General features: G+C 38.0%; 1 protein-coding gene and 1 long non-coding RNA gene across 3 annotated transcripts; one reads left to right on the top strand and one right to left on the bottom strand.

Annotated features, from left to right (window-relative positions):
- Positions 1-60,688: 60,688 nt before the first annotated feature.
- Positions 60,689-87,488, bottom strand: LOC140529075 (uncharacterized). Of its 2 annotated transcripts, XR_011975410.1 has the most exons (3): positions 87,290-87,407; positions 66,908-67,094; positions 60,689-60,948 (listed from the first exon to the last, which is right to left on the bottom strand). It is a non-coding gene; the product is annotated as an uncharacterized lncRNA (long non-coding RNA). The 2 variants fall into 2 exon arrangements; XR_011975409.1 differs by lacking the exon at positions 60,689-60,948 and having other exon boundaries at positions 66,303-67,094; positions 87,290-87,488.
- A 166-nt stretch (positions 87,489-87,654) lies between these two features.
- On the top strand, positions 87,655-132,943 carry RAB4A (RAB4A, member RAS oncogene family). The gene is made up of 8 exons (XM_072647476.1): positions 87,655-88,032; positions 119,111-119,191; positions 120,602-120,716; positions 125,962-126,024; positions 127,183-127,337; positions 129,630-129,725; positions 131,336-131,477; positions 132,306-132,943. Exons 1-7 carry the CDS (start codon positions 88,002-88,004, stop codon positions 131,449-131,451), a joined length of 657 nt encoding a protein of 218 aa, XP_072503577.1. The 5' UTR covers positions 87,655-88,001; the 3' UTR covers positions 131,452-131,477; positions 132,306-132,943.
- The last annotated feature ends 11,236 nt before the right edge of the window (positions 132,944-144,179 follow it).

Here is a 144,179-nt window from a genome sequence, read left to right as displayed (position 1 = left end):
CAGCTCATTTCTGTGAAGCTCAGCTTAGGAACTGCCCTTGGCTTGGACATTTGTCTCCCCTGCAGGAAACAACAGTATACAGCATGAGTCTGTTCATTTTATTGCTTTCCCCAGGGCAGGGAGCTTCTATACTGTGGACTATAAAAGAGCTAACATTTTCCTGCACATTTATTACTCCATTAATCTCAAGCGCTTTATCTTGTCCTCAACCATACAGGGTTAATTAGGTTCTATTCTGAAAACTGGTTCCACCATGGCTTCAGAAAAGAACTTTATCAGTCAATAGATTCATAGAATGTGAGAACTGAAAGGGACCTCAGAGACATCTTACTACTCGTTGAAGCTCTGGGTTTGGGCTGGGATGTAGGGAGGAAGGGTCATGGGGCTTTAGAAAATCTTTCATCATTTTATGCACAGTTAGACTTCAACTACTGACCAAAAAAAATATCACTCATCATTCAGGATGTAGTATCACTGACATGGTACCAATTAAGGCCCTTTGCTAAATGCTAAATAGTTTCAACAGACATAAACTTCATTAAAACCCTCTAGTGAAGGGAAGAGAAGAATATATACTCTTTTCCATAAAGAGATTAAATGACTCCTCCATAATTATACAACCAATTAGTGCCCCAGATAAATCCAACCCTAGGATTCTATTTAATTTATAAGTCTTTCTTAGATGTTTTTTCATTAATAAATTAAACCACCCAAGTATGCCAGAAACCAAAAGAAATTGTAATCTCAGATAATTATTGGCTCAATACATCTATCTCTATATGTGTGTATGTATATACACATATGTGTATATATGTACACACAAAGCATATACCTATGCATACTAACAAGAATTTTTCCTTTTTCAGAAAAGTGAGCGCATAAAAGTCATTCAGTTCTTTGACTTTCCAAGCCTTAGAGAACTTCTCTCCACCAATACAGATCTCAGCCCTTTATACCTGAGCAAATAAGCCCGAAAGAGTTACCTCAAGTATATGGGCATTAAAGAGCTGCCCAGGGTCCACAGCATCACAAGTCAGCTACTAACTTTTGGCCCAGTCCTCTATCTACTCCAATACCCTGCCTCTTTGTAAAAATTACTTAAGAAGAAAACTGGCTTAGTGGGTGAGCTCTCCACTTAATTCTAAGTTCACCATGGTAATTTAAGTGGGCATTCTAATGGCCACTTTACATATTGGAAAGTAAAAAGCACCAAGACTAAAACTCCCGAGTCACATGAGAAGTTAGAGATGAAGGAATAAAATCCAAGGGTCAAGGCTTTGGGCATAGAACACTTCTCTTTCCATCCAAGAAATACTTGGAGAAATAGAATATGCCAAACAACCCCTGGGAATTAGTTGATTGGGCATGCAAGTCTAAATTCCTTTACAGAACTCCTAGACCCTCCAATTCCCCCATGCTATAGTATAACACTTAGCAATAGTTATCTGAACCTCTGCCACCTTCCAGTCATTCAAGTACGGTTCTCAGATTGGCTTGATCTGAGACTCACGTGTCCCGTTTCTTATTTCTCGTCCTATCTGCTTCAGGGTCCCTGCCATTCCAGAAACTCTGCCGATGCTGTCTTCGGCCCCAGACTGGATCATGAGTTATTCTTCCCCATCTGAGAAGTGATTCAAGGGTGTTTGGAAGCTGTCTTTATTGCTTCAAGCTAAAATAAGACATGCTTGTGTGATGGTAGATAATGAAGTGCAGAAAGGAACCCTGGCTTCAATTTTGGGCTGTAATTGAACTGGAAATACAATAAATAGGGAGGTTTGATAATAAGTCTGTCCCTCATTGACTGGGAGCTAGAGCAGAAGGCTTTAGAAACCTGCCACTCAGAAGAATATTGTCAATGCCAAGGATTCCTCATTGATCAGAAGACGCTCTCACCTGAGCTGCTCTCAATGTCCTCCCTCCTTTTTCCAAAGTTCCTGCAGCTCCAGACAGTATGGTACTAGAACACTGACTTTGATATCAGAGGAGTTGGCTTCAGAATCTTCTTCTTCTGCTTCATACCCATGTGAGCTACAAGTCACTTTATCTTGCTGGGTCTCAGCTTCTTTATGTGTAAAATGAGGGAGGTGGACCAGGTGACCCTTGAGATCCCTTCAAAGTCTAGATCTCTGATTCTAGATTTATTATTCTATAATGGAATAGGATTCTATCATAACAGGAGATATAGGTCAGTGCAAGCTGAGTTCTTACAAACATATGTGTCATGCTCTGTGTAATACAATCTTCAACATGCTGTTCAGAGTATGTGCAATTACTTTAAGGATGATTCCCATGTGCTTAATACATGATAAAGAAAAGGCTCTTTGGTTGGTCACTGAGCTGGAACTGAATCAGATGAAATGATTTCCTTTTCCTTCCTGGCTGTATTCCAGTGAGAAAGATGAAATGCTGTGGACCTCCAGGTAGGATGGGGCCATGGACCTTTCTTCACCCAGGCATGGCCTTTCCATTGCTTCTGTCTCTGTTGTATGGATTCCTTTCTGCTCTTGGGTAAAGGAGTATTGGAGACAGTTGTAACATTATGAGCTTCAAAAGACCAAGAGTCCAAGCTGCCAGAAGTCCAGAAAGTAGAATCCATACCAGAGTTTGTCAACAGGTGATCTCAGGGAGGGTTAATCTGTGGGATCTAGTCCCACGGTGAATCTGACCCAGATACCATTTTCTGGAAATACTTCATCAGCTCCACTACATTCAAGTGAACTTGATGGGTTCAATGCTTTGTAAACCATTTAAGTTTGAGCCCATGGACCAAGAGGTGTGTGTGTGTGTGTGTGTGTGTGTGTGTGTGTGTGTGTGTGTGTGTGTGTGTGTGTGTGTGTGTGTGTTCATCCTTTGTTGCCAACGACCATTCCATCAGAGAAATAATGACATGACTTGCACTTGACTTTGTTTTGAGTGAGGGAGGGCTGTGCAGGTCACCAGCCTCACTTCTCCTCCAGAGCCATCTGAATCCAGTGACCAGATATTCATTAGGATGACTGGAAATGACCCAGGATGAGGCAACTGAGGTTAAGTGACTTGCCCAAGGTCACACAGCTAGTGAGGGTCAAGTGTCTGAGGTGAGATTTGAACTGAGGTCCTCCTGACTCGTGCACTGGTGCTCTATCCACTGAACCACCTAGTTGCCCAATGGACCAAGGTGATGTAGAGGGGAGGGAGGGGAATGTGTTTCTACTTTTGTTCTTTATCTTCTCAGTAACCATCCCCTTTGTAAAAGCTAATTGCTGTCAATTGGTTAAATGATATCGGAATGTTAACCCTTGAGTAAGTCAATGATATAAAGGAGGTAATAACTGTGATTGGCAATTATCCTCAAGATGATAAGGTTAGAGAGAACCTCATTGCCCCTAAAGCGCACCTTAGAATACAAAAGGGAAGCTGTAGCTAGCCAGCCCTCTGATGACCTGACTCCTTAGTACAAGAGGGAGTTAGGATAAGGACACTCCCCACAGACACACACAAACACACTCACTCACTCAAAGTCTTGACTTTGCACCTTTAGAGTAAGACAAAAAGCCACTTTAAGCTGAAGGTGGTCATCGCATAAAAGGAATAAAAAAAGGGCTCTGAATGGCATTCATATTCCAAGTATAGTAGGTAGTGTGCTATTTATGGATAAGTCACTTAATAAATGTTTATTGAATTGAATAAATTAAACTGTGGCCTAGAAAAGTTAAATGATTTGCCCAGAATTCCCATCATCTGGTTCTGTTCTAGCATTCTCTCCACTACATCATATTGACCCCATTTTACACTATATGCTATCCCACGTCATTTTCTCTGGCTGATGAAGATTCTGTGATCACCTTCAGGCAGTGCTCTGAATGCACCTGGATAACAGACAGCAGAGTACAGTAGAGACAGAACTGACTTTGCGGTTAGAGGCCCTAGGTCCACATGCCAACACTATTGTTTAATATTTGTAAATCACTTAACCTCCACTGGTCTCAGTTTCCTCAACTGTAAAAGGATGGGGTTGGACTAGATATCCTCTAAGATTCCTTCCAGCTCTGATCTGTGATCTTTTTTTTATCTTTTTGTTTTGATCAGACTGGCTATTCATTTGTATGTACGAGCAAAGTCTCCTTGACAAAACCCCCTCAATGAATGCACATCAACAATGGTTTTGTAACTTGACAGTGTTAAAGGGTTACTTGAGGGAGACACTGAGAGGTTAATTGACTTGCCCAGGATGCAAAGCCAATATAAGTCAGACTTAATCTCAGGTCATCCAGACTCTGAGGACATTTTGGGGGGTTTCCTTTGATTGCTAACTGAAAAGGCACAGTCTGATGAAGTGACAAGCTTACTAGCATGAGTACAAAGTAACCTCTATATTCATTTCACCTGGCAAACTTGGAATTGATTACGTAGGCCAGACCAGGCCTGAGGCTAGAGCTCCAGCCTCTAGAGCCACTGAAGAGATGGAACATTTCTAGGATAACTGCGGAGCTTGGGTACTTCATAGGGTAGGTACAAGACTTCTATTCAAAAAGCATCTTAGAGAGGATCCAAACCACTAGATAACCCCACTACTGCCCCCAATCTACTATAGAGTCCATAAATTGATATTATGGTTAGAAAGATCATACATTTTAGATCTAGAGATAAAAGTCACCCAAGAAGCCCCTAGTGTAGTTCCTTCATTTTACAGATAAGCAAACTGAAGAGCCTAAAAGTATAATAACTTGATTTTGGTCATACAGAGAGTGAGGGCCAGAGGCAATATGTGAACTCAGGTCCTCTGACTCTATAGTCTATGCTTTCTCTACTCTACCACACTGCCACTCAAGGGCATTCAAAGTGGGATCAGGGGAGAGAAGGAGGGTAATGAGTGAATTTTCAGTGAGTTCATGGAACCTCAAGCACCCACTATACATACAAGACATTAATACATACTAGGAGCTATTTTTTTAGCTATTTTTATTTTTTTAATTAATTAATTTTATTTATTTTCAGTGTTCTACAATAACTACCATATAACAGATTATTATTTTCCCCTCCCTCCCCCATACCTGCACCTTCCCTGCCCAAGACAGCATACAATTTTGTATAGGTTCTACACATACATTCCTATTAAATACATTTTCACTATACTCATGCTGTGTTGAAGAATTAAAATGAGTAGGAGAAATCATCTAACAAAAGCAATACACACACACACACTCCCACAAAAAAATGATCTGCTACATTCTGCATTCCATAGTTCTTTTTCTGGATGTGGAAGGCATTTGGCCTTAGAAGACCATTGGAAATTTTTTTTTTAAGTCCTTGCATTGCAATGAAGTTCCAAGTCTACCAGAAAAAACTCTCGCACACTGTGGTCATTGCTGAGCACAAAGTTCTCCTGGTTCTGCTCCTTTTGCTCAGCATCAGATCATATAAGTCTTGCCAGGCCTCTCTGAAGTCCTCCTGTTTATCATTTCTTGTAGCACAATAGTATTCCATTACATTCATATACCATAATTTATTCAGCCATTCCCCAATTGATGGGCATCCCCTTGATTTCCAGTTTTTGGCCACCACAAAGAGTGCTGCTATAAATATTTTTGTACATGTGGGGACCCTTTCCCATTTTTATGATCTCTTGGGGATACAGTCCTAGAAGCACTAATGCTGGGTCAAAGGGTATGCACATTTTTGTAGCCCTTTGGGTATAGTTCCAAATTGCTCTCCAGAATGGTTGGATCAGCTCACAGCTCCACCAATGTATTAGTGTTCCAACTCTTCCACATCCTTTCCAACATTTATCATCGTCCTGTTCTGTCATGTCTGCCAATCTAATAGGTGTGATGTGGTTGTTTTGATTTGCATCTCTCTAATCAAAAGTGATTTAGAGCATTTTTTCATATGACTATACATATCTTTAATTTCTTCCTTTGAAAATTGCTTGTTCATATCCTTTAACCATTTATCAATTGAAGAATGACTTGTATTTTTGTACATTTGACTCAGTTCTCTATATATTCTAGAAATGAGACCTTTATCACCAACATTAGCAGTAAAAATTCTTTCCCAGTCTTCTACTTGCTGAATTTTGGTTGCATTGGGTTTGGTTGTGCAAAAATTTTTCAGTTTAATGTAATCAAAATTATCCATCTTGCACTTCATAATGCTTTCTGTCTCTTCTTTAGTCAAAAGTTCTTCTTTCTCCATAAATCTGATAAATACACTATTCCTTGCTCCACCAATTTGTCCATAGTATCAATCTTTATACCTAGATCGTGTACCCATTTGGATTTTATTCTTGTGCATGGTGTCAGGAATTTGTCTATGCCTAGTTTCCACCACCCTGTTATCCAGTTTTCCCAGCAATTTTTGTTGAATAGTGAGCTCTTATCCCAGAAGCTGGGGTCCTTGGGTTTATCAAACAGTAGATTGCTGTATTCATTGTCTACTGTGTCTTGAGTACCTAGAATATTCCACTTGTCTATCCTTCTGTTTCTTAGCCAGTACCAAGTGGTTTTGATAATTGCTGCTTTATAACACAATTTGAGATCTGGTAGCGCTAGGCCACCTTCCCTAGCTTTTCATTAGTCCCCTTGACATTCTGGACCCTTTTTTTCTTCCAGATGAATTTTGATACTATTTTTTCCAGTTCTAGAAAATGGTTATCTGATAGTTTAATTGGTATGGCACTAAATAAGTAAATTACTTTAGATAGAATTGTCATTTTTATTATATTGGCTCGGCCTACCCGTGAGCAACTGATGTTTTTCTATTTACTTAGATCTGACTTTATTTGTGTGAAAAGTGTCTTATGGTTGTGTTCATATAGTTCCTGGGTTTGTTTTGGCAGGTAAATTCCCAAATATTTTATAGTGTCTACCCTAGCTTTAAATGGGATTTCTCTTTCTGTCTCTTGCTGTTGGGCTTTATTACTAATATATAGAAATGCAGAAGATTTATGTGAGTTTATTTTGTAACCTGCAACTTTGCCAAAGTTGTTTATTATTTCAAGTAGTTTTTTATTTGAATCTCTTGGATTTTCTAAGTATATCATCATATCATCTGCTAAGAGTGAAAACTTAGTTTCTTCTTTGCCTTTTCTAATTCCTTCAGTTTCTTTGTCTTATCTAATTGCTATAGCTAATATTTCTAGTACCATATTGAATAATAGTGGTGATAATGGACATCCTTGTTTCACCCCTGATCTTATTGGAAATGCATCTAGCTTATCTCCATTACATATAATGCTTGCTGATGGTTTTAGGTAGATACTGCTTATTATTTTATGGAAAGTTCCCTTTATTCCTATGCTCTCCAATGTTTTTAATAGGAATGGGTGTTGTATTTTGTCAAAAGCTTTTTCTTCATCTATTGAAATAATCATGTGGTTTCTGTTAGTTTTGTTGTTGATATGATCGATAATGCTAATAGTTTTCCTAATATTGAACCAGCCCTGCATTTCTGGTATGAATCCTACCTGATCAAAATGTATTATTCTCATGATAAGTTGCTGTATTTGTTTTGCTAAAATTTTAAATAAGTTTTGCTGTCAATTTCTTCCTTCAACTCCCCCAGCCTCTCCTGTAAGAATTTGGATGCTATACCACTTGGAGCATACATATTTAGCAATGATATTGCTTCATTGTTTATTGTGCCTTTTAGCAGGATATAGTTTCCTTCTTTATCTCTTATGATTAGATCTATTTTTGCTTTTGCTTTGTCTGAGATTAGGATTGCTACCCCTGCTTTTGTTACATTAGCTGAGGCACAATATATTCTGCTCCAACCTTTCACCTTGACTCTGTGTGTATCACCCCATTTCAAATGTGTTTCTTGTAAACAACATATTGTTAGACTATGGCTTTTAATCCATTCTGCTATCCATCTCCATTTTATGGGAGAGTTCATTCCATTCACATTCACAGTTATGATTACAATCTGTGTTTTCCCCTCCATCCTCTTTCCCACCGTTTGTGCTTTTAGTTCTCCCATCTCCCTTCCCCTACTAGGAGGTATTTTTTAAGGCATTGGAACTAAGGTTGGATAGTTGGAGTAGAGTCAGACTATGGAGGCCCTAGAAAACTACCTGAAGAGCAGAGTTTGGATTCAGTGTGATGAATAATTCGGAGCTGTTGGTGGCTAAAACTTCAATTTTAGACTAATAGATCATTAGAGCAGGAAGGAACCTTAAAGGTTCCTCTTTGTCCAATGTTGGCTTCACCTCTGCCCTCTCTCCAACCTGGGCAAGTCACTTAATCACTATCTGTTTCAATTCTCTCATCCGTAAAATGAGTATGATAATAATACCTTACTCCCGGGCTTGTGGTGAGGATGAAATGAAATAATAATTGTAAAGGGCTTAGCACAATGCCTGGCCCAAAGTAGGTGCTACATATAAATGTTAGCTATTATTATTATCACCATCATCATTCACGGTCCCACAACATCCAGGCCCTAAGAACTATTTATGCTTTTCTCGCAATACTTCACAATTTCTTGAATTCATCAGTTCTTTCCCTTTCCCACTGTCATCATTGACCTAGTCCCTCATTACTTCTCACCTGGACTATATTACAATTGTCTCCTAACTGGTCTCCACACTCCCAGATACTCCCCCCTACATTATTTTGCACATCACTTCTAGCTGAATCTTCCAAAAGCACTTTTTTGGATTATGCTCCCTTTCTGCTCCAAAATCTTCAATGCTTTCTGACCCTGACTGCCTAACAAAGAAAATTCATACTCCTCAGCTCAGTATTCAAGGCTAGTCCCACACTGCCTTTCAAACCTTATCTCCTAGTAAGCCCAGGAGAATTCAGTCAGTCAGTCCCATTTCTTAAGGACCTGATATGTGCCAGGTTGGCCTGGCATTCCTTTAAAATACCTTCTGTTTTCTTACACTGAGGATCAAGTGAGTTAATCTACATAAGGCACTTTGTAAGCTTTAAAGCATCACATAAATACTATTGTTGCTATTAATATTATTTCACCTGAAGAAGAATACAGTTGGATCTCCCATCTTTCCTCCCTCTTCTATTCTCATCTCATCCTATCAAAAGGCTAGTTGAAGACCCAGTTCAAATCTTACCTCTTCTAAAAAGCCTTTTTATAGTGTTCTCATTAGAAAAGATATTTCCCTCCTCTGAATTCCTATAACACTTATCAGCTCCACTTGTATGACACTTAGCAAAGATGGCTTTCTATTATCATTATTTATGTCTCTGTCACCTCCCCAGTAGGGCAGCTAGGTGGCACAATGGATAGAGTGCCAGATCTGGGGTCAAGAAGACTCACCACCATGAGGACAACTCTGACCTCAGATGCTTACTAGCTGCATTGCAAGTCATTTAATCCTGTTTGCCTCAGTTTCCTTATCTGTCAAATGTGCTGAAGTCTTAAATGACAAATCACCCCAGTATCTTTACAAAGAAAACCCCAAATGGGGTCATGAATAGTTGAACATGGCTGAAATGACTGAATAATAATATAGAGCAGGGATCATCTTATGTTCTTTCATATTCCCTATGGTACTTAGCATAATGCCTCACATGTAGTAGACATTCAATAAGTATTTGCTGAAAGGATGGATGTGTCTACACCAAATCACTCGGTTTCAGAACATTATACTTTTCCCAATCAATTCCAACCTCCCTGGAAATCTACATCTGCCAGTCCTTCAATTGTCCTCATCTCCTCCTGTATCTGAATGACAAATAGAAGCACAGGGGACAGCTGCACAGTAGACAATGGATTGTAATAGAATCAAGCCATAATGTGACCACCAAGAGTGGAAGAACATTGCCTGGAGATCAAGAAACGATATCAACCGGACTGTGCCCCAGAAACACAGACCAAAAACACACAACTTATCTCATTTTAAAACATTAGCTTTCATTCAAATGGTTTTCCCCAAGGTGGCTGAGACAATTTCTTAGCTCATGAATAATTTAGCATTCCAGTCCACTGCTCTTACTGTTTTAAGAAGATTGAATGCAGCATCTGAAACTCAGTGTCCCCACTGGTTTTTCTGTGCTTCTATGCCATATTGGTAGGGACCATGTTATAGAATCTCTACCCTCTGTCCTCATGCTCCTGCCACTATCAACTTCTTTTTCCCTAATACTTTACATTGTATTTTCCCTTCTTCAAGAGGAGCATTTAGAATAGTTTCAAGAAAATACTTTTTCTGCTTGTAAGTGCACAATAGAAATAGTTCAGTTATAAAGGGAAATACCACACTAAATAGGTTGTTTGGTTGTACTCATTTGTAGAACCTAAATAAGTCCTGAGTTCTATCCTTTTTTATCTACTACATTTGATCATAGAGGAGATATCAGAGTTATTATCAGTAACCCCCAATCAAACCTACACATGCTGCCACATAGCAAGGGGGAGTCAGAATTGCAACCACTCCAGAGGCCCCTCTGAAAAGAGAATTTATAGAAAAACTACATAGTAGTCAATACATGAAATGAGAGGAATCCTACCATTGATTTCTGTTCAAGCTTATTGTCAATAAAAATTCAAATTAGAATCTTAGATTTTGAGCTGGAAGAGACCTAAGGGGCTGTCTCATCCAACTCCTCATTTTCAGAAGAGAAGGCTGAGATTTAGAAAATCTAGGTGAATTGTGCAATATCACATAGGTAATAAGTGACAGAAGAAGGGGATGAGTCCCAGTGAACCAGTACACTGCCTTCTTAACATCAATATTTAAATTTACTTATTTTCCAAGGGAGAAAAATTGTCAAATTGGAAGTTGAAAAAGGAATGGTGAATATCCTTATCCTGGGTTTCCTGAACAAGAACACTTAGCATGACTCTATATTGAAAAGTTACATTTTTTCCTTTTTTAAAAAAATTATGGGGCTTTTCCTTGTTATTTCCTCTAGTTCTACCTTCCTGGACTTCTCTTTACCAGACGTAGAATAAATCTACCCACTAAACATCGTTAGCAGTCCTCAGCTAAAATAAACAGTTGTTAGCAAAAGAACACAGTACCAAGTGGAACAAGCCCACACTAAGCACTAAGAACTACAATACGTACAGTGTATACTTGTCTCCCTGTTTCTTATATCCTCTTCCAGAATATTACAATCAGATAATAAAGACCAGCCAAGAAAATCAACGTCCTGTCTAAAACCATTTCACATTTGCTCTTTTTTGATGTACAGTCTTACACAAGATAACTAGATGATTTTCAACCTATCAGTTTTTAAATGTAGTAGTCATCTTAAAATAGAAGTGGGCCATATATCAAATGAAGTTCTTTCTCCAACAATCCCATCAGAACTCAAAGCAAAGTTCTGAGTACATAGAGAACTTTTCCTTAAAGGAGGTCACAGCACATTAGCAAGCTGGAAAGAAATGGTAAGAGTTGGTCCAGAATGGGATCACCTTTTGGGACAGCCCAGAAATCAAGCTGATAATTCTGGGGGAATCTCAAGACTTGGTATGACCAAAAACCAAGCTAGCTCTAAACCTGTGGGGATCCAGAATTTGAATAGAAAAAGAAATTACATTTTTATTTTCACTAATCTCTAGAAGAAATTCAGCATTTTCTTCAATTTAAAATAAAATCTTATTCTAAGAGTGTCTATAGGCTTCACCAGACTGCCAAAGGGATCCATGAGACAAAAGAGGTTAAGTACCTTTACTCTGATGATGTAGGCCTCCTATCCAAATCCACATCTCTAGATCTTGGGCTATTATCCCAAAGGTGACAACTGTTTTTATTTTTGGAAGACACCTCCAAAGCCATCTAATCTAACTCCCTTGTTTTACAGATGAGGTCAGTAAAGGTGAAGTGGCTTGACCAATGTCATAAGCTAGTGTCCGAGATCAAATCTGAATTCAGGTCTTCCTGATTCCAGTTCTCTATCCACTGCTCTACCCAGCTGCCTCTCTCAGACCGGTAATATGTCTCTCTAGGACAAGTAGTACAGATGGACAACAAACTAAGTACAAAATTGAATAGGGGGAGGAGAGCAGACTGAATTGCTTTAGGAAAATTGCAGGGCTCTTTTATTGACCTCAACCTTCTCATGAATTACAAAAACTATCTTTTCAATACTAACATTCTGTTCTTTACATACAACATTCTATCTCCCATCTTGGTGCCTTTGGATAGACTATGTCCTCCACCCTCCAACACCCCCAGAATGCATTCCCTCTTCACATACATCTCTTAGAGTTCCTAGTTTCATTTCATATTCAACTCAAATGCCATACATGAGACTTTTGTTGGTCCAACCCAGCTGACAGTGCTTCTTTTTAAAATTGCCTTGTCTTCTTTTGTACATATTTTGTATATTCTTAGCACATATGTTTGCATGTATAAGGCAGCTACATGGCTCAGTGGATAGAATGCTGGGCCTGGAGTTAAGAAGACTTATCTTCCTGAGTTCAAATCTGGCCCCAGATGCTTACTAGCTATGTGACCCTGGGCAAGTCACTTAACCCTCTTTTCCCCAGTTTCCTCATCTGTCAAACAAGATGTAGAAGGAAATGGGAAACCACTCTAGTATTTTCTTTGCCCCAAAAAGAGTCGGACACAACTGAACAGCAAACACACACAACACACACAAAACATCTGTGTGTGTAAATGTTGTCTCTCCTGATAGAATATAAACACCTTGAGGTCAGGGACTGTTTCAGTTTTGCCTTCATATCCCCAGCACCTACCATTATGCCTGGCAGAGAGTAGGCATTTGATAAATGGAGTTGGTTGTAGCATAAGAAACAATAACTCTGAATAATTCAGAGAACTGTGGGGAGGCAAAAACTGATACAAAGTAAGGATGATCTGTTCAAAATAATATATACAATGGCAATAAAAATATAGAAAGGACAACAAAATGAACCTGAATGCTATCTAGTTTTAATGGATAAGCTTGTCCTTGGAAAAAAAACTAGGAAAATTCAGTAGGAAAAAAAGACTGACTTTGGAAACACAAAACTGGGATTCAAAGCCTGTTGATGCTGATGCTTATTACCTGTGTAACTTTAGACAGGTTGATTAGCTTCCCTGGGTCTCAATTTAATCTTGCACATAGTAGGAATAGTAAATGTTTATTGACTGGCTGAATAAAATAATCTAACATAGTAGATAATAGTCTGAGCACAAGTCAGGAAGATGAGGGTTCAAACTCTGACATTTATTAACCAGGAAGGGAAGTCATTTAACCTCAATATGCCTTAAGCAATGCTCTAGCATTTATTTACTAAGTCATAGACCACTCTGAACTGGAATCATCCAATCTACAATAGTGACAGGTGTTCCCACAGCAGGAGTTCCCCATACTGATGAAATACAGACTCTTTGTATATTTGAGCATGTTCACTGAACCTAAGCAATGTTTCTCTCCCTTGAATCTCTAACTAAACTGGAACAGATATGTAAAGTAGAGAAACACACACACCCCTTTTTTCATACCATAGGAAAAGGAAAAACATTATTAAGTACCTGCTACCCTTTTGGGGGGTCCAAGTCTAATGATTTAAACAAGAAATGAATGGTCACTTCTTAAAATTGTGAAAAAGCATGACTACTTTTGGTAAATCTTATTCACCTTGGAGAAAGCAATAGCAAATCACATGAGCTGGCTGTGTGAGAGGCCCAGGGTTGGGAATGTAAAGAAACCGGTTTGCTTATGGTTGAAATATTTAATAAGTTAATATCATTTAATAGGATAATGTTAGATGAAACATCACTAGGAGGGGTAGCTAACACACTGTATAATAGAGTCAGGATCCAAGATGATCTTGACAGGCTAGGCCAAATCTAATAATGTGTCATCCAAATCCAAGTGAATGCAAAGTCTTACACCTGGGTTCAAAAAATCAGTTTCAGTCAGCCAATCAACATCTGCTTATTAAGTGCTTACTATGTTCCAGGCATTGTGCTAAGCATTAGGGATAGAAAACAAAGACGGTTTCTGCTCTCAAGAAGCTTAATAACTAATGGGGGAAGACAACAATACCTGGAATGGGGGCATGATGGGGAATTCTAAAAGCATAAGTACTCAAGTATAAGATAGAAGAGGCATATATAAATGACAGCTGTTCTAAAAAAAATTTAAATTTTTTTAAAGATCTATGAGTTTTAGCAAATTACAAATTCAATGTGATGTAATGTAGGACTCAGAAAAGTCAGTGTGACCTTGGGCTGCACTTTGAGAGAAAGAGCTTACAAGAAAAGGGACTTAATTGCTTAACTGTTTCTCATCAGACTTGATCAATAGTATTATGTTCAGTTCTGGACACCATGATTCAAGAAGGAAATTGATAAACTGGAAACTGTCCAAAGTAAGGCAATCAGGATGGTAAAGAGAGGAGTGGCATGGATTAATAACAGTCATATGGAATATCATGAGGAGAAGTGAAAGGAATTGGGGATGTTAAATCTGCAGAACAGAAAACTCAGGGGGAACATGATAACTGCCTTTAAGAATCTGAAGGACTGTCATGTAGAAAAGAAATTAGACTTTTTCCATTTGGCCCCACTGGGCAGAACCAGAAGTTGCAAAGAGGTCAACTTGGGCTTGATATCAGGAAAAGCTTAATTTAAGCCATCCAAAAGTGGAAATGGTTACTTTGAGAAGTGATGGATTCTCCTTTCTTGGAGGTCTTTATGCAGAGGCTAGACAACCAATTATCAGGCATTTTACAGTTAGGATTAAGATAGAAATAGGTTGATCTAGTTGGCTACTGAAGTCCCTTTGAGCCCTCAAATTCTGTGTTTCTATAATATGGATTGGCTAAGAATCACCTGGCTCCTCCTTATGATTCCTCTGTTTTAATCAGTTTTCCCTTCCTGTCTGCAATAGTGTGCTGAGGCAGACCTTCCTAACATCAGACGAGTTCTGCCTCTGGCTGGGAAAGATGTTAGGAATACCTGTCTCAGAAGGATGTTACTTCACTAGCAAACTCTATTCTGGCTGGCAGTGCCCTCTACCACTACCCTGACCTTTGACCTGTAATTTTGGCCCACAATCAATTTACTTACATTCAAACATCATTGATTAAGTACTGTGGATACAAAGATGAAAACCTCTGTGTCTTCTGTCCTCAAAGAGCTTACAACCTAGTGGTGGGGGCGGTTAAACGATTTTTTAAAATTATACTTTAGATGATCTAGGGCAGGAGTGGGGAGTCTGCAGCCTCAAGGTCACATGTGGTCTTCTAGGTCCTCAAGTGGGACTCTGCCTTCACAAGTTTGGGTTCAGTCAAAAGGCTGCACTTGAAGACCTAGAGGGTCACATGTGACCTTGAAGCTGCAGGTTCCCCACCCCGATTTCTAGTGCATAAGAAAATAGAAATGACATAGCACGGAAGATTTAAAGAAGAAAGGATCATTCATACCTGGAGGAAAATCTGGGAGGGTTTCATAGTATGTGATGGTCTGTGAGTTAAGCCCTGAAGGAGAAGTATTTTGACAAGTAGAGATGTGAGCAGTCAGTGAGGTGGTACAGCAGATAGAGTGCTGGGCCTGGAGTCAGGAAGATCTGAGTTCAAATGTGACTGCAGATATAGTAGCTGTGTGACCCTGGGCAAATCACTTAAACCCTATTTGCCTCAGTTCCTCCACTGTAAAATGGGGCAACACCAGAGAAATAAATGGCAAACCCCTCCAATATCTTTGCCAAGAAAACCCCATGGACAAATTCATGGGGTCATGAAGAGTCAAACATGACCGAAAAACATCAGAGATGTGATTTTAATTGCTTTCAGAAATGAGGGGAAATGTGTAAATATATGATGGTAAGAAAATGTCATAGAGTGCCAGAACAGGAGTAGTGAATGCACAGTTTGAACTCAGTTCATTTTCCAAACCCTCTGCCTAGAATCCGAGGCCTTGGTTCTCAATCACTTAGTCAAGGTTCCTCATCTTGGCTTCCTGGTCTCCTGGACCCCTTGGTTGTCTGGACTCATGATCTCTGCTCATACTTGCCAGTTTCCTTTCTGTCTAGCCAAATTCCCAGTCTTATCTCCACCCTATTCTGCCTTATTCTTTTGTTGCCTAAAGGTTCCTATATTACTGTCCTGTTTTAAAACCATTTGGTTCCTTTAAAGTCAAGTAACTCAATTATTTTCCCAGAGAACAGCCAAATAAAATAAATTAGAAACACCTGGGGCAGAAACAGTGCCATTACATGTCTCTACAAGTAGTAGAGTAATGTTCAGGTGTAATTTAAACATTGGCACTTCAACTTTAAGGAAAGAGGGCTCCAAAACGGTGGAAAGGTCAGGAAAAAATACATAGGGGGAGAGACGGTGATCTCTAGTTAGAGAGATAGATATCTATCTCTAACTACATCTGTCCATGTCCACAAATATCCATGTGATACTTATCTAATCACAGATTTCCATGGGATCTATCAATTTTTAGAGATATAGGCATATAGTCCAGAATTATCTGTTAAGAAATAAAACTGCATACTTTTGTACTTGGAAGTTGTTGGATTTTTTTGGCTCTTTTTTAAAATTTGGTATGGTTTTTCCTTTACTATAAATCAAAGTTTATCTAATTATGTTTAAAGTAAATTAAGTTAAAAAATTTACTTAAATTCTTTTTAAACAATATATAAAATACTATTTGATGGAGTAGATTCCTGCATCTAAGAGTCCACAGCCAATCAATGCTGCCTGCTCTGCTACCAAGAAAATAGATGTGAATTAAGCATCTGGTAGCAGAAAGTATGAACAGAAAAGATGAACAGGAGGAAATAGACCTCTTCAGAACATGCTCTCAAATTTCAAAACATAACAAGAATATCACAATATCCTCAATATCTGATAGAAGGACTTTCTACCAGAAAGCAAATGAACATTCCCTCTAGTAGCTGATGGGGTAATTTGCACCTCTTGTAATTTTTTAAGAAACGAGAAAGAGTAACTGTAACCTGTTACCCTAGAAACATTGGCTAGTAGACTAACATCATGAGAGCTTACCTGGTCTACTTTGTGAAAGTTACTCAAGTTTAATGCTAAGAAACAGACAGAGGCTGGCCACAACCCAGCACCTAAAATTGTTACCCTAAGTCTTAGAAACCTTATTCCCAACTAAATAGACAAGGACATAGCACTCACTCTAGAACTACACTCCCAATTCCCTGGCATGACAGAGTGGGTTCTCCAGGAGTTGGCTAACTGCTCTATCAGTGCATTATTCTGACACTGTAACTCCTGCACCCCCCCAATCATTTTGCTCTCCATCATCAACCAACCAGGGAAGTTAGGTGGTGTAGTGGATGGAGTGCCAGGCCTGGAGTCAAGAACTTCCTTAGAGTTCAAATCTGGCCTCAGACACTAACTAGCTGTGTGACTCTGGGCAAGTCACTTAACCATGTTGCCTCAGTTTCCTCATGTGTCAAATGAGCCAGAGAAGGAAATGGCAAACCCCTCCAGCTATCTTTGCCAAGAAATCCTAAACGAGGTCACAAAAAGTTGGACATGACCGAACAAGAACAATTAATCAAGCAGTAGAACTCTATTAATTTTCAGAAAAGCAGTTTAGCAACAATAATAGTTATAAAAAAACCACCACCACCACCAAAAGGAACACTTTTCCTTTATACGCACAAGGTACCTGGGGAGTGGGCTCAAACTTAAAGTATAATGAGAACAAGGGACCTACAGCTCATCTCCTGCGGCTGCCAAAAGGAAAGGAGACCAAGAGATCCACATCTTTCTTCTTATATTCAAATTCAGTTCTGGTTGAGTACTCCCTGAGAACTTCTCTTAGTATTTCTGTCTGCACGGATAATTAGAAGATATTTTTTATCCATCATATCATCCCAGTCCCTCAGTCACTCATGACCAGAAACTAGCTCCCCAAAATTCCATGTGTTAGATTGAAACCGGGCAAGAAATTTTTTAAATCTAGTTTTATTATTTCTTCAAATACTTTCCCAACTACATGTAAAATAATTTTTAACAAAAAAAGTATGCTTCAGTATGCATTATGAGTTCATCAGTTCTCTCTGGAGATGGAAAACATTTTTCATCACTGTCTTGATCAGTTGCTAAGTTTGTCCCAGTTGATCACTGTTACAACGTAGCTGTTGCTGTGTAAAATGTTCTGGCTCTGCTCACTTCACTTTGCATGAGTTCATATAAATCTTCCCAGATTTTTCTGAAACCAGCCCACTCATCATTTCATACAGCACGTAGTATTCCATCACAATCATATGCCACAACTTGTTCAGTCTTTCCCTAATAGATAGGCATTCCCTCAGTTTGCAATTCTTTGCCACCACAAAAAAAAAAAAAAAGCTGCTATAAGCAGTTTTATACAAATAGGTACTTTTACCTTTTCTTTGATCTCTTTGGGATATAGACTTGGGTATTGCTGGATCAAAGGGTTATGCACAGTCTTATAGCTCTTTGGACATAGTTCCAAATTGTCCTCCAGAATGGTCAGACTGGGAAGCTAGATGGTACAGTGGATAAACAGCACTGGGCCTAGATCGAGAAGACCTGAGTTCAAATCTGGCCTTAGATACTTACTAGCTATCTGACCCAGAGCAAGTCACTTAACTGTGTTTGCCTCAGTTCCCTCATCCATAAAATGAGAAAGAAATGGTAAATCACTCCAGTATCTTTGCCAAGAAAGCCCCAAATAGGGTCACAGAAGAATTGGGAAACAAGTGAAAAACAACAACATGGTTGGACTAGTTCACAGGTCCACCAAGAGTGCATTAGTGTTCCAGTTTTCTACATCCCCTAAAGTATTGTTAATTTCCTTTTCTGTCATGGTGACCAGTCATCAGATAGGTGTGAGGTGGATGTCAGAATTGCTTTAATTTGCATTTCTCTAATCAGTAGTGATTTAGTGCATTTTTCCATGTGATTATTGATAGCTTTGATTTATTCTTTTGAAAACTGCCTGTTCATATCCTTTGACCATTTGTCAGCTGGGGAGTGGCTCTTATTTTTATAAATTTGGTTTAGTTCCCCAGACAGGGAGTATTTGTGCACTTATGTGTACAACCACTCCCCCTCACCCCCCAAAAGAAAAATATCAGAATGTTCTGTAAAGGCTAGGCTCTTATTGGCCAATTCCCATATTACACATGCATTCCAACTGCACGTAAAGTACAGGCAACTGTACAGGCAACTAGGTGATGTGCTGGATGGAGAGTTGGGCCTAGAGTCAGAAAAACCTGAATTCAAATCTGGCTTCAGATACTTACTAGCTATGTGATCCTGGGCAAGTCACTTAACCTCTGTATGCTTCAGTTCTGGGAATAATAATAGCACCTACCTCTCAGGGTTGTTGTGAGGATCAAATGAGGCATTTGAAAAAATGTTTAGCATAATGCCTGGCACATAGTAGGCATTTAATAAATATTTGCTTTCTTCCTTCATAGATATCTGTCAATTAATTTCAAATGGAAGGACTTGCAGAGGGTGGTAGAATATTTTGTGGAGCATGGGCATAAATGTTACATCTTTTATGCTGCCATTTACCTAGGATACCATAGCCAATTCATCATCTGTAGGTCATGAATCTTTGAGGGGATGGGAGAGAAAGGGGTTTTTTTCCTTATTAATAGTGATAAAAATTCACTTTTTCACTCTATTCCCCTTGTGATGGAGGACACATATTTGTAAGATGACTAGTGAGGGGTTAGTGATACAGCCTATGTCCAGGGAATGAAGAGAAGGAAAATGAGTCCAAATTCACAAATCTAACTTCACATATATCTTTCTTTAACCGACTAAACTACATATACATATGTATAGGTATATATATATATATATATATATATATATATATATATATATATATATATATATATACGCATATATGTATGTATACACATATGTATACATATATACATATTTGTGTATATATGTGTGTGTGTTTGTGTATGGTTTACAGACAGGTGATGGAGTAGGGGCAAAAGTGGTAGCTGTGTACTGAGTACCTGTATCCATAGGTTCTCAACTGCCATCGGTATCCTGCCTGACTCTTTTAAGAATTATTCCCCAGTGCCCTGAGGGTGTTGGCCCCTTCTCTCAAAATATCTCATTGCCTGCAGATGCTAAATCTCATTGGGAAATAGTTTCCTTTGAACTTTTCAAAGGTATAAAGGAATGCCTCCCATTTTTATGAGTTCTGTCCTGCTGTAGGCAGAGGAAGTTGCTGTGTGTGAGGAAGGGGCCAATTAGAGCCAAAGAGCCATAAGCTAATCCCTTATGGCACTGTTCTATGAGCTGGGCTTGTTGAAGCCTGCCAAAGAAGTGTTCCCAAAGCTCAGTTCTTGGACTGAAGTAGAAGAGATAGAGAAGGGGCTTGAGGGCAGAGAATCTACTCAGGCTGCCTTTTTTTTTTCTTGCTGCTGAACTCTGGAGTACACTGGCTTGATTTAGCTGCCTATAATCATTAGCAGTTGTGAGAAATGTACCACCAAGGAATATATAAACCAGTGATTCTTCAACTTTTTGTTGTCAGGATCCCTTTGCACTCTTAAAATTTATAGAATATCCCCTCAGGGGCTTTTATTTCTGTGAGTCCTATCTATTCATATCTACCATCTTAGAAATGAAAACATCTTAGTATTATTATGGAAATAAGTTTTGACCTCACAAACCACTGAGAGATTATCAAGGATCCCTTGGGGTCCCTAGACCACACTTTGAGAACCACTGGTTTCAACCAATCCTAATGGTGGGAGAAAGTAGGGTGGCAAGTCCTTCTTGAATTAGCACCAGCATCTCTGCCTAAATATCCATGTGTTTGTGGTACAGTTGAATTCTCTAAAAACATCATTCATGGTTTAGATCAATAACACTTCTTTTCCTGGGACCTAACCTGTGGTTAAGTTGTCACATTCCCTGCATGGGCCTAATTATTTCCCTAATAAAAACTCAATGTGAAATACTGAAACTTAACCCCTCCAACTAGTTCTGAGAAAGACATGTTTCATGGAAGGAGAAGGAACAAATGGGAATTATCTAGAAGCAGGCTATATTTTCTGAAGCTGCTCCAGACACATATTATTAGAGACAATCTGGAACTGAAGAGTCTGATGAAGACTAGATGAGTAATGGAGTTAAAAATCTTGGCAAATTATACTAAGGGCTCTTTTCAACCAAATTTCTGATCCTCATAGAACTGCTATAAACCTCGAGGTGGAGAGAGAGGCAGGCCCAGTAGCCTACCCAAACCTGGCCCAATATGTGCCCTTGAACATACAGTACTTCCATTTCTTCTGTTTCTATTGTGTTCCTTCTTTTCTGCTCTTAGGTGAATGAGTATTAGAGATGAAATGGATCAGGTTGTGCCCTTATGAGCTTTGAAATGTCAGAAGAGCTACCAGGGGTTCAGTGGCCAAGCCTGGGGAAGGAGCCAGCTCTGTGGAGCAACCTGCTTAACCCAGACTAGCAATGGATCAATCTGGTAGCTAAGATGCTATATCCTCCACACAAAGGAGTGACTCACCCATCAGGTATGCCTTACCCAAAAGTGAACTTTTGAACCTATTCTTTCCAAGGACTATATAGACATATAGAGGGTAGTATATGCCGTAATTCAGGGTACCATTTTTGTACTATGGGTCTTGCTTTATCTTTTTAGCAAATATCTCTTAGTAGAAGCTAGTTGATGTCAATTAGTTAATTGATCTTGGAAAATCAAGTGATTAAATCCATAGTAGGGTGCTAATCACTGGTATTGAGAAGATATTAACTGGCTCTGGGTGACTGGTGTTGGGAGGAATACACCAGAACTGGGACTTGAAATAATAGCTTTAGAAGATAGCAACCCCTCAGGGTTACTCCTAGAACCATAAGGGGGAAATGGAGTCATCAGTGCTCTGAGAATTCAACCAGCTTGTTTGTAAGTTGGAATAGTAAGTCCAGAGTCTCACTATACATAGACTGATACAGTATCTGAAGAATTAAAAAGTTCCACGCTTCCCAAAAAGCAATGAAAGAATGAATGAATGGTGAACATGAGGATGTTTCAATATATTACCAATGAAGAACTACATTAGAGAAGCAGTATAAAAGATAACATCCAAAGTATATAACATGAAAAGGAACTCATCTGTTCATATAACAAAATGGAAGTATGGCTGATAGCCTGAAAGCTCCTCTGATAACAACATGTCAATATACCCAGAATCTGTCCACCAGCACATAGAGTGCTACCCCACCCCCTGAGGATTTATGAAAGGACATAGAGAAAGGTTGCAAAGATATGGATGCACAGGGATCTACACTGATTGACCAAGTATGGAGTTCAATTAGATCACAAATCTAAAAAAGGATACAGTTAACCTAGGAGGTCATCCTTTACCTGATAGGACTAAGCACTACTTATAAGTGTCATGGATGAGCTTCAGAATTAAGCAGGGGAGAAGGTTAAAAAGGAGAAGGAAGATAGGGACATTCAGGGAGAGAAAAGGAAATAAAGTGGAAAAACTTTTAAAGGTACATAAAGGGAAAGAGGCAGATTAGAAGAAAGCCACCAATAATTATTTCAGTCTTTTCAGTGGCATCTGTGTCTACTGATGCTAATGAAATAAGGTCTTGAAAATGTCAATCTTGAATGCAAATACAAAAAAATTCTGAGGTTTGTCTCAAACCCAGCAAATTGGCAAACATGACAAAAAGATGGAAGTAGTCAAAGCTGGAATGATTGTACAGATGCAAACCCACTGATATACTTTGGTGGAACTGTGTCTTGGTCAAACCATTCTGATCAAACCATTCAAATTATGCTAAAATGGACTAAACTGTTCATACTCATATATATCCAAGGATATCAAAGACAGAACTTCTCCTATACATCAAAATATTCACAGAAGCACATTTTTGGTAGGGAAGCGCTGGAGACAAAGTAGGTACTCATCTATTGAGGACTGGCTAAACATTATATATGTGTGTGTATGTATGTATGTATGTGTGTGTGTGTGTGTGTGTGTGTGTGTGTGTGTGTATATATGAGTATTATTGCACTATAAATAGTAAGGTTTAAAAGAAGCACAGGAAGATTTACATGAACTGATGCAGAGTGAATCAACAGAACCAGGAAAACAATATTCATAATGATTACAACAATGTTAACTAGAAAGATCAAAAAACTGAAACAGGATCCTGTATAATTATAATAACCAAGCTTGACCCCAGAGAAAAGTTGAGAATGTGCTTCTCCCTCCCTTCATTGCAAAATAGGGGGATTAAAGATTATGGATTTAGAATATAGTATGTCCTATTCAACCCTGTCGATGTGTTTGAATGAGTTTTTTTAAATACTTTTTTCTTTTAATTCTTATTACAAGGAATGGCTTGCTAGGTAAGGACAAATATATTCAGAAATTAATGTAACATAAAAACAAAAGCTACAATAAAAATAGATAATTTTTTAAAGAAAAAGAAAATGTTGCTTTTGTCTTTAGTTTCATTTATTTCTTCACCTTGGGAAAGAAAAGTAATTAATTTGAGCTTCTAAATTTAAGATACATGAGCACCATCCTGATGGTACATATTAGAAATGGCACTATGTAAAACACACATTTGATTCATAAAATGCATTTAGAAATCTTATATATAACTGGTCAGCTCCCCCTGCTGTCATTTCAGGGAATTAGTAGGTACAGTGGATCAACAATAATGCTAACTCATAAAGAAGGTAAAAGTAGCCATTCTGGAAACAGTTTCACATTAGAAACAAATCATGCCAGACATAGAGATAATAAAAATCAAGCAATCCATGTCTACCTTTTTACAGAGAGAGTTACAAAAGGCAAAAATGTTCTGCTTATAAAATCAGTGAGGGCTCTCTTTCAAACATTTAAAATGCAAAATGATTCATACATTTGGTACAAAGAAAAGGACAAGAAACACCATCCACCCCAAAACAGACTAAGGTACTTGATGCACATACACAGTCTGGGAAGGCTGGGAAGAAAATAAGCATTTATATAGCATCCTCTACTATGTGCCAGGCACTGTGCTAAGCTCTTTACAAATATTATCTCATTCAATCCTCACAACAAGGCTGCAAATTAGATGCTGTTAATATCCTCATTTTACAGTTAAAAAAAACTAAGGCGAACAAAATTTAAGTGATTTGCCAAGGGTCACATATGTGTCTGAGGCCAGATTTGAACTCCAGTTTTCCTGACTTCAAGCCAGCTGTTCTATCCATTGCACCTCTTAGTTGTGTGTATGTTGTCTCCCTGTTAGGGTAGTGACTACTTCACTTATGTCTCTGTATCCTCAGCAGAAAACTAGTAGATAGTACTTAATAAATGCTTTTGAATAATAAGTTTTTGGATTTCATACCTTTCATCATCCTGACAACCCTCTGGAGATGGCTCATTTCATCAATATCCTCCTTCAAATGGGACACTTAGAACTGAATGCCATTCACCAGACAGGGTGTAAGAAGTGCAGAGTTCAGTATGACAGTTACCTTCCATGTTCTGGACACATAACGTGTATCAATGCAGCCTAACCCCAGACCTCACAATGATGTATGATTAACAGGAAAAAAATTATGCTCTCTCCAATTTATATGGAGGAATCCAAGGATTGAATATGTAAAATGTCATGCCAAGGACATAATGCTCATAAGTTTGTACCAGAAGCCAGGTATCTAGACTCCTAGTTTCATACCATCTAATATCCTATGCTGTGTCTTCATTTCTTGTTTCAGTGAATGATACTCCTAACCAGAGTAGTTCCACAGATAAAACAGGGAGAAGGGGCAATGTGTTCCTCATTAGTCCCTTTCTGAAATCATATTGGCTATACGTTACTTTGACATTTCCCTTCCTACAACATCAACATCTTTCCAAAAAAATGTTACTATTCAGTGAAATTTATTTACTTTAACCTGTCAAATTTAATTATTTAAAGATTTTTATTTTGTCTGAATTTGCAATTTCATTAACATGAGTAATTGCTGGTGTGAAATATCTTACCCCCAATGCAGACCTGCACTTCATCTGTAACTTAATCTTAAAGAGTCACCTGGGACACTGAGAGATTGTATCAGTATTTGTCAAACTTGAATCCACATCTCCCTGACAACAAAGCTGGCCCCATATGCGCTATTTCAGGCTGACTCTCCAACCTTAGTTATCTTGTTAATGTACCACAATACTGCTCTGTGTATGTGAAGATATTGTAATAACCTTCTAAACTATTTTTTTCCATTATGGTGATGAATTTTGTCCATCCTTGCTTTCTTCCTAATTTATCTTGTAACCAGTGAGTAACAGTTTATAAGTCAGTTGTTGTGAGTTAAGACGAATCATAACTACATTTTTTAACAAACTGAAAGATTTTATTCTATTTAGTCCCATAAGTAAGGTCCTTTCCAGCTCTAAATTAATAAACCTATGATTCTAACCTCTGAACTTATTTTGTGATGAAACGCTACCTCTGGTTTCAAGAAGGAATTTAATGGACCAAAAGGGAACTCTCAATGCACAGGAATGAATGAATGAATAAAGTATTTATTAAATGCTTCCTGTATACAAAGCACAGTGCTAAGTATGAGGAATACAGACAGAAAAATAAGACAATCCTTGCCCTCAGAGAGCTCACATTCTAAGAGGAGACCACACATGTGCAAGATTTCAGCTGCAAGTTAGAAGAAAAGGTCCATGGATGTCAAGGTGCAGTAGCAAGGCATTAGCGTTTCTTCTTTAATGTCATTTCCACTGATAAAATCATGTTTCTGATGTTGAACTTGATAACGTCAAGGACTTAAGAGGTAAGAATTTTCCTTCCTGGGCAATTCATAGCTGTAGCTCTAGCACCTGGAGGAGCAGTTGCAAAGCTGTCTCTCCACAAATGCTGCTTCCTAGGAGGATAGCTGAGAGCCCTGGCCTAGAAGCATCGCAACTCCCAAGGTTTTTGTGTTCAGGGCCCTTTCTCCATCAGGATCTGAGGGGAGGTAATAATCAAGGTAGTGGTGGTGGTTTGACTTATCTGCTACAGTCTGTCTCCTGTCTCTCCCTCAGGGTGCCTTGCTGCTTCAGTAAGTGCTGGCTTATCTGCCCCATGAATGATAATGAATGACTTTTATATGACACTTTAAGGTTTGCACATTGTTATATATATAATATATACATATATATGTATATATATATATATATATCTATATTATACCATTCAAGCCTTACAACAACCCTGTGAGGGAGGTGCCACAGGTATCACAATCCATCCTATTTTACAAAAGAGGACACTGAGCCTCTAGGACATTAAAGAACTTTTTCCTGGTCACACAGTTCATAAATATCAAAACCAGGATTCAAACCTAAATCTCCTGACTTCAAATCTAGCCCTCTAATCACAGAATACCACAATTTCATAAGTTTCGTTTCTCTCTTTGACTTATTGAGCACCATCAGAACTACCTGAAGGTATTGTTTAACTAAGTAAAATAGAGATAATGGCATTTGTCACTGGGTTGTCTCAAGGTTATGTGTTTTAAAAGCAGCACGAAACACAGAAAAGACTTGTATAGGCTCAATTATAAAAATTTTCCTTAAAGTACAACTTAAATAATTGGAAGAATATTCAGAGCTCATGGCTAGATCATGACAATAAAATAAAAACAATACTAGCAAAATTAACCTATACTTTAAATGCTATATCAATCAAATTACCAAAAGGGATACTTTATAGAACTTGGTGAAATAATAACAAAATTCATTTGGAAAAACAAAAGATCCAGAATATCAAGAGAAATAATGAAAAGAAGTAGGAATGCAGGGAAAATAGCTCTTCCAGATGTCCAACTATATCATAAAGCAGCAGTCATCAAAACTGTCTGGTTCTGATTAAGAAATAAAAACATAGATCAATGCAACAGACTAGACAAAAGAGAATCAGAAATAAGAGAGCTTAATAACTCAATTTTTGTAAAAGTGGAAAACATAAATTGCTTAGAAGAAAACTCCTTAGCTGATTGAAAGAAAAACTGCTGGTAAAACTAGAAAGCAGTCTGGCAGAAATTCTACTTAAACCAACTTCTTATACCACAATACATTTTTAATGGATATGCAACTTTAATATTAAAGATCGCACTTTTTAAAAATTAGAAGAGAAATAGATGATATATGTTTCACAGTTGTGGATGGGAGATGTATTCTTAATCAAACAAGAGAAAGAGGCAATTACAAAAATCAAAATAGACAACCTTGTGCAAAATTAAAAAGTTTCTGCATAAACAAAATTAATGTACCTAAGATAAAAAGAAAAGTGGTTGAATGGGGGGAAAATTGCATCAAATTTATCTTGATAAGTGTTTGGTATCCAAGACATATAAACAATAAATAAATATTCATAAACTAATAGCAATTTCCCAATTGATAATTGGTCAAAGAATATCAACAACCAGTTCTCAAATGAAGAACTGCACGGTATTTATAATCACATGAAAGAATGTTCCATATCACTACTAATAAGAGAAATTTAAGTCAAAATAACCTTAAGGTTTCACCACATATCCTGCAAATTGGCAAAAATGATATTACCCTCAAAAATCCTAACAATCAATATTAGAAAAGTTATGAAATAATAGACATACTAATATATTGTTCATAGAACTGTGAAATTGTACACCCACTTTGGAAAGCAACTTGGAATTAAGCAAATTTGAACTAGAGACTCCATTACTGGGCTTATACTCCATTGATAAGAAGAAAGTCACCATATTCACCAAATTATTTATAACAGCACTTTTTATGATAGCAAAGAATGAGAAACAAAATAGATGTTCATCAACTGCAGAATGGCAAAACAAACTGTGGTACATGGATATAATGGAAACTTATTGTTCCATAAGAAATTTGGTGTGTGATGAATACAGAGACGCATGGAAAGATCGATACGAACTGGCAGAGTGAAGCAAGCAGAGCCAAGAAAAAATATCCACATATTTACAACAATGCAGTTGTAAAGAACAACCACACACTAAAAATTCAAAGTTAAATGTAACAAAATTATAAAGATTAAGCAGGACACAAGTGAAGAGATATGAAAGGACACTCCCAACCAACCTCTTTGTGGAGGTGGGAGGTCCACAGATGCTATATAATGTACATATTTTGAAATTTTCAAGGTATCAATCAGGCAAACTGATTTTTTTTTCTTTTAGAAATACTATTTGTTATAGGAAAGGCTTTCTGAAAGAGGGAAAGGGAGGGATACTTAAGGAAATTATGATGATATAAGAAATAGAAGCCATCAACAAAAACTTTTTTTTAAATAAGCAAAGGAAGAAAAAAAGCAAGGAAGCTAATTTGCCCCAAACTGACTTTTATATACTGAGAATGGCATTTTGTCTTGGATGTGTTCTTTTTTTAAGTAGCAAAACACTATTTTTAACAAAAGATTATTTATATCCCTTGTTTTTATATCACATATATTTTTCAATATATCACTCTCCCTTCTGCCTCCCACAGAGTTGTCTATAATAATGAAGAATTTTTAAAAAGGTAAAAAAAAACTGTTCGGCAAAAGTAACCAACTCATTTATAATGTTCTATATTATAATGCATTGTTCCACATCATCCCTTACCTCTACATAGAAGGGAGGGGAAGCATATTCTCATACCTTTTCTTTGGGGACTAAGCTTGGCCATTATAATTTCAAAGCATTCATTTTTCAATTACGAAAAATACTAAATTTAAGAGAATGTTATGGAGACTTATTGTACTGGGCTCCTGGTGTTAAATGACAAGGGATTAGAAGTTAAATTGCTTATTTAAAATAATCTCAAAGAAAGCCAGAGGAAGGCAGACATTGACTGAAATCTCTGTTCAATTATATAATAACAACAGGGTAGATAAGCAAAAACAAAAACAAAAACAACTCGACAACATTGGGAAGGGGGGCAAATTTTTTGAAGGATCATTGCATTATAGGAAGTTAATATTCCTGAAAGTCAAATTTGGATCTTGAGACATAAAGCTGACTTTATGATCTACATGGCAGTAACCTTCAGCATTATGCAAGAACAAGGCTAAGCTTTTGGCAGCAAGCTGGAGCATATGAGTGCCAGGGACATTCTGTTAACAAAGCACAAGGGGTGAGGAAAGGGGAACAAGTCATTCTTGTGTGCTGTTCTGTTGGGAGCGCAAATGCCATTGTATTTATCTGGCATCGTTGCCATTGTCACTGAAGGTTCACTGGCTACCACTGGTTTCCTTCACTCAGAACTTATTTTGCCATTTAATCATAGATTGAGTTATCTAATTTCCCAACAAAAATATTGCTGCTTCTACCCATAAAGCACTCTGCCCCCACCCTTTTTGCCTATGCATCTTCATATACCATACAGATCACACACACACACGCGCGCGTGCGCGCACACACACTCACACACACACACTTTTTTGTAGTACTCTACCTAGGTTAGGAAATCCCACCTTTCTACATGACTATACAATGCTGGAAAGATGACCTGCTAGAAACAGCTGGATGGGGGCTTTCCTGGGAGTCTATTCTGTCATTGATGTATGAGAGGCCTTTCAGGACCAGTATGACACTCTCAGCCCCCAACCTACCTCCTGTTCATTTACATTTGTGTAACTTTCAATCACACTGACAGAGCTGCCAGTTTCTCTGACCCAATCATAGGCACACTCTGTCTTTAGGAAAGATGACCTGCTTCCCTGTTCTCTTCCTGTGGCTTCATGAAAATGGTGTTATACTCACTTTATCCTCCCACCCTTTCCACCCCGACTCCCAACCCTGACTTCTGCAAATGAGTTCACTTGTCTCCAAACACTATCTGGCAGGCCAAACTAGGCCAAACTTCTTTGTCAATCATCCAGACAAAGACATTTTTAGCTGATATAGAACCAGAAACAAACTCCCTCAAGTGTGTTTGAATTCAGTTTAAGGGTTGGGGAGGAGGCATTCCATTCCAATGACAATAGAAGGTAAGAAACAAAAAAAAAGATTTATTCATGTTCTCCTTCTGTCTGGTATTATTCCTAGCCTTTAACAAAGCTAGCAGAAAAGCGCTGAACCAATCAAGTACTGTGAGAATTATTTTAATATATTTATTCTAGCTCATCACTTAATGTTTTTCAACTTAATAGGATCTGATAGTAGAATATGCCTTCTTCCTCCCTTGGCAGAGACAGGGATCTACAGGTGTAGAATACTAGAAGTAATTAAGGTCAGACTTGGTTGATGTGTTGGCAAGTTTTACTGAACTAATTTTTTCCCCTTTTTCTTCTTTGTTCTAAGGAATAGCTCTCTAGGTAAGGGCAGAAACAGAAAATAGCATGTCATTGAAAAATGAAGGTGAAACAAAACAAAAGATACCAATAAAAATTTTATAAGAAAAATATAACTTATGAGGATTTCCAATTATCCTAGGAGTCTGAGAACCCTGTTATTTGTACACCTGCTCTAAATGGCAGATTAAATCTTTGAAATTTACAACTGCATGCAAAGAAGAAACGCAGAACATTAGAATGACTGAATACATTTAGAGAAGCTCCATGGTAGGCAGCTCCCAGAATAATAACTAGAAGTAGCTTAGTATATTGGAAAACACATTAAATCTGATATTGAGAGACTTGGGTGCCAGCGCTGGCTCTGTATTGTAACAATGGACATTTTTATCTCTCTGAGATTCAATTTCTACATCTATTAAATGGTGATATCTATCCCACATAGATATGAAAACTCCATAGAAAAGTGAGTTTGTTATTGTAGATTGGTTCAAAGTCTCAGAAGTTTGTCACTGGACATATAAACATCACATACATAATAAAGGAAAGATTCTGGAACAAAGAATTGAAGTGGAAGAGGAATTCCTGCCTTCTTCCCCTTTGCTCTGCTTCATTTGCATAGGAAATCCAAAGCATCTTAAGGAATTGGCAAAAAAAATCCTAAGCCTCAAACACTGTCAAATCATTGAAGATGGTTGAAAGGTTGACCCTAAAATGACTTGAAGGAGATACAGATTTTACCTTCCATTGGGAATAAAACAGGAGTTACAAGGTCTTTCTAACGCCAAATCAGATAGAAGCTTAGAGCAGAGAATACTGATAAGAAAGAAGAAATGGGTTCCAAAATAGACTACATGCTTGGGGATCCTGCTTAGCTACCTGGTTGTGTTGCTTTCCAAAAGGAGTTTGTAGATCAATCCATAAACATTTAAAGAGCTTCCTATATATCAGGCACTGTGCTAGGTCCTAGAGAGACAAATAAAAAAGTAAGACAGACTTTACCCTCAAGGAACTTATGGAAAGAAAGTATCTAAGGACTTTTTTCCCTAGTCTGATGACTGGATATGTGAAAGTCCTGCCTTTTTCACCACAAAAACCAAAATATGAGACCCTGGAATCCAAGCTAAATCCATGCCTTTTATGGGGAAGAGACAGTACCTCTACTAAGGACATGATCAGAAGCCGGCAGTGAGAAGCTTTGCAATGACATACCTTTTGTGTATCCAGTAGTGACCATATGACCAGCATATTAGCCAGTAGGAACAGAACAATGACTTAACCAGAAGATGTCAGCAACCCTGAGGCATCAGAGATGTTTTACCTTCTCTGTAAGCACTTCCTCCACGTGTGTCTTACATGTGTATCCATCCACAAATGCTCCCAGGCACATCCTCTATTCCTACTGGTAATGTGTGTATTTGTGGGAGATTGTACCTAAGGTTTATGGGAGAAATGTTTTATTGCTACTTTTCTCACTATACTATTTCATTATATCCCTTTGCTCTGAGCTCACTACATCTTAAGCAAGCTAGTAAAAACAGACACCTCGGTGGGTCTGGTATTGAGGGGATGCAGTACCACAGAGTTAATGGAACTTGAGGTAGCTTGACTGGGTTGAGGTGGGAGGCACATGCATGTGAGATGCCACAAAGGCTATATAATTATTATGGTCATATATACAAAACCAAAAGCAGGTGAATGAGAAATCTGTCAGGAAATGGAAGCCACGCCAAGTAGAAATCAGAGACACAATTTAGCAAATCACCATAATAAGAACAAAGTGAAACAAACTAATAAATTATTTTTATTCTGTTGTCAGAAAACTTTCTGTCTACACAACTAAAATTGAATGGAGTTAGATAAATATCAATCAGTCAGCAAGGAAGCATTTTGTAAGGGTCTTCTGTGATGGATGATAGGGAAACAAACAAAAATAAAATAGCCCCTGCCCTCAAGGATCTCAATTCTTTTGAAGGAGGCAACATGTACATATATAAAAATAAACTAAATGTAGACTTGGGGAGAGGAACCAGCAGCTGGGGGATGAGGAAAGGCTCATGTAGAATAGGAATATCAGATTCAAATAGAAATGAGGGCCACTAAACCATACGGAAGGATCTCTGAAGGTGGCATATTGACTTAGAAAACCACATATTAATATATCAATGTGCTATTATATTTTTATTTATTTTGTCAAATATTTCTCACTTACATTTTAATCTGGCTCCAGCCACACCTGGGAATTTTGCATTTGATATAAAAGATAACACTTAAGCTGAATTTTAAAAGAAACTATGGATTTTTTTAGAATTAAAAAAAAAGGGGGAGGTGAGGGTAGAGTGCACATTAGACATGGGAAAGAGTTTGTGAGAAGGCAAGGAAACAAGAAATGTGGTGTCCTGTGTAAAGAAGAGTAAGAAACAAAGTCCAGTTGGCACCAAGACAACATGAAAGAAAGTCATGCATAATTAGGCTGGAAAATTAGAGTCAAGCTAGGTCTGAAGCATATTAAATGCCAAAACAGTTTGTGTCATATATTAGAGGTAAGAAGGAGCTACTAGAACTATGGAGTAGGGGAGTAATATTTTCACCCCTTGTACTGGGGGAAAATCACTTCCACAGGGGTATGGAAGAGAGATAATGCCAAAAGGTATTTGCTGAACATTGGGCTATTGATTTGGGAGTATCATGTGGACGAATCTGAATGAGGTAGGGAATCTCTAGAGAATTATACCCATACAGATTGTGAGGCATTTCTTGAATATACCAGGTTGCTAGGTAACCCTACACTTTGTTATGGTTCGTAGGTCATTGTCTATGTGCAATAGGATATTCTGTTCATAAGAGTCTACAGGGATTTATGAGCTCAGATCTACATTGGGACACATGAAACTCAGGTGTCCTGAACACTGTACTTGGTTTGCTACTACTCACTCTATAGTCTTAAATCAGTCACTTCACCACCAGTTTTTAAAACTGTATAATAACAAGAATGATAACTTCTTGAAAAAATGCAAAATAGCACTATTTGTGAAACACTTGGCATGAATAATATACTGTGTGCTGTCTTTACCTACAAGTTATAGTAATATTTCTACCCATACTCCCATATCTCTAAAAATTTATCTCTCTGAAGTTACCAGTGGCCTCTTAGTTACCAAATCCCATGGCCTTTCTCAGTCTTCCTTCTCCTTGACCTCTCTACAGCCTTTGACACTATCAATCACCCTCTCCTCCTTGATACTCTCTTCTCTCTAGGTTTTCAGGATATTGCCCTCTCCTGGTTCTCCCCCTACATATCTGACCATTCCTTCTCTGTCTTTTTTTTTTTTTTTTTTGCTGTCTCCTTATCCAGAGTATACGCTCAAACCATTGGTGTCCCACAGAATTCTGGCCTAGGCCCTCTTCTCATTTCCTTATACTCTTCTTCACTTGATAATCTCAACATCTCTCATGATTTAATTACCATCTTTGCATTGATGATTCTCAAACCTACCTTTTCTGTCCTAACCTCTCTACTGACCTTCAATCTCATCTTCAACTGCCTCTCAGAAATCTTGAACTGAATGTCCAATAAACATCTTAATTCAATCTATCCAAAATTGAACTCATTATTTTTCCCCTATACCTTCCCCATTCCCATCCTTTCTTCCCCATTACAGTAGAGGACAACACCATCCTCTCAGTCCACAGTCACAACCTACTCTCAACTCCTCACTGTCTCTTATCAAATCTGTTGCCAAGTCCTGTTGATTTCACCTTTGCAACATTCCCCTCCTCCTTCTCTCCTCTGATGCTGCCACCACTCTAGCACAGACCTTCATCACCTCCCACTTGTACTGTTGTAATAGGCTGCTGGTGAGTCTGCCTGCCTCAAGTCCATTCCAACCCCTCTGCCATTCAGCCACCAAAGCGATTATCCTAAAGGGCAGATCCAAGCATGCCACCCCCATTCAATAAACTTCAGTGGCTTCCCAACACCTCCAAGGATCAAATACAAAATCCTCTGCTTGCCATTCAAACCTAGCCTCCTTCATAAACTAGCCCCTTCCTACTTTTTCAGTCTTCTTAAACCTTACTTCCTGCCACATACTCTTCACTTTGGTGATTCTGGCCTCCTTGCTATTCCACAAACAGGACACTCTTATGTCTTGGCTCTAGATATCCTCCATGCCTGAAATGCTCTCCTTCATCTCTATCTCCTGGCCAAAATACCAACCAAAATCCAATCTTCAATAGGACCTTCCCAACCTCTCTTAACTGTAGTCCCTTCCCTCTCATTCATTTCCTATTTATCCTATATGTAGCATATTTATACATATTTGCTTGTTGTCTCTCCCATTAGATTGTGAGTTCCTTGACAGTGGCCACTTTCTTTTGCCTCTTTTTGTGTCTCCAGTGCTTAGCATACTGCCTGATACGTAGCAGATGCTTAATAAATGTTTGTTGACTGCCTTAGTTTGTGCAAAACCCTATGATACATACTGAGGTAGACACAAAAAACTCCAGACACTGCTTAATCAGAGACAAGTATGTTGAAATATTGCACATAGAGGTGATGCTGGAAACCAAGGATAAGTTTACAAAGGGAGGGAGTACAGAAAATAGCCAAGGACCAGAAAATGAACACTGAGCTCCCCTTGAGGAAAGATTGTTTCATTTGTTATGTTGGTATCCCAGTGCCTAGCATCATGCCAGTCACGTAGTAAGGTGCTTAATAAATACTTGGTGGTTGATCATTTGGGGAAATACCCACATTCAGAATGTGATAAAAACAATAAACCAATAAAGGTGATTAAAGGAAAATTAGGAAAATGCAGAGCCTTGGAAGCCAAGACAAATAAGCCAGGGGAAACTTAGAAAGCAACAGTAATACAAACCAAAAAGTACAAAAAGTCTCAAATACATGTGTCCTCTCCTCAGGAAGCTTGGGGGAAACAAATATGTGGCAATGCTAAGAATCTCAGTAAATTTAAAAATGAGCAAGGACATGTGGGGTTTTTAATTCCAGGAGAATCCATAGGATTGGTGTGTGTGTTCGTCCTTCACTGCCAAAGAAGACCATGCCATCAGAGAAATGATGACATGACTTGCTTGCACTTGAGTTGGTTTTGTTTTTTTTTTTTTGAGGGAGGGAGGGCTGTGCAGGTCACCAGACTCACTTCTCCAGAGTCATCTGAATCCAGTGACCAGATATTCATCAGGATGACTGGAGATGACCCAGGATGAGGCAATTGGGGTTAAGTGACTTGCCCAAGGTCACACAGCTAGTGAGTGTCAAGTGTCTGAGGTGAGATCTGAACTCAGGTCCTCCTGACTCCTGCACTGGTGCTCTATCCACTGTACCACCTAGCTGCCCCCCACAGGATTGGAGGCATTTGCTGGAACCTCATCCTAGAAGAAGGCTCAAACCCCACTACTCCATTAGCTATGCATCCTTTATTCACTGGAACTCTGTTCTAGAGTTCATTGAATATGAAATCTGGAACAATGTGTTCCCGTTTTATTATCTTTGACATCCTTGTTTGCTGTTGGCTCCTTTTTATGGAACAAACTTGGCATTTCCCTAATTGTATTTCTGGTTGCCATATGTAGGGATGGGGCAGAACAAGGGGGAAGATACAAAGGATTTCTAAGACACCTACTGAAACACAGCCTGGTTTCTCTTTGGAAGCTGTTCTTTTTCTCCTACTGTTTAGATATTCTATTTTAAAAAAGATATGTATGCCCACCATAATGTAAGTTTAAGCATAAAGAAACTCTGGCATCCATGCCTCCAACCTGGAACTAGGAAGAACTTCCTCTTATTGGAGTGTTTTGGCCCCAATATAAGAACTGGCCATCAGGATCTAGAATTAGTTGGCATCCCTACCCAAGGGGAGAATATGACTGGATTTAAGAGCCAGAATCACACCATCTGAGCAGATGGACACAAATACCTATAGCCAAAATCATGCATGCCAAAGATGGCTGAAGAAAGCAGGAGACCATGCCATGAACACCTATACAGTTGTCAAAAGCTGAATTAAAGGAAGGTAATTTTTGGCTATGACCATCCAAGCAAAGTCAGTTTTACATAGAGCTATATTTGTCCTCTGGAGAAGTCAGGAATGTCAAAAGAGTTTGTTGGAGTCAAAGACTCCAGGTCATAGAAGTAATAACATATTAGAATGAATTGTGAGTGAAAGTCAATATTTTTCCTGTGTGTTTATCACTTATGTACAAATTAGCACCATTTATGGTTACACATTGGCATGAATCTTTTATATTTACAATGTGATGGATAATCCAATTTAATGAGCATCTATTTAACACTTACAATGTGCCAAGCACTGTGATATATGCTGGGGATTGAGATCAAAATTAGAGTTCCAGCCCTTGAGGAGTTTAGGGCAAGTGTGATTAAAAAATAAGGAAATAATTTTTTTAAAAAAGGAAACGTATTTATTTGCTTGTGGAGGAAAGAAATTTAAGAATTGGTTAACATGGGTGCAGCTAGGTGGCACAGTGAATACAGCACCAGCCCTGGAGTCAGGAGGGCCTGAGTTCAAATCCAACCTCAGACTCTTACTAGCTGTGTGACTCTGGGCAAGTCACTTTGCCTCTTCCTCCCTCCCCCCCCCAAAAAAAGGAGTGATTGATATCTTTTAAAAATTTTATCATGGGATCATAGAAGTAAATTTAGAAGATGCCGCAGAGGTCATCTAGTCCAACTCATTTATCATACAGATGAAGCCCAGGGAGGTTAAACTTGAGTAACTTACCCAAGATTACACAAGTAGCATTAAAGGTGAGATCTGAACTCAAGTCTGTCACATTTGGTGGAGCCTCTAGGAATGACTGGACAAGAGGGCCAATGATCATGTCTTGCCCACTGTAAGATCACAAGCACAAGTTTCATTCTTCCTAATATGGTCCCCATTCCATCTATCCAGCTTCATTTCTCACTATAATGAACACTTGGCTGCTCCATCGGGGAGAGCCTTCTTATTTTCCTTCAGAGGGCTTGTTCTAGACTTCAAACCTTTAACCAAGCTATTTTCTCCACCTGGATTTCCTTCAGAGAGAAGGAAATTTTCACCCTTTCCCTTTTACCCAGACAAATTCTACTCATCCTCTAAGTCCCTTCTCCTTCATGAAGTCTTCCCTGATTGCTCTAACCCATACTAATCTACAGAGTCTCTGAATTATTATACTTTTGAGTTAATACTACATATGTGAATGTTTAATGGCCTTATTATTTCATGAATGTTAACTTACATTTCTTTGTGATCTCCATAGAATTCAAATAAGTTCTGGGTACAAGGGACTAATTATTTGTTCCTCATGGCACCTGGAGTAAGAAAATATTTGGGGATGGAATAAGTAATCTGCTCACAATACCAGCTCTGACTAGATTATAGACAGTTGTAATCAATTTCCAACTATAAAATTGTATCTGTGGTATCCTTAATTTTATAACTTTAATAAAGCAGGATTCTAGCAAGGAAGGATGTTAACCCTCTTTCAAAATAATTTATCCTAAAGTGATTTTTACATGGCCCATCTTTCTTAATACTATCTCTTATTATTGACATTGACAGGAAACTAAATATCTATAAAAAGGAAGATAAATGTCTGCACTACACTGGAATTAATGACAGGGGTCACCACTGCTGACCTTTGAGACTCTTTATACACATGAGCCCATTAAGCACTACCTAATCAGTACCTGGTCAAATCTTGTAATTCATTTATTGCATGATCGCATGCCATGTGGCATACTTGGTATAAAAACTCAAAAGGCTTTGTGGTCCAGAAGGCAATTATGTACAGGGAAAGAAATGAAGGCAAAGAGCTCTGAAATACACTGGAAATTAGCTACGGAACCACAAATAAGCAACTAGACTTGCAATTTCCTAACCCACTCCTACCCCATTCTACCTTCTACATGAAGCATTCCCCAACCCTCTCTTAATTTTAGTACCTTCCCTCTGATGATGATTTCCAATTTACTCCGTGTATAGCTTGTTATTTGCATGTTGTCTCTCCCCCAGACTGTGGGTTCCTTGTAGAAAGGGACTGTCCAGCACAATCCCTGGCACAATGCCTGGCACATATCAGGTACTGAATAAATGTTTAGTGACTAACTGACTCCATCTTTTTACCACTATTAGTACTCCCAGCTGCTGCCCTCCCTTCTTATCTTTCAAGTCAAAGCAGGGTCTTCCACATTGTCTTTGCTCACACTGGGTAGAACCAGAGAAATTCAATCCTTCTGCACAGAAGACAAAGATGGAGCAAGGTGAAATGTACAGCATTAAGAAGTTGCAGGTAAAGGGCAGGACGGAATCATTGCTTTTAGAGCTATATCTTTAAGGTTTCAAAGTCTACTGTGAGTTTCCATGTCCTCAGGATAGCCCTATAAACTCATTATTTAATTTCTCTTTGTATTATTGCCATCAGTTAAATCAGTGTTTTAATTTTTAATTTAAATTTAATAAATTTTAATTAAACTTTAACTTAAAATTACTAGTAACTAACATTTACATAATGCTTCAAGGTTTACAAAGATACATATACATATACATACAAATACATAGTGTATATTTAGAATGCCTTGAAAAGACGCTATAACTATTATGACTATGCTCTGGTGAGGACTAGTGGTTAGAGTGCTGGCTTTGAAGTTGAAAAGACCCAAGTTTGAATTTTGCCTCAGATGCTCAATAGCTGTATGACCTTAGACAAGCCACTTAACATCTATGAGGCTTAATTTCCCCATCAATAAAAATTATTGCTTATAAAAATTATAATTCTTCTATCTAGAAAAATTTGATTATAAAAATTAGAATTTCCCTATCTATAAAGATTATAGAGTATAAAATTATAATTTCCCTACCTATAAAAATCTTGATTATAAAAGTTATAATTTCCCCATCTATAAAATTATATCTTTTCATTATAAAATTAGACCTTTTCCATCTATAAAAATTCTAGATTATAAAATTATAATTGCCCTACCCCTAAAATTCTAAATTATAAGAATTATCATTTATCTGTATATAAAATTATATATTGTAAAAATTATAGACGAGAAAATTGAGAGTCAGGGATGTTAAATGGCTAGCCTAAGATCAAACAGTCAATAAGCATCTAAGGCAGAATTCAAACTCAAGTCTTCCCAACTAAAAGATCAGCACTCTAACCACTAGACCACCTTGCCTACAGGCAAGGATACCTATTACAATAATAGTTAGCATAGTATTGATAATAACAACAGTTATATTTTTTTTCCTCCTGGTCTGGAACTGTGATTTCATCAACAACAGGTACCCCCAGTGTGGATGCCCCCTCCCAAGGCTAACAGAAAACTTGACTGAAACTTGTAGACATATAAGGAGTTATCTGGGACACTGAAAGTTTAAACAATTTGCCTGAGATCACAAAGCTAGTATATGCCAGAAGCAAGACTTGAATCCAGCTCTTCATAACTCCGAGGCCAGCTCTCTAGCTATTATGTTCATTAGCATCATTATTATCTCAGATTTCTTAAGAGATTTAGGGCTGGAAGGACCCTGGGAAATCATCAGACTCAACCCTCTTGTTTTATGGATGAAGACTGAGACCTAGACAGGTGAAGCGACTTGCCTAAAGTCATAAAGATAGTAAATGGCAAAGCTATCATTCAAAAAGGTCCTAGGACTCCACACCCAGCATTCTCTATGCCATACACCATGTTGTTTCCAAATAGTTCAAAATCTTCCTCTATATCTTTTCACATTTATCTTTCCATCACCTCTTCCATGTAATGACAGGAACAAAGAATGACGATTTCACAAATAAGGAGACTGACAGAAAGGTTAAGCTTTCTGCACAAGGATGCACAGCCAATCAAGGCTTGTCCCAGAACTAGGATCCAGGTTTCTTGGCTATAAATAATGGCCAGACTGAAAGCAACTACTGCATAGCATAGTTAGAGTGCCTTGAAAAAATGTTCTTCTCATTATATTGGGAAGATTTAGATAATTCCACCCCTGAATAGAAGGGAGCCCTTCCCCTTTACTTTCTAAGCAGGTGGGCTTCATTTTCCAATTAGTAAAATAGATTAAAGGAGGGTCAACTTCTATAGTTCTGGAAAAGTCAGACATTACAGACTAATTTCTTTTGGCTTTGAAATGCAAGAGTTAGACCAGAGGGGATTTTAGCCTGGCTTAGAGGCATGCCCAAGTAGATACAGGTTGTGTCTGAGTGTCTGGCTGGCTGTGTTTAAAAAAAAAAACAAAAACCTGAAAACTTGATTTTTCACTTCAAATAGATACAGAAGAGAGAAACATCAAACAAAATAAATACAACATGGAAAGAAGAGAACACAAAGCCAATTAAAGTCACAGAATAAAATGGGGGGGAGTAATCTCGCAATGTTACAACTCGATTGTGAATTATGAACTCTGATGCTTTAATCCTATAGGTATTACCTTTCTTGAAAAAGTCTGATTCCATGACAATAGCTGTACTTATTATAATCAAGAGATGATATTCTCTCACTAATGACCTAGAACACATCCCAGATTACTAACTGAAATGAAGATATAGAAAAATGGGGGCAATGTGGTCCCTCTCAGAGATAGATTCCAATAACCACTTCTTGATTTTGAACCCTATGGAAATAAGTGATGAGGCCTGGAAAATGGGTACGACATATTGCCTCTGTATTCCTCAAAAGAAAGTAAATCTGTCCTCCCTCCACTCACCTGAAGGGTAAATGTAGCTATTAGAGATAAAATTCCAAATTATTTGACAAGTGAGTATAAGAAATCTTCTTTAGCCATAAAGACCTGGCATTCTTGTGTCAGAGGCCACCTCTGCACATGGAGGACCCGGGGTTCATTTGGGAGATCTCTCATTTCTCTGAATTATTGCCCCCATTATTCAGAAAAAAGAGAGATTCCCAAAATGAACCCAGGCCCTTCATATAGACAGAATCTTAGAACAGTGGTGTCCAGGGTCCCCTCATAAGCACTTGAGCTCACAGGCTTAAAATTTAACACAATTTTCTTCTTAAAAATTAATAGTTATAGAAAGGACTAAAACCAGTCCTTAAAGTCCCTAAAGAATCCTAGATACATATCCCAATGACTAGCAGAATTGCTCCAGCTTGGGAAAGGGAATGAGGAATATGTTCTTCTCCCTTGGTCTCTACTCTTTACCTCACATAGACACCCTAAGCTCCCAGAAAAGGGTCATTCTGCAATGTCCTCTATAGCTCTGCTTCCTGTAGGTTAACTCTCACATTGGCTGTACATTTGCTTCCTGTGGACCCACTCTCTAAGTAGGTGTGAGTATTGCTAAATGAAAGGACCAAAGAGACACGATAGAGTGGAAAAGGTGCAGAATTTTGAACCAGAAGATGAGGATTAAAATGCTTGTTTAGCTACTGGCAAGGACACCTGTAATCGCTCCCTGAACCTTAGTACTCTCATCTGTAAGATGAGGAAATTGGATAAAGGGACCTGTAAGGTCTCTAAAATTCTATGACCCACTCTTTTTGTCCCATGCCCTTCCCACGCCAAGAGTTTTTCCAGGATGCTTTAGAAATGCTTCCTGTTGCCCTACACAGATGAATTTCTGCTTTCAACCCCCAACTGGCTAAGGGTGTCGGTCTCATTTGCCTCAGTGCCCACCCAGAATCTGACAAGCATACCTCCCTCTTGCAATAGTACCTCTCCCTGAGTCCTGAGGTTCAGATAGGCACCCCACCAATGCGTTCTGGAATCAATTCGTAACAGCTCATGAAGGCCTGTTGCTAAATTTCAGGGTGATACTTTACAGCTCAGAAATTGGTAGAGCTACAAATCAGGATTTAGTGTATTATTTTCTTGATTGTCGAGACTTAAGAAAGTGATGGAGAAAATGTTATTCATGTAGATTAAACTTAAAAGTGTGTCGTGGCTACATTTTGTTCCCCAAAGAGCCAGTTGTTAAATCTTTATCAGCATACCATTGTGCCCCTTCATATGCTCTCTTCCTCCATGTTGATTTATACTTTACCTAGAACTGGGCTGGTTTACTCAAAATATATCAATATTAATTCAACAAAGATCTCTAAAGGGAAATGGAATGGGGGTGGTCAGGCACTCCCCGAATAACAGGAGATAAACCTGTAATAATAATATTAACGTTTACATAGTACTTAGACACTTTACAATTATTATCTCACACAAACTCTAGGATATAATTATATTATTATCCTCATTTTACAGATGAGGAAATTGAGGCAGAGAGAGGTTAAGTAACTTGCCCAGGATCACACTGCTAGTAAGTTTCTGATGCCAGATTGGAATTTGAGTCATCCAAGCCTGCAGTCAGGAAGACTCATCTTTCCGAATTCAAATCTGGCCTCAGACATTTACTAGCTGTGTGACCCTGGGCCTGTCACTTAACTCTTTGCCTCAGTTTCCTCATCTGTAAAATGAGTTGGAGAGGGAAATGGCAAACCACTAAAGTGTCTTTGCTAACAAAATCCCAAATGGGGTCACAAAGAGTTGACTGAAAAATTAATAAATAGAGACAGAGACAGAGAGACAGAGAGAGAGAGAGAGAGAGAGAAAAGGCAGAGGGAGGGAATGTGTCACTTTATTACCTAGCTGCTATACTAAAGGAAAAGGAGGTTTTGAAGTTCTCACTATGTATCTTTGAAATAAACATTTTCCAAAGAGCCATAGGATTTTAGAGCTGAAATGTATTTTAGGCCATTTATTCTAAATTCTTTATTTTACAGATAAAAAGACTAAAACCTAGGAAGATTTAGTGTTTGATCCAATGAAATCTACTGTACTGTGAAGCACAGACAACATGGATCCCCTGTTCCCTGCCTAAAGTCTCTCTTCTGGACACTCCTGGCTTCAGAGTGATTATCAGTAGTAACTGCTGCTGTTTCCCTCCCAGCCTGATGTCTTTCTTTTTTTTGTCTCGTTAAACGGGCCATGCCCTGGCTTCTTCTTAAACGGCCTATTCAATGAATGCTCGTTACCTCACTCTAAGAGAGTACCTGCAAAGATCTTGGCCTAAAGATCCTAAGGTCTCCCAGTGCATCCTGGGTCATCTCCAGTCATCCTGATGAACATCTGGTCACTGGATTCAGATGGCTCTGGAGGAGAAGTGAGGCTGGTGACCTGCACAGCCCTCCCTCACTCAGAACAAAGTCAAGTGCAAGTCATGTCATTACTTCTCTGATGGCATGGTCTTCTTCGGCAACAAAGGAGGAACACATTTGTAAAAAGCACTTAACATGGTACCTGGCACATAGTAGGTGCTTAATAAAGGCTTATCCTCTTCGCTTCATGGTAGCTAGCCTTTCACAAATCACAGCAAGCATTCAGCAGAGCTGGGATTCAAACTTAGGGCTTCTGATTTGGAATCCATCATTCTTTTCACAGCATCACAGAGAAATTGGTTTATTGAATGTCATTAGGACTTTAGTAATAACAAATGTACTAAATCTTGCATATTTTAAAACACATTGCAAAAGTTTAATTTTTGTCCCTTTCCAATAAGGAATCAAATAGTTTTTTTTTTTCCCTTAAGGTTAAAAATACCATATATGTGAAATGGCAACAATATTAAATCAAGTTATAGAAACTCATATCAACGTGCCAACGTGCAAGCAGCGTATAATGAAATACATCACCTTGTGATCCTAGCAGCATCACGTGTGGTAGAAAGAACACTGGACTGGAAGTCATATCCTAAGTTCAAAACCCAGGTCTTCTCCTTTCTGGAGCCTCTATGACCTTGGACCTTTACGACCAAGTCACAATCTCCCTGGCCCAATTTCCTCATTTACAAAATGGGGAGTTTGGACTAGAATATCTCTGAGGTCCCTTCAAGCTCCAACTTGCTCTCTGATTTATTATCTCTCATTATTCTTAAAGAGGCACTTAAGATAAAGTTTTCCAATAAATGGAATGCTGCATCACAAATGTTAGTATGTAGTTATATGTGTACATACGTCTATATATACACATTCCACTGTTTTTATAACATCAAATTGCACGTGTATAATATGGATTTTATACACACACATGCACACACCATTAATATGCTGCAGAACTGCCCAGCCTCAGGCCCTCAAGGCATAAAGCAATTAGTCCATCAACATGTCATTAAGACTTCCTAAGCAGGAAGAAATTTCAAGAGAAGGGGGAGGTGGGGGAACGGTATGGCAGAGGGAATGGCAGAGGAGAAATATGACCTGAAGCCAAGAGCGAGCTGAAATACACAGGAAATCCTGAGCTTTGTAGGGGGTTGTTGCCCAGAGCAAAAAGGTCCCTGTTCTCTTCAGAAAATACCTATAAGCTTTGGAAATGGGTTCCTTTTAATAGCTGGGTGGGCTCACCTACCTTTGCCTATTTCTAAGTGTTGTTGTGGCAAATGTGTTTTGTGATCTTAAATCATTGTATAAATGACAGTTATTATTTGCTGCTCTAAACATAGGACAAGTAAGTCTGAAACACTTTATTTTAAAAGCAGGTTATGATCAGTTGCTATGAACTAAGGATCAGGCACTTCTCCCCCCCACCAAAGTACCCAGCTCCCCTCATTTTCCCTAATTTAATCCATTGTACTCCCCCTCCCCTAACCCTTCACCTTAACTCATATTTCTTTTCCAAGGTAATTAAAAACTTCCTGGTTTCTTGAGGTGTGGAAACTACTATTCCATTTGGCGTCCTTTAGGCTAGGGATGGCTATTGTGACCGTCAGTTCCTAGGATCATAGAGGTCTAAATCTGTACCCTGTGAAAGTCCCAAAGCCTTCTCAAGATACAGGGGTACAGGCTATGAGAACCCCTGGCCAGTTTCTATAATATGGCTAGCTATTTGAGTTACGTTTCATCTTCACTTCCCCCATTCACACCCACATGCCTATTGTTCAGTGAATATTGACTCTCTGTTTTCTTTTCTTTTTTTTAGGACCAGAAGTGTGATTTTATTGGTATTGGGAACTCCTGGTAAGAAAATTCCCTCTACCAACAAAGATTAGCAACTTATAGTCTTAGATGCATGAAAACTGACTGTAAATAATTTGCTCAGAGTCCCACAACCAAAATACATCAAATAAGGGACCATTATAACCCAAGTACTCCTAATTCCTAGGCAGTATATTATCTGATATACCTCATCCCTGTCTCTATTGTGATACAGGCAAAATACCTTATCATCAACCCAGGCAATAGCATACATTGTTTGCCAGCTTAGTTTTATATAGATACCTGTTACTCTGGTATCCAGAGGTCTTATACTATATTATTTGTTTTTTTAAAAAAATATATAATAAAGTAATGATCACTGTACCTGAATCAGCAAACAATAACAAATTGGAATGTGAATGGTAGACAGAAGGAGAAAGAAGGTTAGGTACTAAGGTTTTGAAGTGGGATAGATATGGTCACCGAATACATTTAAGGACTCCAAGCATAACCCTGTTAAAACTTTAGTTCTAGCTCACTTCTTTTTTCTTCTAGCATAGTGACTAGTTAGACTGACATCACAGGAGCTAAATATGTATAGACCTACACCAATACCTTGTCTTTTACTTGCAACTACAGTAAGCCTATAAGCAGCTCTGGATAAGCCTGACCTCTAATCAAGAGAATTTGACTCTCCATGCTTATATTCGTTGATGTATCACCCTACCTCAGCTTTCCAAGAAAAGTGGCTAATTAGTGTAATTAACCAAAAAAGAAAGTTACTAGTTATAGTATCTTTGGTTCTACTGTTTCCCCAAAGAAGGGGTAAAACAAAAAATATGTTCTCAATGTACAAATATAAATTAGGAATTCCAAGGTATACCCCTTCTCAGAAAAGGGATTAATTACTAAGCATAAAAGAATCATTGTTGTGCATTACAGAATGATTAACATCACTACTAGTATAATCACTTGGAAAGCTGATATTCAGGCCTCAATGAGACATAAACAGTTTTGCTTTTGTTTTGGAAAGCTACTAATTAGTCATTTTACATTTTTCCTCTGCTGAGCACAGTACAATTAAATACCAAAAGAGATCTTCTTTCAGGTGCTATCTGCCTCTCCAATGTCAATTCTTCCCTTGGTGCAAGGCTGCTCTGGCTACCACTCTAAATGCACTCATTCTAGGAGACCTGCTGCTTTTCACCAGCATTCCCAGGCTTTCCAGCACATTCTTAATACTTACAAGGTCTATGGTGAAGGAAAGAAACATAAGAAAAGCAAAAGGCAGCCAGGAGAATGGATACAAACCTAATTAGTTGAGTGTGTACTCCATATGGGGAGCCTCTGCCACACTGGATTCTGTCATCAGCAAAGTTATGGCCAAAAGACAATATTAGCCCTCTTGTTTATCAGATAAAGCACCTACTCCCTTTCTTTGGGGAGAGAGACAACCGAAGGACCAAACACCACCTTTCCATACTGCCATCAAATAGCTGGGGGCATCCAGGAAGTTCATCATATCCAAAGGTCCAAGCAAGAAATCACTTTGTCCTTAGAGTCCCTAGAAGTTTCCAGAGTAACTCTCTTTGCATGGTTCTGTAGGAAACCTCTATAAGGTCATTCAGTTCCTTACATGCTATTCTGAGCAATGATCTCCAAAGTGGAGACCAAACTCCAAGGGCACCATGAAGTATTCCAAGAGGTGAGTGATCAACCAATCAGAGAATGAAAAGATAAGTCACATTTTACCTTCCCCCTCCCATAGCCAATCATGGGGCTTTTCTTCAACACAACTACACTATGCTCCTCACTACTCAGATCCTTACCTGGCCTCCCTTATCACATGTCTTCCACATTGGGCATGGGTCTCTCAGGGTGAGAAAGAAATAACTTTACCGAACCCAGGGACCTACAGCAAGTATGAAGGCAAATTTCCAAATACATACCTTCACCACTTCAGCATTCCCACACCTATTGCCTAGACCACCACAATGGTGGACTCTGTGGTCCATGAACATAGCAGAAGAGTAAACTTTCCTAGCTACACACACACATGCACACACACACACACACACACACACTTGATTTTTCAGTGGGAAAGAGTAGCACAAGATATACAAGAAAGGACATAACAAAGATTACATTATCTATCCTCCAAAACCCATCCCCTTTTCAAACTCCTTTGTTTCCATAGAGTGCATACTGTCCTACTTTCCCATGTTCTCAACCTCCTCCTTATTCTCAACTTCTAATTCAATTGACACTATATTCTTCAAAGTTGTCATTGATTAATTGCCAAATCTGATGATCTTTTCTCAAACTTCATCCTTCTGCAGCATGTAACAAAGCTAACAACCCTCTTCTCCCAGATACTTAACTCTCTCTTCTTTTGGTTGTCCTAAAACTGTTCTCTCTTTGTTTTCCTCCTACATCTTCAACCACTTCTTTGCTGGATAATAATCCATATTATGTCTCATAATCATATTATGTCTAATAATTCATACTGTTGTGGGTCTGTCCCCCAGGCTTTGTCCTTCACTCTTTTCCCTTCTCTCTATATATTTCCTTGGTCACTTCATCCCTTTCCATGGGCTTAATTATCATCCCCATTCAGATAACTTCCAGATCTATATATCCAACCCTAATCTCTTCATTGAGTTCCAGTCTCACATCACAAACCTGATGAACATATAAACCATATATCAAGTTATAAGTTTCATGGGCAACTCAAACTCAACATATTCAAAGCAGAACTCATTTTCCCCAAAAACTCATCCCTCTTCTGAACTTACCTATTTCTATTTGAGGACACTACCATCTTTCCATTCACCCATTCTTGTCATTATCCTTACTCTTTCCTTCATCCCACATATCTGAGCAGTTGCCAAATCTTGTCGGTTCTTTCTCCACATCTCTCACATTTATCTCCTCCTCTCCACTCAATAGAGTAGCTAGGTGATATAATGGACAGAGGGCCAGGCCTGGAGTCAGGAAGACTTGTTTGGCCTAGAGGCCAATGAGCTACCCAAGCCTTCTTACCTCTCGCAGGTCTTCGGTGATCAGCCGCATAAACATGTTGAGAGAAGAGACTTTCCAGAGTCAAACAAGGATTAAGCTTTATTCAGGGTCTTAGTTACGTATTCATATGCAGGGTGAATTCTTCCTCAGGAGAGAGGAATCCTCCTCCTCCCAAGGGGCAAGGATCATACAGCAAGAGGATGGGAGTGGAAGAGGGGAGGAACCCTCTTCCCTCCAAGGGCCCCTCAGCGTGAAGAGCACCTTCAGGCTTTCCTGTCCCTACTTAAGCTCTCCCGCCGCATAGTTTGCACATGAATACCATGCGTGCTCTCAGCCCCTAGCTATTCAACAACAGGTGTGCTCAGACCACGGGCCAATCTCAAGGGTGGGATGCTCTCCCCAGCAAGTTTCCCACTGAGAAGAGGTGGAAATGCACGAGATAGCCCGTGTTTCACGCCTCAATCCCCAGCTGTTCCCTGGGGGGCCTCTTGAGAACGCTGAGGTTTAGAAGTCCTCACTTTTACCTGCCCAAGACTGTCCATGTGAAAACTGAGCTTACACCCCCAACAAAGACTCATCTTTCTGAGTTCAAATCTGGCCTCAGACATTTACTACTTGTGTGACCCTGGGCAAGTCACTTAACCCTCTTTGCTTCAGTTTCCTCATCTGTCAAATAAACTGGAGAAAGAAATGGCAAACCACTCTAGTATCTTTGCCAAGAAAACACCAAATGGGGTTTTAAAGGGTCAGATACAACTGAAAACCACTCAACAACTCTACTCATACAATAATGATCATGATTTAAGACCTTCTCACTATGTATATTGCAATATTCTTCTAACAGGTCTCCCTGCTTCAAGTTTCCTCCCACTCAAATCCATCATCCTCTGTATACCTATCAAAATAGTTTTGCAAAGTACAATTCTTAACTATGTCATTCTCTCATTCAATAAACTCTGATGACTCCCTACTAACCTTAGAACCAAATATTATTTCATTTTATTTCATCCTTTTAAAATTTCTATTTTGTATAAATTTTATGATGCATGCAAATATACATGTATTGGAGTGTGCAAAATGTTTAGTGTGCGAAATGTTTTAGTGCTAGTGTTGTTCAATAAAAAAAAAAAATTTGGACACCACTGAGAACTGAGTGATTTGACTTTGTGGTGTGAAGAGAGAGATGTAAACATTCCTACCTAGACCTACCTTTAGCTTCTCTCAATGATTCAGTAAGCTGATTCAGTAAGGAGTAAAGGTACCAGTGTCAGTTATGGTGGAGTATATGAGAGAGGCAAAAAAAAGTAGAAAAAATTAGCATCTTTGAAATGTTCTTTTCCTGGAATCTGTTATAAACAAAAAGAAAAAAGGAAGGATCATTTACAGATTTAAAGTTTCACATTTCTTCTCCAGATTCAATGTGAACAGGTGTGTGGGAACTGATTACCGAATGAGTATTTTTTGGAAGCAGAGGGAGGACCCTAAAAAGCTGATAGCTTGATTTCAGTGCTGCTCCTGGACAGCTGCTGTATTTTAGGGGATGGGGACAATGGTTGGTGGCAGCTCCTGCATCATGAACCCAAGGACAAAGGAAACATATTGAGGAAAGTCAACTCTGCAAGGGTCCCTACCCTCAGAACTCAACAGAGAGCTACACCTCAGAGGATCTTCATGACGACTCCACAAAAGGAGAAAAGAACTTTAGTCCCACACAAAGCTGTGAGTTAACACCACTTGTGCTTTTCAAGTTTAAGGCATTCTTCGCTGGATTCTATATGTACTTGTGGAAAAGTATGTCTTGGACTTAGGAGGGAATATTGTATTTTGGACCTTGCTATATTGTCTCAATGATTTTTCTTATATAAAAACTAATTAGTATTAATTGACTAAGTGATATTGGAGAGATATCAACTGGCTGATTCTATTGTGGAACACATCAGCTGGGGGCTTATGAAAAATAGCATTAGAACCTCAAACCCCTTAGGATTACTGCTTGTAATCCTTCATTCTAGAAGAGGACTGAAATGACATCACTATGTTAGAGTCAAGTTATGATGTGTCCAACTGTGTCTGATCAGACCAATACAAGCTTCGAATGCTCTACCATGGGTCAAGGCAAAGAGTCCATGTGAACATTTGGGGTAGGTTCTCTAAATTTGCACATCTTGCATTTCTTTTGAGCTACTTCAGTTCTGCTTTGCTTATAGAGCACAACACCTTCTCTGATGAGGGCATGCCAAGCTAGGTGGTCTTCTGCCAGTGTCTCCCATGCCATCCCAGACCTTGAGAGTGTCCTTGTATTGCTTCTTCTAACCACCATGTGAGCACTTACCCTGTGTGAGTTCTCCATAAAACAGTCTTTTAGGCAAGAGTTAGTTTGGCATTCAAGCAACATGGTCAGCCTATCACAGCTGCACCCGCTTCAGTAGCATTTGAACATGTGGCAGTTCAGTTTGAGAAAGGACCTCAGTGTCTTGTATCTTATCCTGCCAGGTGATCTTCAGAATCTCTCCACTCTGGGGATTTTTATGTAGTCTGAACTCATGAAAGTCCCTTTCCTTCCCCAAACATAAAGGATTAATGTCCTCCTGTCCTGGTTAATAATCTGAGCCTTTCTATATGCCTATTAAAATACTACTCCTAATAAGCCAAAAAGGATACCTCTTTTTTCCATGTTGCTTTCTAAAATCTTTGGGATTAAAATCTGCAATGATTTAACACTCTTGTTATGACAATTCATATACCCCACCTAAGTAGGTGTGGGCCTTTGGGATGCTAATTTTATAAGGAGCCAAAAGCTGAAGAATAACATGGCAGATGTCTTGAAGGAGTTTAGAGCAGAAAATATGGACTAGGGGAAGCTATGACCAAGACAGAGAATTAAAATAACATGGACAGGACAAAGTGAGAAAAATTAAATGAAGACTAGGTTAAAAACAGAAGGAATGGATTAAATCAGCAGCAGTAGCTTGTAGAAGCTGAATGAACTGGGTGACCAGGGAGAATCTGGCACTGGTGCCTGGGACATAGAGCTTAATCAATACTTGTTGACTGATTGGCTAATAGAGAGAGCCAGGGCAGAGGGCAACTAGTTTAGGACTATCAAAGTGTTCCTGAGGAGGACAGCTTAATATGTACCTGGAATTCAGACAATAAGGATCTTGTTTTTCTCAGGGGCTCAGCAATAGCTTATAATGAAGAAGCTGGAAATGTAAAACCGGATTTATGTGGACAAAGTTGAACTCTGTAACTAAGCTGTATCCCTGTAATTTGCAGTAGCAACAGCAGGAGGACCTCACATTCCTATAGCCCTTTAAAGTTTATTAAGGTTCTTTTTCCCTCCCAATAACCCTCTGAGATAAATACTGAAAGAATTATTAAATTCCATTTTATAAACAAAGAAACTTTGGCTCCAAGTGATGAATTACCTATAGTCAAACAGCTATTTAATTCTAATGCCTTCCCTCTGTTAATTTATTTTCCTGTATATAGTTCATATTTGCTTACATGTTGCTTCCCCTATTGAACTGTAAGCTCCTACAGGGTAGGAGCTGTCTTCTACCTTTTTTTATCCCCCTGCTTAGCACAGTGCTCATCACACAGCATTTAATCAATATTTGTGGATTAGTGGATTGAAGTGAGAGAGCCAGAACTCAACTCTCCATCTTCTGACTCTAAGCCCAACACTCTTTTCTACCATAGTACAGTCACCCATCCATAGATTTCTTATATGTCAAGATTTCTCTTGATGTAATTGTTCATGAATCTAAGTAGCAGGATGAGGTGCTGTGCTTTGGATGGAGAGTCTGGGAAAATCAAGGGAGGAAGGAGCATGGGAAGATCAAAGGAGAAGGCCTAAAGTCCCAGGAAACTGGCTCTAAAGAAAAGAATCCTCCTTTACCCAATGGACGGTGGGATATGAATGCAGTGATGAATATTGGAAACCTTTTGTTTTCCTTAGTGGTATTCCTAGCACTTCTGTAACAAAACCAGCAAAAGTTTAAAGCTTTTCTTTGTATTATACAAAACCCAGTTCCATCTAAATATTACTAAAAGAACACTAGCAAGTTCAATGGGAAATTACTTCCTATAGACACCTATTTCTGCTTCTTAAGCAAATGAGTACCTTAAATGGTATAACCTTAAATGGCAGAACTAGGGTCACCCTGGACCACTGGGTATATACCCAGCAGGGTATTCTAACGAGCCCTGTCATTGTTACAAATTACTCTATTTTACATCACTCTGTCCTTTGGTATAGGTTTCATGGAATGTCATCATTGCCAGCCTTATTACCAACAACACATTTCAGTTTTTGAATGTAATATGACCAACGATGACTTCTAAAGGCCACCACATGCCCTCATTCTGACAGTTTGGGTGCTATTAGTGGAAGCAGATAGATACTGGACTTAGTTGGATCAAGATAATAGACCCACTCTTGTTAAGTTGGAATAACTGAAATAATGACAAGAACTGGAAATTATCCAATACCTTTGATGCTGGTCATACAGTTTCACAACAAATTTCTCAGTAGGCAGAGGCTAGGCACTGAGGCCTTGCTCTTAATACTGTCCCCAAGATGGTGAAACACAGTGATGGAATAGAAAGCACACCTGATGAGAATCAGGAGAGTTAGGGTTTTTTCTTGTCCTAGTTCTGCTGCTAAATTACTAGTTTTTGTAACTGTGGAAATTCAATCCTTTTCTGGACCTCAATTTTCTCATTTTTAAAAGGAAGAGATTAGTTTAAATAATCTCTATGGTACATTCTAGTTCAAATGATTTGATTCTAGGTTCACCCCATGGTATTGCCTAACAGGTATCATCTTCTCAGTGGGATATAGTGGGGAGAGGGTGGCCAAGGCTTTCTGATTTTTCAGTAATTAAATCCCTTTATTACTAATGCAGCCCTATCCTGAATTTTCCTCTATAATAAACAGTCATCATCTCTAATTTATAGATTGAAAAATTGAGGCACAGTGACAAATTTATCCAAAATAATAACTCTTCTCACTCATAGTGCTTAAATACTAATCTAAGATTAGTATTTAAGATCTTCTGAGAAGAAAGGGACTCTACTCTGTAAGTCTCTATGGAATATTTTAGCTAGTGTTTATGACATAATTGGTTGTTATCTTATATTCTTAAAGGAAGGCATCAACTAAATCAGGCAGTTTATTCCTGCTCACTCCTGTCTCTGAAGAGACAGTTCTTCCCCTCACGAAGGCAAAAACCTTTATTCATTCATAATCCTATACAATCCTTTCTTTTCTTCTCCAGCAAGTTGTCCCATCATCTTCACTCTCTCTATCTCTAGTATCTCTCTATCCACTGGTAACTTTCCTGCTGTCTACAAATATGTCCGTCTCCCCCAGTCTTTAAAAACCTTCATTTGATCCTACACCCTGCCTCTCCCCTAGCTATCATCTGATATCTTTCCTTCATTTCTTAGCTCAGTTCCTTGAAAAATCTATCAACACTAGGTACCTCCATTTCCTCTCCTCTTACTCGCTTCTAAATCCTGTGCGATATGACTTCTGACCTTATTATCATTCAATGGAAACTGCCCTCTCCAAAGTTACCAATGATCTCTCAATTACCAAATCTAACAGTATTTTCTCAAACTTACCCTTTGACATTATCAGTCACCCTCTCCTCCTAGGGGTTCCCTCTAGGTTTCTGTGACACTATTCTCTCCTGGTTCTCCTTCTAGGTAGCAGACCATTCCTTCTCACTCATTCATGTCATGTCCACTAACTATGGGTGACCCCCTATGCTCTGTCCTGGACTCTCTTATTTTCTCCCTCTATATTACCTTTCTTGGTTATCTCATTAGCTTTCATGAGTTTAATATGATCCCTATATAGATGATGATTCCCAAATCTATATATTCAGCCCTAATTATAATCCTGACAAAGTTCCACATCACCAATTGTCTTTTGGACATATTTAACCAGATATCTTATAAGCATCTCAAATTCTACAACTCCAAAACAGAACTAGCTGTCTTTCCCTTTAAATCCTCCTTTCCTATCAGCTTTTTTCTTACTGTTGAGGGTATGACCATCTTCCCAGTCATATAGACTCACAACCTTGGTGGCATTCTCAAGTTTTCATTCAAATTCATGCCATATATCTAGTCTATTGCCAAATCTCATAGATTCTACCCTCATTATGTCTTTTATACATTTTATACAAAAAAAGTTCTCTTCTCCCCACTCAACTGCCTCATACAAAACCTCATCACCCCTCATTGGGACTATTATAATAACTTTGGAACTGTTCTTGCCTCATGTCTCTCCCCACTGCAATCAATCGTCTACTCAGCTGCCAAAGTGACTTTCCTAAAGTATACATCTGGCCATGTCATCCACTTGCACAAAAACTCCAGTGGTTCTCTATTATCTCCAGGATCAGTTTTTGTTTGGCATTTAAAGCCCTTCATAACCTTTCCCCTTCCAACCTTTCCTGTCTTCTTCCACTTCATTCCCCTCTATACACTCCATGATCTGGTTCCACTGGCCTTTCCTGCTGTTCCTCAACATGATACTCCACACCGTATCTGCTTGCCTTTGCCCTGGCTGACCCTCAAAGCAAGAAAGATCTCCTTCCTCACCTCTACCTCCTGGCTTCCTTCAAGATTCAGCACAAATCTCATCTTCTACAAGGGGCTCTCCTCTGTCACCGCTGCTGCTAGGACCTTTCCTTCGAGGTTACCTTCCATTTATTGCATGTATGTCATAAGCACCCAGTTATTCTGTTGTTTCCTCCATTAGAAGGTAAGGTCCTTGAGCAGTATTGCTGCCTTTGTTTGTATCCTTACTGCTTAGCACAGTACCTGAAGCATAGTAAGTTCTTAATAAGTGCTTATTGACTGACTGCTTCCTTAACACTGCCACTGGTAAACATTGCGTTGTTTTTTTTTAATCCAAATACATTTTGCTATCAATGTCAGGAGAAATCTGAAAGCATCCTAGCTCAGAAACTAGACTGAATGAGGAGGAAATTTAAAAAAAAAAAAAAAGGAAAACATTGTGACCAGAAAAAAAAAAAATAGTTATAAATGGCAGCTTGAGAGGGAGGAGTTCCAGTTGTATAATCAAAGAAATGAACATCAGAATGACTAGACAAAGTTATGGACGCTGGTGAATCTCCTGAGCTCCTGAGTTACAAGCTCCTATGAGGAGGAAGGAAGGAAGGAAGGAGGGAGGGAGGGAGAGAAGGAGGGAGAGAGGAAGAGAGGGAGAGGGAGAAGGAGGGAGAGAGAAGAGAAGAGAAGAGAAGAGAAGAGAAGAGAAGAGAAGAGAAGAGAAGAGAAGAGAAGAGAAGAGAAGAGAAGAGAAGAGAAGAGAAGAGAAGAAAAAAGTTTTTTTAAGTAAGAATCAGAGACTGAATTTCCATATTATACTGACATGGTATGTTTTTGTGGTTGAATTGTTTCAATCATATCTGATTCTTTGTGACCCCATTTGGGAGATTTTCTTTGCATAGATACTGGAGTAGTCTGCCATTTCCTTCTCTAGCTCATTTTACAGATGAGGAAACTGAGGTAAACAGGATTAAGTGATTTGTCTAAGGTCACACACAGGTAGATGGTGTCTGAGGTCATATTAGAACTCAGTCTTCCTGACTCCAGGTCTAACATCATATCCACTGCACCACCTAGATGCCCCAATATGATATGAGGAACTGACATTTCTAAGTTTTAAGCTCTAATAGGAAATATCTTCTTCAGGTTCTGTTAATTTCTCCACAGCACCTAACATAGGACCAAGCACATAATGTCCAATAAATATTAAATTTAAAAAAAATAGTGAGCTAAATAAGCATGGTTAAGTACAAGCCTGGGGAGGGTAGCTAGTCAGAAGCTCCTGGATATTAGTTGCCCCATGTAACACACTAGCCGTTGAGTTGCTCTGTCTTCTCTCCAGATGCTGCCTTACAGCATTTCCCCTCCCCTTTTGACTGCTGTGACCTCCCTTTAATAATTATGCTGCTGAGAGTAAGGGAAGATAATATTTGTAGGTTGGTTTGAACATGTGTAAATGACTACAAAGGACTGAGTCAGTATAAAGATGAATGAATCAGAGGCCCTCAAGGTCAGTTACTTCCAGGGTGGAACAGATAAAATGCAAAATGATCATACTTTTTAAAGTTCTTTGACTTCCCTCAAAAGAGAAACAACCTACAACAGTTTACTGAAGTCTTCATGGCTTAGGGTCAAGGAAAATTTTGTCACCTTCCCAAAATTTTAAGACTCCCATGATTATCATGTTTCAGCTTCACAAGGGTCCTGAAAGGGAGGCATCTGACCTTTACAAATACTGAAGAGCTGTAAAATTTATAAACATTGTAAATGAAAGATGATGGTAATTTTAGTCTAGGAAGTCTGAAGGTGAGCTCATTTAGAATGTTTTGCATATCTAGAAATGTCTGCCATCACCAACTGCCTACTCAGTACTTCCAGCTGAATGTTCCCTAGGCATCTCTAACTCAACATATTCAAAACAAAACTCATTATCTTTCTCTCTAAACTTGCCCTTTCCTCTAACTTATACTACCACCCTTTCAGTCATTCAGTTTCACAATCATCCTTGGCTCTTCCTTCCTTCTCCTCCTCACCACCACTACCCCACAGCCAGTTACCAAGTCTTTCTGATTCGACATTCACAACATAGCTTTTCTATTTCTTCTCTCCAATTACAGTCACTAGGCTAATACGGACCTTTATCACTTCTCGGTGGAACTTTTGCAATAGCCTCCTAAATGGACTCCCAGTTTCCAGCCTCTTCCCCTTTCCAATCCATCCTCCTCTCAGTGACCAAAATAATCTTGGCCTTTATTGAAAAAATAAAAATAAATAAAAAACTCCTTTCAAAAAGCTCCCTATTACCTCTGTCTTTAAACCTTCAGCATTTTAAGACCCTTCATACTCCAGTTCCAGACTATTTTTCCAAATTTATACTATAGTATACTTAGTATATACTAGTATATTTACACTATACTATACCTTTCACAAACTCTACACTGTATTCTTCTTGTCATTTGGACATTTCAGTCATGTCCAATTTTCTGTGACCCCATCTGGGGTTTTCTTGGCAAAGATACTGGAGTGGTTTACTATTTCCTTCTCCAGCTCATGTGACAGATGAGGAAACTGGGTTACATGACTTTCCCAGGGTCACACAGCTAGTATGTGTCTGAGGTCAGATTTGAATCAGGAAAATGAATCTTCCTGACTCCAGGCCTGGAGCTCTATCCACTGCACCACCCCAGCTGCCCCAATTGCCTGAGAGTTGCCAATCTGCATTGACAGAAGGACTTTCCCCACAGGCAGTTCCAAATGAAATCACAGGGAATAGGAAGTAGAGGGCTTATTAATTTACTGTTTTTATTATTAAGTTTATTATGAGAACAACCTTGTGATATAATTTTATTATTTATCTAGAAGGAAAGTCACAAAATTTAAAATTTAAGTGAGCCACCTTTTTTTTGGTTGTGGAATAACTTTTTAATCTGAAAAATAAAGTATATTTATTGAGTCAAAATTGTAGTCTCTTCTGCAATAAATGTGTTAAATGCACACAGAAATGGAATGTATTTTCAGAAGCAGTGTTCTAGTGCCACCCCCAGGTTCACCATAGATCTGCTAGTATTCCAGGAAATCAATTCCTTCCAGGAACTCCCATTTCCTTCTCTGAATTTTAACGTAGAATGAAAAGTAGGGTCATTTACATGTCAGAAGCAATCCCCAAAGGAAATGCATTTGTAAAATACACAAGGGAAAAAATTTCTACCAATTGAGCAGTTTTATAGCCTCAAATGAGATAACATATATAAAGTGCTTTGCAACCTTTAAGTACAGTGTGAATGTTAACTCATTATTATAAGTAAATCAATATCCATACTAGATATAGTAAATATAATTGTTACTAATGGAAACCCAGCTTCCTTTTATGTCTTTTAATTCATTTTCATGTTTCTGAGGAATATTTTTTTGGTGTAGGGACTCAGTGAGATGACGTATTTAGAGTAAATTAGGTTTAGAGTAAAAGAAATCAAGGCTAGGGAGGAATTTGTTTAAATTACAAAATTCCAGAATCTCAAAGGCTGTCTAGTTCAAACTGCTACAACTTCTACAAAATCAACAGATTTTGCTTGAAAACTGAATCAGTGAGGGGGAATACATGACCTGGGCAGCCTCTTCTGTCAGGAAATACTGGGTGCTATTTTTTTTCCCTGACATCAAAGCAAAAATCTGTCCCCTTGCAACTTTTGTCCATTGCTCATATTTCTGCTTTCTGGGACCAAGCAGAACAATTCTAAAATGTTTTCAGCATGATACGGTTCAAATATTTGAAAATAGTTATCCTCTAGCCATAATCCCATAAGTCTTCTCTTCTCCAAGCTAAACATCTCCAGTTCCTTTAGCCAGTTCATCCTCTCATTCCCTCATCCTCTTGCTTACCCCCCATCTGGATGCTCCCCAACTTCTCGATGTCCTTCCTAAAATGTAGTACCCAGAAATGAACAAAATTCACCAAATATGGTCTGACCAAGATAATACGGAGGCACAATTACCCTCTTAGTCCTAGACACTTTGCCTATCTCAAAACAGCCTAATTGTCATAGAATATCAATGCTGGAGCCCAAATGAAAGATTGTTACTGAAATGTAACAACTTACATTTATATGTACACATATATTATCTCATTTGATCTTCACAATAGCCCTATATGCCCATCTTACAGATAAGCAAACTAAAACTCAGTGAGATAGAGATTTGTCCATAGTGTCCCAGTTAATAAGTAACAGAGCAGAGACCTGAATCTAGTAACTGATTTGATATCCAGCAAGTTCTTTCCACTATGCTTTGCCCAAGTGATTAAGTTCCTGTCTCTGTATTTCCCAATACAGAGCAAAGGACCATTGTGCTCTGGGGAAATATGTTCTGGGTACCACATTTGGGGAAGAACACTGACAAATTGGGGTATGGCTAGAGGAAAGGGGCCAGAATGGTAAGAGGCTAGCAGACCCATTCCATCTAATGATTGGCTGAATAAACTGGGAAGGTTTAACATGAAGAAGAAAAGACTTTGAGGGGACATGATAGTTTTCTGCACATATTTGAAAAGCTGCCAATGAAACAAATTAGATTTGTTGTGCTCATCTGCAGGAGTAAAAGTAGAAGCAATGGGTAAAAGTTATGGAGAAATTAAAAAATATATTTCTAATATTTCAAACTATCCACAAATGAAAAAAACTCTGCCTTGTTCCCCATCACTGCAAATCTTCTAATAGATGCTGGTCTGGACACTTTCAAGGAGGTGTTATTAGGGGGTTTTGTCATATTTCACCCTGGAAAAGGAAGATCCTTACTGGTGACTGGGCAAGCACAGGACTGGGATGAAAGGGAATGTCTGTCTACCGGAGGAAATGGACAGAATTCAAGTCAAGGGCTAAGCATTCAATAAAAGGCTAGGCTGGGTGGGATCCAGAGTTGTCAGAGCACCAAAATTCAAGGGACTGAGACAAATAGGAAATCAACTTCAAAAGTATAAATGTAGGATAAGAAATCACTGCCAGATAAGTAGGCAAGATATTAGGTATGTTGGAAAACCTTTCCCAATTTTAGGGTGTGCACATTGTGTTGGTCAGTCAGTCAGTATTTATTAAGCTCTACTGTGTTCTAGGAACTGTGCTAAATGCAGGGGATACAAATACGGGAAAAAACCAGACCCTGCTCTCAAGGGACTTACAATCTAATGGGAGAAGACAGGACCCAAGAGAAAGCTGAAAAGAAGGGAGGGAAGGGAGGCAGATTGTGTCACTAGCTTCTATGACTTCTCTGCCAAGAGGTAAGAAGGATGCTTCTTCATCAGTCTTCTGGAGTCATCACTGGTCCTTGCATGGATCAGTCCTTCAAAAGTTTTTCAGAGGTGTATTTTATAATGTAGTAACCAATGTATAAACTATTCCCCTGGTTCTGCTCATTTCACTCTGGTTTGGCTCATGCAAATCTTCCTAGTTTTCTCTTATTCTAACCCTTTTGTCATTTCTTCTTATGCAATAACATTCTATTCACATACCATAATTTGCTCAATCATTCCCCAATGGATGGGCTCCTACCGTTTTTTCCATCTCTTTGCTGTAACACAAAGTGCTGCTAAAATTTTGTTTGTAAGTATTGCTTTTTCTTTCTGTCTTTGATCTCTTTGGGGTAAGCTTCAAGGTACAGTTGGTGGTTTGAAGGTTGGTCCCGGAAGATATCTACACCTGACCCCCTATACTCAAGAACTCCCCAGAGGGGTGGCATCCTCTAGGTTCCTATTTAATAGCCTTTTGAAGTAGAATGTACTTCAAGTCATGTTGGAAGCCCTCCAATTCCTTAAGATAGTCATTATTTACAAGAATTGTAGGGTGTGGGATGAGTACAGGAAGACAGAATGAATCAAAGCTATAATTCAGATGGAAAAGCATTTTCTGGAAGGATAAGTGAATTGAGTTAAAGTAAAATGTCAACAAAAGTGGGCAGGAGCGCAGGATATTTATTCTGATTTTAGGAAGAGGAGCACTAGAATTACTGTTTTTAGGTTCAGTTCATGCTTTTTTGTTTGCACCTTCAACCTTGGGGTCCACCATCCTGGAGCCATATTGACTTGTAAGAACTCACTTCATCCCGCCAACTCCAGCTACTGTGTCTTGACATCTTCCTGCCAGGCCACCTAGAATTGCCACTTCTGCCATGGAAAAGTTTATCTTTCCCTGGAGAGTCATGAACAGCTCAGTCTAGAAATCAATCAATCAAGAAGCAATGTAAGATAAATGGGGAGGCTCCAATTACAGGTGAGATGACAGGAAATTTCAGAGCCAGAAAATTTCCTTTAGGCCCCCACCACAGTGCAAGTTCCAGAATAAGGGAAGAAGTGGGGCCTTTCAGTCAAAGTGTCCAGGGCATCATAATCCTAGAACAGAGGCATGAGATATGAGGTATGAGATACTGCAACCCAAGGGTGGAGGGGAGCTGGCAAAAGATGCAACAAGCCTGTTGGCTGCCCCACTGTGTCCTTGGCCTTAGCCCCTTCTTCCTAGGCCTGGGCATATCAGTACATACAGCCAAGTCATGGCCAAGTCATAAGTGACTGCTTGTTAGGTCTGAACAGGCAGGCCCTTGTGGCCTGCTGCCAAACTCTTATGGCAGAGTCAAAGTACTACCCATCAAGCCTTGACAGGAAAGATTTAAAGGTATGAATAAAGGTACAGGCACCCATCAAGAATGACCTTCCTTCAGGCACTGGCACCATGCCTATCCGGTGAATAGACAAAGGAGCCTGAGTATAGGTGAACTATGTCTGCTTCTAGTAGATTTACTTTATAAAGTTCTAGAACATAGGTGACAATAAAAATCGAACTACTGAATAAACAACCTGGCATTTTTGGGACTTCCAGATGTACCTTCCAATGGCATGTTTTTAGAGTTGGTATAGACAGTGATAGGTACCAGTTTCCCTAGAGAAGGGGCTTCTGTGCTTTAAATGAAGCTCTAGCTGTAAGCAGTACTTTCTCCTAGATTATGTGGTTCTTTACTTGTAGAAAAAGTATGGGCAGGGCAAGAGCATGGAGGAGGTTGGTATAACCCAAACAATTTGCCCCCATGACAATACTGGTTCTGCTGGTGTCCAGAATCTCATTTAGAGGGAACCTCGGAAATCCTCTAATCTAATCCATACCCGGATCCTTCTATAAAACAACTACCAAATCATCATCAATCTCTTTTTAAAAACCTCCAAGAAAGGAGAACTTACTATCTCCAAAGGCAGTCCATCCCACTTTTGGATAGTTGATTAATAAAATGTTTCTTTCTTTACTCAATCTGCTTCCCTGCAAGTTTCACTAGTTGCCTTTATTCTGTCATCTGGGGTCAAGAAATATAAACCTCATCCTTCTTCTGTCTTCAAATACTTTAAAACAATTAATGCTTTCTCTTCTCCAGGCTAAACATCCATAATTTCATCAATTTACCCTTATATGACATCATCTTCAAATCCCTCATCATCCTGGTCTCCCTCCTCTAGACATCAATCAATCAATCAATAAACACTTATTTAGTAGCTACTAAGATGCTAAGGGCAGCCAGGTGGCACAGTAGAGAGAGAGCACTGGGCCTGGAGTCAGGAAAACATCTTCCTGTTTTCAATTTTAGCCTCAGACACTTACCAGCTATGTGATCCTGGCAAGCCACTCAACCCTGTTTGCCTCAGTTTCCTTATCTGTAAAATAAGCTGGAGAAGGAAATAGCAAACCCTTCCAGTATCTTTGCCAAGAAAATCCCAAATGGGGTCACGGAAGGGTCGGATATGACTGAAATAACTAAACAATAAGGTGCTAAACATAAGGGATACAAAAAGGTTCAAAAGACAGCCCCTGCCCTCAAGGATCTCACAGTTAAATGAATTGTGATAGTCTCCATTCTGTCAATGTCCCTCCTATAATGGGGAGCCCAGAACTGAACACAATACTGTAAATAGGGTCTGACTAGAGTAATATAAAGAAAGACTAACATATCTTTTAATTTAGCCATTTTGACATTTGAAATAAGAAATATTTCTTAATTTGATATTTTAATAAATCTATGTTCTTCTCAATGTGGATACACCCCCAAATGGTGTAGATCTCAACCCATTTGCACCTTCTCCACCAGCATAACTCTTGTCCATGTCCATAAGTTATCCATAGGAGAACTACTTAGGGGAATTCCTCAGATATCTTGGTATCATATGAGTGCATATGTGTGTGTGTAATGGAGCATATGGATAGGCAATCTGTTAACCTTTACTCTCACAACATGACAAGCCCACTTCCCTTTCTAGGCCCAAATTTCCTTCATATAATTTATGCTACTTCTGTTCAATTTTCCATTAATAATCTATTGCAACACTCAAACCTACCATGTACCTATTTCCAAGGTTATTTAGGAGATCTGCAACATTAATTTTTCAGATACTATATATTCTGCAACTCACATTCATATCACTCTGGAAAGTCATTTCCATGTCCTGAGAAACTCTTTGCAAAATACAAGGAATACTGATATTAAAAAGGTGGGCCTTTATTTCAGAGAGAAACTTGGAGCCACTGCACAATTTTACAAATGCAATGCAGCTCATTTTCCTCCTCTTATTCAATTGTGGACCCACTTAACTGTCTGTCCATGAAATCTGTACAAAATATGTGAAATGATTAACCAGCTCTATGGACTTTCTATCCAACTGTGCATTACAATTTGGATAACAAATACTCTTCATACACTTGGTAGACCTTTGTTTGCCTATGGACAATATCTCAGTGATAATTTATGAAACAGCCTTGCTCTAAATATACTTACCTTAGCAAACCCACACTAATGATGGTTGATTGATAATTGACAACTCTCCACTTCATCCACCCAAACTAAATGGTTGGGCTTGATGTCTAATTTATGGCTATACACAGGAGTTGGTGAGCTCATGATACAGAAGACAGGCTTGGATTCACTTCCTCAGGGGGTAGTCTGGACATCTAAGTAACCCCTCTAGGGAACCACATATATTAAGAAACCAAGGAACTGATTCCAAATAAAAAGAGCAAACTAGAAGTGTTCTGGAACCAAGATGAGAGCTATGGGATCAAGAACCAAGAAAAAATGAGGCCCAGAGCTATAATTCAGCCTGGCTCTTCACTAATAATGGGTATATATTTGGACTGTGCAAGTCTAAAGAAGGGTTGTCCATACTCTAACAACCCAGAGTGTTTTCCCCTTGCGGTATAGATATCACTCAGAATAGTATTTTACAATACAAATAGCCTGGATGACTATGTGAGTCCCTGGGGAAAGTAAGGGTGACCAGAATTGCTATATTTACTTGACTGTACAGGTCTCTGGAAGAAGGTAGACTCCTCAGAGGGAAATGTCGTTTAACTCTACAGGAAGCAAAAGTGCTATTCCCCTGGTTGGGGAGCCACACCCAGAAAAACACTATAAATCTGAAAAACTGTATAGGTAGGGTGATAGGGCTCATCTATGAAGGGAAGAAGGATGATATTTTACTCTCTAGAAACCCATAGTCCATTCCCCTTGTGAAGAGGGTGGGGCAGCTACCCTAGGAGTCTGGAGGATTGCATAGAACCCATCAAAGAGGCAAGGAGAGTTGTTTTTGACTGTTTTAGAGTCTAAGGTGTGTGTGTGTGTAATCAAATTAAATAAATGTCTTCCCTTGAATGCATACATGGGAGCGGAGGACACTTTTTTATGGCACACATAGCAGTAACATGGTACCTGGCATTTAGCTGACACAAGGAATGTTTGTTGACTGACTGATTGATTGGAGACCTAAACACTACATTGGCAAAGGAAGAATAATTCCTGTATCTTCCCTCTTTTGACAGGACTAACCCCTTCTTGGAAATTGTCTCCCAGGTACATAAAATACTTTCCACCTTTGGTTTTGCTCCTAGACTAAAATAGCAGTCTTTATTTTAGTCTGGATGAGGATAAAAATCTGTAAAAAGGCTAAAATGTTGATTAGTCTCCCTACATGGCCAATTCTAGTAGAAATTAGTCATTATTTCTAAGAAGTTTATAAACCTTCAGTCTATAAAAAAGAGAGCAGTTTTCTTAAAGAAGACTGAATATTTGTGTGACAGTCTTCTATGGTCCTTTCATAAACTTCTACTGGTCTGCAGTGAGAAAAAGTAGTCTTTTTACTATGATAACATGGGCCAAATCTTGTTCACAAGGAAATCCCATAGTGTCATCCTTCTGCCATACCATTTTTGCCTTCTATCATGCACCCTCCCAACCTGATATCCAGTTACCATCTGGATCCATGCTGTCTGGTGAGAGCTCACTTCATCTAAACAAGTCCAGTCACTCACTGTATCGTGACATCTTCTTGCTAGGCCTCTCAGGGCTGCCAGCCCTAGATGGCAGACCTCTCTATTGTTCATGTCAGTTCAATAAATGGTTCATTCCCTCAGCTCATCTCAGAAAAGAGCATGTGTCACCATCACTCACCTCTTCTTCCTCTTCCCATTACTAACTTCTAACCTCTTTTCTGGTTTTACCTGTAGTTCCTCATCATCATTTCTTAAATTGTAAGAAGAAGCTTTCTCCTCAGAGGGTCCAACTCTGCTCACTATAAAGCCTAAACCTTTATTAGTTACAGATATTCAGTGATCTTTCCTCCTTCTTGTCACTTTTCAACACAGGTTAATATTCTCTTCTGCTTATTTTTTACCATACCCCTTTTCTTCTTTTTCTTTCAAATCTCTTCTTCCCTGTTTTCCTTGAATAGAAGCCCAGGAAGACTTCATTCTCCCTGACAACTTCAAGAATGGAGAAGAATTCATTCCAAAAGTTCTTTCATTTATGTATCCATAAGTACTACTTCCCAGTGGCATTCAATCAACCAAGAAGCATTTATTAAGCACCACCTATTAATCACTGTGCTAAGCAGCAGTGATACAAAGACAAGCAATCCCTGCCTTCAAGGAGTTTTCATATTACTGGGGAAAACAACATGCACGAATATAAATATAAACAAAATACTTATACATTATGTAAATATTTATATAATACAGTGGAAAGAGTTCTGACTCTGGAGTCACAGACCGAGGGTTCAGATCCTATTCCTGAGGCATACTACCTCTGTGACCTTCGGCAACTAAACCTCAATTTCCTCATCTGTAGAATTAAGGGGTTGATCTTGATAGTCTCTGAGGTTCCCTCCAGCTCTAGAGCTGTGATCCTGAGTTGCAAGATAACTGCAAAGAGGCACCAGTAGCTGCAGCCAGGTGGATCAGGAAAGATATCGTATAAGAGATGATGTTTGAGCTGAAGGGAAACTAGAGCTTCTAAGGGGTAAAGGTGAAAAGGGAGTGCATTCCAGACATGGAGATAGGAGATCAAGTGTTATGTGTGAGGAGCAGCAAAAAGGCCTATCTGGCTCAATGCAGAGTGTGGAAAGGGCAACAGTGTATTGGAAAGCTGGGAAGGTAAGTGGGCACCAGGGAAGTGCAGCACCAACGCAATATTCACAGTATCTATGGCAACTATGAATATGCTGGTGTAATTGTGAGTCGCAAAATATAACAGACACTCCATGTGGAAGACAGAACCAAAACATTTATTTAAATACCAGAAAGCCAAATCCATCATAGTAACAAAGAAATCTATACGCAATAACAATGCAGGGGGCACCACCACCCCCAAGCCTTTCCCCTGATAGGGCCTTCCCACAAACAAACGCTCACAGCTTGTTGTCTCTTTCTCTCTCTCCCTCAGCTCCAACTGCTGTGACCAACTTCCTCTCAGTTCTGCTCAACCCTTCCTGCTCTACCCATTGGCAAGCTCCTCCCACCACAGATTCATGTGACTCAGGCTTCCATGTAACTCAAGCAGGTCACATGGGCCTATTAATGAATGGGAAAGATCTTCCCATTATGCCAAAATATATATATATACATTAACAATACAGGAAGGAAGGGCTTTAAGTGCTAAATAGGAACCTGTACTTGACCCTCAGGGTAAAAGAGAAAACTTGACCTTTTTATAGTGCAATGAAAAAAATTTTTTTTCATATTTGTTGAGGTAACTGGTGTGATATGGAAATTAATCAATTCTTCCAAATGTCCCAATTCAAATAAGTTTCCCACAGCTGTTGTCCATGAGAAAGGCTCAATAAGAAACCAATTCACAACAAATTCTCACCTCTTCCTACTCCTTCCCTCTTCATCACCCTCATAGTCTTCCAGTGCTGTGTATTGCTTTGCTGTTTCTCTGGCTGCAGCATTCTCTGTTCTTGGTGTTTCTGTGGATCTTGGTACATCCACACAGGAGCTGAAGTCATTTGGCTCTTTAGATTGGGGTTCATTAGGAAACCTGGGAATGCTTCAGCCTATCAGTAAGAGACACCAACAAGACAAAGAATTGGGGGACATGGTATAAATAATAGCCCTAGGAGTTGAGCAAACACAAGGCAGGTCTTCCATGGAGAGAAGAACCTCTCACTGCAGTATGACCTCCACTGTGCAAGAAGCCATAGAGACCTACTACCACCTACTACATGCCCTAGGAGTGCCATCTCTTCCTTCTCAAATTAACATTTCTCCAATTTGGCAAAAAGCTGGTCTTTGCGTAGGTGCCAAAGGGATGGCTTGGGCCAATTCTATAAGTTTGGGAGGATCCTATGAAGAGATGAGGATATTATCAAGATAAACTATCACCCTCTGGCCCAACAGAAACACTGAATTAATTAATTCCAGAAACAGTTCAGGAGAACTGCACAACACAAACATCATATAACCCAATATTCATACAGACCAAACCTGATCTAAAAGGTTACTTTCCATTCATCAACTCTACTTTTCCAGATCAAGTTGTATGTTCCTCAGAGGCCCAATATCGTAAATACCAAAACTGAATGTCCATTCCCAAACAACCTCTCACAACCTGGCTATCACCACCACACAAGCTCTTTTAGATAAAGAACTTCCTATGTCTACCAGAAAGAAGTTTTTTAAAAAACGGAAAAAGGCTTTTAAACAAAAATTTAATTTTGTCATACTGACTGACATCTTTATAAGAATAAACCATCTTAACTCATATTAATGCATTCCAGGTTTTTCTATCTTTCCCATTGTTTGCCAATATTTGATTGTGAAATCTGACATACGAAGGTAGCATTTTGATAACAAGCAAATTCTTTTTTAGTATCTTCCATGTGAAAATCTACTAAAAAGGATTTATTTTAAAAGCATCAAATTTATGATAGGCCTACCAATTGATTTTTTTAGGCCTTTTTTCTTAGGAACTGTGTGATATGTGGACATCTGCTTGTTTTAATTTCTAGGTTCTGCTGAGTAAAAGATTAAAGAAGAGAACCAGAGTTAGATATTAGGACTTTACATCACTAAGTTGTGGTTGATATAAATGATCTTTAAAATAATGAGTCCCATAGAAAAATCTGCCTAGCACTCAAGAGCAGTACAGAATGAGACATATATTTTTGGGCATGACCAATGTGGAAATACATTTTGCTTAACTACACATATTTGTTTGAAGGGTTTTGGTTTTTTTTCAGTGAGGAGGTAAAAGTAAAAGAACAATAAAGTGAATTCTGGTTAATTTAAATAGAAAAATGTTCAAAAAAGAAGAAGGAAGGGTGAAAGAAAGATGGAAAGAAAAAGGAAGGAAGGAAGGAAGGAAGGAAGGAAGGAAGGAAGGAAGGAAGGAAGGAAGGAAGGAAGGAAGGAAGGAAGGAGAAAGAAAGAAAAAGACAAAGAAAGAAATCTGCCTAGCCTTTGAGTTGTCATATAGTAAGTCTGGAGTACCTTCTTCATTGCTAGGGGTACTTACTAGTTCCTCATACTATGTATAAGTCCACATGATTTGCTTTCAATACTCCTGCATATCTCTCTGATGAGTTAATGGGTTTTACTGTCTAAAATGAGTAACTTGGACACTTTGAAAAGATTTCGTTAGTTTTAGGCTCATTTGTTTTCATAATGCTAGCTCTAATGGCTGTGGAATTTTTCCATCTAATTAAATCTGCCAATAACAGTTCAATTTTATTACCATTCTCATAAATGTCTTTGCTTCATTAAGAGGGGAGCAAACTGTTTCAAATTCCTTTCTAGTCTCCAAGGGAACTTCACATTTTAAAGTTTTGGAATTTTTTTTTTTGAAGCATAGGTTATACAGCTCTTCCAACTTTAAAACCTATTTATTTTATAGGCAGTGATAGTTTAAAAAAAACTACCACATTATATAGATCTCTGAGACATCATATTATGGAAATGGATCAATATGAAGTGTTTTCTCCATGTATCACAAAAGATCTTCCCCCCTACCAAATATGCTGGTATTTAGCATATAGTAACCTCATACCCAGTCTGGGGCAACTGCAAGATTTCTATGTGAAATGTAAATGAAGAGGTCTTAAACGTTTTTAAATGTTTTCAGCAGAGGTCACTGAAAAATTCCTAAAGCTGAAAAGGGGGTGTCTTTTTTAAATACACACAAACATACACCACCACCACCCACACACATACACACATATTTTGTGTATCTCTAAACAGATGTTATTTTAAAAAAAGAAGGTATAATGGATAGGTTATGGAAAGAAAAACTTCGTTCTGATGGGTAGGTAGTTACTGACGCCCATGACAGAGTTGTAAAAAGCTAGAAAGTACTTATTACGAAGCTGTAGGGCAACAGAAAAAAAAGAGAAATTGGATGGCAGAATCCATACAGAATAAGGACAGCCTTCATAATAACTGAACAGATACTAATAAAAGATAGGTGTAACATATAAGAGATCTTACATTGAATGCTGGAAAAAGAAGATAGAAAGAAGATAAGATTTACTGCAAGAAGCCAAAGAAATACTAGTAAAAATGAGGTCATATGACAGAGTGGCAAGAGTTGACAAAGGACTTTGGCTCTTTGTCAGGAGAGAACTGGATTTATGTTCTACTTCGGAAATTTACTAGTTGCATAACTTCTGTCATGTCAATTAAAATCCTTGGGCCTCATTTTTTTCACTCAAAAAATAAGAATACCTGTCTTATAATACCTATTTTACAATACCACTCTCACAGGGTTAGGGGAGCCAGGAGGAAGTAGATCACCCTTAAAGCACCAGAACAATATGAGTCATTATTATTGCCTTGGAGGGGCTATCTGCGAAGTCACAGTCATTTATACCAGAAAATACAAGGGATGTGACTGGAATCCAAATAGGAAAGAACTTCCAGGGACAAAAAAGGAGGGGATAAAGGTCAATAGCTTGGCCTAAGATTAGAGGGTGGGTGTGAGATGAAGCAGGATTATAAATCCAAAGATGAGAGATCATCTCATCCAAAACCCTCTTTTTATTTTTTTAATTCAATTTTATTTTCAGTTGTGAACTCTTACTTCTTACCTCTTTCTCCTCCCACCCGCTGAGAAGATGAGAAAAACAAAATCAGTCACAAGTATGTACAGGCAAACTTTTATTCTAATTTTAATTATATTGGTTTAGTTATATTAGCTTTGTTTGTGACAAAACTTTTTGATTTATGTCATCAAAATTGTCCATTTTACCTCCCATGAACCTTCCTATTTCTTTTTTGGTCATGAACTCTTCCCCTATATGATAGTCAACTTTTTCCACAAACACTTTTTAACAACGAATTACTGAAGGCCAAAGAGTTTAAATGATTTGCCCAACACCACAAGAACAGAAAATATCAGATCTAGGATTCAAATCTGAATCCCCAGTCTTTATACGTTGTATTTTTTCCACCAGTGTTACCCTTAGATTCAAGTAAGCAAGACCCCTGCCCTAGCCCTAGGCTTTGGAGGATCCTGATTATCATAAGTACACATGCAAAAAAATTTTAAGGTGAGCTGTCACTGTGCAAACTATTTTCCTGAAATAGCTGACAAATAGTGTTGAACAGCGCAGCAAATAGCATAGAGTTTAGATGGGAGATTCACTCTTTAATTTATTCAACAGTCATATGAAATTTTAATTCTAGTGGTTTCATGGATTATAATTGAAGTCCCACACAAGTCTGAGCACTTATCAGCTGGCATCAGTTGATACCAATTCAATTATTTTTGTGTAAGACAGAATGTCCAAGAAAGGTACCAGTGAAGCATATGTCAAATCTTTGTAAATTTCCTTTAGAGTCATGACATAAAAAAGCTTGGATTACGATAGTTCTGCTAAAGGGGTAAATGGGTTTGTATGTGTCCTATGTTTTATAAAACCACTCCCCTTTCAAGATCTTGTACCACCATCCTGAAAAAGTTTGTTTCAGAACATAAAATGTTCTTATATTTTAAAGGTGTGTGTTTATTGTACAAAGGACATCAAGAGACTGAGTGATTTTGATCTCATATTTGACCAATGAAAGGAGGGACATGTTAAAAAATTACTTGACAAGTGGTTATATTCACTACTTGCTATAATTTATATTACACCATTATTTAAGACATGATTATTATTTTATACTATATTACCTTGAAAATTTTTATCAAAAATATGAATGTCATTATTGGCAAAAGCCAAAACCCAAACATTTTTTGAAAAAGTAAAAAAAAGAAAAAGAAAAACAATAACAAAAAGTTAAGTGTAATGATGCTTCCAGAGAATATGTTCGTGAAAATTCATATGGAAACTCTGTCAAACATACTGATTCTTGGTTGCAGGGTAATGTGATCTAGACATTGTAATACTGACTTTCCTTATGGATTTTCCTGTCTACTCTTCTGATATACCTCTTGTTGTGCTAATACATATTACTGAGATGACAAAACTACCAAATATGAATAGAAATGATATATGAATGTGCTTTAGATGAGAGTTCTGAAACAGACTGAATTTGCTTAGTTCATAGCTGTAGGTTGTCAAAAGTAGAGCATTATGGTTAACAAAATATGCCTTTATATTCAGGCCTTTAAAATTAGCTGAGACTTGAAGGAAGCCAGGGAAACAAAGAGGCAAAGATAAGGAGAGAGAGGCTCCTAGGCTTGGCCAAAAGTACTCAGCCCCTCATTTAGTGAAATTACTCAAATATGTAAAAATTGTGAATGTTGTTGTTAAGTTATGTCTAACTCTTTGTGGCCCCATTTGGGTTTTCTTGGCAAAGATACTGAACTAATTTGCCATTTCCTTCTCCAGCTCTTTTTTACAGATGAGGAAACTGAGACAAGCAGGGTTAAGAGACTCACCCAGGGTCACACTGCTATTGTCTGAGTTCAAAATAGAACTCAGGTCCTCCTGACTCCAGGTCTAGCATTCTATCTACCGTACCACCTAGCTGCCCCTGGAATTGCAAATACTTTATAAGAATTAATATTTTTGAAAATATTTTTAAAATAAAATTTTTTATTTCTTATAATTACTTTAATTGACATTACAGTATAATGATAAATCAGTATATCTCATATGGGTTTATGAGCTTTTTAATATATTTTTATTCAAATTATTTATATAAGCAAGAACCTTGAATTTTTTTTTTTGCCAGGGCTTTCGAACACCCTGGAGACAGCCCTGCTTCCACTGTACTGTACTGCCTTTTTAATGCACAAAAAGACTGTAACCCCAGGAATCAGGCCTGGTAAAGGGGTCCCCAGTGACACAAGGAGTGCAAAGAGAGGATTGTTTGCTACTTCAAACATGAATCAAGTTAGTTAAATAAGGTGGGGCTTTACTTGTGACATTTCCACCATATTTAGTTCAACACCCTGAAATTCCCTCACATTGTACTAATGTTTAGTTGTGCACTACTATAATGAAGTTTGGTCAGTCAATCAACACACATTTATTAAGCGCTTACTGTGTGCCATTCACTATAGTAGATACAGTGGGAAAAGGTATAGAACAGAAGAAGTAAGAGAAACCTATCTTTCCAACTTTATCTCACAGGCTTCAACTAAACCCAAGTAAACACCATTCCCCAAACATATCTCATGATCATTGGTATTTGTATCTTTGTCCATGGAATTTGCCTACTCCTAGAATGCCCTAAAGCTCTTCCTGTTGAAATTCTTCATCTTCTTCAAAAGTCGATAAAATGTGACCACTCCAGTGAAACCTCATCTGTTCCCTGCCCTGCTACTAAAGCTGGGAGTGATGTTTTAATGTCCTCATCACTGCTTTGAGAACCTCCACAGGCCCTGCAACCCTTCTCTCCTCCAACATCATCATCTCCCTGGTACAGGCCCACAACACCTCATGCCTGGACTATCTCAATAGCCGGCTGACTAGCCCCCCCTGCCTCAAGTCCTTCCCCACCCTAGTCCATCTCCCATTTGGCCATCAAACTGATCTTCCTAAAATGCACATCTGATCATATCCCTGAATTCAATCAATTCTAGTGGTTCCCTGTTACCTCCAGGATCACATATAAAATCCTCTATTTGACTTGGCAGCCTTCTTACACCTTACTCTCATCCGTGGACTCTACAACCCAGTGACATTGCCCTCCTGACTATTTCTTGCACACAATACTCCATCTCTGAACTTTGAGTACTTTTACCCATGCCTAGGAGCCTCTCTCTCCTCATCTTTGCCTCTGCTTCCCTTGCCTCCTTCAAGTCTCAGCTGAAGTTTCACCTCTGGCAAGAAACCTTTTCTGGGCCTCCTTTGCCTTACTGCCTTTCCTCAGAGATTAGCCCCAATATATTCCAATAGATCTTGTTTATACATAGTTGTTTGTGGGTTGTCTCCCTTATTCGACTCTAAGCTCCTTGAGGGAAGGAATTATTTGTCTCCCTTTGTATCTTCAGCACTTCACATATTAGGTACTTAACAAATGCTTACTGATTTGACTTAGGGCAAGATGGACAAGAGAACCTAACGCTCTAATACTTAGAAAGAAAGGAGATGTGGAATAAGAAAAAGAAACCAATAAAATATTTTAGAAAGAGAAAAAAGAAAGGAAGCAGAAAGAGCAAAGAGAGGGTAGGAGTAAGGAATTAGAGAGTGGGAGAAAGTAATGGATAGATGGATGGATGGATGGATGAATGGATGTTCAGTAAAGATCCCAAGGTTGAGACAAAGTACAACAGTCTAGGAAAATTAGAAACATGATTACTGTGACCCTTCCAAAATACAAAGACTCAAAGGCCCATGTTAAGCTGAGGAAATGCTTCATAGTTTGCAAAGTTTGGTATCATTTGCTTCTTACAACAACCCTGTGAGTCTGGTACTACAAGTAACACTATCCTCATTTTATAAATGAGGAAATTGGGCCTCAAAGAGCTTAATTGATTTGCCCAGGCTCACAGCTAATAAGTATCAGAGTCTTCCTCGAAGTCAGTTCTTAGTGGTTCCAAAAGCTGCCCTCTCTCTATCCACCATGTCATACTGTTTCTACAAAGTCTGTCCCAGGATGATGATTGATGATGATGATAAAGGGGATAATGGGTGGGGGAGTAAGAGGGTGAGCTAGTCCTTTAAGAGAATTCTAAGCAAAGTGACCAAGTATATAAATTATTTTTTTAAATAGGTAAATATATAATGGAGTCTTAATAACAATAGCATGAGCTGTCTGTCCCTGCAACCAATTCATCAACATTAAACAGTTACCACATGCCAGACATTATGCTAAACACAAGGGATACAAAATAGAAGCAAAAACAGGGCCTTCTCTCAAGGAGTTTACATTCTCATGGAGCTGACAACATGTATAGTAATAGGTACAGACAGGATATATGCAGAGTAAACTGAAGCTAGAGGAACATATTATGATTTTGTACTAAGCCACTGAATTCCATCTAAGAAAAATATGCCACTCTAATAAAGGGGTTATCTAGTCTTGAAAACTGGTGTCTACAACCAGTATTTCAAATATTCTACAAAAATTAGCTCTCAGTAGCATTGTTTTGGCTATGTAAAATTATTACTTTTACTACCTATTCCAGATTTCATGGGACAGTCTCATTTTTAAAATAGAAAATATACTTTTAATGAAGTTTTATCAAAGAATATCCTTTGTCTGACTGCCTGCCCAGATTTTCACTTAATGAAATACGGTAAACATAGCAATAGCAAACCTATTCTGAAGAGGTTTGCTTTTTGGTTAAATTTTTACTACATAGGCTCTACTACCCAATGCGCCATTACAATATGTTAACACATCACTTTTAGAAGATCCAGCCAGAGGGCAAGATGGATGAGATGTGGGCAGCTCCTTCCCTTAGATTCCAGTCGGAGCACAGTGCGTAAAGGAGGAGGGACCAAGGTTAACAATCAACGTGCAGCTACATTCCTTCCAGCTCGAAATTTATGATCCGCAGATCATAAATTAATAAATAAGTTCTGGGGAAACTCTTTTCAGGAACTACTTGAGTTCCTAATGCTTCCCTTTTCAGTTTCAACCATTGTAATAATCCACTAAGCTCTCAATAGCTATATCAGCATCGTCCTCAAGAGGGCACTATCTGATCAGAGAATACCTATGTGACACTAGGTTTGCTTAAACCTGGAACAAGTATGAGTTCCCACCAAGGTGGCTGTGAATCAAGATCTTGAAGACTGGAAAGGCAGCACTCCAAATAATATTGAGAAGAGTTTGTTTGTTGCTTTTTTCTATTTTTTAAATTAGTCACTTTACCTGCCTTGAGGCAGAATGTTTACCTGTCTTGAGGTAGAATGAGTACCACTTTAATTTTAGCAGTATCTGGTAGGCTGGAAGAGGAGAAGGAAACCCTACAGAATGAAACTGCAGAGCTTTGTCCTTCCCTAAAGTGAAAAAGTTGATAGAGAGGGCTTTAGTAATAACAACCACTGAGATTTACAAGGCATTTTAAAGTTTGCAAAACACCTTACATGCACATTTCCTCATTTACTCCTTAGAGTAGCCCTGTGAAGTAGATACTACAGGTATGAGTATCTCAATTATACAGATAGGGAAACGGAGGCTGAGAGGGCATAAGTGAACTGCCTGCATGTCTGTCGGCCCAAGCAAGAACCTGATGAGGGACAAGGTGACATCTCACAATATCTGAGATCTGATAGCTGTGATCAAGAAAATGGAGGATATCTGTGAAACTTCTTTGGAAAGTTTCTCTTTCTTCTCCTTTACTGCTAAACTTCTAGAAAAAGTAGTAACCAACCCTCACTGCCCCTACTTTCTCACCACTCACTTGTTCCTTAGCCCACTTCAATCTGGCTTCTGATCTCTGTCAAAACTCCTTTCTACAACGTCACCAATGGCCTCCTAATCTTCAAAGTTAATGGCTTCTTGTCATTCCTCAATCCTCCTTAACTTTTCTCTAGAGTTTGACAGTGTCGGGAACCCCTTCCTGCTACTCTCTTAGCTTCCACAGGACAGGATCATAGGACTTGAGGAAACTGGGACCAAAGGTTAAATAGATTTGTCCATGGTCACATAGATAACAAATAGTAAAGTGTGATTTGAGCCAGTTCTAGCTCTTTCATCTACAACAGAACCATTACTATTCTTTTTCTAGCCATTTTCTACTTTTTTTAAGTCTCCTCCCCTAAGGACTTCCTGACACCTCAAATTCAACTCATACAAATCTGAATTCATCATTGTGTCCTAAACCAAAGACAGAAAAAATCAGCACCTCCTCCTAAATTCCTTATTTCTACTGACACTAACATCCTCCTAGTCACTTTAGCTTGATTCTTTGTCATCTTTGACTCTTCCTTTTCCCTTACCATATTCAACCAGTTGCCCAATCCTTTCAAATATACCTCTTAAAATATCTCCTGCTTCTCCCTCCTTTCAAATGTCTTTGCTACTACCACAGTGTTCCCATCTTCAATCTCTCCTCTCTCTATTTTATGATCCAGCCTTTAAATCAATGCCAATATAATCTTCCTGATACACAAATATGATCACATCACTTTCTTGTTAAAAAAAACAAAACAAAACAAAACCCTTTTATGGCTCCCCATTGCCTACTGAATATAAATTTTTTTATCTTGTCATGTGAGATCTCTCACATTTACCTTTCTAGCACTGTTTTACACTACTCCCCTTTATATATATATTTTGTTCCAGGAAAAGTGATCCGATCCCTGATCTCATTCTGTACTCTTCTACTTCTGTGGGGTCGTATATGTGGTCCTTCATGTTTGGAATGGACTCCTCCTCTATCTCTTACCTACTGAAATCCTTCTTTTCTTTCAAGGCCCAGTTCAGGAGCCATCTCTTTCTTGAGAACTTCCTTGAACCTTGCCACATCTCTTATGAGATGGGTGACCTCTCAACTACTGATATCATTCTCATTCAAATAATAATTATATGTTTCATCTCCCTACTTGAATCATAATTATGTTCATATATCACCTTCTACCAGACTGTTAGTAAGATCACTGAGGATAGGGAATATGTCATTTCTTAAGACATGTTTGCTAAATTGAATTGTATTAATTTAAATTGAAATACAATAATAGACATCATGAAAACTGCAGTATATTGCAGTGGCTGCCAAGGGTCTAGGCAAAAATTACAAAGATTGTTTGGGGCAGTTTCTCCCCTACCTTTCTTCATACTTTTCTACTTCTTCAATCCCCTCTCTCCACCTCATCCTTTCAAGCTCTAACGTTCCCTGTGGCCATCTAAAACCCTCTACCATAGCACTGTCATGAAGTATCTGCAATACTTCCCTCTCAAGTCATGCCTCATGCTCCAAAATGATGGCTATCCCAAACTAAATTCCTAGGTGTCTCATTTGACCCAAATCCACAGTAAGAAGGAGATGACTAGTATGCTTCATGTTCCTGGCCTTTGTGACAGCATCTTTAATTTTGAACTTAGCAAATAACAAAGAAAATAAGCTTTTCTACATATATAGTTAAACAGAATAAAAAGGATGATATAGGGAACTGCAGATCTTTATTAGGTATAGCTTGCCTTTCTTTTTAAATATAGTAGATAAATTCAACGTGTAACTTTAAAGCCATCCTACTTGCCTGGGATTCTTTCTGTTGGGCTAGTATTTTCATACATGGGAAATTCTTAACTGACAAGAATGACTAATCTGAGAAATAAGTAGATGGTGGGTCACCTCAAGCAGGGCAACCTTCTTCCTAAGGCATGAACCCCTACTCTCCCACACTGCAGCCTATACAACTGTATAAAATGATTTTAGGCTGCTTTGTACCATATCATATTTCCACTATTAATCTGGATAGCATCAAACCCTATGTACAACATAAGGTTACACATGCAATATGCCAGAACAGGTGGCAGCACTTTTGCTCCCTGTTTCTGAAAGGTCATCAGCCTAGATCATACAGATGGAAGACATTATTGTAGCATTACTGTTATTATAGTTTGGTAATGTTGGTAAGGTTTGGATTATTACAGAAAGAATTTCATTTGAGAAGGACGGATGATTTGAAAATATATCCTTCATCTCTTTGGGCTTCTGTAAATTGAAGGAAATAGCCTAAATGGTTTCCAAGGTTCCCTTCCAGCCCTAAATAGTCTTCTGTTCTAGACCCTGAGAGATGTAAGAGAATGACTACAAGCCATAAGTAAAGCAAGGGATGAAGGATTGATCAGGGCAATCTTTCAAGGGGAAATTTCCACCTGGGAGGATCAGTATATAGGAGACAACACTCCTCTGCCAAATGAGCTTCAAATCAACATATGAGAAAGGAGGTTGCTAGGCAAGCCTAACAGAGTTTAGGTCAATGTCCAAGGAAAACTGACTTCTTTACAAACCATATTTCAATAAGGAAATCAAGCTTTAAAAAGGTTTTTACATTTTGCATTTAAAACATTAAAAAAAAGGAATATGGGAATTTAAAAAAAAAACATATTCTGATATTGTCCTTTTAGGATCAAAAGCAAAAGTTTTAAAGGGAGATTTATTTTATTATTTCTGGCCAGATAGTCTTATTTTTCAAATATCATAAAAGGGAAGAGGAACCAGAAAATACAAGTATATTGAAAATAGGATAAAAGGAAAATGTCTCAGATAAAATAATTCTTGAATATAAATGCTACTAAGTGCAGAGAGGCAGTGCTTATTAGAACTAAATGGAAAGGAGATTTACTGGTAAGTTTCAAATTCAAAAAGAAGATGGGCAATTACCGTGTCACCTATCTAAAAATGTACCCATAATGCTAGGTTTAATTTAATACAGAATATTATTACATCAAGTACATGTGGCTACTGCTAGACAAATCAATACTGATGTGAGAAAGGAACTCTGTTCTAGACATTGTAACTAAGCTACAAAGATTGGTATTTGATAGTGGAGCACTACCTACAATTGTTGCTACTGTTTTCCGTGGTAGACTTACAACAGAGTTTATTTTTAACTTGCGGATGATACCATATATCTCCAACAAACACTTTCTCATCAATGGCTCTCTGACCAGATTTCTCAAGCCTCTTTTTCACTTCTGTTCCAGACTGTCCTACCTCAAATTACTTCTCCAAGGCCTTTCTATGGTGTAAGATACATCTCTCCTTTTTGGACCTTGGGAAAACATACCGGATCATTTCTCTCCTCTCTCACACCCACTATAACATGCTGTATGCTTTTCATTTATGGTAAGAGCTTTTCTATATTTAAATATTTTGGTATAGTGGTATCGAAATAGTGAATAATTAAAATACTTAGCTCACCAAAATCACTTAGCTCACTAAATTCAGCATATGGGTTCTACATGAAGCACAGACCTTCTGGATTTAATTTCATTGCTATGGGCTTCCATATTCTGTTCATTAATCTTTCCCACAAGTGGAAGAAGTAGTAAGCAGAGTTCCCTAACCCAGTTGGTTCAGACAACGTCCACAGGGAAAGAGAAGCAAAAGAACCAAAGAACTACCTTTCTTCCCCTTCCAACCCTTCTCACCAAAAAGAAAAAAACAAAAGAAAAAAGAAAAAAATGGAGGGATGTGGAGGTGAGGAGGAAATAGTGGGGTAAAGAGATGGTTTGTATTGAGGCAATGTGGTAAAATGGAAACAGTGCTACAGCAGGAATCAATAAGTCTGGGTTTGAATCCCAGCTCCTATACTATGGCAATGGGCATTATCACTTAATCCATCTAAAACTCTGTTTGTTTCTTCTTCTGTAAAATGTTAATAGTTATACCTGCATGGCCACCTTCACAATGGGGCTATTGGGAAGACGGTAAAGCACTTTATAAATATGAACTTTGGAAACCAGAAAGCACTATATAAATATTATTCTTACAAACAAAACAAGCTTGTCAGGAGTTTAAAAACTGCTTCAGTCACAAAAATGGCATTGCTATAAATTGCCTGAATTTCTATTAAATTATTTGTAGTCTGCTAAGTGGTTTGCATTTCACTTGGACCAGGGGATCCCAGAATTTATTTCCCAAACAGCTTTTTGATGATAAACATAAAAGCAATACATAAAGGATGTGAGGTCTGGTGAGAGTTTGCCTGATTTAAGTCTTGTGGCTTAAGAAGAGGACTACGAAGAGCCAACCAGATAGCTCAGTGGATACTAGTACTGGACCTGGAGTTAGGAAGACCTTCGTTCAAATCTAGTCTCAAATACTTACTAGGTATTTGAGGTATATAGGTATCTCACTTACAGGTAAGTCTAGGTAAGTCACTTAGCCTCTGCCTGCTTCAGTTTCTTCAACTGTAGACAGAAATAATAACAGCACCTACCTTATTACTATGTCATATACTATAAATATGCTATGTTACAGCACCTACCTACCTATATTTATTCCCTTCCAGCCAAAAGAAAGGAAAATGTGCCCATACTGAATATACTGGAGCAATATAGAGATAACTACAAAATAATGATAATTAACTAAACCTGGACTGACAGACTACATAGTGGGCAGCTAGGTGATACAGTGGGTAGAGTGCTGGGCCTGGAGTCAGGAAGACCTGAGTTCAAATCCAGCTTCAGATACTTACTACCTATGTGACCCTGGGCAAGTCACTTAACCCTGTTTGCCTCAGTTTCCTCACCTGTAAAATGAGCTGAAGAAGGAAATGGCAAACCATGCCAGTATCTCTGCCAAGAAAACCCCAAATGGGTACATGAAGAGTAGGAAATGACTGAAACAACTAACCAAAAAAAGGTAGTAGACAACAGCTTCCATATATCTTCCAAGTAATCTTCCCCACCCAGGCTTGCCCTCTTCTTCCTCCCTCTTCCCCCAAACTGAACTTATCTTTAAAAGCTTATTTGAGGGCAAGATTCCTACCACTTGTTTTCTCCAGGATTTTGCTCCCTCTTATCTTTATTCCTTTATCCATAAAGAAAGGAGATTGTGAAGCTTTATTAAGGGAGTGGCAGGAGAGACTTGGAAAAGAATAGGCTGCTGTGGTAGGAGGATTTAAGGAAGAATTCCTGACAACTAGATGGAGCAAGCTGGGATAAAAGAGAGAAAAAAACTGATAAATACTAGAGGACAAAGAAAGGATAAAGGAAGTCTACAGTGTACCAAATGGATTCTTAATCTTTTTTGGTATCATGGACCCTTTTACCAGATGGATAAGCTCGCAAACATAAATATTAACTGAAATAAAAAAAAAGTTGTTAAAAGTGTTGTCTGTTTGATATCATTACTACAGACTCCAGAAGGTACTGCAGAATTCAGGGAAGTAAGACTTTATTTTTAGTGACACTGAGTTTTAATCACACACCTAAGTATCAAAGTAATCACATACCATCTTGTAAAAGCTTTAGAAGGCTGATTAAAATTTGATGTGTGAAATAATCAACTACTTGAGAAGGAATCATGGAACTAAATAGGAAATTGAAAGAAATCTAACGACAACTGCCCACCAATAATTGTAGAGGAGGGCCAGTGAGGTACAGTGTAAAAGAGAACTGGGTTTAGAGCCTGTACTCTCGAGATGGGATGGATGCACCTATGTAACCTCAGGCAAATCACATAGCTTCTCTGTCCTCCCTTCTCATTTGTGAAATGAAAGGGCTTGGACTAGATGGTTTCTGATATCCCTTTCTGTTCTAGACCTGTGATCCTATGATCTTATTGACCTGGATCCAAATTATCGCTCTGTCACCAAATAATCTGGTGACCTTTACTCAGTCACACAGGACTGCTAAAAATATATATTTATATACTTTGACAGATATTGCAAATAGATAATAAAGTGGGCTTAGAACTGAAAAGAAGGAAGAGGCTGGGCTAGAGTGCAACTGGAAAGTTGCAACGTTCTTTTAATAACCTCTAACTTTTGCTTAAAATAGCAGATTTTTTTTAATACCTATGCTCTACCAATATTGCTGTTTAGCTATGGTCATGAACACTATCATCTCCAAAGAATTGAAAATGAACAGAATGCAGAGAGTAATAGAGAAATACCTTGTAAGATGGTAAGTGACAATCAGTCAACAAGAATTTATTAAGACCTTAGTATATACCAGGCACAGTGCTAAGTACTGGGGTCCTTACTCTCAAGGAGTTCATACTCTGATAGAGTATACAATATATAAATAATTAGGTAAATTAAAGATATGAATAGTGGAAATGGAAAATAAGTGTAGAGGGAAGGCACTACAAGCAGTAGGGAAACCAGGAAAGGCATCCTGCAGAAGTAAGGTTTGAGCTGAATCTTGATGGAAGTCAAGGAAGCTAGAAGGTAGAAAAAGCATTCTAGACGAGGAAAATGCCATGCAAATTCACTGAGTTGGGAGATGAAGAGTCTTCTGTCAAAGCAATATAGCTGGATCATAGACTTTGGGGAGTAAAATGCAAGAAGACTACAAAGGTAGAAAAAGCCCATGCTGTCATAGGATTTTATATTTGCTCCTGGAGGTGATGAGTCATTGGATTTTACTAGGCAAGGAGGTGACATAGACCAGTTGGCAACTAAGTGTTAGACAGAATGCTGTGGGGAAAGATGAGGCAGGAGACCAATTAGGCTATTGCAATAATTCAGGTGACAAGTGATGAGGCTCTATACAAGGTGTGTAAGTGGGGGGAAATGGGTGTATACAAATGTATACAAAAGAATGAAGGCAGAAAGGAAAAGATTTGATAACATGTTGGATATGTGAGGTGAATACAAGTAGACTTGAGAATAACATAGAGGTTCTAAGCCTGGATGCTTGGGAGGATGGTGGGTATCCTCAATAGTAATAGAAGTGTTGAGAAATAGGAAGGATTTAGGGGAAAAGATAACTAGTTCTGTTTTAGAATTGCTGAATTTGAGATGCCTACAGGATATCCAGCTCAATATATCTAAAAGGTAGTTGTTGATTGAAAAACAGGAGAGAGATTAGGGTTGAATATATAGATCTGGGAATGAACTGTATAGAGATAATGATTAAATCCATGGGAGCTGATGAGCTCACTAAGTGTATAAAGCAAGGTTCTTAATTTGTGTGTGTCTCATAGACCCTTTTGGCAGTATGTTGAAGCCTATGGATGCCTTCTCAGAATAATGTTTTTTAAATGTGCAAAACAGAATACATAAGATAACCAACAAAACTAATTTTATTGAAATATAGTTATCAAAAAAAATTTTAAACAAATTCATGAACCCCAGGTTAATAACCCCTGATACAGAGGGAAAAGAAAAGAGAGCTCAAAATAGAGCCTTGGGGGACAACCACCATTAATGGATATGGCCTGAATAAAGAGCTAGCATAGGACACCAAAGAGTGATCTGACAGGTAAAAGTAGCATCTCAAAAATGTAGAAAAAACAGAGAGGTCAAGAAGGATGAGGACTAAGAAAAGGCCATTTGACTTGGCAAATAGCATCACTTGGAGAAAGAGCAGTTTCAGTTCATTCCAGTGCCTATCCTCTGTTAATTATTTCCTATTTATCCTTTATGTAGCTCATTTGTATGTGTAAGCTTGTCTCTCCAATTGAATTGTGAGCTCCTTGAGGACAGGGACCATCTTTTACCTTTCTTTTCATTTTCAGTGCTTAGCACCATGCTTGGCACAGAGCACACATTTAAAAACGCTTATTGACTGACTTGGATGATGAGGTTAGAAGCCAGACTTCAGAGGATTTAGAAGACAGTGAGAAAGAACATGGAAATAACTAGTATAGACACCTTTCTCATGTAGTTTACATGCAAAGAGAGGAAAGGCATAGGACAATAGATAGCCAGGATGATAGATGGTTGTTTTCTTTTAAAGGGTGGGAGAGATATGAGCAGGCTAACACAATGCAAACAAGAAGTTAGAAAAGAGAACCAGACTAAAGGATGTCCAAAGAAAAAAAATAGTCTGGTCACTTGGCAACAATAATAGATGACTGATGGGTAGCCATGTGTTCCAAGGGTATCTCCATGATGGCAAGAGAAATCAAAGAATTAGATGGACCCACTGGGCTAAAATTATGGGAGGACATGGACAAGATTCACAGGATAGGCAGACATGGATCAGTTGTGATCAGGATCATTGCAGAGAATACCCACATTGATGACACAAACACATACAAGTATTTAATCACAGTTGTGATCCTTATCATTCTTAGTTAGAGACCTTAAGCTCTCAACTATATTCCCTCCCCTTACACACACACACACACACACACACACACGGAAACCAAGCTGTTTCCTATCAAAGACCCACAAGTGCTATTTTTCATACCCATGAATTTCATACTGCCACCAGCTGACTGATGGGTCAACCCTGACAACTATATTATAAGGTATTAGAATGGCCTCTTTAAGGACAGGGACTATGTCTTAACTTTCTCTGTATGCTCAGCCCTTAACACAGTGCTTGGCATATAGGAAGCATGCAATAAATGCTGTGCAGCCTGCCTTAAAGCACCATATAAACATTAGTTATCATCAGCTGCTTACACTCCTCTCCCTTCTATGTTTGTCTCTCGGACTTTGGATAAAGATAGTATTCACACCTGAAAGACTATGGTGATCAGCTAGTCTAACTCCCTTATTTTACAGATGAAGAAAGTGATAGAGCTTATAAGGCTTGCCTTAAGACAAAACCAGGCTTCAAATCCACATCTTCTATCTAAAACCTATTCCACTTTTCACTATACTATGCCAAATCCCTAATCTAACTTCCCCAATCCAACTGATAAACTTTAAGCAACTACTGTGTGCTGGATTCTAATCCAGAAGCATCCACCCATTGCTACCAGTTCACCCCAGGTTAATTGCTGAGGCATCACAACCTTCTCACATCTTTTATCTACTACTACTTGTGACTGCCTAGACAAGTAACTCTCTTATCACTGCTTCCTCACTCTCTAAATTGCCAACTTTTTCAAGATTCCCCATCTAATAAATGATATCTTTCCTAAGTGTAAAAGGGCTAAGATTTTTCCTAATACAGTATCTAATTCATATTCACAGTGACATCGTGTAAACAGCAAATAAATACCTTGTTGCTGTTTATCCTTTGTTTTCTAAGAGGACCACTGACATCACGGACTCATGAACTGGACTGAAGTGAGGCAGAGATGCGCCAAGTCAGGCTCACTCTCTACCTGAGTCATCAAAGTCCAGTGGCAGAACAAAAGTCAGGATGACTGGTGATGGTCCAGGATGCAGTGGATCACCTTGGCATCTTCGATATCTGACCAAGCTCTAAGTGCTTCACAGTGTCTGCTTCAAACTGCCTTCATGGCAGTTGGAACAAATTGTTCTTACTCTCCCATTCCACATACTTGGAGTAGATATCTCCTAATTCACCAGTGGATTTGAACATGGTTGGAGTAGACATCTCCTAATTCGCTGATGGATTTGAGGCTACCCCTGATCTGGTTTAGCCCTTCTGCCTACATGGTTTTACTGTAGTATAGCCTCTATGCATGCTACAGCTTCTTGGAGCCAGTAAATGTCTATTCTATGCTGAAAAATACAGGAACTTGACTCTTATTTCTTGATTTTTAGATACTTCATATTTACCTATCAACTTATATTTGGGCATATTTTAAATTGTAAATACTTTGAGAAGGGATAATGGACTTACTTCATCTTGTTTTGGTAAACACTAAACAAATATCATCTTATAGTGGTGATGATGACAAAGAAAAAATTGTCAGATGTTTTGTGGGGATAATTCTTGTTATCAGTCTGATTTCTTGTAATAGGATTCCAAGGATTTAATTGTCTTATCTATACAGATGATTCCCATATCTATAAAGCCAGCCCTAATCTCTCTCCTAAGAGAGATGGTGGTCCCACATTACCATACTCATAATATCCAAAGCAGAACTTATTATCTTTCCCTCTAAACTTATTCCTTCTTCTAATTTTTCCTATATCTATCAAAGGCACCACCATCCTTCCAGTCATCCAAGTTTGAGGTATAATGTGTGCTACTGAGCATGTGCAAGTTGATGAGGCTCCTAATTAATTAGCTGAGAAAAAGCTGAGCATAATGCTTCAGATCAGCAAAAGGGAATTTTTGAATTGGTTCCAATCACTTTTGAAGAGGAGAAACTCCATGGAGGAGAAGGAGAAAGTTTTTGGGCTAGCAGACATAGGCGGGAAGCCAGCCCCATGCATTTCTCTGGACTTGCTTAACATTCTAGGGATAGATAGAATGAACGTTTTTTGGGTGAGATTATTCTTACTTCCCTAGTCTAAGCTGAGTTTCCTAGCTGAAAAACTTATTCACTCTTATGTATTTTTTGCCATATTTTAGTCTATATAACTTCTCCGATTTCTATTTGCTATTTACTTGGATAAATGGATTTACTCACCATTTGCTATTTGTGCCAGTCTTTTGTGCAATGAGTATTTGGTGAGAAACTGGAGAATACAAGCTAAGGGTTACAATCTCCCTTAAGAGCAACCATGAAATTGACTTTCCTTTTAAACTCATATACCTGATATTTGAGAGGGTAGCAGATAAAGATGATTCTAGCCTGATACCTCTCTTGGAGACTAGAGGAGAAATTGACCAGCTGTCTCAGACCTTGCCTGTTCCTTTCTCCAGCTAGCTTTGGGGCAGTGCAGGCAGGGCCTTCTGCAGCCCACAGATCACATCAATGCATACCTATGAGCACCTCTGCATTTAGGCCACCTGCATGGGAACCTACATTAACCAACAAACTTGAATAGCTCCCTAAATATGCCTTGAAAGCTCTTCACAACTTAGCCTCAACCTAACTTTCTAGCTTTCCTTACTTACACTGTGGCCTCTACCTCATCCAAGAAGCAAACTGGACAGTCTTTGTACACTACATATCACCCTACTTTTGCACTTGCTGGAAAGCATTCCCTCTTTAATGCTACTTCTTGGAATTCCTTGCTTCTTTCATGACTCAGTTTAAGTACCACCTTCTACAAGAGGTTTTTCTGGATCCACCTCCCCATCCGTTAGATCCTTCTCCACCAACATAATTTTCTATCTATATATTGTTAACATAACTGTATATGAACGTGTCGCTTCTCCCCTCCCCCCATCCTGGATAGGGGCTGTTTTCACTGTTATCTTTTAATTCCCAATGCACAGCACAGTGCCTGGCACACTGTGGACAATCGATACGTGTACGTGAAGTACAGCTGCATGGCTACCAGGGCAGCAGAGTAAAGACCAGAACGTGCAAACACTTTGTTGAGAGAGTCAACGTAAAACACGCGGGACGCAGAGTGGAGCAAGGCAGGGTCCTGCCCACGTCTCGCCTTCACACAAACCTCCTCCTCACCTGCGCACCTTTCCCAGGAGGAGCCTCGCCATCCTTCCTAGCAGGGTATTCTGCCCCTGTCAGTCACCCACCTAGGGAAGGGTCACTCCCCCTCAGGACTCCATCTCTGACCTCGGGCACTCGGAACTTCCGCCCGGGGCGTGTACCATGCGCCGCCCCTCCCTCCCTTTCCCCGAGTCTCCTGTAGACGGTCGGCCCCGGATGGAGTTTCGCGCACGTGCTCTTTGTTTTGGTGATCCAGGGCTTTCGCGGGCCGCCCCCAGGCCCTCCCGCGCCCAGTGCGCAGGCGCGAGAGAGGCTGGGCGGTCGGGCTCCCCCGGCTCGCGGTCTCCGAGTACTACCTTCCCTCCACCCCTCCTCTCCTCCTCCCCGCCCCAGCCAGGCCCCGCCCCTCCCCGATCTCTCTAGGGGTGGGAGGGAGGGGAGGGAAGAGAGGGAGGTGGGTGGGCGGTGTGCGCCTGCGCGGAACCCCGCGGTCCGGTCCTGAGCAGGAGCGGCTCCGGGGTGGCTGGCGGTTGCCGTGGGGACCCGGCCGCGCCCCTCCTTCCCCGCCCACCCCACTCCACCCCACCAATTCCTCGGACTCCCCAGCCCCGGTCAGACCTCGCTCTCGCCACTGACCTCCCGCTCCTGCCCTCTCCCTCACCCCCCACCCCCCGGCCCCCGAGCTGCAGCCGGAGACCGGGGGAAGAGGCGGCGCCCGCTTCCCAAGATGTCGCAGACGGCCATGTCCGAGACCTACGGTACGGGGAGGCCGAGGGAGCGGGGGGCGCATTCCCGGCGGAGCCGGGGCCTCCGCGTCGTTGGGACGTTAACGGCCGCCACGGGGACCGTCCCCCCCGGGCCGGAGCGGCGCTGCCGCGGGGGGAAGGTGGGGAGGTGGCGGCGCGCCCGGGCCTGGGGCCGGGGCCGTCCGAGGGACCCCTCCCCGGAGCTCCTGGCGTCGTGGGGGGCGGGGGAGGCCCGACCGCGAGAAGGCGAGAGACTGGGCGCGCGGGTGCAAGAAGGGGTGGCTGTCCTGGGGTTTGCACCCCCGGATTCCCCTGATGTGGAGTTCTTAAGTTTATCTCTAGTTTTGCTCCCGGGCTCGTGGCTCCCCCGGGTGTGGAAAGCCAGTCTAACCTCTGCTGGTCCTATTGGTGCCCCCAGCGGGGCACCTGAGTGGGGGGGGGCGTCCTGGGGCCCCAGGCTATTCTAGAATGAATCTACCCCCCCCCCCCCCAGTTTTGTGTACTCCTCCCGTCATCGCCCTCCACGTGCAGAGCCTTTCCCTACATAAACTGTGATCAGTGTCTCCAAGTCTCTTTCGCATCTTGAAGGAATTGATCTCTTTGATTAGCCACCTGTTCAGGTAGACCGTCGCACTTTGGGATTTGGATTTTTGGATGATGTTCAACAGTAGAGAATTTGCCATTGTCAGATAGTCTAGGGGAGACCTGTTCTGCAACCACTTTATAGGATTATAGGGTCGTCTGGGTACTGGGCTGGCACATTCACCAGTTACCGAATTGCTTTTAGTTCGCTGTATAATGTTCGACTCTTAGAAGGCGGAGGAAGAATTCCTGCTTATATCCGGTAGTTACTTTGCCCTATATTAGTTTCTGGTGCTGTTAGAGGTTGTGATTGAGTGATCCAACTCCTGTCTGGATAACAGGCTGGTGGTAGATTCCACAAGTAAGCTTTTTTTTTTTTTTTTTGCCAACTAACATGGATTGGTTCTGTAATTCTTAGCACCCTCTTCCCACCTTCTCGGTGGAACTACAAGACTGAGAAGCACTCTGATATTTTTATGTTTCGTCGTGGATCACAAGATTTAGAACTGGGAAGAACCTAACAGGTCATCTACAACAGCCCCCCCCCCCCCTTTTTTTTTTTTTTTTTACAGAAAAGGGAGCTGAAGCCAAGAGAAGTTAAATAAATTGCCCAGGTTCACACATGTACTAAACCTCAGAGGTGGTATGTGAGCTGAGGTACTCTGTGGTTTTTCATTACACTTTGTAGTCAATCAAAAATATTTTCTTCTTAAAGAGGCCAGCCTCCTAATGATAGCTAAATTAGTTCTTAGCAGACCCAGAGGAAGGCATTCACTACATTGGAGAGATCCTCTATGCAGAATTTACAGAAAGACTTGGACAAGAATTGCACAAGATGAGAAGGTGTAGGTTGCATTCTTAAATGAATGAGATCTTAGATCTTTTAAAATAGTCTTAATTTACTTACCTTTAATTCTAAGTACTACATTTTTATTGAATTGAGTCAAAGGGTATTAGGAGTAGGAGAGTCGAAGTGAAATGATAATGTAAATTATGAATGATTTAGTGAAGCAAAGATGGAGAAAGAAGGGAGGTTCCAAAGGAAATACAGGGATTATTTTTGTTCTTACGTAAAAATTGAGTACAGTACTTCAAATATAACTAAATCTCTTCCTTTACTCCTGTCATGTTTAATTGAATTTAGATGTAATATTTGCTATTTAAATTATGTACAAATCCATCATTTCATATTCATATTTTCCTTATCTACTATCACCCTTATAATCTATAATTTACTTTTCCTGTTTGCTTTTTTACATTAGAAAATGAGTTTTGAAAGGGAAAATAAGGTGGTTGAAAATGTCATCTAGAAAATAGCAAGTAAAAAATGTTTAAGTTCCTGCCTTAATATTGCCATTAATGGCATAATATTAGGCAAAGAAAATAAAACAGGATTTTTTTTTTCCTGGGAAGTTATCATCAAAAAATTATAGGGTCATAGATCTAGGGCTAGAAGGAACTTTGGCAATGAATTTCCATCCTTTTATTTTACAGATGAAGAAATTGAGAGCCAGAGGAAGCTAAGTGATTTGCTTCAGGTTACTAGAGGTTGTAAGCATGAGAAGTACTTACTAGAATTTGTTAAGTGCATACTCTGTGCCAAGTAATGTGCTAAATTCTGTAGATATAAGAAAGGTAAAAAAAACAGTTCCCGCTCTCAAGGAGCTCATAGTCTAATGAGGAAGACAACATACAAACAACTCTGTATAAACAAGGTATATACAGGATAAGTTGCCAATATTCTCATAAGGAAGGTACTTAAGTAGGACTTGGGAAGGCTTCTGGAAGAAGCCAGGGAACCCGGGAGGTAGAGTCGAGGAGGAAGAAAGCTTCTGAACACTGGGGACAGCCAGTGAAAGCACTCAGTGAAAGACTTTATTGAATGGGAGTGGGGAAAGTGATATGGACAGACCTGTAGTATAGGAAGATTATCAGTTTGCCAGCTGAATGGTGGTAGTTTGGAGTGGGGAGAGACTTGAAGCAGGGAGAACAATCAGCAACTATTGCAATAGCCCAGGCATGAGATGATGAAGGCCTATTTCAGGATGGTGACAGTGTCAGAGAATAGACCAGGGTATATATATGAGAGATGTTAGGAACATAGAATGGACAGATCTTGGGAATTGATTGTGTTGGGGGGGGGGGCAGTTTGAGAGAGAATGCAAAATTAAGGGTAGTATATTAGCTTGTGAACCTGGATGATGGTGGTGCCATCACCAGTAATAGGGAAGTTACGGAAGAAGGATACATTTGGGGGAAAAGATAGGTGATAATTGAATCCAGGGGAGCTATTAAGATCACCAAGCAAAATAGTATAGAGGGAGAAAAGAAGAGGGCCCAGAACAGAGTCTTGAGGGATCTCCACATTAATGGGCATGACCTGGATGAAGATCTAGCTAAGGAAAGTGAGAAGGAGCTACAGACAGAAGAAAACTTGGAGAGAATAAGATCGCAGCAACCTAGAAAGAAGAGAATATGAAGAAGAGGTTGATTGATAATGTCAAAGGCTGCAGAAGTCAAGAAGGGTGAAAACTGAGAGAAGGGTAAAAAAGGTTTAAATTGAATTATGAGGTTGGAAGCCAGACTGCAAACAGTTCAAAAGACAGTATGAAGAAAGGAAGTTAGAGGCACCAATTGTAAACAACCTTCTCAAGGAATTCAGCCACAAAAGAGAGGAGAAATATAACGTAATAGCTAACAGGGACCAATGGATCAAGTGAGATTTTTTTTGAGAATGAGGAGATATGGGCATGCAGGAAAGCAGCCAGTGGAGAGGGAAAGTTAGTGAGGGTGGTACTGTTGGTGGGCCCAATTTGCTGGAGAAGATGGGATGGAATGGGATCGCTTGTAAATGTAGAGAGTTTTGCCTTGGCAAGAAAGACCACAGCTTCATGTGAGATAGGGTGAAGGAGTAGATATTAGCAGAAGGCATCTAAATATTGAGTTGCCAAATAGAGAAGAGGGGCTTTTGGCTAGTGACCTCAGTTTTTTTTGTTTTTTGTTTTTTTACTGATAGATAACGTAGTGTTCTCAGCTGAGAGGAAGAGGAGAGAAAGAGCCATGGAAAGTTTGAGAAGGGATGAAAAGACTTGGAAAAGCTGCTTTCATGACGGATGTAGTTAATTGATTGGGGGAGTAGAGGAGGTGTAAGAGGATTATCTTGCTACAGTGACACCCAGTTGAGATTATGTAACATAAATTTTAGAGGACCCATTCAGTATGGTTTCATGATTTTCTCTGCCTTCCATTTACCAGCAGGTGAATGGTAGAGAAGGCAGCAGCCAGTGGGAGTAATCCAAGTCTGAAATTAAGCAGGCAAGATCTTCAGTAGGATAAAGGGACAAGAGACTGAAAAGAAAAGGGCAATTTACAGTGTATAGTGGTCAGAATGAGAAAGGGAAGAGTATAGCTAGCATAGGACTGATGACCTGAGAAAAACTGAGGAGGGAAGGGATTGGAAGTCATAGTCAGGAGGAAACATTTGGAGGGAAGAATTTGGAGTTGCACAGTAAAGGGAGAGATGTAATGGCAGCAGATGATCGTGAACATGTATGTGTTACATTTGTGGGTGATAGCAAGAACAAGGGTATGGCCATCTTTTCCTGTAGCTGTAGTGGAAAGGAGGAGTAAATCATAGGAATTAATAAGTTGAGGAATTTGGAGGTTAGTGTGTTTGAGAGAGCATCAATGTAATCTGTATGTTGAAGTCCCCTAGTATGAGGGCAGTTCAGGTCCACTGACTCCAGAGCCAGTGTACATTTTCACTATATCCTGCCTTCCCAGTGAAAGTATTCATTTAGGTAGATAGATTGATAAAGTATTTTCTATGTGCTAGGCACCATGCTAAGCACTAGAGACATAAATACAAGCCAGAAAGATAGTCCCTGCCCTCAAAGAGTTTACAGTCTACTTCGAAAAGACAACACATAACAGGTTGCTAGGAAAGGGGGTGGGAAAAGCCACACTGTGTAGAGCTTATCCGCAAGTGGCATAGTAGCTTGATTCTTACCAAGGCAAATTGAAAACTCACTAATCATAGCTCTGAATCTCAAGTAGTATCTAAAGTTCTTTGGAGAAATGAGGATGATGGACTGAATTCAGGCGGCATAGTATATAGTATTGGGCCAGAAGGATGTATGTATGATGTAAGTGTACTGCAAATTATGTTAGCTCAATGTTCATTTTCTATTTTCTGTAAAATAAGAATATTTTCAAGCTTCATAACAGGATTTTTGTGCAAAATAAAATAATTTTATTTACAATGCATTGTATTTAGATATATCTATTTCATTTTAAACACAGTGTATCAGTGTTTCATTTATTGTGGCCTAGAATAATGGTGATTATTTTAGAAACCACTTTTGCAATTACCTTTAACCAAAAGAACAATAATCAGTCAATAAGCATTATGCTTACTATGTAGAAGGCATTGTGCTGAGCACTGGGTATACAGAGAAAGGTAAAAAAAACAAGGTCCCTGCCCTCAAGGACGTATTCCAATGGAAAGAGACTGTTCAAACAACTGTGTGCATATAAGATATGTACATTGTGGTTGGAAGGCAGTTTCTGAAGAAAGACACTAGCAGTTCATGAAGGGAGCAGAGGAGGGGAGGCCATTTAAACTGTCTTAAAGGAAGTTAGGGAGACCAGTAGGTTGGAGTGAGGAGGAGAACATTGCAGATGTGGAGAATAACCAGTGCAGAGGTACAGTCAAGAGATGGAATGTAGTGGGAGAAGGATAACAAGAAGGCAGGTGTTGGTGGATTGTAAGGTACTGAAGGAAAGTAAAATGTAAGACCACCAGGAAGATAGGGAAGCCAGGTTTTAAATGCCAAAGAGAGCATTTTATATTTGATCCTGGAGGTAATCAGGAGCCACTAGACTTGATGAAGAGGGTAATATAGACACACCTATGTTACATGCTGTAGATTCTAATATATATTATAATACAGAAATGATTGGTCTTGAAAAGCAAGAGTTTATGTGTGAAAGAGCCTTGATCTGGATATTGAACTAAATCTTGTTATTTAATTGGTGTAGAGCAGAAATTTCAAACAGGCTTCCACAGCCCAGCATTCCAGAGTGCTTGCCAGAGCCAGATTACAGTGTAATTGGGAAATATTTACAAAATAAATAAAAATAGAGTAAAATCTAGATAATATTAATGTGTGACTTTTTAAGTCAATATGCTAGAGGTGAGGAAATTCTAACAGTATAAATCTGAAACTGCTTTGGAGCACTGGTAGGTAAAATAACATATCCAGTCATGCAGCCAGTATTGAACACAGGTCATCCACACTCAGAGGTCAGTTTTCTATCTACTTTGATTTTGCCTCTCTGGTATGAATATAATAAGCCTAATATCAGAGTCATTAATTACTGGAAACCAACAGAAAAACAAACTTGGTGAGTTCATAGGATTATGAATTTAGAGGTGAAAAGGGATTTAGAGTTTATCTAATTCAGCCTCTTCATTTTGCAGATAAAGAGGGCAAGGAGGGGGAAATGAAAGAGAATAAGCATTTGTATAGCACCTACTGTGCGCCAGGTACTGTGTTTTTTATAATGATCTCATTTAGTTTTAACAACAATCCTGCAGAGCAGACACTGTTATTATCCTCAAGCAGGAGGTTATGTTACTTGCCCACAGTCAAATATCTAATCATGGTCTGAAGCCAGATTTGACCTCAGATTTTCTTGGCTCCAGACCCATCCACTATACCATAAGTTGTCTAGAGAAGGGCAGTAAATTTCCTATGGTCACATGGTTAGAGCGAGGATTTGAACTCAGGTCCTCGGAGTCCAAATCACATACCCTTTCACCATACCACATTGTTAGACTCTGCAAGTGAGTACTCTAGTTTTGTCAAATGCCTTGCGATTGGACTTTTACTAGGAGCACCAAGACCTATAGGAATCCAGGAGGACCCAGATTGTTCTTGGATAATCTTTGATCCCTCAGCTCATCAGGCAAATAATAGAATCATAGATCTTAGAGGTTGAAGAGACCTTATGAGATCATTTGGTTCATTGAGACTAATAACTCAAATGACCCAAGTATCTAGAAAGGGGATAATAATAATATGTGATTGAGAATATTTGGGAGAATTAGAAGTGTCTGAATATTATGATGCTTCTTGCAAACTTAGCTGTGTAAAGTTATCCTTTCCACATCATGACTTTCCCCATTGCAATTTCGATATATTGTGGATTGGCATAAGAGGTTAAATGTGAATTTTTTGAGAGTTTTGCAGAAACCAGAGATGATGTTCAAAGGCCAGCAGATAACACAAAGCCTATGACCAAATACTTAATCCAAGTTTTACAATAAGGTACTATAAACACCCCCATCAAAGAAAAAAAAAGTCAGACTTCTCTGGTAAAAAGGGAGGGCTATAAAAATTTATGTGGATTTTCCAGATCATGGGGGTGCAGTGCTCTTAACCCCGCCTTGATGTGGAAGGGACAACTGTAGTTAACACTTCAGAATTTGCTTCCTGTGGAAATGACATGTAAAAGAAATGTTTGTTGCTACTGTAGCTTCTGTTCCTACATTGTTTTTTGTGACCTGTTTTTATAATTGTTTAGTAATACTAACATTTTTAATATTCTTGGGGTTTTTACTAATTCATTTTAACAAACATTTATTGTTTGTTGTGGAAGGGGGTCTATTATTTCCTCAACATAGGAGGAAACTTAATGTAGGAGCTTCCTACAACAACTTTGATTGAAACCTCTCTGTGACTAAGTCTTAGGAATTTACTTCAGTCACAGAAAGATGGAGTGTCAAAGATGAGAGTTTAAGTCCAGTTCTTCCTTCCTCCAAACACAATGTTCTTTGCCACTGCAGAAAGTTACGTTTTTAAAATGTGTAATTAGGAGAGCTGAGTATTAACTATGCGAGTCGTTGGATATTTGTTACATTTGTCCTTGGCCTTGAAAGCAGGGATTGAGGAAAGCACTATATGTTGAGAAAATCATATCAAAGGCATAGAGACTGACTTGAACATGTGTTATGTAGATTAACAAAAAGACTAGCTTGACTAGTGTGAAAGGTTTGTAATTAGAGGAAGTGTTATAGGAGAAAGATCACTGGATGAGTATGAAGATGATCTCTTGTCTTCCTAGGACATGTTTCTAAAACATAACAAGCACCTTGAATTAGAGCCAAGGTGACAGAGTTAAAGGAAGCTCCTCTCCAGGAACTTCTTCTAACGAATCTAGAAAACGCACTACATTGAATCCTAGTGGAGAGATCCAGAAAGTCACAGTGAATCCTTTGTCCAACCCACTTCGGCATGTGGAGACAGGTCTACGGACACTGAGACCGGCATCAGACAAGGAGCATGGAGCACTCACAGAGAGGCTGTGCACCAGGACAAAAAGAGATATCAGACATCCAGACCTGTGACTGGGATCAAGTACCAACGGGCAGCTTTGTTGTCCACTACCCAGTCCCTGGTTGCAGATTGGGAAAGATTGACAAGGAGATCTTGTGCATCATAGTGGCATTTCCATTGAGAAAGTCCAGGGCACCCTCCTCTGGGCAATGTACAGAGAAAAGAAGTTCAAAAGCCAGGAAGTAGCAGCCTCAGCAGCAGTGTTATGGCTCAGACCTTGGATACAAAGTAAAGTCCAGCTCGCAACTTCTAGCCTAGCCTGTGGACAAATTAATTAGGGTAAGAATCCTGTACCAAAAGGGAACTTGGAATTATGCCACTGTGAGTCAGTAGAACTTTCCAGCTGGCAAATAGAAGTAGAATCCAGCAGCAGTCCACTCTTGCTCAGATTCAGGTCAGGAACTTGGAGAGCTCAAACCACAGTGGGCAACAATCAGACTTTGCCCTGAATCTGACAACTTTGGAGCACTAAAACCTTTGAGGTTCCCCAGCCTGTCCCTGAGATTCTAGATTAACACAACACTCAATGCTCCAAGAAAGCAGCAGCAGAACTAGTCCAGACCTTCCCTCCAGAAGTGCCCTAACATCAAGTCCAAAGTCAGGAAGTAGGCTGGAAGAATGAACAAACAGAAGAAGAACCCCACCATAATAAGCTAATGGCAGGGATATTCAAGACATAAACACAGAAGAGAATGACTCCAAAACTTTTATAAACATTGCCTTAGAGAAAAAAGCAGCTTGGTCATAAATGCAACTAGAATTCCTGGAAGAGATGAATCAAGAGTTTGGGGTTAGTTTTTTTTTTTTTAAGACTTTAAAAAATTTTTTTTAAATAAATGGAATGAGAGCTGTAGAAAAAAGAATCGGAAAGGGAATTAACAGCTTGCCACAATGTGAGGTAGAAAACCTTTCCCAAGCAACAAACTCCCTGAAATTTCGAATGGATTCATTAGAAGCCCCCCCATATATATATGTGGGTGTGTATATGTACACACACATATCTACATAGGCACACATACACATATTTGAATATGTATATACATGTATTAAAACAAAGGCAAAAGGCTGAAAAAAACAGAAGAAAATTTATAATATCTCATTACAAAAGTGACTGACATGGAAAAAAGAGAGAGAAAAAACAACTAAGAATCATTAAATTTTCAAAACACCATTACTAATAAAAGAACCTAGACATCATTATTTCAAGAAATCTTGAAGTAAAACTGTCCAGATCTCTTAGAAGGAGAGGGCAAAGCAGAAAAAGAATCCTATGGTCACTTCCTGAAAGAACCCCCAAAATGAAAACTCCCAGGAGCATCACAGCCAAAATGTAGAGCCTCTAGGTCAAAGAAAAAATTAGTGCAAGCAGCCAGAAAGAACCCATGTATCAAAGAACCACTTTGAAATCACATATGATTTAATAGCCTAGAATTACTCTCCCAGAAAAACTGAATATAATGCCACAGGGGAAATAGACCTTTAATGAAAGAGAAGACTTCCAAGGATTCCTAATGAAAAAAACAGAGATGTGGAGAAATTTGCACAGGAGTGAAGAGAAATATAAAAAGGTAAACATGAATGAACATAAAGAATTTAAATGAGTATAAAGAACCAAACAAGTATAAACTGCTTACATTCAAATATGGGGAGATGACACGTGTCCACTCTGATCCCTATTGTCCAATTTCATAGAGGGAGTCAAATTAGACAAGGCTTGGAAGTGGTTATGGTATGTATACCTTGATGATTTTAAGAAAAGAATGGAAAGCAAAGGAAAGAGAAATACACTAGGAGAAAAAGGAAGGTGGAAGGTTAGCACAATGTGAGGGCACCAGTAGACAAGGAAGAGGTTGGAAGACTGGCTAATAATATTTAAACCTCAGACTCTTGAACGGAGTTCCAGAGGATTCACTTGAACTGGTCAAAAAGAAGAATACACACACACACACACACACACACACACACACGCACACGCACACGCACACGCACACATGCACACGCACACGAGTTGAATATAGAAATACATTTGACTCAATATGAAAATAGGAAGGATAGAGGTAAAGAGGAAATTTAAGGGTATATATTTTTTTAAATTAATTTTTTTTTCAGTTTTCAACAATCACTTCCATAAGTCTTAAGTTTTCTCCCCCTCCCTCCCCAAGAAGGCATGCAATCTTATATGGGTCCTACACATACATTCTTATTAAACACATTTTCAGTTTAGTCAGGTTACATAGAAGAATTAAAATGAATGGGAGAAACCATGAGAAAAAATAATATCAAAATTCATCTGGAAGAACTGAAGGTCCAGAATATCAAGGGAATTAATGAAAACAAATACTAGGGACAGTGGCCTAGTCCTACCAGATCTCAAATTGTATTGTAAAGCAGCAGTCATCAAAACCACTTGGTACTGGCTAAGAAATAAAAGGGTAGATGAGTGGAATAGGTTAGGTACTCAAGACACAGAAGTCAATGAATATAGCAGTCTACTGTTTGATAAATCCAAGGACCCCAGCTTCTGGGATAAGAACTCAACTGTTTGACAAAAACTGCTAGGAAAACTGGATAATAGTGTGGAGAAAACTGGGCGTAGACCAATGCCTGACACCATACACAAGAATAAAGTCCAAATGGATACATGATCTAGGTATAAAGGCTCATACTATAAACAAACTAGGGGAGCAAGGAATAGTATATTAGTCAGATGTATGGAGAATGGAGAAATTTATGACCAAACAAGAGATAAAGAACATTATGAAGTGCAGGATGGATAATTTTGATTACATTAAGTTGAAAAGTTTTTGCACATACCCAGTGCAACCAAAATTAGGAGGGAAGCAGAAAACTGGGAAAGAATTTTTGCAACTAGTGTCTGTGATAGAGGCCTCATTTCTAAAATATATAGAGAACTGAATCAAATGTACAAGAATAAAAGTCATTCCCCAATTGATAAATGGTCAAAGGATATGAACAGGCAGTTTTCAGAGGAAAAAATTAAAGCTATCTATAGTCATATGAAAAAATGCTCAAAATCACTATTGATTAGAGAGATGCAAATCAAAACAACTCTGAGGTTGTTTATTATTACCTATTTATTTATTTATTCATTTAATTTATTTATTACCTATTATATTGGCTAACATGACAAAATAGGAAAATGAAAAAATTGGAGAGTATATTAAAGGAGGGATTATTTGTCCTAAGCAAACAAATTCTCAGGGATGTACAAAAATATTTATAGCTTTTTTCAAGGTGGCAAAGAATGGGAATCTGGGTAGGGGGGAATGTCCATAAATTGGGGAATGGATGCACAAGTTATATTTCATAAATATAATAGAACACTATTGTGCTAAACTCTTATCTGCATAATAACCACCTGGGATTACAGAGGACTGATGATGAAACATGCTATGCACCTCCTTATAGAGAGAGAAAGCACTCAGTTGCCAACACATATTTTTTTAGAATTCGGCCAGTGTGGAAATTTGGTTGGATTGACTATACATGTGCATGGGGTGGGGGTGGGAGTAGTGTTGGGATGGGAGAGTGAGGAGACAGATCTTGGCTAATTCAAACAAATATATGTGTATGTGCATACATAGACACAAAGAGAAGACTTGGGAACTTTCATATATACAATGACCAGCCACAATTCCTAAGGACTCATGATGAAACATACTGCTCACTTCCTGACAGAGAGCATATTGAAACTTAATTTTTAAGATATTACCAGTGAGGAAATTTATTTTGCTTTATTATACATGCTTGTAATGGGTTTTGTTTTTCTTATTTTCTCAGTGCGAGGGAAGGCAGGTTACAGGGGGAGAGTTGTGGGAGAGAGAATAAAATTTAATTTCAAAAAGAGAAAAATTTTTTCTAAGACTTTATTGAAATGACTGACTTTAGTAATTCATTTGAGGACAAATTACACTTCTGGGACAAACCTGAGATGTATTCCCATTGATTTTGAAGTCAAAGAGAAGAAAGTGAAAACCATAGGGACACTCGTATACATTGTATTTATCTCACTATTGCCCATTAAAGGGATGAAAAATAGAAATTTGTGAGCAGTGAACTTTTGGGGGGTGAACAACTAGCTAAGAAGGTTGTGTCTTTGAATAGAATTTTGATTCATGGACTGCCAGAAATACTATAATATGAGACTGACAGATTTCTGGTCAGAGATATAGTACACTTCAAGGTTGGTAAGAATGTAATTACCAAGTGTCTTGCACATCTAATCAAAAGATTCTTAAACTAAAAGGAATGGGAAAGAAAAGACTGTCTATGCATTTTTCTTAAGTTAACTATTATGAAGAGCAGCCGCAAAGAAGGAAGAATAGTGACTGAGATACCCATAAGTCAAGTCAAGACAACAAGCATTATTTAAGCACTTTCTACGAGCCAGACACTGCTAAGCTCCATAAATTCACAGGAGACAAATCAAAAAAAAAAAAAAAAAGGAGCCAGTGGCTGCAAATGTTTATATACAAATGCCCAAAGTTTAGGCAATAAATAAGAGGAACTAGAGATCTTAGTGCAAAGGGCAAATTTCATCTCAGAGGTACTACTGAGATTTAATGTGATGAAACCTATGACTGAACTATGGCTTTGGATGGGTATACATTCTTCAAAAGAAATAGGATAGGTAAAAGGAGACGATAAGAGGGACAGAATATGTGTTAGGAAGGCAAACTATGGAAAATCTAGCAACCATTGTAATGTACATGAGTATTAGGATACAGCTCAGAGGATGGAGAAATAGAAGTGACAGAGGCAATAGATAAGGAATTTGGGAAACATCACAAACATAGCAACAGAGGTATGATATAATAATGGGGGGGGGTGCAGGATGTCAGTTATGTAAACATCCACTTGAGCTCTCAGTCAGAAAAGGAGGAGCTAATAACTTCTTTACTTGCCTTAGGAATAATTTCATCCTTTAAATGTTGGAGGAAGTATCAAGAGGAAATTCCATTCTGAACCTGATTGTCATGTGGAGGAACTGGTTGCTGGGGTGGAACTTATGGGAACCTTTAGAAGAAATGACCACTTATCTTAAAGTTCATGATTAAGTAGGAAAGGAAACCTGAGTATAGTCTGACATTTATCCTAGCTTTTGGAAAATAAATTTCACAGGTACGGAAGACATATACAATTCCATGGATTAAAATGCTTCAGGGAAAGTCAAATGAGGATAGATTGGAGATGTTCAAGAATGAAATTCTGAAGATATAAAGGGGAACAATTCCAAATTGGAAGAAAAATAGAATTTGTCCTAAGAGACGAATGTTAATGAAGAGGGAACTCATGAACCAACTTAGATTTTTTAAAGAAATGTATAAAATAATGGAAAAATGGCCAAGTAAAATAGAAGATAATTATAAGAGGATATCACAGTCCTATAAAAATAGTGTCAGGAAAGCTAAAGCTCAGAAGTAGCTGGGACTGGCCAAAAAAACAACAACAAAAAACCTAAGAATGAAGAAAAGGCTTTGGTGTTTTGTTTTTTAACTGTACTGGGAGAAAAAAAGGAGGATCAAAGAAGGAGTGCATAAGGCCATGATAACTGACAACAGAGAAAAGGCAGGGCTGCTCAACTTTTTTTTTCTGTTTGCTGCACAAAGGAAAATAACTTTTACATTGCAAATGACAGTACAGAAGTGACTAACGGTGAATTGATAACCAAAATAAGTAAGGAGACAATAACAACACTTAGTCCCCTGATGAATTTAAGTTGCCTGATCAGATAGACTATATCCTTAGGTCCTGAAAGATCTAGTAGATGTCATTGCCGACTAATCAGTGATTCTTGTTAGATCATGAAGAATAGGAGAGTTAACACAACATTGGAAAGGGGCAAGTGTTGTGACTTTAAAAAAATGAAATATAAAAGAGTACAAACTTCAGGGATGGAGAATCTACAGCCTCAAGGCCACATGTGCTCCTCTTCACAGGTGGGGAACTTGCTTTAGACCAATGATCTTGACTTCATTTCTTGGAAAAATTCTAGAACAGATCACTAAGGAGGTGTTAGGTGAAGGAAAGCAGTGATTACAAAAAGCCAGTATGGTATCAACATGCCAGACTAAATTAATTTCATTTTTTGATAAACTTTCTATACTAGTAGATGAAGGGAATACCATAAACTGTGTTATAACTAAATTGTAAAAAAGCTTTTGATGAATTTACTCATTCTGATGGAGAGATGGATTAGATGATAAAATAATTAGATGAATTCAGAACTCACAATAGGGACAAACACAAAGAGTAGTTGTTAGTAATCCAATGTCTAAGTGATAGGGAATCTCCAGTAAAGTGCCCCAGGGGTTTGTGCTTGGATGTGTTCTATTTAACATTTTTATAAATGACTTGGATAAGGACATAGAAGATTTGCTTATCAAGTTGTAGATGATATAAAACTTGGAGGTATAGCCAACACAGTTATATAACCCTGCAAGGTTAAAACAAACATCAGGCTGAATCTGTTAAGATGAAATTCAAAAGGTACAAATGTAAAATCGTGTCCTTTGGTACAAAAATCAAGTTCACAAGTATAAGATGGAAGAGGCATGATTAGAAAGTATTTTTTCTCTAAAAAAAATCCAACAGTTTTGATAGATTGCAAGGTCAGTATGAGTCAGCATGTATGGTTGACATGACAACCAGAAAAGCCAGAGTGATAAAGGGCTACATTAAAAGAAACATAGCTTCCTATAATGGAATAGAGATAATCCACTGTACTCAACTCTTCAGAAGTCATCTGGAATATTGTATTCAGGTCTAGGTTCCACAGTTTAAGAAGGACATTGGCAGCTGGAGAGAATACAGGATGATAAAAGTTCTTGAGACCAAGATTTGAGATTCATTTGAAAGAACTGGATATGTTTTGCTTGGAGAAAAGAGCTGAAGCAGGGAGCACACAAATTTTTTCAAGCATTTGAAGGGCTGTCATGTAGAGGAGGGATTAGAGCTGTTCCTCTTGGTCCTGTAGGTCAGAATCAGAGACAATGGATGGAAGTTGCAGAGATCAATTTAGGCTTGATGTCAGGAAAATCTTAACAATCAGAGCTATCTAGACCAGCTAGAGAAGCGGTAGGCCAGGCCTGACCCCCAAGGATTATGTAATTAGCCAAACAGAAGATGGGTTTCATCCTATCCTCTTCAGGAGAGCCAGTTATATTGCTTGTTTCCATCACAATTACACTTACTCTGCTCTGTCCCTCTGCTGCATGAGCTTCCAACCTGTCTCTTTGGTGTAAAACATTGGCCCCTCAGGGCAGTTATAACCTAACCCCAGCTTAGTGCCATGCAAGTGCCATTGAGAAAATTTGTTTCTCACTTCAGCCTCCATCCTCCAGATCACTTCATGGCTACAGCATGCTGTACAGTGAGAAACCCCTACCTCCACTCTTTTCATTTAGAGTGATTTGGAACAAGCAGCAGCTTTCAGGTCTCATTAAATTATCTCTTCCCTCCCCCACCCCCACACCCAACTCACCCTCTCTGGCAAATGTCCTCATTAACTGTCTAGGGGAACACCAACATTCCGGTCATTCAGTTCACAACCTCAGTGTTATATTCAACTTGTTATATACTCCAACAACCCACATATCCAATCATTTGCCAAATTTTGTTTTTTTTACCTCCACATCTCTTATATTGCTCCCCTTTTCTCTATTCACAAAACCACCTTATCACCTTTCATATCTAGACTAATCGAGTAGCTTTCTTTAATTGGTCTCTCTGCCTCTAGCTCCCTCCTCTATACCTTCCAACACACATACATACACACCATCCTCTACACAGTTGCCAAGGTGATTTTTCCTAATGCACATATCTGACTTTGTCATTCCTTTATTCAATAAACTCATTGGTTCCCTATTGATTCTAATATTCTATAATATTTCCTCTTTGTCTCATTTTTTAAGTTACTATTTTTATGTAAATTTTATAATATTTATAATCAGTAGTATAGCAGTATGTGTATATAATTTGTAAGTAAATATGTATATATTAGGGGGCGCATATACAAAATTTTTTTTTTGCTGATGAGGTACTATCAAAAAAGTTTGGACACCAAACTAGAAGACAAGACAAGGTTCTACTTGTGACTCTCATTGACTTGTTGAGCAGTCATCTTTTTGAATCTTAGTTTCTGCAACTTTGAGAGTGCCAACCAATACCTGGTTGAGGTTTACATTACAACATTTATCACCTATGATGCCCCTGCAGAGTTTGGAAAGAGAAACCTTTCAGTGTATAATGAGGATGTTTCTGAGAATTATAGACTGAAGAAGATAATGTGGACCCTTAGTAGGACTGTTGAAGGATAGGATATTTTAACTTTTTTTGTTTTTTTCTTTTTTAAAAATTTTTTATTGTTTTATTGTTTCTCATAGTGTGGATTAGGTGGTATTTTCAAAACACTTTAAACTTAATTGTGGTGATGATAGTAGTGTTTTTTCAGTTAAAGGTAATGTCAATGACTAACATGAAAATGTTTAATATGATTGTAAATGTAGAGCCTCTATCAGAGAGTGTTTGGGGAAGGGGAGGAAAGGGAGCTGGAGAAAATTTAGAACTCAAAATCTTATGGAAGTGAATGTTGAAAACTAAAATTAATTTTAAAAACCTATGATTTTACTGATAAAAGCAACCCCCACTATCAAAATATCCTTGATCAATAGACATCTACAACTCATCATTTCTAGTTTTATATAGAGTTGTTTAAAGCATTGAGAGGTTAATTATATTGGGCCTAGTCATATACCTCATGTGTCAGAGGCAGAACTCAAGTTCAAGTCTTTCTTACTCCAAGAATGGGCCTCTCTAGACTATGTGATGCTCTCATGTGCTAAACTTATATTAAAAGAAAATATGAACTTACTGGTACTTATAAGCTTAGTCTTATAGAGTATACTCCATTGTAAGGTAGAGTAGTCTAGTGGTAAGAGCAGTGAATTTATAGTCAGAGGGCTTAGGTTTAAATCTTAACTCTGCCCTTAATGATTTTAGGGGAAGTCATTTTACCTCTCTGAACCTCAGCTTTCTCATCTGCAAAATGAGGTTATACTGTTTGATCTCTAAGATTCCACCTAGACAAATGATAATGATTTGCATGTCTCATAATATCTCCTTGCTTATTTTTACTATATATTTTGGGAGGAAAAGCTTCATGATTAGAGTTCAATAGCATGTCATCCCTTTTTTTGTCTTTTAATTTACTAAAATAAAAAAAACTAAAAGTAATGTCGACTGCTTTTTCTTTAGGAGCACCTCATTTTATGCTACCTGTTAAAAAGCTAAGGAGTTAAATTTGCCAAGATTCAACATTAACTTAACAGAATGTGAGAACTGAGGCAATGTATTGGAAAGCATGTGCTTGAGAAACAGCTAAAGTTATCTCACTTAAATACGAAGAAAGCAGATGGTGCTATTTGAGTTGCTCCTTCTAGAATTAGTTTAATCAATCTAATGGACTTCTTATGTATCAAATATCTATGTGACATTGACAAGCTTCTGTTGAAGACTTTGAAAATGTCCAAACTTTTTTCCAGCAACACTTTCTTTAAATGATATTGCTTTCAACTGAGTCATTCTGATCTCAAAAATGAACTATTGTTCCATGTGTTGGAAGAATGCACAATATGCTTGCTTTTGGATAACCAAAAATATAGGTTGGATATTAAGTGATATATGTAACTAAATCATCAGTGAACTTTAGGAAATTTTAAAATATAAACTTTTTATTTAATCATCCTATCACCAGAGCATTCAGTGCATTAAGTAATAAAATAGAAAATAAAAGGCCAAAAAGATTGTAGGATCATAGTTTTAGAGCTGGAAAGAAACTTAAAGGTCAGATTGTCTAACTCCTGAAAGGAAAGAAAAAGTAGAGACAAAGCATTCCCCCTAAAACTTCCCAAATAAAGGAAGGTTTGGTCATTTACAAATCTATGATATTAATGTTATATTCTTCCTAGATAACCACAGATTTATGGTTCTGTCACACAATCAAAATGTAATCAGTGTACTATTCCAAGGTATGCTTGCCATTTGTTGTGGACCAGGTGTAGCTCAGGCCACACCCAAGATTCAGTCTAGAGTACATGTTAGAATGTAATGAGGCACTTCTGGACTATAAATTAAGGAGGAAATGGGGGGAATTAGTATAGGATCAAAAAAGCTCCAATTCCTGGTTTAATTCAAATAAAATGCTACTTAAAACAATCAGCAACACAGTACCTGAAGTCATCCGTGTAGGACAGTGGGAATTCTACTATAACTTCTAGTGCTGATTCCTTAAAGGTTAGGTTTCTTCCCAGAGCCCTCTAAATTAACCAAGTTTTGAGGATGGCCTCCTTGTTTCCTCAAAGGAAAGCTACATAAGTCACCAAGGATTTCTTAAGGACCTACTATATACTTGACACTGTGCTCAGCTAACAATATTGTTAAAAAATAAAGTATTTCCCAATAATTCCATGTCTTGGTCCTTTAGATCTCTTTTTAAAAATGAATTGTCAGAACCTTTCCAGAGGAAAGGAAACTGTCATTTAAAGGGAACCTCAATCATTTTCCCAGATTACATGGAGGGGGTAGAGAGGAAGGGTACAAAGCAGAAACCTCAAAGTCTGGGTGAATTAGCACAGGGAATTGAATAAGGAAGGGATGGAAACGACTCATTAGGATTGGGCCCAAAAGTTGTCCATCCTTTTTAGGAGACTCTATCTGAAAGGCCAGATCCAGGATACCTGATCAGGGGAGCCCTTCTCTTTGGGCTAGCATTGGGCTAGCATTGATTTATCAGAAACAGTCCCTGAGGTATGGGGACACTCAGCTCTTGACACTTAACTGGGGTATGATGAAGTTGTCCTTTCCAGAGTTCAACAATAGCAGCTGAATATAATGAAAGAGAAATAATGCCACTAACTGTGATAATGATGCACCCAATCTGAGTCTTCACAATAAAGGGGACCCCAGTTAGAGATAGCAATGCATTGGGGCCCAGAAAGGATATGTTCCGTAAGAGTTTTTGACAGTGGCTGATGTATTGGTAGAATTACTGTGATTTCACATCCTGAATAAGTATCAACTAGAGTGAAGACAAACCTCTTGCCGTGAAATGGAGAAAGAGGGCCAGAGTGATTAATTTGCCAATCAGAGACAGGTTGAGAATCATATGGGATATTACCATACTGATTTTCAAAGGTGAATGCTCTGATTGGCACAAAGAACATCATCTTAGAGAGTGTGTAGTCATTTGCTCACAAGAATATAACATCATAACCCTTAATTCCAGATTGATATTGCATCCAGTTCCCAATCTCTGGCATTCTCATAAGAGCATCAATGTATTCAGCAGAGGGCATATAATGTCTTGATGGGCACTAACAAGCTCATTTTTAAAAAATATATACTATGAGAGGCATCAGTAAAATTTCCCCATTCATCCTCATCTTAAAGACATGAAATTTTAATTGTCCAGTCCTGTTCTGTCTAAGACATAGACCACTCATCCAAACCTATAAGCCATAGACCAGAAATCAGTATACATAAAAATCCATTGGACCATACCCTCATTAGCCTTGGTTCTAATGATTTATTAGTTTGCTGGTTAAACTTTTCCTACAACTTCCCAAATTCCTTGGTAGTCAAAGCTCATACACGCTAACTCCCCTGTGGACTGGAAAATAGCATACTGAAAAGTAATAATGGTACACTAAAGCTTTTTCTTACATGCCTCACCACCTACCAGTTCCTAATCCTTATTTTCATTCCAGTTCTTATTCTCTTGTCTTATATCCCTGATTTTTTTTTTTTTAGCAAAGTATAAGACATTCTCCTTCTAAACCTCTGTATCAGATATCAGGATTCTCATATGCGTCCTACCTATCACTGCCCCGTAAGCATTGCCTTTTTAACCTGTACTGGTACTAGATGTTTAAGCCACTCCTCTGCCTTAAAGGCATGGTCATTAAAAATAAAAAAGCAGCTACTTCTACCTCTAATTGCCAAATATTCAGAGACACTTTGTTTGAATATTCCTTGTTGGAGACCCAGCTGTTGTAAAACTGTTTTATGAGTCATGGGATGCGTAATTTTGCTGTTTCCAACTTTCCCTGTCAAGTTCCTTAAGCATTCATTAAGCTTCACCTCTACAGGACATTGTAGGAGTTTCTGTCATATCTCACTGAGAGGGCTTCCCTCTAACAATACTAGCCACCAAGTACCAGGGTCCCGTATCTAGCCATCCATTCACCCTAGGTTCTCTCTTTCTCCACTATCCTTCTCCCTCTTCATCAGTGAATTTAACCGTGATCATAGAGAAGTACCCCTAACCAAACATCAGATGTTCTGGGTTGGGCCCTAGCTTAGACCAAGTATGGAGCATAAAAATGCAATAAAAATAATTTTATTTGTGGTATGGTTAAAAAGGATACAATTCCTAGTTAAATATACTTAATACACTACCTCCTTCTACATTAACAACAATCAGCAAGAGTCAGAAGGGGTTGCATCCCTTTAAGGACAATTGGAATCCCATTAAAATTTCCAGAAACTTGATTGCCTATAGACTGAGGGGTTTTTTTTGTTTGTTTGTTTTCATCCCAGAAACCTGGAGTCCTCATTCTGCCCTCTGTCTAAATTCCCATAGCATGCTCAGGGTTGTCCTCTTGCTCAAAAATTTCCCCTTTATACTTGCTTTTTTTATTGTAGCTCTAGAACTTAGCATGGTGCTTGGCATAGTGTATAATATGGAAATGCTTTTCATTCATTCATACCTAACAAAAGAAAAGGTCTCTTAAAATTGTTGGTGAATATTACACATAGCCACAAGCTGATAAATTAGAAATCCTAAGTGAAAATGAATGGTTTTTAAAAAAATTCAAATTGTTGAAACTAACACAATATAAAATTGATAATTTTCCCTATATTTATTACAAGTCTATTCTGATCTCTAGGCTTCTCCCCACAGAATTAGTTTATGGATTAATGGTTTTCTGATATAGCTCATTTTCATTCCTCATATTGTCCCCTATCCTAATTTAGAATCTCATTATCCATTTTCTAGACTATTGTAGTAATTTCATAACTCGTACCTCTCTAACTTCTCCCCTCTTAAAACCATCCTTCATAGACCTGCCAAAATAATCTTTCTAATGCACACATTTCACTTTTACTCAGCCCCCAAAGCCTGTAGGGGCTTCCTGTTACCTAACTAATAAAATATGAACTTCTTACCCTATTGATAGAGCCTTCCTTACTCCAAGTGACAGCATTTCCAGTAATATGTTAAATAGAAGTGGTGAATGAGCACTATTGGTTTTGTTTGTGTTCCTAGCTAGCATTTAAGTCCCTTTATAATGTTCCATCTTGACTTCCTGAGTTTATTTCATACTACTACCCTACATTCTATACTTCACCTAAACTGTTCTCATCCTTTGCTACCCCTGCACCTCTGTGCATTAGTTCTGACCATTCTTTCCTTTGCACTTAGCACATTCTGTCTTATGCTTCATTGTGTATATGTCTAAACTTTAACCTCTTAGACTGTAACCTTACTGAAGCTGTGAATTTAATTTTTCATCTTTGTAGTCTTAAGATCTAGTACAATGTCTTTTCAGATAGTAACGTTTAATAAATGTTGAGTTGCACTAAAAAAGTTTTCAAAGGATAAATAATCTTCATATTCAATAAAATATTTCTAAATTTCCAAAAATGGTATCCCCAATTATGAGACAAATATGGTATTTATTTTTAAAATTTAACACAATTAATTAGATTCCACGTAAATAGAATAATATATATTTTACTAGAGACAATGAATTTACCAAATTGCCATTTGTAAATTAAATAAAAAATCAGTTACATTCCTACAAACTAAAAACAAACAGAAGATACAATTTTTAAAACACCCATTTGCAATAGCAACAAACACATTAAAAATTTGAGTATTTACATAGAACAAACAAGGCACATGAAGAGAAGTATAAGACTTTAATGGCAGAAATAAGATTAAAATGGAGATTTAAATTTGCTCCAAGTTGAACAGACTCTTGTAGTAAAGATGATATTCCTCAAGTTTATATATTTGACACGTTAATTAAAACTTCATTGGGGTTATTTATAGAATTAGATGAAATGATAGATTTATGTGTCATAATGAACAAGTAAGAATATCAAAATGGAAAGAATAGGTAACAGGAACTTACCCTGATAGACCTTAACATTTGTATTACAAGGCAGTGATTTCCAAAGCAGCCTAGAAGTAAGTTAAAAATAGGAAGTAAATGGACTAGAAAAGAGGTTTCCAAAATTGATCCAAGCATATGTAAAAATTTAGCATGATAAAGTATGCGAAACCCCAACTCCCTACTGGCTGCCTTACCTTACCCTCCATTCATTCCATCTCTCTCTTGTCACTCAAGTCATCTGTTACACCTCAGCAGTTGCTCCATATTTCTGCCTGATACCCTGAGGCCAGACTTCTTTATCATGAGAAGACCTGGCCTCACCACTCACTTTGCTCTGCCAGCCTGGCCCTTTAGGGTGATGACAAACCAACTTGGACTTGTTCTTAAGTGATTAATATATTCCCACCCTGTCATACCCTACCCATCCCACTGATTCTTAACCCACATCTGTCATTGTACAAATTCTGTTTTCCATCCCTCACTGCCTTAAGCCACACACACACACACACACACACACACACACACACACACACAACAACAACAACAACAACAACAGCAATGTCCCACTCTAAAGCTACTGAACCCTGGTTCTGCACTGCTCCAGAGGTAACAAACTTGCTTTCAACTTTTCTTTCCATCTTCTTGCATTCACTGAAACCTGATTGTCTGCTTGGCATAACTTCCCTGGCCACTCTTTCCAGCACTGGTTACACTTTCATACCCTAACTCAGAGGTCATAGTAGGAGAATTGACCCCTATTTCCACTTCCAGACTCTTCCCTCTTCTACTCATCCCTTAGTAACCTCTCGTACTTTAATTTTCATTCATTCTCTGTCACCCATTCAGAATTCTGGTAGCTGACCTCCAGGACACGATCCTTCCTTCCTCAGTGAGTTAAATGACTGGCTCACAATCTTTCTCTTCTCTTCAGTTGCTGGCCCTCCCGCAAGGAGACGTCAACATACATACGGAAACTTCTGACACTCAAGTTTTCCAATTCTTCAACTGACTCATTTCCTATGACTTACTTCTCCACTCTGCCTCAGCCACACAGATGGTCATGCCTTTGTTCTTGCAATCTCCCACAAGTGTTCCACTGCCATGTCTGATCATCATCTGTTACCACTACAACTTCTCTTCTGCTTTGCAACCCCAGGCCTACTCTTCATCTTTACCTCAACCTCCAGTGACTCCACCCTTCAGTACTTTTCAACGCTGTCACCCTTGCACTGGGTACACTTTCTTCCTTTCCCTATCATACATTTGTTGATTTAGTTCAACTATCTGATGTCTTCTCTCCAGTCTCTTACTCCCCTATCCTACCATTGATTGATCTTTCCCTCCCAAGCCTCAGCTTTGGATTACACTCACCATCTGTTGCTTTCATTCTTTTACTGAATCACAAAAATCACAAAACCATGCTGGATCTACTACAAATCTATGTTATGTAATACTAACTGGGCCATCACAATAACTAGACAATTGTTTTATACCTCCCTAATCAATTAACTGTCCCACTCACTATAATAGCTTTTCCAGACTTTTTCATCTCTCCTCTCATCAAGTGAGATTATAGTTATGAAGCATTTATTGCAGTGCCTGGCCCATAGTAGGCATTGTATAAATGCTTATTCCCTTCCTCCTTCTCAAATGTCCCGTGACTATCTCTACCTCCACCCTCTCAACTCAGAACCTTGCTTCATATTTCACTGAAATAATTGGGGCCTTTTCATAAAAGCTCCCTCTTCTCTCTTCATTTCACATCACTCAGATGCCTCCTAGTAATGCCCTCATATGTTGCATGAAGATGCAACCCTTTTCACTACCAAGGAAAAACCTGCATGGACAAGTGATCTTATTCCATCTTGTTCACTCCAGCAGATTAATTCATCATCCCCACTCTCCTACTAATCTTCCCTGTCTCTACTGGCTACTTCCCTCCTATCTACAAACAGGCCTATGTCTCCTTATTCTCAAAAAACCCTTCCTTTATCCATCCATTCCTGCTAGCTTTCATCCTATGTGCTCGCTTCCTTTTTGTGACTAAACTTAAGAAGACACTGGTGCCTCCACTTCTTGGCTTCTCCCTCTCTTCTGACTTCAGTCTGACTTCCAACCTCATTGTTCACCTGAAACTTTCTCCAAAGTTACCAATGATCTTTTAAGTGCCAATTCTAATGGCCCTTTTCAGTCTTCATTCTTCTTTCTAGGTTTTGATGACACTTCTCTCCTGGCTCTCCTACTTAAGTTCCTCAGTCTTCTTTGTAGGATCTTCATCTAAGTGCTGCTTTCTAATAATGATGGTCTCCCAAGGTTCTGCCTTGGGCCTTTATCCTCCCTGTATATATTTTTGCTTGGTGATCTCATTAGCCCCCCAGATTTCATTTTCATCTCTATTCAAAAGATTCTCAGATTTATTTAACCAGCCCCAACCTTTCTGCTGACCTCCAGTTTCATGTCTCCAGGTTTCTATCAGACATGACAAACTGCATATACTGTAAACTCCCAGAACGTAATACGCACAAAACTGCAGTCATGACTTTCCCTTCCTCCAGCCCTCCTCCCCTCTTCTTAATATACCTATCACTGTTGAATATACAACCATCTTCCCACACATGCAACCTAGGAGTCATCCTTGACCCCTCATCCATATCCAGTCAGTTGCCAGTTCTTGACCACTTGACCTTCATAAAATCTTCCATATTCATCCCCTTTCCTCCTCCGGCGCTGTCACCACTCTGGTTTAGGACCTCATCATCTCACATTTGGATGGTTACAATAGACTTCTGGTTGACTTCCCTGCCTCAAGTCTGCCTCCAGTCCAATCCATCCTCCACAAAGCTGTTAAAAATGTTCTCCCCTAAAGCACAAATATGTCCCTGTCACCTTCCTACTCAATAAACTCCTGTGGCTCCCTGTTACTTCCAGAATCAAATATAAAATCCTCCGTGTGACTTTTAAAACTCATAATAACCAGTGGAGCATACAGGCATATCCATTAATTATTTCTTGCCCTTGCTATGTGACACCCAACCTCTTTTTTCTAATTTTTTTATTTTATCTTTTACTTCTGTTGTAATAAGTTTTTTACAAGGTAGTATGCTTTAGCCTACTCTTGCTCACCATATGCTTCTCCATTGCCTTGTGGGTGGCCTGCAACTTTGGAGCCTGTGATATTTCTGAATGGAAATGATATCCATTTCTCACAACAGTAAGAATATTGATTTTTTTAATGGGTCTCTCTCAGGGAGAAGCATAAAGTCTTAATAGCATGACAGTTTTCTCAAGTGCAATCTAACCCATTCTCTTATTCAGTTTGGGGATCAGTTACTTTTCCATTTGCAACATCTATCTAAAATATGAATACTGATGAAACTTCTGTATGGATTATCTAACTGAAATATCCAAAAGTACTAACTCTGTTGTTTCATTGTGTCATACCAATGATCCTGGGAACTCAGAGGTTGATAGCACAGAGAAAGCTGTACTGTGCTAAAAAAGGCTTTGAGGATGGTCCTGGCAACAATGTCTGCTTTCCATAGACCAACATATCTAAATATGTATATTCTGATCACCAGTATACATCCCTTTTAATGATGAATTCTTTGGCCATGACAACCCATGAAGCCAAAAAATAAAAACTAATATAAGAGGGCTCTATCCTTTATGACTCCCTACTGTTTCTGAAGAAATGGTGGCAGAGTAACAGGAAAGGATTGAAGGATGATAGGAATCACACAGTTTTTAGACAGTCTATAAATGCCATTAGAATCACAGGTACTCTAATGAGAGATACTTTGTGACCAACAAGTGGATCACTGCTAGAGGACCTGAACCATATCAATCTTGATATTCTTGTTAGAAATGAAATAAGACAAAATAAATGTAGTGAAATGGAAGCATGGCTCATAGATTTTCTTCATAGAAGGAACTGACATTTTATTTTTTTGTATATACAAAGACAACAATATTAAACATTGTTTAATAGGACCCCATGGAGATTTGGTAGTCTCATATTGAAGGAGTCCGTAGTAGGCATTAGTAAAAAGACCACCATGAAGATAATTGAAACTTTTGTACCAGTGTCTGTTAAAGAGAATGAGGAGGGAAAAATTCTATGAAGAACTCAGTAAGACCCTTCAAATTATATAAACTAATACATACTTTAATACTCGGGAACTTTGAGACAAAGGTGAAGTCAGTGAGGAATACACTGGAAAGTATGGCTCAGGAGCAAGAAATGAGAGTCTAAAGATTTGAAGACTATATATAGAAGATTTGTGTACACATGTACATACATATACATACACGTATGTGTGTGTTTCATGAATACTTCAAAAGGGGAGATGAGCATGAAATTACTAAAAATGAATGGGCACTGATATGGGAATCTATGTGGTCAGACCATTGATATATTTTTGTGAGAGGAAAAATCAGAGAGGGAATAAAGATGATAAGATGTATAAGTGAGGCTACTCCAACCTTATTTATTTAAATAAACTATTGACTTCAAAGAATGGTAAAAATCAACACAGCAAAAAGGCCAAACAAGTCTAGAAACTACTTTATCTGGCAAACAATTTTTCCAAGTAGGAATATAACATTCAAGGGAAATATCAATTTAGAATATAAATTTGTATGTAAAAATCTTAAGTGATGATGGTAGAATTTTATGCATATTGTCTCATAACAGCCAACATTGAATAGAGGATAGTCTCACTCTCCACTTGGTTTTAGAGCCAGGAAGACCTGGGATCAAGTGTCTTCCTGACACGTACTGGCTATGTGAGCCTGGGTATGTGACCTCTCTGTTGACTTTCAGTCATCCTCATCTGGGCATTCCGTATGCCAGTGATATCTAAAGTTTCATTCCTTTATGAAACAGAACCACTGAAAGGAAAAAGAAGTTTAAGGAGTGTTTAGCAAAAGATCCTTCAAGCTAGATCGTTTCATGGAGATTTTAGGGATGAAAAGGAAAGGTCAAGCCACAGATGGGGAGGGAGGAATCTGTTAAGATCAGTATAACAAACTATTTTCTTCTTAATATGACAGTGTAGCCACCAGATTTGTGCTCTAAAATCAGTTTCCAGGGTGCTAAAATCTGGGTACACTATAGCTACACAATTCCCCTTATTTACATTTTAGTAATCCTATCAAAAAAAGAAATGAGCTTAGTCTGGCATGACCTGGTCTTGATGAAGCCATGTGGCTCTCTGTTTTCCCTGTCTCCTTTTCTAGGTGTCCACCAACTGCATCTTTAATGAGCCTTTCTAGAATTTTCTCAAGAATCAAAGGAGAACTCAGTGGTCTATAGTGGGCAGATTGTTTTTCTCTTTCTTTTGAAAATCAGAACCAGAACCTTAGCCATTCTTGTAGCACAACTCCTGATTTCTGTGATCTTTTAATTACTGACAGTGGCTAAGTAATCGTATCTGTCAGTTCTTTCATTTTAGTATCCAAGGATATAGTTTATGTGGACCAGGTGACTTGAATTCATTAAGAGTCCCTCCCTTAATCCTCTTTCCTGCACCCCCTAATTCTTAATCTACACATACCTCTAAAAGTTCTAGCCTTATCCTATCTGCTCGCCCTCTTATTTCTTTATAAATTTAGAAATTTTTTATACCATTCTGTATGTGTATGTTTCCTCTTTAACCCAGTTAAAACTTGTGAGAGTAAGGTTCCAGCACTACCAGCCCTCCACTCCCACTTGCTTGTTTTTTTCTTCTTTTTTCAAACTACCCTAATTGTGACAGTCTTAAGAGTACTGATAAGATTTTCATATATAAGAAGTAAACAGTTTGACCTTATTGAGTCTCTTATAATTGGTCTTTATGTTTTCCTTATGTTTCTTCTGTATCTTATATGTTAAATTTTCCATTGAGTTCTGGTCATTTTGTCGCAAATACTTGAAAGTCTTTCAGTTCATTAAATGTTTTTTTTTTTCATTTAGGATTATATTCAGTTTTGGTCACAACCCCAACCCTTTTGCACTTCAAAATACTATGTTCTAAGACCTGTGGTCTTTTAATGTAGAAGCAAGCTGTTAGATTTTGTGTGATCCTGATTATAGCTCCTTGGTATTTAAATTGTTTTTTTCCTCGTTGCTTGCAGTTTTTTCTTCCTGACCTGAGAGCTTTAAAACTCGGCTATAACATTCCCATAAGTTTTCATCCTAGGATCTCTTTCAGGTGGTGATTGGTAGAGTTTTTCTATTTCTATTTTACCCTCTGATTCTAAAAGTTCAGGGCAATTTTCTTTAATAATTTCTTGGAATATTGTATCAAGACTTTATTTTCATTGTAACTTTTAGGTAGTCCAACAATTCTTCTATTGTCTCTCTTCCATCTGTTCTCCAGATTAGTTGTTTTTCTAATAAGATCTTTCACATTCTCTTCTATTTTTTCATTCTTTTGATTTTGTTTTATTACTTCTTGGTGTCTTATAACGTCATTAGCTTCCCCACATCCAATTCTAGTCTTCAAGGATTTATTTTCTTAAGTTTTTGGACCTCTTCTTTCAAGTTGGTTGACTTTCTTTTCATAATTTTTGTGATTTTCTTGGATTGTTCTTATTTTTTTCCTATTTTTCCTCAATCTCTCTTATTTGATTTTCAAAATATTTTTAAAGTTCTTCCAAGAACTCTTTGACCTTGTAACCATTTGACATTTGCCTTTGAAGTAGGAGTGGCTTTTTTAGCTTCGTTACCTTCCTCTGAATATGAATCCAGATCTTCTTTCTCCCCGTAGTAGTTATGTATTGTTGAGTTCTTTTTCCTTTGCGTATTCATTTGTATTTTTATTTTTCTTTTATCTGCTTATTATTGTAATCGGACTCTAGTCTTGAGGTGTGGAGAATGGTACCCAGGTCACAGTTCCTTCTTTCTGTTATTTTCTGAGCTTTGTTCTAGGTACCCAGCCTCAAGCACTCCTCTCCACAACTAAGCCACAGGCTAGAGCTACCCCAGCCCTACTATCCTGAAAATGCTCTTGTTCCCTGGTCCCTCCAAACTTCAGCTCTCCCCTCTGCTCTGGAGCAGAAATCAGGAACTCCTCTCTCCTGCCAGGACCCACAGCCCAGCAGGGACCCTGTCCGTCTGCTACTGCACTCACTGGGCATGTGCTTGCTTGCTCCTTCTTCCCCACAGCCTGATGCGTCTGATCAGCACAGCAGGACATGGCATCCTGATATAGCAGAGGGTCCTTCAATCTTCCCCTACTCAGCTTTCCCCCACACTGTGAGATGAGAGTTCCTGAGGCCAAGGCTGCAGCGCTACCCAGCTGCCCCCAGGGCTTATTGTTTGTTGATTCAGTAGAATTGGCCTGGAGTGTTTGTACTTCACTCAGGTCAAACCTCCACTGCTGGAGGTTCTCTCAGGTTATCTTAGGGGGACAGCTACTTTACCACTACTTTACTTCTGCCACTCTATATTCACTGAGGAAATGTCCTGTCTTTTTTGTGGAGGAACTTCAGAAAGCCTGGAGTTTTCTGACCTACTCTGCCATCTTCCCAGAATCCTTTTTCCATATTCTTTATCACTCTTGTCACCTAGCCAGCCTGGCTTCTGTCATCTTTCTAAAAATCTGAGTAAATTGGTAAGTTCTATGTGTGTCCACATTGTTCTCTTCAGATAAATTCCCTTTTCCTGCTCACTGGAATTATTTTCTATTTATTCTTCAGAATTTGATGTGCCATACCTTTTGTGCTGACTTCCTCTCACTTTGATCATTGGCTTTTACGTATCTTTGCTCTGAACTTTCCTTATAATGTACTTTTCCAAAGTTCAGGGTGAATATCAGACTATAACCAGACTTCCTCTTCTCTCTCACAAATTCTAGGAGTTATGGTCATTCCAAGGAACTTACATTGTATTGTATGCATATATTACATGCATGCTCACAAATAAGTAAATACAAAATATATGCTAAGTTTTATTAAAAAAAAAAAATTCAAGGAGAGAGCACTAACAACTAGAAGGGTCAATAAAGCCTTCATGTAAGTGGTAGCATGAATTTTGCATTAAAGGAAGCTAGTTATACTAAGAAGTGGAGGTGAGGAGAGAATACATTCCAGACCAGGGGTATCTATCATCTGTGCAAAGGGATGCAGATAGACTATGGCAGGGGTGGGGAAACTGTGGCCTGGAGGCCACATGTGGCCCTTTAGGGCTTCAAGTGCGGCCCATTGACCGAACAGAAGTTTGGAAGGTTCCCCACCCCTGGGCTGTGGAATATTGGAGGGGAGGGCAACAACTATTAAGCAATTTGGCTGGAATGGAGAATGGGTGAAGAAGAATAATACGAATTGAAACTGGAACTGTTATTTTAAAAAGCTATAGATGCCATGCTGATTATTGTATATTTTTTCCTAGAGATAGTGAGGTACTGAAGATTTTTGAGTAGAGGGCAAACCAAGCCAGATTTATCTTTTAAGAGATATAAATTTAACAGGGTAGGATTGGATATTGATCCCTGCCTGGCCAGTAGAGTGGTCTTGCATTGTTTTGCCTTTTTTGATTTTCATAATTATGTTACTATGGATTCTTTGTTAACTTCTTTTGTTGATTTTTGTTTGTTTCATTTGGACCTTATTGTTTTGGGGGTGAATAGCTTTTAGAGAGAAGTGGGTTTATCTGGAAATTTTTCAGTTGCCAGTTTTACTGGTAATGTATAAAGTTAACAAATAATGTGGTGTACCCAAAAATGTTATCTTGTATTCTTTATTCATGAAATTTCATTCAGATTTCATCATTTTTCACACAGTTTTAGGTTGAAGGAAGCTAGAATTAAACTTCATTCACATTTTCCCCTTTTCATTTAATTTCATACCATATAACTGTAGTCCAAAAACACGTTGATAGTTGTTGCTTTGAAATAATTTTTTCATATCATCCTTTTTATCTTTTAGATTTTTTATTTAAGTTCCTGGTAATTGGAAATGCAGGAACTGGCAAATCGTGCTTACTTCATCAGTTTATTGAAAAGAAATGTAAGTGATTATCTGTATGTCATTTGTTCATATGTGTGTGTTACATATATACTATTTTCTGACTATTTTATTCATATATATTTACAAAAGAACTTTTAAAATATTTTCCTGGAACTACAACTATGTTCTCAAAAGGATTTTGTTTTGTTTTTCTTTGAAATTGCATGAAAGAAGAAATTTATGATATCTGTTGCGACATTTGGTTAAGGGATCATAAAATAAATATTGCAGTTCTATAGTGAAGTTTCATAAGACAATATTGTGTTGACTGTGTAATCAAGTATTTATATTTCATATGTGTTATAGGCAACTACATTTTAGAGTTGAAATGAGATAAATAGACGTGGGGCAGAAGATAGAGTAAACTATGTTGTATTTTGACCCTATCTGGCCAGGTTTTATAGAAGAGATGAAATTTTAGGAGATTGGAATTTCCTGAATGGTGGTTTGAGGATGTAGGTAAAGATGTGGTATCTTTGGTTAAATTTGACAATAACTCAAAGAAAGAAATGGTTATGTATTAATAAATTAGGTTCTGTTTTTTAAGATGAGTAGAAGTTATAGGTTACAATGTTAAAGTTGATTTAGATACTTTGGCAAATAACTTTGAAAATTGTATTAGAGATTTTTTACTTAATCCTGACACTTAAAAAAAAAACAGAAAACAATGGCATCTCAGTGAATATACCCAAGATTTCCCAATTTACCACAACTTCCCCTGAAAACCAAACAACCATCTCAAGATGGCTCTTTTTTTTCTTCTTATCCCATTAATTTTAGGAGTCCCTCAAGGCCCAGTCATGGGGCATATCCAGTTTTCTCCTTCTATACTCATTTCAGAACAATTACTAGTCATGTCACTACAGTTATCACCTGAATATGGATTATTCTCAGATCTACACAAAAGGTTTAAAAGATGTTTTGCGAGATGTGACATCTTGTTCGTTGACATATGTCTTCACAGTTTGAGAATATCTAAATTTGTTCAGTAGATAAAGTATTGGGTAAGAGTCAGCTCCTCAAAACCTAGACTTGATAACATTTGATTAATCACTTTGGTCAGATTTAATAATGTTAAGGAAAAGATTTAGCAAATCTTTGAAGGTATAAACTGTGTATTCTTTCTTAAAACATAGCAGAAAGTTGATACATTTTGTTGATTGTTGTTTAATTTTATCAGCAGGCCCTGTATATTCAATTTTTATTAGTATCTGCTGCCTGATTTTCAATATTTAACATAAAATGTGGGAACCGAACTTACTTTGAGAATAATGAATAAGACCAATATTCTGTACATGGAATGAACTTAGTGAAAAAATATAACATGGTTTCTTGTTTCATGAAACTTGCAAAATGTGTTTTCTAAATGGCCTAAAATTTAATTTTTTTGTGTTTGTTCTTTTTTTTTAGTCAAAGATGATTCAAATCACACTATAGGTGTGGAGTTTGGTTCAAAGATAATAAATGTAGGTGGTAAATACGTAAAATTACAGATATGGGATACAGCAGGACAAGAACGATTCAGGTATTTTAAATTTTTATTTAAAATGTTTTTGTTAGAATTAAAGCCATTACTTTTCCTTTTTCAGCCTCTCACAAATCTACTCCTATAATCAGCTATATTCTTTCAATGCATAGTTAACTTCCTTGGAGTAAGTTTAGAAATTTCCACCTCAGGGAACTCCTTCTTTAACTTAAAAAAAAAAAAAACTACAGAAATTCAATTTTGTTTCCTGTAGCAACAGTTTACTAAAGGCTCTCTTAGTGCTATGAAAATGAATGCACCACTAAAAGGACCTGACTTGTTCCTCGGGAATATTTTAATTACTGGAAGACTCTCTTTCATTCTAATTTTACATAAAAATGGATGCATTGCTTTCTTTCCCCCCTATAAATTCAATCTATTTTTTCTTGGCATTTTTATTAAGATAGATTCCAATCTGAGGGTTTAATAAAAATTCCCTTTTCCTCAGGATATGTATTAGGATCATTATTCCGTGAAATATCCTAAGCCTTCTATATTTATTGTATTATATAATTATAATTTATATTTATATTGACCTATCCCTAAGAAACTGTAAGATCTAAAATCATCAAAGATTAAATTACGTTCATTATACTATATTAATATGGAAAAGTGGATTAAGTCATATAGTACATTGGTCCAGATATAGGAGTCTTGTTCAGTCATGTCCAACTCTTCATGACCCCATCTGGGCAAAGATACTGGAATGGTTTGCTATTTCCTTGTCCAGCTTATTTTAGAAGAGAATGTGAAACTGAGGCAAATAGGGTTAAGTGAATTGCCAAGGGTAACACAGCTTAGTAAGTATCTGAGGTCAGATTTGAACTCAGGAAGAGAAGGCTTCCTGACTCTAGTCCCAGGACTCTATCCACTGCGCTGCCTAGCTGCATTTAGGGCATATAGGATATGTCCCCTAAAATGAGGCCTTTATAAAGGGATAGGATATACTCATATATTAGAAAAAATAATTCCGTAGAACTATGTATAAAAATGCTTATTGTGGAAGATTTTGTTTTTTTCTTGGATTAGAGAATCACAAATGTTTAGAGATAGAAGAACCTTAGGGGTCATCTAGTTCAAACTCCTCATTTTATAGATAAGGAAATCAAGGCCCAGAAAGGGGAAGAGACTTGCCCAAGGTCCATAGCTAATAAATGTGAGAGCCAGAATTTTGAGACCAGATCCTGTGAATCTCAATTCAGCCCTTTCCCCACTGTTTTGTGTTATTACTTTTCTTTTTATTAAATGGTATTTTATTTTTCCAATTATATATAACAATTTTTAACATTCATTTTTAAAAAATATTGACTTCCAAATTTTTCTCCTTCCCATCCCTTCCTCTCTCCTTACCCCATTCCTCAAATGATAAGCAATTTGATAGTGGGGTATACATATGCAGTTATTACTTTTCCAATTCAAATAAAAATGTTTTATTTGTTTTTATCATTAATCCTTTCTTCCACTTCATTAGATTCATTGTTTTCTTATTTCCTTTCTTCTCAAAATATGAGTGATAGTGTCCTGTACAAGTCAGACTTGTTGGGAAAGGTGGGTTGCCAATATTGAGAGCATTCACTTTATATTTTCAACAAATATTGAGCCAGAAAATTTAGTTTTACAAAGCACTGTGAACATTCAAGCTAATTTTTAATTTTATTAAACAAAACTATAGATCATATTTAACCAAGACCAATATTCTGAGGTGTTTAAAATTTTATATACCAAGTCTGTGGATTTTTTTTTTAAACCTCCACTAAAGTCCTATTCTAATGCTTCTTCATAGTATGAGGTGAACTTCATTCTTAAAGATGTTAGTAAAATAAAATGTAAGTTCTGTTACGTGCTACCAAGTTGAGAAACTTTTCAGAACAAAATATTCAGTAGTGGACTTTATCTCTATTGTCTGAATACCGGCCTGGCTATGATGGAGTGACTTATCTCCTGAGTGATGAATTTTTTAGTCCCAGCCACTCTTAAAGACCACCTGTTAAGGTGTAGCTGAATTTGAGCCCTCACCAGTGAAGGGCATAACCCACAGCAATGAAATCACAGATCCTTGGAGTGTTGAAGTGAGTTTTTTTAAAAAGACTGTCAAATTTAGTACCGTATTTAAAGGTAAAGTATTACTAAATAATTACAGCCTAACAAATAGCCAAAGTTGGAATGCTGAAATTGGGACTTGGTATTTAAAAGTAATACCATTTAATTTTAGCTAAAGAAATTAACACAGACATGGAAGTTTTCTCAAGTATTTCCAAGATAAATCTTTTAATGCAGGTTGAATTATCTTAATCAAGGACATAATTAATATATTAGGTAAAACAAACTGGATGAAAAACATGATTATCCCAATGGATCTTTTCCCCAAAGTCATTAATGTATTGGAATATGCCATCCTGGGGTGGGGGAACTGCATTTTTGCCATAATATACTGCAGGATTATCAACTACAGATTATGGAATTTTTTTAATGAAAATCATTTTAGTCATTAAAAGAAGAGTTTTTTGATTTTGAAGATGTTCAATCATCATTCCTTGTACTATCTAATTTCAACACATGATACTCCTGTATTTCTGGAACGTTAATATATTTTCCCCTACTTAAAAGCATATCAGAGGTATCTTTTCTGGCATTTCCTGGCGTTTATTTTGGCTAACCGTTATTTATATTAGTGGTTTATTAACATATTGAATTTTTTTAAGTTCACTGTGTCATTTGTCCCATTATAATATTATAATATAATATAACGTACATAATATAATATTATATAATATAATAATTTCTTCAGCATGCCAAATCTTTTTATTTTATCATATAAAAAGAACTAACCAGACTTTCTAAACTAATATCCTTCACAAGTTTAACGAATATTTAATATACGTTAAAAATTTCACGTAGAACCACTTATCAGAAAGACATTTATCAGATACTCAGTTTACTTTCCTGTGTTGGAACCTATTGTATCCAGTGACTTGTACACAATCATTCAGCAGTCACAGCCAAAACTAGGCTTACAAGTAAGAAAATTTCATACAAAGAGCTATAAGAAAATTTGAGAAGAGGGAGATAAGATAACTTTTATCTGGAGTGTTTGGTGGAACGCTTTGTAGAGAAGATGGCACCTGTAGAGAAGCTAGGCCTTGAAGAAAGAGAACAATTTCAGTAGGCAGAGAGGTAAGGGGAGTAACGTTCCAGGCATTAGAGATAGTCAGCTGACATGTACTGAGACTAGATAAGACTGGTTGAAATTAGGAAACAACTAAGGGTGGGAGAAGGGGGAAAAACAGAGTGAAATAAAAATGGAAAACTAAAGTAATTATCAGGCATTAAAAGCCAGAAAAAGAAATACTTATTTTAACCCAGAGACAGTAAGGAACCACTGAAGATTTTTGAGGAAGGAAAAATGGGTGGTACTTGTATGATATGAAAGATTATTTTGGCAGTTGTATTAAGTTGGATTGGAGAATGAAGAGATTGGAATCAGAGCACCTGGGAAGCTATTATAATAGACCATTTGAGAAATGAAGGTCTTTAAAATAGCAATGGCAAGGTGAGTAGAAAGGAGAGAACAGACATGATAGAGATTATGCTGATAAAATAGACACAACAGCTGATTGAATGTCACAGATGAAGAATCCAAGACCAACTCCAAGGTTCCCTCCTTAGGTGACTGGGAAAATGATATCACCAACAAAAATAAGGAAGGTAGGAATAAGAGACAGCTTTTAGTGGAGGAAAAGTGACCAGTGCTCCTGAATGTGATTTTAATTTGTGTCTTTCCTTTTTAGAAAGCTAAGGAACTTTCTCTTATAAAAGGAGATTGCTTTTTGTGACATGCAAAAGACAATGGGAACAAAGATAATACTTTGTATTGTCATAGCTCTGAGGTTATTTTAAGAGAAGCTTTGAATAAGATACTCTTTTCTACCCTCCCACCATCTTCCATTCTCCATGACTTCTCTACTCCAATAGCACTAATAGAGTGTAAGGATAGGAAAGACACTCTATGGTATATGAAAGGTGGGAGAAGATCTAAACTCCCTGCCTCTTTCGAGACTTAGGTGCTTAGCAGTTAGGTGTTTGGGGGCTGTTTACAAGATTTTGAACTACATTTTGTATGGACCACACCCAGCATCTGACTCTTCACTTGACTGAGATTAACTTGCCAGATTTACGTACTACAAATACTTGAAAAACTAGCAGCTTTCTTTAATCTCTTAAATTTAATACCTTAATTTCTGCACTAGGAAAAATGATAGAATTTGAAAACTAATTGGATGTGAGGGAGAGGAAAGAGTCATAGATAATTCTGAGGTATCAAGCTTCAGTAACTCCAAGAATGGTGCTATCACCAAATAGAATTAATCAAGCTTGGAAGAGGAAAGGATTTTAGGAGAAAAAAGATGGCCACTATTCTCTCATGTAATTTTGATCATGTGGCTATGACTTCTGAATTTCACAAGCACTCTAAAGCCTTTTAGGGAAGACTGAATGCTGGAGCATCAAATCAATCATTGGTCTTATCCATTGCTGATATGAGCAATTAAACTTTTCCAACTATAAATTAACAACATTAAAACCACTTTCTTTGTGGATATGGGACAGATTTCTTGAAAAAGGATTGAGGAAGTGAATCATATTTTAGCAGCTTAAGTCGATTACTACTCCTTATAAGGCTAATCAAATTTTGAAAATAGTCTATAGTATATGTATGCTTGAAGTCAAAATACTAATATTTCTTGCTCTCTGCCTAAGTATAATGTCTTCTGCTCATTTTAGAAGGAATTTCAATTGGTCTGGCATGGCTTGTTCTTAACAAGAAAAACGTCTTGGTTGTCATGAATAATTCTTGGACTTCATGATGTTTTAAGAACTGGTTTTGTTTCCAGAATTTTCTTTCCCATTTTTCATGATAGGCATTTTTCTAGCTCTTTTTCTGTCTTTAAAGAGCTTCTCTATATGTAGCTTCTTGAAATATCTAGCTACTTTGAAGTAACTATGTCTATTTCATAAGCACAGAGAGAATAGGGTTGCTATTTAACCATGCCACCTTCCTAATGTTGATAACAAATGCATTGGTTCTTTCTTAGGAACGTTAAAAATAAGTGCTTCTGTAGTATATATCTTTATGATTTATAATTCACAGAGCTAAGAGGTAAATTTTTTTCTCTTTCTTTGAAAACATCTTATTTAGAACAATGAAAAATCTCTTGAACCTGTTAATAAAGCAATTTAATTCTTTTAGGTCTGTAACAAGAAGTTACTATAGAGGTGCAGCAGGAGCTCTATTAGTCTATGACATTACCAGGTAATTCAAAATTTATTTATAGGAAAAGAATGTGCTCTTCATGGTCTGCTTCCTGTAGTCTGAAATTTATGCATCTTTAGTTTCACAAGTTTGTGATTGATTTTTTTCACTTCAATTTGCATGATTTGGAACTTAATAAATATACTTGACTCTTCCTTTGTGGTCTCTGGCAAGTTACATCACCTTTCAGTATTTCTGTGCTTTCCTATGAAACATGGCATTATTTCAGTACACGTGGTATTCTCTCAATTACTATTCGTAAAATGTCTGTAGGTATATATACATTTAGATGAGAAAAGTGAGCATTACTTAATGCATTTCTTAACATGCTACTTTATGGTTCCCATATATGTTCAAAAAATTGACACATAAGGCCTCATAAGTAATCATGCTAATAATAAACATCCTCCTTTGTGAACAACATCAATTTATTGCGAGCATACAGAACAGATCAGGTACTTGAATACTACCAGAAAGTGGGCCCTGTCATTCACTTCCCACAATTTGCTTTCACTTAACTGCAACAAAAGGATTGGCAGTGTAAAGAGATTGTGCCTTTAGGAGTCCTTGCTTTTTAATTCCAACCCAAAAAGGTGGTACACCTGTCCAGACATATATTCACAAGGAGACAATTAAATATCATTGTTTAAATCACTTTTTAGCATATTCCAGTACTGATGACATTTATGTGATCTTTTTTGGCCCAGACTGAACTTACATAACACATTAGCAAAAAAAACCATTGAAGTAAGAAGAAATCAGATCCTTAATGCTAGAAGGATCAGTTGCATTAATTGATACAAAAATTTGCTTAGTCTTTTTCATTTTTCTCAAATTTCTAGTCCTCTTCAAGTCTAATAACCTGTGAACCAAATTCTACCCTTAGGTACGCAACTTCTTATTTCTTCTCTTCTCGATGATTACAGCTAGTTAGTGATGACAGAATACAAGGATATCAGATTTTTTCTTTTTTGTTTTTGTAAATTTTTTGTTTTTGTAAATTCCTATTATGGTTAACTAGTGTTTTGGGGATGTTGTTATGATAAGAATGTTAAATAACTATGACATCTTTTGAATGTTTTAATAGTATGCTTGATTTAATATTAAATTATGTTTTACAGACTTTATATATTAATTTTGGGATCTTATACTTTACAGCCGAGAAACCTATAATGCGCTTACTAATTGGTTGACAGATGCAAGAATGCTAGCAAGTCAAAATATTGTCATAATACTCTGTGGGAATAAAAAAGATCTGGATGCAGATCGTGAAGTTACTTTTTTAGAAGCTTCCAGGTTTGCCCAAGAAAATGGTAGGGGAATTATTAAATGCCATTTCATTTCCATGTTATATTTTTTACTAATATGATATGTATTTGAGTCTACTTGAACTGTTTTTATTATAATATTTTGAAGTTGTGGTAGAAAATGTAAGAAGAGAAGACAAAGTTCCTGACTCCAGTGCTTTACTGTATAGCATTAGAACAAAAGAGAAGGAAACTCATTAACAATAACTAGGCTGGTGGGAAAGGAGAAATGCCCAATTGGTCTAAGTGTTTTGCTCTTTGTGAACAGATCAGATAAAGTATTTGATGGAAAGAAGGTAACAGTGGTATAGAATGAATGATAGATAGCTTGAGTTTAGATGTTCTGAGCTGCAGTGTGGCTAAAACTGATTGGCATCTACACTGTTTGACACCCCTTTATATGGTAAGCCCCCAAGAGGGAGATGTTACCAGGCTGCCTAAGGAGGGGTGAACTGGCCCAGGTGCAAAATGGAGCAGGTCAAAGCTTCCATCTCAGTCATCAGTGAAGCTGGGCCTCTGTGTGGCCTCTGTATTTTCAGTCTGGGTAAGATAGGGAGTCCTGATCTCAGAAACAAAGGGAAAATCATAAGCACTGGGGACATAAATGGAAAAGATAGCCCCTGTTCTCAAAGATTGATCCACATTCTGATAGGGAAAGACAACATATAGAGGGGGTGTCAGCTGTAAATCAGATGAAAATGCCCCCATGATGTTTATGGTACAGCAGCAGAGCAGTGATAAACCATATCCCTTCCTGGTGCTGAAGCATTTGACCAGACTATAGCTTTCTTTTTCATGTCTTTAGTAGCTGTTGCTGTTTAGGAGGTAGGAACTGAAACTCAAAATGAAGCAGCTACTCTGTCACATGCATAAGGGTTAATTCCCTGGATGGCAGTTGCAGGGTGTGGGCTGGAAGTGCAGCCTGTGGTCTGGGGTTTACCTGCTGGTCATTGGCAATTGGTCAGCAATTGGTATTGATAGTGGCAAGAATGATGGTGGGTCCATTCCCAATGGTGACAGCACAGGGCTGGTGGCCTGCTCTTCCCAAGTTTCTTGGGCTCAGGGTCCTCGGTTTTCTCTGTTGGGGTTTAAAGGGAGGTAGTAATCAAGGTGGTGGTCATATAACCTTCCCTGATAAGGTTAAGAAAAGAATAGGAAGGAAGAAGATGAGAAGAATCAGATATCCAACCTAACCCTCTTCTTAGATATTGGATCCTATGCTCTAATTTATGTCAAGGATATACTTCAGGAGTTCAGCGTACTTGTTTCCAGGTCATGCCAGCAACCTCTCCTTACTCTTCTGCTGTACATCTCTTCCAGGGGCCCTTTAATATCTGAGGTGTGAAACATTTTACATCAGCTGAAGCAAACATTGAGCAAACAATGAAACCAGTGGTGGAAGATAGGTGAAGAAGAAAAAACCTCAGTCCTCCCCAACCCTTGGCCCAGTTAGTTTGGTGTTAGGCTTAGATTGTCCGGCCTGGCCACAGTGTCTTCACAGATACTATAGGGATAACATGAAGCAAGTTGGTGATGTTGATAAAGATAAATAACAAACTAAAAATAAGTAAAAAGTGAAACAGTGTGGGAAATGGTAGCTGTGTTTGCTTGACTTCTTTTCTAATTGAAGTCATGGGGTGATAGCTTTAGAATTGGAAGAGACCCTAAAGATGGTTTAATCCAGCTCCGCTCTGCAGATGAGAAAACGGAGGCCCAGAGTGGTTAACTTGCCCGAGGTCATACTAAGTGGTATGGGCAGAGTACAGATGGGAACTAGGTCCTTTGGCTCTTAATCCACTCTTTGGTTTCCACTACACCAAGTATGTTCACCTTTTCACGATCCACTAACTACAAACAATAAATGAGAATACCTTTGAAACGACTTTTAATGGTGAAGTAATATATCTGTGAAAAGTATAACTTTAGAAATAAGAACTATTAGTACCTAACTCTGTCAGTTATACAAGTGAAGTTACTTGGTAATTTTGACCTTGTTGTTGCTTAGTAGCTTCAGGTGGGCCAGACTGTGAAACTGGTATAACTTGTTAGATAATTTTGTCAACAAATTTTTCTGTGCTAACATATGGTGATAGCAGTTTTTATGTTCACAATAAAATAGCAAAGAAATGTAAATTTCACTAAAATATTTTTATGCTTGGACAATCTAAATGTTAGACCAGAAATTACCTTTCTATTGTTCATTTTAAGATAATATTACATACAAATTTGATAGTAGCTCAGCATCTGTCATTATTCTAATTTGGGGTTTGTATTTTGTTTTTGTTACATCGAATATAGAGCTTATGTTTTTGGAAACAAGTGCACTGACAGGGGAGAATGTAGAAGAAGCCTTTGTTCAGTGTGCAAGAAAAATACTCAATAAAATTGAATCAGGTAAAAAATTTTCATTTTACAAAATGTTTGATAAATTTGGCTCTATAACTACCCTTACAAAGTTATTTATTGTGTGTATATGTACTATATGTATGTATATATGTCATATATATTGTATGACAAGTATTGCTTATCAATGCTTCCAGGAGAAATTTAGGCAAACTTTACTCACCTAGGCTGTCAAACAGAAATTGCCATTAATTGGTTAAATGTGTAGGGTTTTGATCCCAATAACTTTTCGGTTCTTATAGTAAATGCCTTAGCCTTCATTTATGGTTAAGAGAGAATAAACCCTTTCAACTGTGGAGATTAGTAATGCTATATTAGCATAATATTGGCATTATACAACCCACCTCCAGACAGATGATAGATTCAGGGTGCAAAATGAACCGTGTTTTGGACATGACTGATATAAGAATTTGTTTGACTATGTAGATCTCTTATAAGGGTTTTTCTTTTTCTTATTAGTTTAATGCTTAATGACTGAACACATAATATGAAATTCTGTACAGGATAGTTTATTGCTTTACTAATCTATTCTTAGATCATATAAGTTTGTTATCTCATAAGACACCTCTGAAAATTAATTCCTTCTGGAAGATTAAATGGAATTTTGATATCACCTCTATATGTACATTCAAAGATAAAATCTAGGGTTCTTAACTATTATTGATAAAATGCTAAGTGGATTAGTCATTAAAGAAATATAATTTACCAGTTATTCCTTTTATGTCAGAGACCTTGCTCCATAAATCATTCTCTTCTCCCCCCTTTTCCCCTCTTTCTTCCTCTCAATCTTTCTTCCTTTCCCTGCTTCCCTTCCTCCTTCTCTTTGACCTCTGATCAGTTGCCATAGAATCCTATCGGTTTTACTTCCGTGATACTTGTTATATCTAGCACTAATTTCTAATTCCCACTGTCAATACCAACTATCTCAAGACCAAATTACTTCTTGCCTGGGCTTTTACAATTGTTTGTTAACTTGTCTTCTTTCCTCTAGTTCCTTCCCTCTCTAATCCATCCTTGTTAGAGTTATCAAAGTAATCTCTGTAATATTTATCTGTCTCATCATTTTCAACTTCCTCAAAAATCTTCAGTGACTCTCCATTGGCTAGGAAATAAAAGAGTCTCCTTAAATTAGCATTCAAGGCTCTCCACAGTTTGCCTCCAATTTTCTCCTCCAGTGTGATTTCAGAGTAGCACTAGCTACTTAGACCATTTGTCCTTCTTTGATTTCATCCCACCTTCTTCCAGTGCCACACATTTCCACATCCTGCTTGGAATGGACTCCCTTCACATTTGTGCCTGTTGAAATCCCATTATTCTTTCACAGCCTAGCTCAGATAATATCCTTTCTTTAAAGCCTTCCCTAAATTAGTCTCCTCCCTCCGACTAGAAATGATCCCTTCCTCCTGGACTCTTTTATGCCATTATGCATTTAGTCATATTCTAGTTTGTATAATAATTATTTGTGTACATATTTCCTCCCAACTCTTCATAGTTAAAAAATATATGAGGAACTCTGTTGCTTATCACCTTTGTATCTGCATTATTAATATACAGATAAGAGTTTTGAAGAATTTTTCAAACAAATATTGGTTGATCCTCAGGTGAACTGGATCCAGAAAGAATGGGTTCAGGTATTCAGTATGGAGATGCTGCCTTAAGACAGCTTAGATCACCTCGTCGTGCACAAGCCCAAAGTGCTCAAGAGTGTGGCTGTTAAAATTTTGGACACTATAGAAATCTAAGGTAGGTTTTGGCAAGAAGATAGCTTTGCTCATTCTTTTGAAGTTTTAACTGTAATCTATTCTCAAGCTACAAGGCTCTTTACATAGTTTACTGTCTATGAGTATGTTATAACTTCTGCATCTAGATTGTAGAAAATAAGGGGTCATATGGTAAAGAGCTTCGTGCCAGAGGCCCTTAGGGAATCCCACCTCTGTCACTTACTACCATAAGCAAATTATTTCAACGGTACCTCACCTTCTTCAGCTTTTGAGTAAGGGGATCAAACTAAGTGACCTCTGAGACCTCTTCCAGCTCTATATCTGTGATACTATAATCATATTCTGATAGAAATATGTTATAAATGTGTGAGAAATTTATCTACCTATCTCTGTTTCCCTAAGTGAAAAAGGGGGGTAGGGAAATCTTCCTTGATGCTTTGTCCTGGAAACTTACCATTAACATTTTATATTCTTACATACTATGCAAAAACTTTGGGGGGTTTTGTGATTTTCATTAAACAGTGAATCTTTATGTTTTAATTGCAAGTCATAGATTCTTCTGAAAAATCAACTTAAGCCAATTTGGTATCTGTCTTTGGTAAAACACAAGTTTACTTTATCTTTCATGAACTAATGAAAATCTGATAAGATCAAATCTCTTTAGCAAAAAGAAACCTTGTTTATATAGTTTTAAATGGAAAAGCAATTTTTATCAAAAGTTTTCCCTTTTTTCTTTGCTGTTGGCTGCATATTGTTTCTTCATACTCAGTTCTTACTATGGGACACATGCTAACCAAAATCTGTTCTAAAATGTATAGTCATGATTTGTTTTCTTCTTAATGTTTTCTAGCTCTGTATACAATTGATATTTGGGAAGCAACTGATGAAGCTTCAAGGTTCTGCCGTTTTTATCACGATCTTTCCACTCTGTGTCTGAAGTAGACCATTGCTGGGGGAAAAATAAAAGTACTTCAAGGTGTTATGCAAGATAGTCAATATGGCACAGCAGATTATATAATAAATCTAATTCAATGGACAATATAATTAGATGTATACATAGATGTAAAAATTTTCTGTTCCATATTTTCCTTTTCACTTTTGATTTAAACATTGCTGTATCCTGCCTGTATATACTGTAGTGCAGTAAGTTTCCAAAGCATGGTATATGATGTACGATATAATAGAATGTTGCACTAAATGCAGTTTAATATTTTTTTTAATCATATGAACTAAAATTTGTTAATTGTGAGGAGTGCTTTTTATCATCATGTTTGTGTTGTATTGCACATTTGGTTATATTTATGACCTGAAGTACAAAGCCACTGGCATTGATGGTCAGTGCATTTCCTATTTAATTTTTTTTTTTTTTTTGCCACATGCTACACAATGTTTACGTGATTTACACTTGAAATACAACGAGGTCGTTACTTTAAAGTTCACTAATATAAGAAAATAAAATTGGAAAATGATTTTTCCATTGAAAATGCACCTGTACAGGTTTCTGTTGGTTTTTGAGGTATTTTCCACACTTAGCCAAACATCCTAAACAAAACTATAATCCTTTGAAAAAAATTCATATGACCTTGGATCTTCAGAACTGTTGTTGTATGTTTCCACGCTCTTCTTTTTTCTGTCTAGTTTGATGACTAGCATCTGAGTCATTTACTTTGTTTGGGGGTCTGTTTAATCAACATCATCGCATCAGTGTCCCTGCTCTGTTATTATTTCATGACCATTCTTTAGAAAATTATTACATTGGGCTAATTCAAAGAAATTTTTAGGTAGTTTCCCCAGATATCTAAGTTTCTTCTTATTTTTTTCTCTAATGGCGTGCATTTAAAATCATAGTAATGTTGTATGATGAGTTATCTGTTTATCTCAGGTATGAGTCAAAACTACACGATACAAACATACATGAGTTCAAGCTGTCTAAGATGCTTTATTGCAATTATCACATTTCTGTGATTTTTAATTCACATAGCATTATCAAAGTGTAAATTATATTTTCAATTTCAAAAAAAGAATTGTTCTAACAGTTTAATATATCGTTACTTTAAAGGAATCTATCTGTGCATACATGCTTATATAGGTGTATATTCAGTGGAATGTTTCTTTACAGTTAAATGCAATATTATTTAAGTCTGGTACTAAAAGTACAAAAAGTATTCTTTATCTTACATATTTCTTGTTCTTTCCTTCTCTGGTGACTTTTCCTTCTTGTAAGTGATTAATAGCAGCCACTCAATTCATCTCACTTGATCTTTCATTAAAAGCCACCCACTGTGCTGATTTACTAATGAGCTAAGATTGAGGATGCAGCTGAATGGTGATTTTGGTGAAGGAATCACTGTGTATTTGTTTTAGGCATTTTTTGCTTTGCTATTAGTGCCTTTGGTATCTTATTTTGAAAAATCCACATGCTGAATGAGATTCTCAATTTAACATTTTTCTTCACAATTTAAGTTAAGGAAATACATTTCACTCAATATATTCTTTTCCTTTGACCCCTCAGTTTTGAAGGATCTGTCAATTTGAATTCCTTAATTTTTAAGTAACTTTTTTGCATGGAATTATAAGCATATTTGACAAGATCTTGTGTCGATATGGGGAAAAAAAGCCAACCAAGAGCTTTTAATTTTGATTAAACTTAAAATTTTGGGGTAAAAAGTAGATCAACTATATTGCTAAACCATGGCAGCTGTGTGCTTCTTTGCAACAGTAAAAGCATGTGGCAAACTAAGCCAGGGTGATTTTCACTAAAGATCTTACTGCTGGGAGGTAGGAATAAGAGAGAGAAACTGTTCTGAGTTCCTTATTCCAGTAACTAAATACTGGTTGTGAAATCAATAAAAAATATTTGCTTTTTTAGCCCCTTTGGATTATTTGAATGGTAGGAGAATTGAAATTTTAAAATACTTGCTAAAAAAAAGTTCTGAAGTCTGTTTGGAATAGGATTGTGGATTAATTTTTTAAATTTACTTTTTCATTGGTAAAATAAAATTATCTTAATATAGGAATCTTAGAGTTTTGCTTCAAAGAACTATGTAATTGTTATGGAGGATACATTTAGACTCTTTTAGAAATCTAGATAAGGAAACCAGTATTTTTATACAGGGGTATTCCAGCATTCAGATGCTGGAATTAGAAACTCAGATAATTTCTTTCATACGGCAATATGCTGCATCTATTTTCTGTTTAGTTCAAAAGATTTTGATTTCTGGATTCATTATGTAGCAATAAGTATCTTTTTACTAATGTAACTGTACTCATGCACACAACTGTACATTCTCCTTCGTTAACTGTAACTTTTTCATTGGATTAACATCTAGCAAAGGACTTCATGTAAACAATCGTCCTTCCACAGTTAAAATGAGGGGGATGTGGCTGAGTTTCTAAGTACCCTCCCTAAGGCTTATTGATATAAAGTAACCTAGAAGTAGGAATCTTTTCTAATGCAATCATTATTACAAAACTAAAAAGAAACACTTTCTCCTCTTTTATCTTGCTATTATAAAAGACTGATTTTTCAGTCTTTGAAAAAAAATTCTTTTTAAAATGGAGAGCATTATCATCGGTGGCCCAGTAATTAAATAGTATAACATTTCATGGAAACCTACGTGGTTCAAATGTTTTGTATTTAAGGCATTTATATTCTTAGTCAATGCCATTTTTGCCCAAAGAGACTTTCCCCCAACCTCTGTATAATAAGTAGTATACTTAATTGTGAGAATGTTTTCATTTGTCTCCTGTCTATTGTAATTACTGTATAATATTTTTATTTATAAAGAAATTTTGTAATGGTATGCATGTATCTTGAACATGTGCTTATTTAGCCAGTTTAAGGCAAGAGTTCAGCCATATCATAAACTCATTAGATACACAAAGACTTTAGTTCATAGTCTAGGATTGCCACTGTGTAGTTTCTCAGTTTTTCAGGCTTTCAAAGCACAAAACATTCCTCTTTCCTTTGTTCTGATACACTAAATTATTCTAATACACTAAAACATTTGTGAAGGACATGCCATGTTTATTTCAATCCCAGAAAGCTTTATGAATTTTGAGTAGTACTGGAACAGCCATCCACATACTTGGCTCTTCTGAGCCCTGGGCCCAGTGCAGGAGAAACACTCAGAGGACAGCTGAATCCTTTTAAGAGGCATCTTACATTTATCCACTGAGTTTCTAAAAAAAAAAAAAAGTCTTCTGAAGACTAAAGCTGCAAAAGGCAGTACAAAAAAGCCACATTTCACTGAAATAACAGTCTCCTTTTGCTAACTTCCTTCCACAAGTTGTTTAAGGTTCTGAAATTCAAGCTTCAAAATTAGCCTGGTATGTTTAATTAGGATATCTTAGGAGGAGATAGGGGAAATGAAGCTGTTAATCCAGTCAGTTAAGTGCTCCAGATAGTCTGAGAAGTTAATTAGCTCCATAAAAGTTTGATTCTTCACAACTTCCATCCCATCATTTAGAGAGAACTGATGAAATAAAAAAATTAAATCTGCTTAGGGCACTAAACAAATCATTTTTGAAAATATATTTCACTGATATCTTTTGCTTTATGTCACATCATTTCCCTAATATATCTTCCCTTTTCTCCCACTTTAAGAACTACTTACGATTAGACTAGGACTTTTAACATTTAGAATGGTATTTCATATAAAAAAGGAAATTTATGAAAATGAGATTCTTGGGAAGATAGCCTTAATTTCACGTTTGTACATTTTGAATTTATTTTTAACTTTAATGGAACAGACTTGTAATGTCAGTATAGGAAGCTCTAGGTGGGGAACTTGACCACCCCTCACCAGGCTTGGGTGGCCAGTGTGCCAGAAGCAGGGCTTGAATCCAAGACGAGCTCCCTGTCTACCACCTAGCATTGCTTCTCCACTACATATCTGTTGTGTCTTAATTGAATATACGCACTCTCCTGATAGTTTATGGCACTTTTTGAATGGCATTAATCTAGATCTCAATATAGGATGTTTTATACACTCTATTAGAAATGACAGGCTTCTACATTGAGACGGAGGCCAAACACTGACACCAAAGGCTTTAGAGCTAAAAATGACCTTAGAGGTAATGGAGTAGTCCAGCTCCCAGTTGTTGAAGATGAGGGAACTGAGGCACAGAGAGGCTAATTGACTTACCTAGGGTCAAATTGGTAAAACTAGAAACCAGGCCTTCCTGGCTCCTGACCACCTGAAAGATCATTTAGTTCAGGGGTATCAGAATCAAATAGAAACAAATCCCTGCTGACCTATGTTAACTTAGGAAATCACATAACCTCTATGGCATTTCCATTTATTTTGTTAAATATTTCCTAGTTATTTATAACCAGCCATGTGTTTGACAACTTTCATCTCATCCAACTCTTTCATTTCATAGATGAGGAAACTGAGACCCTGACAAGTTAAATGACTTACCCAGTCACAGACCTACCTGTGCTAGATCCACATGTAAAAAGAGTCCAGGACTCTGAACTATATACCATACTGCCTGCATCTTGTCAAATAAAGTGGTACTGCCTCTTCAAACTTCTTGTAGTGAGAGTAAAATGGTAGCTTCCCAACCCCATATTTTGATGGAATCATTACACTAAGTAATTTTTAAGAATGTTTCAGTTCTTTTCAGATTTGACCCATATTAGTCATAATTGTTCTTTTACCTTTAAAGCAGTCTTAGTTTGGGAATCTTCATGGTTGTGAGAAATAGAAACTTTTTTCAACAAATTTCTGACCCAATATGAAAGTATAAACACCATTCTTCTTTCCAAGTCACTGTTTCTTTGTGTTTTTTCTTCTAAAGCAATTCTCCTTTACTTTTTTAAAATGGAAGTATATGGATGAATCATCTGAAGTTAATCTTTTTAGGTTTTGAATAAATGAAATCACCAAAAACCTTTGAGGTTTTTAAATTATCTCCTAATTTCAAAATTATTTCTAATTGAGATGTCTAAGTCATCTTAGCTAATTATGTAGATATCTGCTATAAAAAAAACTTGTTTGATCTTAAAAGAATTTTAAAAGTGGTTTATTAACCAGTTTTGCACATCAGAATCGATATATAAACCATTTGTCAAAAACATACCTATATGGCTGTATGTGTACATACATATATATATACATCCATCTATCCATATACGTGTGTGTGTGTTTAGTCCCTGAATTTTAAAGGTGCCCAATGCTGAAGTTGTCTAAGAGACAGTATTTGTTTATGACAATGTTGTGGGCCATTTTTCCAGTTAATAGGGACAGACTCATCTCTATACAAACTCATTACCGTTCTAGCCAGCTGCATTTAATGTGTTAACTTCGGCAACAACACTCTTGTATGATGTCTTGCCAATAAAATTATTGCAATGGACTGGCCCCTGCCTATACTACTTTGTCACCTCTAACTGAAGGAGTAAATAAAAGAAGGTAGGAGGTAAGTCATTTTGTTGCTTACCCTTTGAGTAGGAAGAAAATTTGCATTATGGTAAACTTTTAAAAAGCTTTTCCAACATCTCAAAAGGCTTTTTTTCTTCCCCTATCAAATTTTATTCCTAGGATTGTAAATCTAGAATTGGAAGGGACCTCAGAGGTCTGACTCATTTTACAGATAAGGAAACTGAGGTCCAGGAAGATTAAGTGACTTCCCTAAGTATACAGTAACCATCAGAGATAGGATGTGAACCCAGGTCCTCTGAGTACAAACTCTCTATTCTTTATACTACACCATGGCTACTAACCATTTTAATTTTTAAAGTTTAGGTGTATCATTTATTTAGCAGCTTAGATTTAATTTTTAGAAGTACCAAATAACAGTTAGTGGCAGAAAAAAAGGAAGACCCATGTTGCTGAGGTCCGTTGCTGAGGTCCATTGCTGGGAAATGGGAAATCTAGTCAGCCTTGGAAGCTATAGAACCATTTATTTTGCTCATTTAAGAAAACACCTAGTGGCTTAACTAGAGGACCCCGAGGGAGCATGAAAGGGGAGCCAGAGGCATGAAGGGAAGGAATATCCAGCCTTTAAACTGGGGCAGCAATAGACCATTTCCAAACTAGATCAGTCTGCAAACCTCCCCTCCACCCCAGCACCCACACAGACTCCCATTGGGCTTAGTAGGGATCTCTGCAACAAGATAAGGGAGTCTGGGTCACAGTGGCCTTGAAGCCATGAAAGAAAGGAGTTCCACTAGTTTTTACAGAGGCTGCTTCTCAGGGTTTGGCTCATCATTGCGCTAAGCCAACAGTCCCTAAACTTTCTGGTTTCATTGTACCCATAGTCTCAGAAATTTTTTTCAGGACATTACTCTGAGGCCAAAAGGAAGACCTAACAGTTGTGTTTATTGGGTAGTTAGGGTCAATCAATACCTGTTTATATCCTAACAACTTAGTAGCTGTTTAGGAAAATGGAAGAAATGTTTTATTTCATTCTTCACTACAGTTCTAAGGAACTAAGGGAAGGTGTGTGTGTCCCTGTTGGGCACTACACAGCTTCTCACACCTTAGATTCAGGACACCACCATCCTCATTTCCTGTTCTGAATTGATTTTCACATGATACTTGGCTTTTATCACAGCAACCCCATTTAATAAAGCTACAACTTCATAAATGAGAAGATTTAGGAAGCTAATGGCCTAGAGAAAAGTGCAAAAAAATGTAAACATATCCAGCATTTGAGAATGTGGAATGAAGTGTGATCTAATATCGAAGCTATGAACGACCTAGAGCTGGTAATTCACATTTAGCTGCGAAGAATGATTTGGGAACTGAAGCACTAAACTCTTCTAAGAGATCTGGGTCTGTCTTTACTCCACATGCCATGGCAGCATAGGTATTCTATAGAGAGGGACAGAAGTGGAGCTCCTTAATTTTCTACGGGCAGGAAGGTGCTAAATTAGTCAGGAAACAGCAAGCTCCAGAATGGAATTTTCCAAACTTAAATGATTCAAATCTAGGGGCTTTCAGAAAAGGATCAGGTCAGAAAGGAGAGGATTCACAGCCTCTCAGCCTCAGTTATCTCATCTGTAAAAAGGGATAATAGCACCAACATCACAGTGTTGTTGTGAAGACCAAATGAAATAACACGTAAAGGCTCAAAGCACCACACAAATATTAATATCATCATTATCATCATAGTCCTCATTACTATTACTGTTAACAAAACAGGAGGAAGAAAAGTGTCTGGGCTGCTGTCGGAAGAGAAAGGCTAAGCCTGAAACACATAATTTTTTCAGGACTATGACATCAGTCTTACAGATAAATGCATCAGGCTTTTGATACATTCAGTTGAATTTTAGAGACCATGATAGGACCTGCAGTAAACTGTGTAACTAGGCATTTTGTATAGTACTTTTCTACCTTCATTATGTAGGAGGAAAGTATGCTTTATTTGACTCAATTAAAAGGAGAATGTTTTATGTAAAGCAATATGGGACAGAACCTTTTTCCCCCTCAATTTTCATGACTTAGGATTATTAGTTCCAGAACAAGAACCAATATCTAACTTATGAATTATCTATTTTTCATGATAAATGAATATAGCTATTATTGCCCTTTGTGTTCAGAAAGGCAATCTCAGATTTGCAGTCACTCAGCTGGAAAAAAAATATTAAATAAACCATTGCCAAATGCTATTGTATATGTTATAGTAAATATAGTAAAGTAATCCATTGCCAAATTGCTACTTCATGTATTATAGCAAATATGCTGATTATGCAACGTTGTGATGGAAGTGAATTTTGCAAAATGAATTATTTCAAAACAGCTAATACCAAAAGGAGAAAGGTGATTTATTGGCCACTCAAGCAAAATTTACTTGTGAAAACATAATCCCGTTTCAGTGTCAAGGGGGCTGTTTCTTGAATAAAGTGGTCAGGGAGTTAATAAGGAGGTTCTGATGGCAAACGGATAGTTTGTCTGAACTCATCTTCTACAACAGTTTAGAACACTCAGTCATAGAAACTCTTTATGTCCATTTGAGGATCCCAAATAACGTGTGTGTGTGTGTGAATGAACAGGCAGTATATTGAATTGAAAGATGGCCTCCAAATTAGACTTTCAGGCTTTGCTTCTGAAATATATTGGCTCATGTGACCCTAGGAAAGTCAAATTCTTTCAGTGTCCTGCATAATTCTTCAAGACTGCTAGTAATAGAGCCATTGGGTTCTGATTAGCATATGAAATCCAGTCCATTCCATTTATTCATATCGATAGTCAATAGTGCTATCTTCTCTGATAGAGGATAGATTAAAGGAACTAGAAATATTTAGCCAGGGTCCGGGTGGGGTTTGGTATATCCCTACATCCTTCCCCACCTCTTTTTCTTGTACTCTGCCAGCTTCTACAGGTTCCCTAATCTAGGCTGGTGTGTTTCTCCACTCTGCTGTTCCTGGCACATGACCTCCCAGCAGTGTTCAGCAGGTCTTCTTAGAAATGGTGTGTTTGAATGATATCCCTTATTGGGAAGGGGTGGGGGAGAGATTTTTCTTGACAATTCATTTCCCAGTAGATCACCATCTTCAAACCACCTTAAGCTGCATTTGCATCAATAATTTATGATCTAAATATTAACAATAATGATAGCATTCGTCTAGATATTCTGTAGCACTCATTCTCTTTCAAAACAATCTTGTCCATCTTTTCTCTACTGTGTGATCCCAATCTGGATGATCTTTTTTTTGTGGCTGAGATTTCAGGAATCCACACAGTGGGGGAGGGGGAGAGAGAAGTACAACCAAACAGCTCAAGAATGGACTTACAAGTATGCAGTGCCATTCAAAGGAATTTTGGGACAACCTGTACAAATAGGGGAGGTCCTCTAGAAGAAAGGAAAAGTTCTTTTGATTTCTATTTGACTTATTTCTAAGCCTATACCTTATCTTTTGCTGTGCATATTTTTACGTTATCAGGTGTTAAAATCTTGCTCATTTGGTACATATTTGGAACAACAAAGCAGATATACTGAACTTCGAGTACTAACATGCACTCCCAGCAGAATTGCTGGGGGGGGGGGGGGAGGGGAAGGCCAATTCTGTCATAAAAGAGTGAGAATAAAAGTTTTCCTTAATGACATATTGGATAACAATGCAAGGTCAGCATGGGTATTGTGGGGTTTATGGTGACACAGGGTAGGGAAGGGCAGTTATGCTGACCTATGGGAAGATTTTGTTCAAATTGAATCATTTCAAACAAAATAGTTATGAAAGCGGAATGAAAAATATCAAACTTTCTGCACTCATTTTATTCTAAAAGACCTGCTTAGATATTAGATAAGTGTTTAAACCACAAGGTTGAACTGTGTCCTCATATTTAAAGTCTATAGTATTGAGGGGTAGGTGGCACAGTGGATAGAGTGCTGGGCCTGGTGGCCATGGAGGAAGATATGAGCTCAAACTTGGCCTTAAAGGATTCTTACTAGCTGTCATCCTGGACAAGTCACTTAACCCTGTTTGCTTCAGTTTCCTCATCTGTAAAATAAGCTGTTTTGGTTTGTATGTGGTTTCTCAATACCTAGCTAATAGCTCTTAATATTTCTTATTTTTTAACTTCTTTGACCTATCTGAAAATGAGCAAAAATTCATTTGACAGAAATCCTTGCGTATCTTTGAAGACCCAGCTGCTCCTTTGTTCAAGAATTATTGATCTTAGAATAAGTTGAGCCTATTCTGAGTAATGATCAGTTAAGAAATAAACAAAATAACATCCATCATTGGTGGATATTATTTTAGTCCCTTGATTAATTTTAAAGTAGTCCTGCAAATATGGGGAGAAATAGTCATCAATTTTAGGAAATTCATCCTCAAGTTTGAGTATCCTTTTGAATAGTCAATCCAAACAGTGAAGGTAGGAGAGCAGCATGATTCTAGAACAGTAACTGGAAATATTTTACCATTAAAGTCTTCCTAAAAATCACGGATCTCTTCATCATAATAAGATGTAGATGAACTTCTGCTCCTACTTTGCTTTCCATAAAATTCCAATTTATTCCCCTTTCCAAATGTATATATAACTTGTAGGTGTTCTGATGTCTTAGGTGATACTTTAATTTTTTAATACTCAAAAATCCATTTTCTGTCAGTTCTAAAATTAGTTTAATTGCTTTGGGTACATAAATCAGGAGAGGGCAGAGGGAAAACATGTGATGTGCCCCTTATTAAGTACATGGACGAACAAGGAAGTCTTAGCAAGAAGACAGGGTTACAGATGAGTGGGAGAATGACAAAATGAAGGGCTCAAAACTGGAATCATGAAAGGGAGGGGTCTTAACCTAATAGGAGAAAGGAAGTCCTACTGAAGAGCACTGTCATGGGGGAAGTATATGCCTCCAATGAGAGGGGATCTTCAAGATGATTTTCCTAGTTGTAGTCAAAGTGCAAGAGAAATGTCAAATACTCGGAAGGTAGGGTGAACTTCCCACTGCTCTGGCAATTTTTGAAAGTCTGTAACTGAGAAGGGAAGGTGGAACTGAGGGAGAAGGAAAGCAGAGAGATAGTGGGACGAGAGTAGCCTGGGAGATGAAAAAGCCGCTGCAGACAGGTTAGCGTAGGGACTTTTAATTCCTAACTGAAGTTTGAAGATGTTACTTCTATGCCATTTTCCCTACTTAAGTTGTTTCTAATTTTGGATCATGTTTTCATATTTAAAACTGATCAGTTATAAGTGCCTTTTTATGCATGTTTATACATTAATTGTGTGCAGGAGGAGGGCAATGATAAATACTAGGATTAGCAGGGATGTGTAAATTTAAATTAGGACAGATTAAATTAGAACCTCGGTCTAGAATAATGGGAGTTTTCCCTGACTTGAAAGCTCCTCCCCCCTACCCAAGTCTTCTCTTAGCTAAGCTAAGTATCCTCTGTTCCCATGATCTTGAGGCCCCTCACCATGTTGATCACCCTCTTCTGGGAAACCTGAGTTCAAATCTTTTCTGACAAGGAAAAAGTCACGTAACCTCTCTGTGCCTCAGTTTCCTCATATATAAAATGATGGAGTTAAAAAGAAAGACTTCATATACACCAACATGTGTATGTATAGTAGCATTTTTTTGTTGTAGCAAAGAATGGGAAACAGAGCTATGGACTGGGAAATGACTAAACAAATTGTGTTACATTAATGGAATACAGTATTACAGTGAAACAATGAACATGATGAATAGAGAAGCATAGAAATACCTACATGAACTGATGAAAAGTGAAATAAACAGAGGCAGGAAAACAATATACATAACAAAAATGTAAATGGAAAACACCACAAAAACAACTGAAACTGAACATTGTAAAATGAAAAAGACCAAACTTGGCCCCAAAGAAGAGATAAAAAGATACCTCCTTCCCCCACTCCCACTCCTTTGTAGAAAAAGGGGTTCATGGGTATAGAATTTTTCAATGTGTTTATTGATTTTACTGATTTTTTTTAAAACATCTTTGTTATAAAGTATGATGCTGAGACAGGATGATAGAGGGATACAGGTGGAACTAATATAGACTATGTAAAAACAAAAGATTCCCCTCCCCCCAAAAAATCTGTATTTTAAAAAATGAGTGTCAGATTTGATGATATCTAAGATCCCTTCCAGACCTAAATCTAGATTATTCTATGTATTAATCCTATGAGCTCATCAATATCTTTCCTACAATGTAGGACCCAAGAACTAAACATTAATTTTCATGTATCTGAGTAGAATGGAGTATCATAGGAATATCACCATCATTCTAGCTTATATCCTCTTAACAGAGGTT

Source organism: Notamacropus eugenii, chromosome 2 (assembly GCF_028372415.1).
Source record: "Notamacropus eugenii isolate mMacEug1 chromosome 2, mMacEug1.pri_v2, whole genome shotgun sequence".
Lineage (NCBI taxonomy): Eukaryota > Metazoa > Chordata > Mammalia > Diprotodontia > Macropodidae > Notamacropus > Notamacropus eugenii.
This window is presented reverse-complemented; position numbering and strand designations above follow the sequence as displayed.

What these genes read in the sequence shown, in the direction of transcription:
- RAB4A (XM_072647476.1), top strand. Translation starts at nt 88,002, where the DNA reads ATGTCGCAGACGGCCATGTCCGAGACCTACG. An exon ending in GCAGGACAAGAACGATTCAG is followed by an intron (nt 120,717 to 125,961) that starts GTATTTTAAATT and finishes TAATTCTTTTAG; the next exon opens with GTCTGTAACAAGAAGTTACT. An exon ending in CAGGTTTGCCCAAGAAAATG is followed by an intron (nt 127,338 to 129,629) that starts GTAGGGGAATTA and finishes CATCGAATATAG; the next exon opens with AGCTTATGTTTTTGGAAACA.